General features: G+C 37.4%; 11 protein-coding genes and 1 long non-coding RNA gene across 15 annotated transcripts in view; 8 read left to right on the forward strand and 4 right to left on the reverse strand.

Moving 5' to 3' along the window:
* The window catches only part of LOC103965039, a 5,663-nt gene extending 1,386 nt beyond the window's left edge, over positions 1-4,277 (reverse strand). The window contains exons 1-5 of the mRNA XM_048579543.1: positions 3,898-4,277; positions 3,749-3,802; positions 3,572-3,652; positions 2,958-3,027; positions 2,794-2,882 (exon numbers count right to left, since the gene is read on the reverse strand). Coding sequence (XP_048435500.1) covers positions 2,794-2,882; positions 2,958-3,027; positions 3,572-3,652; positions 3,749-3,802; positions 3,898-4,098 — 495 coding nt within the window. The 5' untranslated portion in view covers positions 4,099-4,277. The remainder of the gene's footprint in view (positions 1-2,793; positions 2,883-2,957; positions 3,028-3,571; positions 3,653-3,748; positions 3,803-3,897) is intronic.
* A 19,506-nt stretch (positions 4,278-23,783) lies between these two features.
* On the forward strand, positions 23,784-52,801 carry LOC103965040. Its single transcript, XM_009378059.3, has 25 exons — positions 23,784-24,019; positions 25,313-25,436; positions 25,541-25,603; positions 26,844-26,945; positions 27,059-27,227; positions 27,326-27,424; positions 27,686-27,835; positions 28,828-28,867; positions 29,034-29,091; positions 29,268-29,350; positions 30,597-30,695; positions 30,827-30,942; positions 31,102-31,220; positions 41,876-41,946; positions 42,340-42,445; positions 42,739-42,878; positions 43,072-43,230; positions 43,320-43,423; positions 43,682-43,857; positions 44,810-44,999; positions 49,991-50,090; positions 50,599-50,767; positions 50,974-51,056; positions 51,160-51,236; positions 52,147-52,801. The coding sequence occupies exons 1-25, from the start codon at positions 23,933-23,935 to the stop codon at positions 52,316-52,318; spliced, it is 2,856 nt and encodes a 951-aa protein (XP_009376334.2). The 5' UTR covers positions 23,784-23,932; the 3' UTR covers positions 52,319-52,801.
* Positions 52,802-55,559: 2,758 nt separating this feature from the next.
* LOC103965041 (glucan endo-1,3-beta-glucosidase 6) lies at positions 55,560-59,223 on the forward strand. Of its 2 annotated transcripts, none has more exons than XM_018651845.2 (3): positions 55,560-55,820; positions 56,388-56,803; positions 57,930-59,223. In XM_018651845.2, the coding sequence occupies exons 2-3, from the start codon at positions 56,418-56,420 to the stop codon at positions 59,044-59,046; spliced, it is 1,503 nt and encodes a 500-aa protein (XP_018507361.1). In that variant the 5' UTR covers positions 55,560-55,820; positions 56,388-56,417; the 3' UTR covers positions 59,047-59,223. The 2 variants fall into 2 exon arrangements, with proteins under 2 accessions (XP_018507361.1, XP_018507362.1); XM_018651846.2 differs by lacking the exon at positions 55,560-55,820 and adding an exon at positions 55,827-56,146.
* A 7,359-nt stretch (positions 59,224-66,582) lies between these two features.
* On the forward strand, positions 66,583-71,791 carry LOC103965044 (serine/threonine-protein kinase STY13). Its single transcript, XM_018651847.2, has 3 exons — positions 66,583-66,740; positions 67,312-68,328; positions 71,076-71,791. The coding sequence occupies exons 2-3, from the start codon at positions 67,415-67,417 to the stop codon at positions 71,413-71,415; spliced, it is 1,254 nt and encodes a 417-aa protein (XP_018507363.2). The 5' UTR covers positions 66,583-66,740; positions 67,312-67,414; the 3' UTR covers positions 71,416-71,791.
* A 773-nt stretch (positions 71,792-72,564) lies between these two features.
* Positions 72,565-77,743, forward strand: LOC103965043 (serine/threonine-protein kinase STY13-like). 2 transcript variants are annotated; one of them, XR_007256524.1, is made up of 4 exons: positions 72,565-72,737; positions 73,322-74,339; positions 77,129-77,524; positions 77,567-77,743. XR_007256524.1 is itself a non-coding variant. In XM_018651848.2 (3 exons), the coding sequence occupies exons 2-3, from the start codon at positions 73,426-73,428 to the stop codon at positions 77,463-77,465; spliced, it is 1,251 nt and encodes a 416-aa protein (XP_018507364.1). In that variant the 5' UTR covers positions 72,565-72,737; positions 73,322-73,425; the 3' UTR covers positions 77,466-77,743. The 2 variants fall into 2 exon arrangements, 1 of the variants encoding a protein (XP_018507364.1); XM_018651848.2 differs by having other exon boundaries at positions 77,129-77,743.
* A 232-nt stretch (positions 77,744-77,975) lies between these two features.
* Positions 77,976-79,170, reverse strand: LOC103965073 (3-ketoacyl-CoA synthase 15). Its single transcript, XM_018651849.2, is given in 2 exon segments — positions 77,976-78,575; positions 78,653-79,170. Coding segments are annotated over 2 exon segments (1,086 nt in total). The 5' UTR covers positions 79,139-79,170.
* An 8,903-nt stretch (positions 79,171-88,073) lies between these two features.
* LOC103965045 lies at positions 88,074-90,357 on the forward strand. The gene is made up of 3 exons (XR_669959.3): positions 88,074-88,262; positions 88,754-88,821; positions 89,565-90,357. It is a non-coding gene; the product is annotated as an uncharacterized LOC103965045 (long non-coding RNA).
* Positions 90,358-100,481: 10,124 nt separating this feature from the next.
* On the forward strand, positions 100,482-102,715 carry LOC103965046 (pentatricopeptide repeat-containing protein At4g31070, mitochondrial). Its single transcript, XM_009378061.3, has one exon. The coding sequence runs from the start codon at positions 100,579-100,581 to the stop codon at positions 102,397-102,399; it is 1,821 nt and encodes a 606-aa protein (XP_009376336.1). The 5' UTR covers positions 100,482-100,578; the 3' UTR covers positions 102,400-102,715.
* A 287-nt stretch (positions 102,716-103,002) lies between these two features.
* On the reverse strand, positions 103,003-104,130 carry LOC103965074 (ethylene-responsive transcription factor ERF015). The gene is made up of 2 exons (XM_048579544.1): positions 103,552-104,130; positions 103,003-103,459 (listed from the first exon to the last, which is right to left on the reverse strand). The coding sequence occupies exons 1-2, from the start codon at positions 103,915-103,917 to the stop codon at positions 103,409-103,411; spliced, it is 417 nt and encodes a 138-aa protein (XP_048435501.1). The 5' UTR covers positions 103,918-104,130; the 3' UTR covers positions 103,003-103,408.
* Positions 104,131-104,888: 758 nt separating this feature from the next.
* LOC103965047 (chloroplast envelope membrane protein) lies at positions 104,889-111,872 on the forward strand. Its single transcript, XM_009378062.3, has 7 exons — positions 104,889-105,637; positions 106,070-106,155; positions 106,882-107,055; positions 108,391-108,505; positions 109,443-109,540; positions 110,098-110,233; positions 110,583-111,872. Exons 1-7 carry the CDS (start codon positions 105,029-105,031, stop codon positions 110,649-110,651), a joined length of 1,287 nt encoding a protein of 428 aa, XP_009376337.1. The 5' UTR covers positions 104,889-105,028; the 3' UTR covers positions 110,652-111,872.
* Positions 111,873-112,315: 443 nt separating this feature from the next.
* Positions 112,316-119,072, forward strand: LOC103965048 (YTH domain-containing protein ECT3-like). The gene is made up of 8 exons (XM_048579546.1): positions 112,316-112,578; positions 112,987-113,024; positions 113,130-113,304; positions 113,708-113,781; positions 113,875-114,246; positions 115,093-115,623; positions 116,173-116,385; positions 117,131-119,072. The coding sequence occupies exons 1-8, from the start codon at positions 112,536-112,538 to the stop codon at positions 117,590-117,592; spliced, it is 1,908 nt and encodes a 635-aa protein (XP_048435503.1). The 5' UTR covers positions 112,316-112,535; the 3' UTR covers positions 117,593-119,072.
* LOC103965049 lies at positions 118,509-136,318 on the reverse strand. Of its 2 annotated transcripts, none has more exons than XM_009378063.3 (27): positions 136,155-136,318; positions 135,731-136,056; positions 135,570-135,629; positions 135,375-135,467; positions 134,597-134,825; positions 132,563-132,669; positions 131,875-131,937; positions 131,140-131,240; positions 130,666-130,760; positions 130,524-130,544; positions 129,746-129,841; positions 129,511-129,631; positions 129,209-129,352; positions 128,859-129,055; positions 128,054-128,322; positions 127,136-127,237; positions 125,556-125,732; positions 125,294-125,482; positions 124,679-124,920; positions 124,424-124,570; positions 123,365-123,581; positions 121,311-121,439; positions 121,083-121,199; positions 119,899-119,973; positions 119,638-119,817; positions 119,350-119,409; positions 118,509-119,072 (listed from the first exon to the last, which is right to left on the reverse strand). In XM_009378063.3, exons 4-27 carry the CDS (start codon positions 135,375-135,377, stop codon positions 118,998-119,000), a joined length of 3,156 nt encoding a protein of 1,051 aa, XP_009376338.2. In that variant the 5' UTR covers positions 135,378-135,467; positions 135,570-135,629; positions 135,731-136,056; positions 136,155-136,318; the 3' UTR covers positions 118,509-118,997. The 2 variants fall into 2 exon arrangements, with proteins under 2 accessions (XP_009376338.2, XP_048435502.1); XM_048579545.1 differs by having other exon boundaries at positions 135,570-135,631; positions 135,720-136,056.
* Between the last annotated feature and the right edge of the window lie 6,891 nt (positions 136,319-143,209).

A 143,209-nucleotide genomic window follows, 5' to 3' on the forward strand; every position in this document is an offset into this window, starting at 1 on the left:
AACTTTATACTCCTATAGTTCAAGCAATTTTGTACGTCACCCCTATTCTTGTAGATAGGCACCAAAATGCTTTTTCATCACTCATTTGACATTTTCTTCATTTTCAAAATCTTATTGAAAAGGTTTGTGAGCCATGCTATACCCATCTCTCCCAAGACATTCCACACTTCCATTAGTATATAATTTGGGCCCACTATTTTTCTATACTTCATCTTTTTCAAAACTACCACCACATTTTCTTTCCTAATTCGGCTGTAGGAGTCATTTCTACTCTTCTGAGTTACTCAACTCCCCCAAAGAAGTACTCCTTTTGTGTCCTTCATTAACAAACGCTACGAGAATATACTAAGGTGATAATTCAGTGTCACAACACAATAGTGAACAAAAGTCTAACACTTCCTCCTAGGGACATTTTGGTCATTTCAAACTTTTAGGTGCGTTTGTTATACGGGACTATCTCGGACTGGACCAACTTCAGGGACTAAGTTGGACTGGCTTAGAACAGACTACGCTAGACTAACTAAATGAGGCGTTTGGTGTAGTATCAAACTACAAGCAGGATAATAAAAGTAATTTTTTTCTTCTTTTTTTTTCCCTGTTCTATAATCCGGACTGGCTTCAAACAAACTATGTTGGACTAACTAAGTGAGGCCGTATAGTATCGGACTACAAGCAGGATAATAAAAGTAATTCTTCTCTTTTTTTTCCTGTTCTATAACCCTCCCCCTCCCCCTCCGCCAAACCCAATCTCCCTCCTCTCACAAATCAAAATCATAAATCCCAATTTCACATGTTTCTCACAAATCACAAAACACAAATACCAAATTTCACAACTTGCTCCCTAATTTCACAATCGAAATCGCCGCTAGGTCTGTCATAATCGGGACGGTGAAGCTCCCAAATTTACAGTTTCAGCTACGCTCAGCTTCTTTCCCACCACCGATATAAACCCCAAATGGTACTTGGGCATTTGGTACGCTCTGATTCCGATCCCAACTAGAGTCTGGGTCGCGCACAAACACGGAGATCAGCGTCGAGCTTCTGATGGTGGTCTGGTGGTTGTGGTTGAGCAAGACAAAGAGAAAGGGAGATAGTGGTGATTGTCTGATGGTGTTATCTCGCTGGAGAGAAGACAGGGGGCAAAGAGGGGCGGAATAGGAGAGAGGACAGAGAACAAAGAGGGGACGCTAGCAAGAGAGTAGAGACTAAGCCAAGATCTTAGCTAGCCCCATGGTCTTTCAAGGACTCTTGCTAAGAACCTCTAGTGACACCCTTAGTCTGGGCTAGTCCCGCCTAATCGCATTAATGTTTGTCACGCACAGTAACAAACACGGGACTAGACTAATAGTTAGTCGAGTTAGTGAGGGCAAACAAACGCCCCCTTAGAGATTAAAATATTCTAATTTCGGAGACGGTTCATAATAGTGACGAATGTGGTGGCAGCAACTGTGGTGGTGGCAACGGCAGTGGTGATGTAATGTTAGTGGTTGGTAGTGATGGCCACTTTGTTCTCCAATGGAGAAAATCTATGTAGAAGAATAAAGAAGGTCATTTTTAAAATGAGGGCCTTACATGAATTAAAAACATTCATTAAAGGCTTAGCTCTGCTTTTTATAAAAGCAGCTTTTACAAGCAATTTGCGGGCTACTTTTATAAGTTGTTGTCTTGGAGGTCATGAGTCATGACTTTAAATATAAGCAAGACATTTATTTTAACCGAACAATTTTTTATTGTTTAACTTTAAATTGAAGCAGGTTTAAAAATAAAAATAAAAAAAGGCAATGCCAAACGATGTCATTTGGATGAAAAGAAAAAAATGAATCTTAGATGATTACTGGAGGCAAGGGAGGAGGACTTTAGTGTATGGTAGCTTTTTAGTCATTTTCTGGGCATCTATTTCAGTTGCTTAACTTACTTTTAAGGGTGTAAGTCTTCCATCCACTTCATCTGATAGGAAGTCATCTGTTAGAGAGTCTGTCGATTATACTTCAAGAGTGGACTCCTTGACCATCAATATTGACATATGAATTTGTGACTTAATAGAAACATTAGGGCCTGTTTGGTATTCTACTTAAATCCAACTTCTTAAACTCAAAAACAATTTTCAAGTTTTAGACCTTAAAAACTTGTTTGGTATGACTATTTTCAAAAACTAAACTCAAGACTAACTCTAAAATATAGTCTATTCTCTAAAAACATAAAAAGTGAGTTTTTAGAATTTTTAAACTTAAACTCCCTTCTTTTCTCTCCCTCCTCCCCTCTCACTCCAAATCTCTCTCTCTCTCTCTCTCTCTCTCTTTTTTCTTCTTTCTCCCTCCTCTTTTTTATTTTTTACCTTTTTCGTCTCTCCTCCAATCCCCTCTCATCATTCTCTCGGTTCTTTCTCTCACTCATCTTCTCGTCCGATCCTCTCTTCTTCCTCTTTCCTTCAATCACCTCTTACTTTACTTTCTTTCCTCCTCTCTCCTCTTTCTCCCTCTCCTGCGACCCCTTCTTTTTAGATCTCTTTGTCTAGTTTGAGTCTCGCAAACCAATTAAGTGTTTGAGTCTTAAAGAAAATTATTTTCAAGAAATGTTTTGAGAAATGATAAAAAATTTCAAATAGGATACTAAACAGGTCCTTTAATATTTGTTAAATTTAAACCATCTACACATAATTGCATGATGAGATCAACAAGGCACATAAAAAGACTGTTAAAGCAAAACCATATTAAATAAAAACATTAAGTCTCTATTGTCTATCATATCTTCCCAATTTACTTTTTCGTAGAATTGAACATGATTATCATATACCTGCAAGTCATCTAGCTCCCCAAACGAGAACTCTGGGATATCTATCTGGCCCTTGATCATCTTTTTCTCCTCCTCAATTACCCACTCCCCTGATTTCAGGACAATACAGATTAAACATATTGAAATAGGAATAGAAACAATTCTAGAATGCAGAAAATTATTACCTTTGACTTTCAAGGTTAGTTCATAGGTGTAGCCAACACGTTTCTTGTTTCGCACCGTCACCAAGAATGCCTGATCATTCACTAACGGTCGCAATGAGTCTATTGCCGTATCACCAAATCAACAAGAAAAGAACCCTATTCACAACTAAAGAATAACAGATTCAAGGACAGATGTAATTTGATTGAGGCTTGGGCGTTACACAATGGAACCTAAGAGTTGTTCCTCTATGATCATGATTAGGGTTTTGGCAATTTTTCTACGAAAAACTTACACACATTGGTGTGGATGAAGTTGAAACTTCACTAATTAAGGAGCTAAGTAAACTATTCTACAAAACGTCTGTGGTAGAGAAGATATGGGGACATTCATCAGCAAAGAGATGAACATTGGTATAAAGCTTGAATTGGACTACAGTCATACGACAAGGGGGAAGAGTATGACGAGACACACTACTTCATCCTAGGTCAGTTAAGAAAAGTTTGGTCCATTCATTCCGCATTGTTTTATTCATTAAGTTTGAATTTTTCCTACACTAAAGTATCACAACAATCAATCAAACTTCTCAAATATGGATGAGAGAAAACATTGGGCAACAAAAAGATTAAGAACTCACATCTCCTACACATTTAGAGACATGTGATATTTCTGCTATACCACCTGAGAACTCCAAGGAACCCACCGATGCAATCAACTCCTGCAATAAAGAGAGGGATGCAAAAAGGAAACTGTACACCGCAATCGCCGGAGAAAAATGGGATTGTACAATCAGCAGGGAAAGAAGAGAACAAACCCTTATTCTATCGGTTGCCCATTTATTCACATTCTTCTCCTCCCAAGTTCCAGCCTGGAAAAATCAGTCCCAATCACTCAATCTTCACCCAAATTATATATTATTAATCTATATACTTAGAAGAAGAAAAAACTAGAATTTTTTTGTACCCGATTCCAGAGAGAACCGAGGTTGGAAGGGTGGGACTGGGCGGAGGTAATGTCCTGAGGTGAGAGCTTTCGAGGAACAGGCAGAGGCGCCGCATCCTCCGTCACTTGCCTCACCCAATAGGTGTACGACGCTCCCTGCTGCTCTTCTTCTTTCCTGTTCTCCGACGAAGACGGCGGCGACAATGCTCCTTCGCCCTCCATCCTATCCTTCCTTGTTATTATTCTTAATCTTATTCTACTAGGAAATTAATTTTATTAATCAGAGGGCGGAGGGCAAAGGGCAGAGACTCAGAGTGGTGGAGGTAGGAAGGAGCGACGGTCGACAACAACAGGGATAGGAAGCTCTTAATTGGGGTTGGGGTTTAGGGTGAAACTGAAACACACACTACATTTATATACCAGTTATATGCCCACACGCTATATTTGTCTATTATTTGTTATAAAAAATTTATATCACTTTACTTTTTTTCTTTCCTTTTCGATTTCTACCCGAATGACCGACAAAAACACAACTATATTATTTTTAAAATAATTTCTGTTTTCCTTAAGCTTTCTTTTAATTTCGTTAATGATTAATTAAAACAAAACAACACAACAAGGGATAACTTGATATAGATCCAATTTTATGAGCCATTAGTAGAATTAGTCCACTTCATTGAAATAGGTCCAATAATTGAGATTTCATGTATGTTTATTTGTGGTTTGTATCATATGTATCCCTTAGGCTTACGAATTGTAGTAAATACACAAAATTTCTTAATTATGAGATAATTTGTGGTTTAACTAATCACTTAATTGTAGGATTAGTTATAGCCATATAATCACCTCAACCCCCAGTCCGTTTCATCCCTCCTTTTTCCCTTCTTTCAAACAATTCCCTCTATCAATCCTCCTCTTTTTTGTCTCTTCTTTTCATGGGTGATATTTTTTTGTTCTTCCCTTCAAATTCGTTCATTTAATGGAGGTGTATTATATCATATTTTTATTTTTATGTACAGCCATGTAGGTTCCTAGCATTTTTCTTCCAATACAATAGGTAGTTTATTTTTGTTTTGCGGGTAGATTATCTCTGCTTTGTAGGTATAAAACATTTTCTTCCTATACAATAGGTCGGTAGTTACTAGATTATATCGGTCTTGTTTTCTTCATAAATAGTAGGTAGTTACTAGATAATATTTTAGTTTGAGTATTTAAATATTCAAAATTTAAAAATTGAATAAATGATAAAAAATTAAAGAATTTAAATATTTTTATCTGAATGAGCAAAATTGATATCAAAATATGTAATTGGATAACTAAACTCGGCGAAAACTACCTAAGTTTTTGGACCTAGATCCAAAAGCCCCTTAAAACAACCAAGACTCTTCGCGATCTTTCCATTTGATTCCCCCGGGCTGGTTCTTTCAATACTTGTTTCGTTTATCCATTTTAACATCATCTCCAATTGCAGAATATAAATTAAGTTTATATATAAATAGTTTTTGAAATTGACTTACATTATTAATATAATCTATGAAATTAAAAATCGATAAATGTAGTTTTACAATAAATATCTCAAATCATGGTGATCCTTTTTTCATAGTTCTTTCAAAAAATTTGTTATATGATGATGCGATACATAAATAGACTCACAAGTCTAACTAAATAAAAAATAAATTAGAAATAGGTCTAATAATTTAATTGTTAATTAAAAAAGTTGTGATTCCAAAAACTCGGTCCCGCAATCACTTCTGATCCTAACCCATACTCCTCTACCTCCATTCTATGGTAGCCTTCGCCGTCTCTTCTGTAAAAAAAATTATAAAATAAAAAATCTCAAGATACCCATCTTTACACCCTTCATCGAATTGATGATGACTTTTGTGAACTCACCGTCAACATTTGGGTGATCGACAGCCTCACAAATGTAATCTTGGAGAGCTTGTTTAGGCGTTACCTCGTTGATCTTGGTGATGCAGAGAATGCCAAGCTCTGCCTTGAGATAATATCACTGTGCAAAAAGGTGTTTTAACAATATTTTAAGGGTAAATTACAATTTCATACCTCAGGTTTGGGGTCTATTTCAATTTCTTACAACATCTTTAAAACATTTCACTTTCATACCTTAAGTACTATTTTATTTCAAAATAATACCTCCGTTACAATTTCCATCTATTGATCCGTTAAATGTTGACGTGGCTGCCAAATGTCTGCCATGTGGCAAATAAAATAACTTTCTTCTTCGTCTTCCTCTTCCTCTTCTTCCTTTTCTGGGTTGCTTAAAAGGGGAGGGGGTAGGGGACAATTTTTTTTTTTTCTCTTCCTCCCTCCTCCTCTTCTTCTTGCAAATGTGGGTTTCTATTTTTTTTTTTTAAGAGAATTCAGGTTTTTTAAAAAAAAATAAAAAATTATTTTATTTGCCACGTGGCAGACATTTGGCAACCACGTGGCATATATATTACAGCTACGTCAGCATTTAATGGATCAATAGATGGAAAATCTAACGGATGTATTATTTTGAAATAAAATAGTACGTGAGGTATGAAAGTGAAATGTTTTGAAGATGTTGTAAGGAATTGAAATAGACCCCAAACATGAGGTATGAAAATGTAATTTACCCATTTTTTAATTAATTATTAAATCACATCACCACATAACAGAATTTTGAGATTATTGTGACGGAATGAGCATATTAATTTGCGACACTTATTTTTAGGGACCATCTTGATCGTGTGAGTCAATTTTAGAGATCATTTGTTATAAAAACTCTTACATCTCGTGGGCCCTATTTATGTGACACATTAGCACATAACATAAGTTTTTACAAAATTATGACAGAAAAACCACATTGATTTGTGACACCTATTTTCAATTATTATATTAATCAAATTTCAAGGGCTATCTTAATGATGTGAGTCAATTTCAAGGACCATTTGTGATATAAACCCTATAAATTATTCACTTTAGCTAAAAAATGGGGAGAATTATTATAGCCGTCCACATTTCTTATTTTTCATTCACATTTTAGTGTTCCAAAATGACCTTTCCCTTACTATATGAAAAAATAAGATTTTTTTTTTGTCAAGAAAAATAAAATATTTAATACAAAGTAAAACTGACAAATTATCTATTCTTGGATACTGACATCCTCTAAACGGTAAAAATCACAACTGTCCCCCAAAATCACAAGCCCACCCACCACTACCCATAACACCTGTTAGTATCCCAGCAACCTGGGATCAACCTTAACTTGCAGCAATGGAGGTTATAGAGAGAAGAAGGAGATAACAGTTGAAAAGTATTCGTTATTCATTTCTGAATATGTGTTACCTCCACAATAGTAAAGACATAACAAACTTGCTAGCTCATCAAGTGTGCGAATGCCAACTAGACACAATAAGACCCCACTTAATCAATGAAATTCATTTTCTCTAACATGATATCAAAGCCATCTGTCCACCGACTTGATCCAATCCACATTTTCCCTCTCATAGCTTCTTCCTTAAGCTTTCTTTCTCCCTAAGCTTCTTCGCCAAGCTTTCACCACCAAACCTTAACTCTCTCACATGGCGACCTCAGCTTATCCATCTTCTAAGTCAGCAACACAGATTCGTCATGATCATCTCTCAAATTCAAGCTCTACTCTTTCTACGCATTTAATCACGATTCTAAATATAGGATCCATGGTGTCGATAAAACTGACTACAACCAATTATCTCAACTAGAGTGCGTTGTTTGCTCCGATCTTTTGTCGCTATTATCTTACTGGAATTCTTGATGGATAGGTGACTTCTCCACCTCAATTCATCTCTGATGCTGTTGGAAATCAAGTTCTGAATCCGACATACGTTTCTTGCTTTGAGAACGATCAGAACATCCTAATCTGGATCAATTACACGATTTCTGAATCGATCATTCCTTACACTGTTGGAGTCACAACATCCAAAGAACTTTGGGCAAAATTGGAGTCATGACTCGCGACGGCTTCTTAATCGTACATCCATGAGCTCCGATCACGTCCGCACAGCATCTTGAAAGGTGATTCCACATCTACTCAATATCTTCAACAAAATGAAGAGATTACTGATGCTATTGCCAGTACCGGTGCTCCGATTGAAGATTCTAAACTAATTTATGTCACACTTCATGGTTTTACACCAGAATATGAATCTTTTGTTAATGCGATACAATTCCAGCTAGGTTCCACCACACTTAATGAACTACATGGTCTCATTCTCAGTAAAGAGATTCAATTGACAAATCGAAAGAAAACTACTTAGAATGTGCAAATTCAAGCATATGATTCCACTGCAGGCATTCTTCCAACTCTAACTTCTCAGGCCTTTATTGCTCAACATAATTCTCAAAGTCGTGGTGGTAATCGCAGTTTCTCAAACCCTAGAAACTTTTAGGGATAAGGTAATTTTCAGTCCAATAACTATCGTCCAATAACTATCGTCCAAATTCATCTTATAACAACTATCAGCGTTACAATCGTGGTGGTCAATCAAACTTTACTTCTTCTAGAAGAAAGATTACATGCCAAATTTGTCATTAATTTGAGCATGATGCCATTGAGTGCCCTCAATGCATAAATCCACATTACTCCAGCAATGATTCTCATTCTGCTATAGTTACAAGCACACAAACTGCTCAACATACCTGGATTGTAGACTCTGGTGCAAGCAATCATATGTAATGGTTCTCATTGAGTGCCCTCAGCGCGTGAATCCACATTACTCCGACAATGTTTCTCATTTCAACCACAACTTTCCAATTATGTGACCAACAAGCACAATGCTCTTGTTGCTTCTATTCATGCTTCCAGAGATATATGGCATCAAAGACTTGGTCATCCTTATCTGAAGATACTAAATAAGTTGGCTACTAAGTCTTGTATTTCCATGTTTAGTAGTTCAAATAAGTCATTCTGTAATGGTTGTGCTTTAAGCAAAAGTTCCAGATTGTCATTTGTTTTTGTACCTTGTCATACAAGTAAGCCTTTAGAGCTACTTCACACATATGTTTGGGGGCCAACATCTGTCACTTCTGTGAATCATTTCATATACTATGTCATCTTTGTAGATGACTTTACAAAATATTGTTGATTCTATCTTTTGCAATATAAATCATATGTGTTTCCTACTTTTGTGAAATTCAAAAGTCTTGTTGAGAACATGTTGTATTCCAAAATTGTTGATCTCATATCAGATTCTGGTGGGGAATATCTCAGCACTCAATTCTCAAATTTTCTTGTTGAGGATGGTATCAGTCATCAATTAAGTTGCCGTCACACTCCTCAACAGAATAGTTATGCTAAGTGCAAACACAGACACATAGTTGAGACTGCCATAACGCTTTTAACAGTTTCCAAGGTTCCTCACACTTACTGGGATCATGCTTTTTCCACTGATGTGTTTCTTATTAATAGATTGCCTACTACATCCAGATTATCTCCATGGAAACGTCTATTCCACATATCACCTCCCTATGATACTTTAAGATTTTTTGGTGTAGTTATTGTCCATGGTTGCAACCTTACTCTAAGTCTAAAATGGATCCAAAAAGTAAGCTCTGTGTGTTCCTAGGTTACAGTCTCAATCATAAAGGTTACAAATGTTTGGATCTCACTACAAACAAGTTATACATTTCAAGAAATGTGATCTTTGATTAATGCAATTTTCCTTTTCATAACCTTTGCAACTTTAGAGTGTTCTCATTTCTTATGAACATCTTCATCTCCAAATACCATACCCACTGAACCACAGATCAGTCATATCACTCCACCTCCACAGTCATCTTCACCCCATATCATGCCTAGTAACTCTTCTCAAATAGCCTCTATATCACCTTTAGTACCTCTATCTTACTCAGTCCCTACAAATACACATCCTATGCAAAACCAAGTCCAAATATGGTATTTACAAACTCAAAGCCTTTTTTTGCAACAAAACATCATCTATTTTCTCATCTTTCTCATGAATTTGTTCCCACCACCTACCTACAAGCTTTAAAATATCCACATTGCGTTAAGGCAATGCATGAGGAGTTTCATGCCTTGCAACGTAATAGTACTTGGTCCTTAGTACCCAAAACTGATTATCAAAACATTGTGGGATGCAAATGGGTTTTCAGGATTAAAAGAAAACCTAATGGTACCATAGATAGGTACAAAGCTCACTTAGTTGCCAAAGGTTTTCATTAGCAAGAAAGGTTGGATTATACTGAGACTTTTAGTCCAGTGGCTAAACCTATGACTATTCGATTACTACTTACTCTTGCTGCTCAGTTTGATTGGAGTCTAAGTCAACTAGACGTAAGCAATGCATTTTGGCATGTGACCTTGTCTGAATCTGTGTTTATGAACAGCCTCCTGGTTTTGAAGATGCCATTCACCCTACTCATATTTGCCAATTACACAAATCATTATATGGTCTTAAATATGTTCCTTGAGCTTGGTATGAAAAACTACATGGAGCATTGAAAACTCTTGGCTTCACTGGATCTTAATTCGATCACTCATTGTTTGTCAAAAAGGATCCCATGATTTTTGTTTTGGTATATGTTGATGACATTATTGTCACATGGCTATCTACTTCAGCCTGCAAGCATGTTGTTTCTAAGGGTGGGCATAAAAACCGCCAAACCGCAAAACCGCATCGAACCGTAAGAAAAAAAACGGAAAAAAACCATGTTGATCGGAAAAGTCAACTTTGAGTGAAAAACCGAACCGAACCGTTCAAACCGGTTCCGGTTCCGGTTTTGAATGACCAAGAACTGGCCGAACCGAACCGAACCGTTTTATTAATAATAAATAAATAAATTATATATACACACACATGTCATGGTATAATAGGTTGAAAAATAGGTTGAAAAATTGTGTACAAGAGCTGCTGCTTCTTGCTTGCTCTCTGAAGTTTGAAAACCTGTAATTTGCTTCATCATTTTTTTGTTTGTTGACTGATTGACCAGTGCATATGTATTTTAGTTGTCTCTTTTTGTTGACTTGGTGCCACTACCAAAGACATTTGCATTAAAAAAGATGTGTTGTATGCAACTTTATGTAATCAATTTTAGAAGATGTATTTGAATGCATAATGATTTGGTGTTCAAATAATTTATTATTAGGAACCGTAAACCGGCAAGAACCGAATCGAAACCGGTGTAGACCGAACCGTAAAGTTCTAGTAATAAATTTAAGTGGAACCGCACCGAATCGAACCGTTAATATATTTCGGTTTCGGTTCCAATTTAGGGGTGGAACCGCACCGAACCGCACCGTGCCCACCCCTAGTTGTTTCTCAGCTTAGCTCACCTTTTCCTATCAAAGTGTGAGAACCCTTATTTTGAAAATATATTTTACTACAAATTTGATTTACCAGATTAATTTTGATTTTCAATTATATATTTTATTTCCACTTAATATATATATATATATATATATATATTAACCCATATAATATATACATATGAATTAACATATACATTTTAAACGTATGGTTTTCTTTCCAACTTTTTTTCCTATCTTTTATTAGATTGTGCTAGAAGTGCCTAATAAGCACTCTAGTTAGACCTGTAAACGGGTCGGGTTTATTGGGTTTGGGTCGAGTTCAACCTGACCCGTTAATTTAACAGGTCACCCGAACCCAACCCGTTAAGCTAACGGGTCACCTGTTTCACCCGTTAACTTTTTCTTCTCTTTTTTCTTTCGATGTTTCTCTTGTCCCTCTCTCTCTCTCCAAATGCTGAATTGATTATCATGGAATATCACAACCACCCAATTTCTTCCACCCTTCCATTCCTATCAACCTTCCTTTTATTCCTTCAATCTCTCAGTTGTTTCAGTGAACTGAAGTCAATCCCTTTCCCCATTCGTCTCTTTCATGGATCTGGGTTTCTGATTCCCTACTCAAAAGGGTTTTCTTTCACTCAAGAGGCAGATCCACAGAGACATTACCTGGTTGAGAGAATGGCAGCATTAGAGGCGGTGACGGCGGCAACTGAGAAATCAAGCTCCAAAGGCAAGCATGGTGAGTTCAGTGGTTAAATTTAATTTAAAAACCTCACATTTTCGATTTTTCTGCTGGAGACCCATTTGAAAACAATGCACCAATTTGCCAAAACTCGCTTCATAATCTCATCTTTATAGGTTTTCCACCACTAGATTACCAAGCGACATTATTGTCAAAGTCGACAACATGACATTCCATCTTCACAAGGTCATTTCATCAAACACCCGGAGAGCACATTCTGCATTTCATCTCTTTCCCCCACCAAAAACCTCTCAAAGACAGACTGAGGGTTTCATTATTGACTATTGAAATTACACAAAAGCCCTCAATAACGGGTGTTAACGGGTATCACAGGTTCACCCAAAATGACCCGTTATTTAACAGGTGCTTAACGGGTTGACCTGTTAAACACTCACCCGAATACTCATTTTAACGAGTCGGGTCGACTTAACAGGTTGGGTTTAAAATGCCAGGTATAACTCTAGTTGTTGACTAATGGAAGCTATAACTTGGACGTGGCTTCAATTAGCTTTGGGTGGCTGCCTCGTATCATTTCTTCCTTATTTGGTCGACACATTGCATGCCACCATTGTCTGGCAGCCAAACCAACCAATTAGAAGTCATTGTTGGCCGCCTCGCACTCATATAAATAGGAGCTTTCCCGCTCCATTCTTTGAGATCATGCAAAATGTTGCATGCTTGTGCATGTGATTCACGTATATTATGTATATATAGATAGATATATGTTTATGTGGAGAGTGATTAGAAAAGAAATACGGTGGAAGAAATACATGATGATTTAGGAGTGATCAAGAAGTTTACTCAAGTACGTGGACCTTAGCAATTTTGGTAGTGACATGAATAAGTGCGTGGAGTTTAGCTATATCGGTAGTGACGTGAATAAGTACGTGGAACTTAGCTATTATGGTAATGACATGGATCTTTGTTTTAGCTTTGGAATCCAGGTAGGGAAAATACGGCAAACCTTTACAGAGATTGATTCTATTAAATTTCGTGAAGTACTATATTCGTTTTGGTTGATTAATGTGGCTCGATGTTATTTAGATTATTGCTTTAGTTGGTCGTTTACTTGTTATTGGTTATGGAATTAATGTTGAAATGTTATTCGTTAAGAATATACTGTGATACATGTGAAAGATGGAATGACATTATTTGTGCATCATTCATGGTAATGTGGTTGGAACTTCAATATTGAGATTTGAATTCGGAAATAAGGGTAGTTGGAGATGATTTTTGTGTAGTTGAATCTATTCATTGGGAAACCAGTTCCAGGCTAGTCCGGTGTGCACATTAGAATATGATATCGGAGGAAATTGTTGATGTGGGTGATTTGGGCTGCAGATCAATAAATTAGATAAAATGGCTAGGAAAAGGGGTTTATGAACTTGGGATATCGTATGGGGGTTAGTTTCTATAATAGAACATTTGAACCACCATTGCAGTGGTAAAATGCATGGTATAAGATGTGCAGATCTACGTGTTTTATTATATAAATTAACGGGTGTAGTTAAAGAGGTTGGATTGCATACGTGCATCGTTATAATTTATGATTTGATGTTTGGCTATATGATTTCATAACACTTAATTTAATATTGTCAATTTACTGTGATAAGGTAATGCCCCTACTGAGTTGTTGAAGCTCATCCCTCTTAGTTATGTAGGTTTCCGAACTAGACATTCAAGAGGGTAGGTAGGATGAGATCGGATTAGATGTGAGAATAGAAAGTTTATTCACCTATTTACTGTAGGTTGTAAAGAATTATTCATTTGTTTAAGAATCATGAATTATTTTAGGGTAAAATACAAAAAACTACCTCAACTATTGGTCTCAGGACACTTTCATACCTCATTTTTTAAAATGACAATGTCATACCTCATCTTACGAATTTGTGCCAATATCATACCTAGGTCAGTTTTTCTGTTAATTTCTCAGTTAAATGCTAACGTGGCTTGATTTGGGACCCATTTTTTATTAAAAAATTATTTAAAACTAAAAAAAATCATTTAATATTTTTTAAATATTATAAAATAAAAAATAAAAAAAAAACCAAACAAAACTTCCCCTCTGCGCGCCCTCTCTCTTCTCCCCCATCTTCATCTCCCTTCCTCTTTTTCCTACCTGCTGCAACCTAGAAAAAAGAAAAAAAAATATTTGTCCCTTCCCCCCCTCCCGGGCCTTCTCTCTTCTCCCCCATCTTCATCTTCTTTCCTCTTCTTCCCCCTATCTGCTGCAACCTAGAAAAAAGAAAAAGAAAAAGAAAAAAAAAACCAATTATCTTCCCCCGCACCCACCCTCTTCCCTCCTCTACACACCGCACTCCTTAACTCCACACCCATTCCCCCCATTTTCTCCGCGCCCAGGTTCTCCACCCGTAGAATCGGGCTAGCGAACGGGATTTGGATTTTTTTTTTCTTCTTCTTCTTCCCCCTCCTCCTTCTTCTTCTTTCTAGGTTGCAGGGGGTTGGATTTGTTTTTTTTGGGGGGGGGGGGGGGACGAACTGGGTTGGGTTTTTTTCTTCTTCTTCTTCTTCTCCTCCTTCCTTCTTCTTCTTCTTTTTCTTCTTCTTCCTCCTCCTTCTTCTTCTTCTTCTTCTTCTTCGAGGGGGTTGGGGGTTGATGGGTTTTCAAAATTTTTTTTTTTTTGGTTGAAGATTAAGCAGGGAAGAAGATGAAGATGGGGAGAGAGAGAAGGGGGGATGGGGTGGAAGGGACGAAATGTTTTGTTTTTTTGGTGTTTTTTTTTTTTTTTTTTTTTTTTTGTTTTTTAACTTTTCTTTATTATTTTAATATTTAAAAATATTAAATGATTTTTTTTAGTTTTTTAATATTTTATTAATTTTTTAATAGAAAGTGGGGTCTAGATCAAGCCACGTCAGCATTTTACTGATAAATTAACGGAAGGTATAACATTGGCACAAATTCGTAAGATGAGGTATGACATTGTCAATTTTAAAAGATGAGGTATGAAAGTGTCGTGACACCAATAGTTGAAGTAGTTTTTTGTACTTTACCCATTATTTTAATAAGAGGAATTTATATTCCAACCCGTGTCAATTTTCTTTTATTTATTTAGCTTTTAACTCACGTTTCGAATTTGAGTTCGAGTTTTTATTGTCGACCTGGGTCAGGGGCGTGACACAAAGACCTTGGTGCACTTCAGTATTTTCTGGGAATTGAAGTTCAGAGATCATCCAAAGGCATCTTCATTTCACAAACTAAGTATATCTTGGATCTATTAAAGAAGGCTAACATGGATGGATCAAAACCATGTGTTACTCCTCTTAGTACATCCAAGCTGGATCACTCCTCTCCATTGCTTGAAAGTCCTACAGAATATCGATCTTTGGTTGGTGCTTTATAATATCTCACTTGGACTCGGCCTGATTTATCCTTTGCAATCAACCTTATTTGTCAATTCATGCATAATCCAAGATAATCTCATTTTCAAGCTGTCAAAAGAATCCTTCAATATCTTAAGGGTTATATTGTTATTGGTCTTTGGTTTTCAAATCTACTTCCGCTCCATGTCTCAAAGCCTTCTCTGATGTTGATTGGGCATGATGTACACTTGATCGAAGATTAATTGGTGGTTATTGTATTTTTCTGGGATCCTCCATCATTAGTTCGAGTGCTAAGAAACAACCAATAGTAGCTCATTCCTCCACAGAGGCTGAATATCGATCTCTAGCTAATACTGCGACTGAAATTACATGGATATGCCAGTTACTTGTTGATATTGGCTTCTCTCTTGCTTGTATTCCTCAACTCTTGTGTGACAATCAATCAACCATCTCTCTTGCAAAAAATCCTTTGTTTCGTGCCAGAACAAAGCATGTTGAGATCGATTATCACTACATTCGAGAAAAAGTGTTATCGAAGGCCATTTCAGTTCATTTTGTCTGTACTCAAGATCAGATTGCAGATATCTGCACAAAGTCTCTTTCCAAGGACATGTTTCAGCTCTTAAGATCCAAACTATCCCTTCGAACTCCTCAGTTTAGTTTAAGGGGGGATGTTAAGGATAGTATTATAAATGATTTAGTTGGTGATAAAACTTAGAGTTGGTTAGTTTCTTGAGATTGTTGTATTAGGTTGGTTAATTAGTTGAGACTATTATAATAGGTGGCAAGTTAGTTAGAAGGTTAGAGTTATGTGAAAGTGTGGAAGGTTGTAGATATATATATATATACCAATATTGTAATCTCATCACTTAATTAATGAAATTCATTTTCTTTAACAGAAACTAGATAAATAAAACAAGCATATGACAATCAACGTTGGCGGATATGGTGATTAGTAACCTATTACGAGTCGCGGACTGTTACGACGTTGGCAGACATAGTGATTGGCAACCTATTGCGAGCCGACATCGAGGCCGAAGTGGAGGAGGACGAGCGGTGGGTGTGGACTTGATGGGGTTCATATAGGGGGAGGGCATTCTGATTGTCCTTTACCAGCCTTCGAACCCAAAATCATGAGTATCAATGCTATATCACCTTACTACCAATGCTGATTGGTTGATGTTTAGGTCAAGAATAACAAATATTTATGTGGTGAAATCTTATTGGTTGATGTTTAGATCTTTAAAAGACATTTTGCATGGGAATAAATTTGTAAATCAATTTTTTATCTTAAGGTAGGCGGGGGAGATAAAACACGCCGGAAAAAGGGGGGGGGAGGAGATGGGAATAATATTACTAAAAATGTATTCGACTAGAGAAAGAGAAAAAAATAAATGAGATCTCAATAAATTAGAATAAGTAGTAAGTGCTTAAACACAATCACTTAAATTACTAGATGTAACTTTTGCAAAAAGCATTTATTAGGAGAATGTTGAAACTACTATTAAATTATGAAGTGTTTCTTTTTTTAATACAATACTATATTTACATTAAAGGGGGAGGGAATAAATTGGTTGCAAATTTGCTATTTTCAAAATCTGAATCTAAAACTTTTCACTTACAAATAAAGAAAAATATCATTTAATCAGAGTACTAAGTGTCATTATGAAGTGTTTCCTTGAAAGTACATCCTAACAAAGCGCCTATTTGGTGTTTCCTTAAAAACAAAACACTTAAAGCACATTCTGGGCTAGTTTATTATCACTTCCAGATAGATATGCTATGTGAAAAAAATTGCATTGAAGGAAACTAGTTAAGCATCGGTAAACTTTATATTTAAAGTTATGTGAGAATAAAGTCATATTAGATAAATTTCAATTAAAAAAAGCGTGATGAATTCAACTATGGTAGTGTATAAGGGGTTTAACGGTAGACATGAGGATGGAAAAGAATACATTTATTAGGAGTGTGTTTCGGAAGGATTGGATCGGAAACAGTAATTTTAATTTTCGTTCCACAATTTATGAAGAGAGCTGTTAAACTCATCCCACAACCATATTTCCCTACATCATCTTATTTTCCCACCCCACTTAAAAGGTAAAAAAGAAAAACACTATTTTCCCACCCACTGATATTCCTAAACTATCCCTTGCAAATAAAATCAACCACCACCACACATCCACCCACTCGATGGCAAGCAACCCTTTTTTCACTGTCAGCCAATTCTGTCTCTAATTTAATCAAGACTATGAAAATGAGCAACATCCTCGGTCGACCTCGTAGTCGCTCTTTGCAATTACAACTCAAGTAGAGGACTAATCGTAGAAGAGGGGTATCAAAACCACGTCAATTAGATGAACTGAGCACAGTTCCACATGGATTGCCGCAACTATATATGGGTATGAGAGAAAAAGAAAGAGAGTAAGGTTTCTTAAGGTAATTGTAATGGGTCTATGGTGTTTGATGAAGATTTCGAATGGATGGGAAGGAATTGACATAAGAGATGAGGAAAACGATGGTTTCAACTTGGTTGGTGCTGTGTACGGTGGTTTCAACTTGCTGGGCTCATGTTTTTGTTCCTTCTATTTTCATAATTTAATACAAAAATAAAAGAATAAAATAGTTAAAGATGGCCTTATAAGTCATTTTGCAAAAGGTTAGAGTTGTCATTAAAAGTATCATTAAAAAGTTGGTGGATAAATAGTGTAACATCCCACATCGCCTATGGGAGTAGATCATGTAAGCCTTATATGTATATTCTTATCTCTACCTAGCACGAAGCCTTATATCATATCTTGTATGTTAGATATAATCTCATTAGAATTGTAATCTTATTAGAGGTAAGGAATTTACCTAATCTACAGGCTTTGAGTTGTAATCCTACACCCATCCCAAGCCCGCATACCGGCAAGATTTTTTCAAAGCTTTATTGGGCTTCGTTTCAGACTTGACCCAAAAATGGAAACCAGCAGCTGTTGAGCTTCGCTCCCACTCCCCAACGCATCTGCAGCAGCCTCATGCGCTGCCAGTCCCGCCTGATTCCCTTGGCCCAAACTTGCAACAAGACCGCAGCTTGCTGTGCGGTGGACTTGGCTGTTCTGTAGCCGGGTCCCCGAGCCTAAAAAGCCTGCAGTCGCGCTACAGGGTCGTGTTACTCGTGTAACATCGTAACCAGCCATTATGTGTTGGGGTGCGATTTTTTCAACCCAACGCCATATTTTTGGCATCCCCCATTTCTTAACCACATCTAAATATTTTAGGATATCGTAAGTTACAGCCATGCTAGGCTATATTTTCATAATTGCTTGGCCCGTAGCCAACCAAAACTAATATGACCCAAACATTATTGTTTTGCTTCCACGATTGAACCTGAATAGTTCCGATCTATTGAATTAAGGCTTATTTTTAGCTACATGCCCTAAAACTCAATTTTAACCTCATGTTACTCCTTGTAACTAAAAAATCGCCATTTTACTCTCTGAAACTCATAGTTCGCTACACTTTGCCCCCTGAAGTTTGAAATTCGTCTCTATAAAACTCAAAATTCACTCCACATTACCTTAGATCTGTCAATTCTTATATGGATTTGTTTTGGGTACGGTAGGCTAATCAATTTCTTTTTCATTTTTTTCATCTCTTCAATTTCTTTTAAACTTAATATTCTTTTGACTGTTGAATGTTAACACATAATGAAGATTTATAATCAAATTTATTGCACATATGACATATCTTTATTGGGTGTTGGGTCCTACATATGTTTCAGAGGCAACTTATAAGTTTTAGGGAGAAAATAGAGTCCACAAGTCAATGTGGAACGAATTTCAAGTTTAAGGAAGTAAAATGGTGACTTTTGAGTTATAAGGGCAAAGTGGGATCAAAATAAAGTTTCAAGAGGCGTAGCTAAAAATAAGCCTTGAATTAATTAAAGTGACCGGCAGTCTATTAATTCGACAAAATTCCAAAATTTTTTGCTTGAAGTCCCTTTTTTTGGCATTAACGATCCAATATTTTATTCTTTTCTTTGAACCATTAACATCCTTTCATAGTCCTGAAGCTACTCACACTTGGGTTCCTAAAGCAAACCCCAGATTCACTACACTTTAGTTGTATATTATATTTTGTGTTTTTGTAGGAACCTTTTTTATGGACCAAAAGTTCAAACTAAAATCGAACCTACAGTTTTGAATTTAGCGCCCTTGAAACCAAAATTTTTCAATTCAAAATATACACCATGAAACTTGAAGTTTTCGTGTTAAATTAAACCAATACATGTCTATACTACACCTGTATGTCCACGGCTTTTTATATGACTAACCACGTTGTTGCTCCATCCGTTGCAGGGATATGTGAATAAGCTCGATTTCACCGTTCTTGAAGTATATGGAAAAAACTACCTAAAGTGGATTCAAGACATGAAGCTCCACCTCATCGCCAAAAGTCTTAAAGCCACCATTGAAGAGGCTACAGACGTTCCAGTTGGTGAGGTCGACAAAGCCATCGCCATAATCTTCATTCGAAGACATATGCATGATGCACTGCAAACCAAGTACCTCGATGAAGAGGATCTACGCACTTTCTAGTTCGCTCTAGCTGAACACTTCAATGACCAGATACATCTTCTTGCCTGAAGCAAGACAAAATTGGCATCACTTACGCTTGCAAGACTTTATATCCGTGAATGAATACAACTCTGAAGTTTGTCGAATCTAATCACTGCTCAAGTCTGTCATGAGGACTTGACCCAACATGATCTTTTGGATAAGATATATTCGACCTTTTATGCCATAAATATTGTCTTGCAACAACAATACAGGGCACATAAGTTCACCAAAATTTCGGATTTGATCTCTATTTTACTTATTGCTGAAAAGTAGAACCAGTTGTTGATGAAAAATCATCAAGCTTGACCTATTGGCTCGAACGCTATGCCTGAAGCGCATGTGACTATTTCTAGAAACCACAAATGACGCAGGAACCGCTTTGTGGTCGTGGAAATGGGGAGAAATCACAACCACAAGCTCAAGGTTAACATAGCAGAGGCCCTAGCAACTGAGAAAATTCGACCCAGAAATGCGATTCTCTCGCCCCTAAAGCCCATAACTTCAAGAATAAGATAAAGCTATTGTTCAATCGGATTCCACTAAATTGGACATGTAATATCGTTGTGGATCAATGAAACATTGGTCACGCATATGTCGAGCTACCTAAGGCTATTGCAAAGTATCATACACATTGTGAGACTAACGTTGCACATGTGGAAAAAATCCAGAAGATAATACCATTATCACCATGGAGATTTTAGATTTTCAGGAGGCATTCGCTCCTATGGAAGAATAAATTTATTTTTCCAGACATGTTTGGGAGGGATTTCCTCTAATGGCTGTAACCCCCTCCTCCAATTTTATTTTATTTTATTTTTTTTATGATTTAAATTTTGACCAATTTTCTAAGTTGTTGGATAATTTGTTTGGTTGTTTTGTTTTAAGTTTGGATCATCAATTTATAAATATTATTTCTCAAATAATTTATTGAATGAATGGAATTATATTTTATGTATGTAACGAATCCAATTAATTTATTTCTAAGTATGTCTTGTGGGAAAATTAGCTGTCTGGCATATATTATGACTACGCACACCACTTTGCATGAGCAACACTATTTTACTAACTTCACACCAAAAAATGCACCTCTGACAACCCTCTGAAGCTCATCCAACCTAATCGATGGATACGAAAATGCCCATAATGTTGTCCAATGGTACTAAATTAACCCTTAAAGAGACCCTTTATTCTCTCTGTTATGAAAGAACATTGTTGAGCTTTAAAGATATTCGAGAGAATAAAGATCATATTGAAACCATTGAAGAGTGATTCTGAATTTCTTTGTAGCACTTATTACAAATATGGCCAAAAAATGTACTCACGATAAGTTGGAATGTCTTGTGAGTGGGTTGTACATCACGACTATTCTAGCCATTAAGACCCACCATGTGGCCGACCCTGTGCCCGGTTTCAAAGCGTTTTGTTGCTTTGGCACAACCATTTGGGACATCTAGTACGAGATATGATTCACCGTATCCTCAAAGTATTACACAAGAATCCTTTAACTAGCAATTTGAGCTCTTATGTAAGATATTTGTCTTGCAAAGCATGCTCCTTAAGGATGTTAATTACTCAACCCTTTGCTACAAAAATTACTCACAACTCCCCTAAGTTTCTTCAGAGGATTAAAGGGGATTTTTATGAACATATCCAACCAACATGTAGACCGTTCAGATACTTTATGGTGTTGGTTGATGCATCAATACGTTAGTCACTTGTCTGCTTATTGTCCACACGCAATGTTGCTTTTGTGAAACTCCTAGCTCAAATCATTAAGCTTAGGGCTTACCATCCTAATTATCCGATTAAGTCGATTCAAATGAATAATGTTAGAGAGTTTGCGTCAGAGTCTTTCAACGATTATTGCATGCCTGTTGGGATTGAAGTTAAACATCCAGTACACCATGTTCATACCGAAAATGACTTGGCATAAGCTTTTATAATGCGTTTTCAATTGACAGCTCGAGCCTTGGTTACGCGAACCACGTTGTTGGTATCTGCCTGGGGTTATGCAATATTGCATGCAGCCATGTTGGTCTGCTGAGGCCCACGGCTGCCAAACCTCATTCACCGTTATAGTTGGTTACTGGGTATGAGCCTGATGTCTCGCACTTACGGGCGCGTGGGTGCGCAATCTTTGTGTCAATATAGCGCCCATTTGTGCTGAAATTCTTTTATACACATCAACAACAACAACAACAACAACAACATTAGAACATTGAAGTCAAGCAAATTTGTTCTCAAGACAAAATGGGCAATCGCTTGATGAAGCCATTGCCCAATTCTACTTTTTAGAAGCTCGTCCAAGGAATTAGTATGTTTAAACGTTATGACGTGGATAACTTGTAGTTCTTTTATTTGGAAGTTTTTGCCAAACTCAAGAAGAGTATCCAAAAGTATACTCACTTGATCTTCATGTACACTTTTTCCTATACTAGGAGCATTTTTCCTACTGGGTTTTTGCTACTTGACTGGGTTTTAATAAGACATCCATCATTGGCTGGTCATACCCTTGTAAGGTTTCCTACTTTCATCGTGTTTAATGTTTAGTTTTTAAATTATGCACACTTCTCATGTTTTTCCTTAGTCTATGAGTTTTTCACCTATATTGGGTTTTACCATAGCGAGATTTTGTGAGTTTTACTACTAATGCATGCTTTCATTAATTTGAGATTCGCATTTGCTCGTTGTGTTGACGACTTCATCAAATGATTTACCTTCATCGCTGAAGACCTGATGCAACGTTTTGTTTGAGTATTTACGCACTCAAGGGGGAGTATTGCAGTCCTAATGATTTAGGAATGTGATTGTGTAAATCCTATTATCTTGGGATACCCTTGTGGAAGTCAACCATATTTTGTACATTATATATTATCCTATTAGAGTTGTAATTCTATTGAGGCAAGGAATTTACCTTCCCTACTATTATAATAAAGGCATAATGGGGTGAGATAAGACAAACCTCATAATTACACATCACTCCTCTCTTTGCTGTGTCGCACCCCACTCTCTGTCTTTTAATTGTTCAGTCAAATAGGCTTACAACAAAGTGAGTAAATAACTATAAAAATATAAAAATATTTCAGAAGCTTTTATATCAGAAAAATTTTGGAAAAATAAAAAAAAATCCAATTGGAGATTCAAAATTCTTGAAATTTCTAACACTATGTTTGGATGAGGAAATTTTAAAATTTCCAACAAATTCTAAAGCAATAGAATTTGACATGATGAAAATTTATTTTCTAGAATCAATGTATTTTCTTGTTTGGCTAAATAAGGACATTCCAATACAAAATTTAATGTATATCTAGAGTCATTACTATACATGTGAGAGATGATAGTGATGAAATGTACTAGTGGAGGTTGCAATGGCAACGGTGATGATGGTGGGTGATGGTGGCGACGATCGATGTGAAAGTAATATGCGACAGTGGTGGATGGTAACAACAATGATGTTGACGATGATGGATTATAGTGGTAGCAGATGATGATAGTTGGAGTGGTTGCAGCAACCGTGATGACATTGGTGATAGGAAAAATAACAGTAACAATTATGATGTATTGGCTTATGTGGGACATTCTTCTTTAAATCCAACAATTTGGATCGAGTAGGTAAAAAAAAAAAAACAATTTGGCTCGAGTAGCTTGGCTGTGAATTTTGCTAGTTCTTGCCCCACGAGCTTTTTCTTGTCACTTTTTTTTTTTATAGTTTATTTAATTATACTAGTAAAAATTAAAGTGAAATATGTGAGATATTAAAAATGGCGTATGAAGAAAAATATGTAATTTTACAGCAATTACCTAACAAAAAAGGAAAATGCAATGCAAAGGATAAAAGATAAAAATGCAGGATACGGCTCTACGTCAACGCATTTTTTTTTTTTTTATCAAATCAACGCATAAGACGTGCACTGAGACTGAGAGGCCATTTTCTATTTTCTTTTAATGCAGAGTTATTTTTCCTTTACTGGTTAATATTTTTTATTTGGTTCGTCAGCGTCTGCGCTGCGTGGGCATTTTTCTTCGGAGTAGCAATTCTGTTTGGCGACGGTAGCCGCCCGTAATTCAATTCCGGAAGAGATGGATTCTCGTCTTCGTCTTTGGTTTCGTAGGGGATCGCTTCCTCCTCTGCCTTCAATCATCCTCATGATTTCCACTCTTTTACTGGTCTGTCCTCTCTCTCTCTCTCTCTCTCTCCACACTCACTCGATGCATTTACAAAGCATATGTATTTGTTTTTTTTTTCTTTCTATGTATTAATCTCTGCTCTGCGATTAGGAAATTTTTGATTTAATATGTCGATGCTTAAGGGCTTGATAGTCTTACTGATTTGCTGATTTTAAACCCTAAATGCTAAACCTAGAAATGGGAGAGAAAAAGCAAATCTCTATTTGAAATGCTCAGCAGCCCAATTAGTGACATTCAATTTATACAACAGTATGAGTGTGGGGAAAACATAATTTATTCTTAGTTGTGATGGACTTAGAGCATCTGTGTATATGTATATCTGTAAACACACATATACGTCTCTTGTTGGCTGTAAAACTCTCCATTTGGGAATTTTAATACCCATCTTGGCCGGAATATATATATGTTTATGTAAACTTACATCTCCAAGGCAGAAAAGAAGGCAATAGCCCTGTGAGTTGAATAGGAGGCGGACACAAATTTAAATTTACATCTTCCCACTGGAGCAAAACCCACATGTACATCTCGTGAAAATGTAAATGGGATGTAACTTTTGGGAAGATTACAACAACAACAAAGCCTTATCCCACTAAGTGGGGTCGGCCTAGACCGCCATTGCGCTCGGTACTTTGCCAAGTCTTCTGTTAGTTCCCAGTACTCCATTTCTTCTCAAAATCTCCGTCTAAGTCTTCTACCTCATAATCGCATTTTCTAACCGGATCATCATAGGTCTTTGTTTTGTCCAAACCACCTCAACCAATTTTCTATAATCTTATCTTCAGTTGCGGCCACTCCTACTTTACTTCGGATAGCCTCGTCCTTAATCATGTTCTTTCTTGTGTGCCCACACATCCAATGAAGCATCATCATCTCCGCTACACTCTTTGTTTACACGTGTTGATGCTTGACCACTCCGTGCCGTAAAGCATTGTTGACCTTATTGGTGTCCTATAAAACTTTCCCTTGAGCTCTATTCAAGGTGATATCCTTTGGTGTATGCTTTTCATAGATGATATAGTATTGGTTGATCTGATTGTATAGCTACCCATAATTACTACCTCTGAATAACCATTGGTTCATTTATCTTTTTCAATGGATTTCTACACCTGACTAATTTCAATGAATATCATTATGAGTTATAGAAGCTTAAATTTCTTTTAAACAATAGCAGATGAATGTTTTAAATCCAGACATACATTCTCTCTCTCTGTGGTTGAACTACAGGATGAGATTATGCATGTTATCCTGATTGTTGGCGTCATTTTTTTTCAGTTCTTGGCTTCTGCATCTGCTGGATCTCCCTCTGGAACTGGTAAAAGCAGCAAGTCATCAGTCTTCTCTTTATTTAACCTTAAAGAGAAGAGTAGGTTTTGGAGTGAGGCTGTCATACGTGGTGGTAGGACTGCTTGTTCCCTTTTATTAAACACACTTTTTGCTCAATTATGGTAAGGAATGGCTTGCTTTATTTCCTTTAATGTCATTGTTTTTGTTAATTTTCAGATTTTGATGATTTGGAATCTTCCAGTCCTGGAAAAAAGGGTGTTGCCAATTTCACTAATGCAGGTAGGAGTTAGAAAACTTATATATTACCCCTTGTTAGCAATATTTATGCACACATGGTCATTATTGATTGGTAGTTTTGGCAAACTTTGGATAGGGAATTGTGATAACTTCTATAGAGGATGGTTCGTTGTCGATTTAATTTATTTATATTCTCTAAGGAAAATAGTTATGATATTAGGATGAAGTAGAACAGCCAGCATCTTATCTTTCAGTTGAAATAACAGCGAATGAGATAATCATTGGATTTTGTTTTAAAGCCTATTAGCCTCTTGGCAATTGACTTTTTTTATTTTATTATTTGTTTTTCTGTATAAAAAAAAAACAAAAAATGAAAGCAAAGCAATAAATAATATATTTTAAAGAAAAATAAAATTATATATTTATAGATACTCTCTCTATGTCTCAAGTTTGCAGGTTTTTTATTTTGTGTACTGGTTCGAAAGTTGATTAAAGGTTTTTTGGGGCAGAGAAAATGAAAGAAAGGAGTTCTTTCAGTTTTATGGGTCCTGGATTCGAAGACAAGGCATACTTTTAAAGTGATGTTTTTTTTTTCTTTCAAACTTTTAGAAATAATGAAAGTTATCTGCCAGTGGCATATTCAGGCGATTTTGTGTCTGTTGATAACATAATTAATTTTGTTTGAACTTAGGTGCCAAGTAATTCGATAATTGATTACTGTTGCTTTTAGAGCACAGAGTTCTATGATGGAGTGACATTTAATGATCGGCAGTTGTTTTTATGGTTTTACTTTTATAAGAAAAGGTGATAGATCTCATTGCTGTTTCTTGCGTGTGTCCTTGAGTCATGTAAAGCTAAGGAGCTGGGATGTTGAGTTATAGAAATGAGTTTAGGTTTCAAGTCTTGAGGCTTTTGTAACTTAGCTCTATTTGAGAGGTCTGGTTTTGTATCGTAGGCTCAATATTCAGATTGTAGATACCATAGCATACATGTTGCACTAGAAGTCTGTTTCTTTTCAAAATATTATATAGAAACTCTGTTTTGTCTATGAATGTTGATATGGTTCTCCATATCATGAGCCCTACTGTTTTGTCTATGAATGTTGATATGGTTCTCCATATCATAAGCCCTAAGCACATCAAGCTATTTTTCTCTTCTATTTCAACGAAGAGTCGTTGACCTGGTTTGGTGGACCACTCGAGAACAAAGATAAGAACTTTCGTCTCTCAGTTCTAATTGAAAGTACTTAATCCATGTCTCTTTTTTTTTTATCTTGTTCCAGGGAATATTGCAAATTATCTCAAGCTTCTGGAAGTTGATTCTATGTACCTCCCAGTCCCTGTGAATTTCATTTTTATTGGATTTGATGGGAAAGGAAACCAAGGTATATAAATTTGGTGTTCATTTTCTTCTTTCATGTTATCAATTTTGTGTTTCTTTTGTTTTTTAAAATGGTTGCATGTTCCTTAATGGTTCTTCCTGTCAATATATTTTTAGGTTTCAAGCTTCACCCTGAGGAACTTGAGCGGTGGTTTATGAAAATTGATCATATCTTTGAACATACACGGGTTCCCCAAATTGGAGAAGTCCTCACTCCGTTTTACAGGATTAGTGTTGATAAAGAACAACGACACCATCTTCCCATTGTCAGTCACATAAACTACAAGTAATACCTCTTGGTACTTTTTATCTGCTTTGTAGGAATTTATGAATTTTAGTTATTGTTGTTATATGACAAATTGATGACGAATGTGATTCTTACAGTTTTTCTGTTCATGCAATACAAATGGGCGAAAAGGTTACTTCAATATTTGAGAAAGCCATAGATGTTTTCTCTTGTCAGGATGATGCATATGGTAACAGGTAATTTCATCATCCTATATGTGTTCTTTTTCCTCGTACATCTGGCTGCTCGATTTGAGAAGGATTGAGCTTCCTTCTGTATTTCTTTTCTTATTAATCTGCATATTTGTGTAAAAGAGTGTGTTTTTCTGTATATCCATTTCTTCTTTTAGTTCAATTGGTTTGTGTTGAACTAGCATGGTTCAGATTGGTTTGGCAGCTTTGAGTTTTCTCATTATTGCTGTTTTCAGTGATTGATTCATATGTTTTTATTGTGCACAGGGATGACAGTGGTGTTTTGTGGCAAGTCGATGTGGACATGATGGATGTTCTTTTCACTAGCCTTGTTGGATATCTTGAACTTGAAAATGCATATAATGTTTTCATCTTGAATCCCAAGCATGACTCAAAAAAAGCAAAATATGGTTACCGGTGCGTATATTAGGAATTACTTCTATTTTAATGTTCAGTAGAAGTGAGAGCACTGCAACTCATACATAAACCTGACCTACCTCAAGCTTCAAAGTTGACGTCTTTTACATGAGGTCGTCTTGGATATATATGATGGCTTATTTGTTTATGTAAGCAAATTTTGTATAGGCCCCAATCAAATATTAAAAGGACTGTAGACTGAAACATAAAACATCTGCTTTACAACATAATTGAGTGGAATATCATATGCTGTAGAAGAAATGAAAGAATTGTTATGATAATCATTTCACTTCCAGTATTAATGCAATCATGGAACAGAACAGTTTTCTTCACAAAGCTAGAATGATGTACCTTTTTCCTAATTAAAATTTGCATTTACGGAGGTATGGTGCCTTTCAGTAGTTTGTTTACTGCCCATGATTTTACTCTTAAGCAGTTACTATAGCCTTCCCTTTGTTAGGATAAAAACCGAAAGAGATCTTTAGGCATTTATCCAATTCCCTGGGGGGGGGGGGCAGAATTTCTTGATTGCGTTGTTCTTGAACCATGGGTTAAGATGTGGCTAAAGTATCTCCAACCATAAGTGTGGGCCATGCATCTGCCTTATTCTTTATGCTGGACATGTAATCTTCTTTTGAAAGAAATAATGAGGGTCTTAAGCTTTGTGGTGATAGAACTACTCCTTTAAAACTTTTTTCCACATTCGACTCTTCCTAATATCAATTAGTTAGATTTATATTATGACATTGTGTTAGTAGTAGTTCTGAATAACTGAATAGAAGCTATTTAGTATCTTTGAATGACAATTTCTGCACAACCTGGAGTGAGCAATGAACATCTTAATTCTTCTCTGGGTCAAGTTCGTATTATTAGAGCTGCATCACAGTGCTAAATCGTTCAAGTCTCCTCTTTTATTCCGTGTTCGTACCTTCTATTTAATTTAAACACTTGTGGCTTGATTTTTTTACCTTCAGTTATTTTCTATTTTGCAGGAGAGGTTTATCGGAGTCAGAGATAAAATTTCTCAAAGAGGTGTACTTTTTATTCTATTTCTTGGCTTTATTGTTTCAAATGTCATTCTTCTAACATGTCTTATACATCATTCTTCTTTCGATGAGATAGTTCATGTTCTGTTTGACTCCTCTGATGGTTCCTTAATATTTTAAGGAGAAACTTTAGTATCTTTTTTCTTTTATAGAACAAGAATTTGCAAACCAAGATTCTTCAGTCGGGAAGCATTCTGGAAACTGTTCTTGGTATGCTAAACCTATGTTCTGGTTTCTTCTCTTTTTCCCCCCTTTCTTTCAGCTGATACTTACGTTTTGTTTTTGCATGTTTTCTTTCCTGGAGTTGTATGCAACCTTTTTTTTTTTTATCTGCACATTCAATTTTAGTTTTCTGAATAAGGTTATTCAAAAATTTAATTTTGTAGCTCTTGATAAGATTAAGAGACCTTTGTACGAGAAGCATCCAATGGCAAAGTTTGCATGGTCTGTAACTGAAGACACTGATACAGTATTTCTCTCTCTCTCTCTCTCTCTCTCTCTCTCTCTCTCTCTCTCTCCCCTCCCCTTCCCCTTCTCTTGCATCTCCTGCTTATATTGACGAAAGTAGTTACATCCACTGTAGTTTGTCTGACTAGGAATTTTTTCATTAGAGTTTTGCTAGTTAAATAATTGGAACATGAGGATATATTCTTTAATAATAATAGAGAAAAGGGAGGGAAGATGATCATGTCTGTGTCCTTTGGTAAAGGGTAGAACATCCTAAAATTTCAGATTTATTTTATTTGGGCCCTCTCTGGTTATGTTTGTTGCTCCACACATGAGAAGAATATATATGGATCCTTTGTTTCCATCAAGCGGGTACATGCAACAATGTCTGACATATCACGTTACAAAAACTTCTTGGTGAATGACAACATACAAACATGTTTTTCGTGCAACATGGGGAACATATTTCATGGAAATTAGATTGGGCTACTCAATTTTAAAGTCTGCTATTGTTTATTCCCACACCAGACAAATGCAGTACAAAATTGAAAAGTCTAATCTGCTACAGGCTTAATCAATCACTGAATGGTTAAACAACCCAAGTATTCAATACATTTCTGTATTTTCTAAGCATCAAAAGAATGGGAACACTCTCTGGTTACTCTCTCAGCTGAAGAGAAAGGCTGGAGTGAGTAACTAGATTTATCATGATCAAGAGGAAGAAACCTAAATATCCCAATTATCCTAAGTATTTGTTGCAACAGTAAAAAGATAGTGATATTTCCAAGTAACAAAATGGTGTATCTTAATCATTTGGGATATTTATAGGGGGAAAAGAATTTTTTCCTTGTTTAAGTAACATTATGTTTGCTGTCAATAAATGATTGTAAAATAAGTTTGCTTTTGTTTGGATCAAGATGGAATCTCATTTACAAAAATTCTAACCTCATAAGAACTTTTTCCTCCAATTCGTGTAATGAGTGTCCAAAAGATATGGTTAGGGAACATTAAGTATCCTCTGAACTAAAGATGCTTTATAAAATATAGTTCAAGTTGAAGTTCATACTTATTTTTTGTGCACTATTCACCATGCATGTCATATTATATTTCTTAAATATGGATTACATATTTCTCCATTGCTTCCTGCAAGGGCTATTATTTAACTAGCATGATGCTGAATTTTTACTAGCATATATCTTTTTCTTCATTGTTTTTAAATCAGCTCGCTAAGGTAATTTACAGTATTATGGTTCACCTATTTTCTTCAGGTGGAATGGTACAATGCATGCCAAGAAGCATTGAATAATGTGGCGAAGTTGTATCAAGGAAAGGACACTGCGGATATCGTGCAGAACAAAGTTTTACAGGTATATATACCTTTTTCTGGTCCTATGAGTATACTACTAAGACAGAGCAAAATAAAACTAAAACTTGAGAGATTAAATCTTTTTAACTATTTCGTATACACGTTTGATGAGAATGGTTTTTTCTATTATAGTTATTGAAAGGGAAGAATGAAGATATGAAGCTTCTTTTCAGTAAGGAACTAAAATCTGGAGACGCGTATGTTCTTCATGGTGAATGTCTTACAGATACATGGATTGGAAAGGAGAGGTAAATCCCTCTGTCTCTGTGTGAGTGTGTGTGTGTGTGTGTCTCTCTCTCTCCCCCTAATGCTTATCCAGATGTCCACATGCAGATCCATACATGAACACTGGAATAAATACACACCGTCATCATACTCATGCTAATTAATAATACATTCTGGATCAGGTGGGCTTTTATTGATTTAAGTGCAGGTCCTTTCTCGTGGGGACCAGCTGTTGGTGGGGAAGGTGTTCGGACAGAACTAAGTTCTCCCAATGTGCAAAAAACGATTGGTGCAGTTTCAGGTACTGCAAATCTTTCATCAGTAATTATCAAATTATTATGCTTGATAATGTGGTAATGTTTAATATGGGTGTTGTTGAAAAAACCCGCACACTGGACCTTGTTCTTTGATGTAACCAACGGCAATAGACTAAACTAGCAAATATAGAAAACTTAAAACACACAAGAATTATACTGGTTCGGCAGAACTTATGCCTACGTCCAGTTGTGATTTCCCTAGGTAGGGAAATCACCACTTCTTTGATTAATAATAGAGATTACAAAACTTATGCAAACCCTAGAACTAATCTCAAAACGCTCTGCTGTTTTGCTGTTTTCTCTCTACAGAAAAACAGCCTTGCCGCACCCTATTTATAGATATAGGGTTGGCTTACATGTCCTTTACAGATTATAATTCCTATTCTAAGTGGAATAGGAAATTAGACTTCCTTTCCAATTCCAAATAGACTTCTAGGATTTCTAATCTAAATTGAATCAGGAAACTAAGATTCTTTCCTAGCCCTTTTAGGAGAAGAATTGGTGCACCCTTTCCCTAAAACAATCCTAAACAGAAAAGGACACAAATTTGACGAGCCAAAAACTAACAATCTCCACCTTGGTGAGTCAAACCAAGTCTTGATCGTTTGCACCCCAGAGTATCTTTGAACCTTCTTGAAGTAGCCCTGGAAAACTTCAAGAGTCTTCACCTTGGCAACCTCCTTCTTGCCTAATTGCACCTCAGGTGAGGAGGTGCTCCACTTTAATCAATCAATGAGATTGATCAAGTTCAAACAATGCTTGAACTTCTTGGCCGGCACTATCTTTGTAAGGAAATCTGCGGCATTGTCATCCGTATGAACCTTTTAAATCCAAATTTCCTTAGTCTCCACCCAATCTCTGATTCTGTGATACCTTGCTTCAATGTGCTTTGATCTTCCAGAAAAAACCTGATTCTTTGCCAAGTGAATGGCACTTTGACTATCACACTTAAGCTTCACACAATCTTGAGTGATTCCCATTTGACTTACCAAGCCACTAAGCCAAATTGCTTCCTTTCCAGCTTCGGCCAATGCAATATACTCTGCCTCTGTGGTCGATAAAGCTGTAATTGGTTGCAGTAGTGCCCTCCAACTGATTGGTCCTCCTGCGCATGTAAACACATAACCAGAAGTTGACCTTCTCTTGTCCAAGTCCCCTGCATAATCGGCATCCACATATCCTAACACCCCTGCATTTTCCTTTTGCTTCTCAAACATAATCCGTTGTCGCCAAGAACCCTTCAAATAACGCAAAATCCACTTGACTACATCCCAATGTTGCTTTCCTGGATTTGCCATGTATCTGGAAACGACACTGATTGCTTGAGCTATGTCAGGACGTGTGCATACCATTGCATACATGAGGCAGCCCACGACATTAGCATAAGGCACCTTCTTCATTTCTTGTTGCTCTTCCGCGGACGTAGGACACTGTTGTCCACTTAACCTGAAGTGAGCTGCCAAAGGAGTCGAAACTAACTTTGCTTCTTGCATGTTGAACTTCTCAAGAACCTCTGAATATACTTGACTTGTGATATCCAAATCCTTCCGGCGGTCCTATCTCTCTGAATTTCCATGCCAAGGATCTTTTGTGCGGCACCTAGATCCTTCATGTCGAACTCCTCGCCCAACATCCTTTTCAAGTCTTGAATTCTAGACTTGTCTTGACAAGCAATTAACATGTCATCCACATATAGCAATAGCAATATGATCATCCCATCTTGGAACACATGATAGTACACACAACAGTCATACAGACACCTTCTAAAATTAATTTTCAGCATGAATGAATCAAACCTCTTGTACCACTGTCTTGGAGACTGTTTCAGGCCGTACAGGGACTTCCTTAGTTGACATACTAGGTTTTCTTTCCCATATTCAACAAACCCTTCTGGTTGAGCCATGAATATCGTCTCCTCTAAATCCCCATGAAGAAACGCTGTCTTCACATCCATCTGCTCAATCTCCATGTCATGCTGAGCTGCCATTGCTAAAAGCAATCGGATAGAAGTATTCTTGACTATAGGTGAAAAGATCTCATCATAATCCACCCCTTCCTTTTGCGAGTACCCCTTAGCCACAAGCCTTGCTTTGAATCTCACGGCATCTTGTTCATGTAGTCCTTCTTTTTTCCTAAATACCCACTTGCATCCAACTAGCTTTCTGTCTTTGGGTTTAGGAACCAACTCCCAAACAGAGTTCTTGTAAAGAGACTCCATTTCCTCTGTCATAGCACTTATCCAACTATCTCGCTCATCACTTGCTATAGCTTCTCGATAAGTAGTCGGATATCCTTGACTAATGTTAAGAGCATAATTAACTTCGTTTTGGTCAAACCCAAACCTGTCAAGTTTCTTCTTGTTCCGCTTAGGTTTGTCCAGTGCTATGCATCTTTGGAATGGAGGTGGATTGTTGGGTGGAGTTTGACTCCTTTGGGATATCTGGCGGATTGGAGTACCTTCAATCTGTCCTGTTTCTTGCTCCACCTGATTCCTAACTGGTGAATGATGCTAATGCTCTTCTTCTTCCTCAAAACCATCAGATTCGGCCTCTTGCTCAATTTGCTCCACCTGAGCTTCTTCTTCATCTGAACTGATTAACGGAATCTTTGTTGCTTCAATTTCAGCATCATCCTTCTTCTCCCTACTGCTCTCGACTTTATTTAGAGGCATGGTTGTCTCATCAAAGACAACATCTCGACTGACAACCTTTTTCCTGTTGTTGAAATCCCAAAGCTTGAAACCCTTCACTCCTTTCTCAAAACCTAGGAATATGCAAAGTATAGACTTCGGTTTTAGCTTGGACCTTTCATCACTTGGAATATGTGCATAAGCACTACAGCCGAACACCCTAAGCTTGGAATAATCCACCAGCTTCTCAGACCATACCTCTTATGCACTCTTTAAACCGAGAACTGTAGATGGTGATCTGTTAATCAAATAACTTGCATGATTAACAGCCTCTGCCCAAAAACTATCAGGCAATCCTGCATGAAATCGCATGCTCCTTTCTCTCTCCATGAGAGTTCGGTTCATCCTCTCAGCAGCTCCATTTTGTTGGGGATTCTTCTTTACTGTGAAGTGCCTTATGATGCCTTCCTGCTTGCAGTAATCGGTGAACTCATTACTTGTATATTCACCTCCATTGTCACTTCTCAGATACTTGATCTTTCTTCCAGTTTGATTCTCGGTTTCTGTTTTCCATTCCTTGAACTTTGCAAAAACCTCTGATTTCTGCTTCATGAAATAAATCCAAACCTTCCTAGAAAAATCATCCATGAAAGTAACAAAATACCTGGCTCCACCATTTGATTTAGTTGGAGCAGGACCCCAAACATCTGAGTGAATATAGCTGAGTCGCTCCTTACTTCGGCTATCTGCACTGCTACTTGCGAATGATACCTTTCTTTGCTTCCCAAGAACACAGTATTCACAAAAGTCCAGTTTGCAAGCTGACACGCCTTCCAACAGGCCTTGCTTGTGTAATTCTTGCAATCCCTTCTGGCTTATGTGCCCGAGCCTATGATGCCATAGTTCAGTCTTGTCTTCTATACTTTGATTTACAGAAACAGCTGCTCCCCCGACTATAGTGGTCCCAATTAACTTATACAACTTATTGGGTTGTAGGTCACCCCACATTACCACTAGCGATCCTTTGGTTACCCTGAGTCTTCCTTTTTTAGACTTGTACCCATAACCGGCCTCATCTAAAGTACCCAAGGAAATCAAATTCTTTCTTAGTCTAGGGACATACCTGACGTTCCCCAAAGCTCGTATCATCCCATCGAACATTCTGATTCGAACAGTGCCGATTCCTTTTACAGGACATGAAGAATCATCCCCCATTAAGACTTCCCCGCTGCTGACTTCTTTGTAAGTATCGAACCATTCTTTTACTGCACACATATGAAACGTGCATCCAGTATCCAAAATCCAATTGAAAGCCTTGGAGCCCGATGTTACCGAAAGAAGTTCCCCGTCACTCTCATGTTCGGTGACTGCACTAGCGGAACCTGAGCTTCCTTCCATCTTGGCTTTCTTTTCTTTCCAAATCTTGCAGTTCCTCTTCCAATGATCGGCTGAACCACATTCGAAGCAACCTTCCTTCTTTTCCTTTTTCTTCTTGGATTTTAACCTACCTCTGTTGCCAGTTTTCTCTTCCCTTGTCTTTTCCCGCCCCCTCTCCTTGCCTTTGGCATAAAGGCCTTGAGAGCTTTCAGTTATATCATCTAGTTTAGCATATGACTGAAGAGCTTGAATTACGTCTTCAAGCTTCAAGGACTCTTTTCCAAACATTAGAGTTGTTCGAAAGTGCTTGAAAGACGAAGGTAGAGACCTTAGCAGGATGATAGCCATATCATCATCTTTGTAAGTTTCTTCGACTTTCTGAAGATTAGCTATGCAATTCTGGAACCTGCATACGTGATCTTCAATATCACCTCCTTCTTCTAGTCGAAGCCCGAATAGTTCATCCTTTAGAAAAAGTTTATTGGACACGGTTTTGCCCATATAAACATTCTCCAATTTTTCCCATGCTTCCTGGGCAGACATCTTTTCGGTGATGTGTGACCGAACTGATCTTGTGAGATGGATCTCGATGGAACTCTTGGCCTTCTTGAGAACCTTATTCCATGCTGCTTCTGTCATGCTTTCCGGCTTCTTACCATCAAGTGCATCATCCAAATCCTGCTGTATCAGTACGTTCTTCATCATCCTTTGCCAGTCCGTGAAGTCATCCTTGCCGTCAAAGGGTTTTAACGCAGGTCCTTGATCCGCATTCATCTTCCCTTTTAACATCGTAGAACACCTTGATCCTAGCTCTGATACCAATTGTTGAAAAAACCCGCACACTGGACCTTGTTCTTTGATGTAACCAACGGCAATAGACTAAACTGTTGAAAAACCCGCACACTGGAACTTGTTCTTTGACTGTAACCAACGACAATAGACTAAACTAGCAAATATAGAAAACTTAGAAACACACAAGAATTATACTGGTTCGGCAGAACTTATGCCTACGTCCAGTTGTGATTTCCCTAGGTAGAGAAATCACCGCTTCTTTGATTAATAATAGAGATTACAGAACTTATGCAAACCCTAGAACTAATCTCAAAACTCTCTGCTGTTTGGCTGTTTTCTCTCTGCTGAAAAACAGCCTTGCCGCACCCTATTTATAGATATAGGGTTGGCTTACATGTCCTTTACAGATTATAATTCCTATTCTAAGGTGGAATAGGAAGTTAGACTTCCTTTCCAATTCCAAATAGACTTCTAGGATTTCTAATCTAAATTGAATAAGGAAACTAAGATTCTTTCCTAGCCCTTTTAGGAGAAGAATTGGTGCACCCTTTCCCTAAAACAATCCTAAACAGAAAAGGACACAAATTGACGAGCCAAAAACTAACAATCTCCACCTTGGTGAGTCAAACCAAGTCTTGATCGTTTGCACCCCAGAGTATCTTTGAACTTTCTTGAAGTAGCTCTGGAAAACTTCAAGAGTCTTCACCTAGGCAACCTCCTTCTTGCCTCATTGCACCTCAGGTGAGGAGGTGCTCCACTTTAATCAATCAACGAGATTGATCAAGTTCAAACAATGCTTGAACTTCTTGGCCGGCACTATCTTTGTAAGGAAATCTGCGGCATTGTCATCCGTATGAACCTTTTCAATCCAAATTTCCTTAGACTCCACCCAATCTCTGATTCTGTGATACCTTGCTTCAATGTGCTTTGATCTTCCAGAAAAAACCTGATTCTTTGCCAAGTGAATGGCACTTTGACTATCACACTTAAGCTTCACACAATCTTGAGTGATTCCCATTTGACTTACCAAGCCACTAAGCCAAATTGCTTCCTTTCCAGCTTCGGGCCAATGCAATATACTTAGGGCTGGAAAAAAATCCCAAAAATCCCAAACCAAACCGAAAAAATCCCGATCCCAAACCAAAAAAATCCCAAACCAAAATTCCCGAAATTTTCGGTATGTAATCCCGAACCAAACCGAAATTTTTCGGTATGGGATTCGGTATTCCATCTCCATTTTTTCGGTATTCCCATACCGAATTGAAATAAATATGATTAATCTTTTGTTTGTTTCTATATTCCAGTTGTCTCAACTAATGTGATTAATCTTTGGATATTAGTTTAAGTTCATCAGAAAAGTTTGATTATATATATCAGTATACATATATTATACGTACCTTAATATTGTGCATGCATATTGTTAATTGATAAACTAGTACATTAATAAAACTAATTAATATAACTGATGTGGTGTAATTCACTATAGGGAGGTTAATAAAGGGTATACTGATAGTTATAATTGATGCACCTTAATATTTGATGTAGTTTAAGTTCTAACTAGTACTAATAGTTAGTGATATGAAAAGTTTGTATTTGAATTATTCATTATTTATTAGTTGTAAACAATTTAATTTCCTCTTTTATTTTCTTAGTATTTATTATCTATTAGATTATAATTCAATGTAAATGATTTGTGGTTTATTGTTTTAGACACGGCTAATTGGGAGGTGAGGAGAATACAACACAATTTTGGCTCATAACTAATTTTTTTGATTTTGGGTTTGTTACTTTATTTATAAACCTTGGCTTGTAACTACTATTTTTGCTTTTGAGTTTGTTACTTTATTTATTACTTTATAATATGTCAAATTTTAGCCCAAAAACATAATATGTCAAATTTTAGTCCAAAAGCCCAAAAGCATTTTGGGATTCCCGATTTGTCCCGAAATCCCGAAATTATTTCGGGATTCCCGAAAATTGGGATTCCCGAAAATTTGGTTTGGGATTGGGATTGAATTTGGGATTCCCAAAAATTTCGGTTTGGGAATCGGGACAATGGTTTCGGTATGGGATCCCATACCGAACCACCCCTAAATATACTCTGCCTCTGTGGTCGATAAAGCTGTAATTGGTTGCAGTAGTGCCCTCCAACTGATTGGTCCTCCTGCGCATGTAAACACATAACCAGAAGTTGACCTTCTCTTGTCCAAGTCCCCTGCATAATCGGCATCCACATATCCTAACACCCCTGCATTTTCCTTTTGCTTCTCAAACATAATCCTTTGTCGCCAAGAACCCTTCAAATAACGCAAAATCCACTTGACTACATCCCAATGTTGCTTTCCTGGATTTGCCATGTATCTGGAAACGACACTGATTGCTTGAGCTATGTCAGGACGTGTGCATACCATTGCATACATGAGGCAGCCCACGGCATTAGCATAAGGCACCTTCTTCATTTCTTCTTGTTCTTCCTCGGACGTAGGACACTGTTGTCCACTTAACCTGAAGTGAGCTGCCAAAGGAGTCGAAACTACCTTTGCTTCTTGCATGTTGAACTTCTCAAGAACCTTCTGAATATACTTGGCTTGTGATATCCAAATCCTTCCGGCGGTCCTATCTCTCTGAATTTCCATGCCAAGGATCTTCTGTGCGGCACCTAGATCCTTCATGTCGAACTCCTCGCTCAACATCCTTTTCAAGTCTTGAATTCTAGACTTGTCTTGACAAGCAATTAACATGTCATCCACATATAGCAATAGCAATATGATCATCCCATCTTGGAACACATGATAGTACACACAACAGTCATACAAACACCTTCTAAAATTAATTTTCAGCATGAATGAATCAAACCTCTTGTACCACTGTCTTGGAGACTGTTTCAGGCCATACAGGGACTTCCTTAGCTGACATACTAGGTTTTCTTTCCCATATTCAACAAACCCTTCTGGTTGAGCCATGAATATCGTCTCCTCTAAATCCCCATGAAGAAACGCTGTCTTCACATCCATCTGCTCAATCTCCATGTCATGCTGAGCTGCCATTGCTAAAAGCAATCGGATAGAAGTATGCTTGACTACAGGTGAAAAGATCTCATCATAATCCACCCCTTCCTTTTGCGAGTACCCCTTAGCCACGAGCCTTGCTTTGAATCTCACGGCATCTTGTTCATGTAGTCCTTCCTTTTTCCTAAATACCCACTTGCATCCAACTAGCTTTCTGTCTTTGGGTTTAGGAACCAACTCCCAAACAGAGTTCTTGTAAAGAGACTCCATTTCCTCTGTCATAGCACTTATCCAACTATCTCGCTCATCACTTGCTATAGCTTCTCGATAAGTAGTCGGATATCCTTGACTAATGTTAAGAGCATAATTAACTTCGTTTTGGTCAAACCCAAACCTGTCAAGTTTCTTCTTGTTCCGCATAGGTTTGTCCAGTGCTATGCATCTTTGGAATGCAGGTGGATTGTTGGGTGGAGTTTGACTCCTTTGGGATATCTGGCGGATTGGAGTACCTTCAATCTGTCCTATTTCTTGCTCCACCTGATTCCTAACTGGTGAATGATGCTGATGCTCTTCTTCTTCCTCAAAACCATCAGATTCGGCCTCTTGCTCAATTTGCTCCACCTGAGCTTCTTCCTCATCTGACCTTCTTTTCTTTCCAAATCTTGCAGTTCCTCTTCCAATGATCGGCTGAACCACATTCAAAGCAACCTTCCTTCTTTTCCTTTTTCTTCTTGGATTTTGACCTACCTCTGTTGCCAGTTTTCTCTTCCCTTGTCTTTTCCCGCCCCCTCTCCTTGCCTTTGGCATAAAGGCCTTGAGAGCTTTCAGTTATATCATCTAGTTTAGCATATGACTGAAGAGCTTGAATTACGTCTTCAAGCTTCAAGGACTCTTTTCCAAACATTAGAGTTGTTCGAAAGTGCTTGAAAGACGAAGGTAGAGACCTTAGCAGGATGATAGCCATATCATCATCTTTGTAAGTTTCTTCGACTTTCTGAAGATTAGCTATGCAATTCTGGAACCTGCATACGTGATCTTCAATATCACCTCCTTCTTCTAGTCGAAACCCGAATAGTTCATCCTTTAGAAAAAGTTTATTGGACACGGTTTTTCCCATATAAACATTCTCCAATTTTTCCCATGCTTCCTGGGCAGACATCTTTTCGGTGATGTGTGACCGAACTGATCTTGTGAGATGGATCTCGATGGAACTCTTGGCCTTCTTGAGAACCTTATTCCATGCTGCTTCTGTCATGCTTTCCGGCTTCTTACCATCAAGTGCATCATCCAAATCCTGCTGTATCAGTACGTTCTTCATCATCCTTTGCCAGTCCGTGAAGTCATCCTTGCCGTCAAAGGGTTTTAACGCAGGTCCTTGATCCGCATTCATCTTCCCTTTTAACATCGTAGAACACCTTGATCCTAGCTCTGATACCAATTGTTGAAAAACCCGCACACTGGACCTTGTTCTTTGATGTAACCAACGACAATAGACTAAACTAGCAAATATAGAAAACTTAGAAACACACAAGAATTATACTGGTTCGGCAGAACTTATGCCTACGTCCAGTTGTGATTTCCCTAGGTAGAGAAATCACCGCTTCTTTGATTAATAATAGAGATTACAGAACTTATGCAAACCCTAGAACTAATCTCAAAACTCTCTGCTGTTTGGCTGTTTTCTCTCTGCTGAAAAACAGCCTTGCCGCACCCTATTTATAGATATAGGGTTGGCTTACATGTCCTTTACAGATTATAATTCCTATTCTAAGTGGAATAGGAAGTTAGACTTCCTTTCCAATTCCAAATAGACTTCTAGGATTTCTAATCTAAATTGAATAAGGAAACTAAGATTCTTTCCTAGCCCTTTTAGGAGAAGAATTGGTGCACCCTTTCCCTAAAACAATCCTAAACAGAAAAGGACACAAATTGACGAGCCAAAAACTAACATAAACTAGCAAATATAGAAAACTTAAAACACACAAGAATTATACTGGTTCGGCAGAACTTATGCCTACGTCCAGTTATGATTTCCCTAGGTAGGGAAATCACCACTTCTTTGATTAATAGTAGAGATTACAGAACTTATGCAAACCCTAGAACTAATCTCAAAACGCTCTGCTGTTTTGCTGTTTTCTCTCTACAGAAAAACAGCCTTGCCGCACCCTATTTATAGATATAGGGTTGGCTTACATGTCCTTTACAGATTATAATTCCTATTCTAAGTGGAATAGGAAATTAGACTTCCTTTCCAATTCCAAATAGACTTCTAGGATTTCTAATCTACATTGAATCAGGAAACTAAGATTCTTTCCTAGCCCTTTTAGGAGAAGAATTGGTGCACCCTTTCCCTAAAACAATCCTAAACAGAAAAGGACACAAATTTGACGAGCCAAAAACTAACAGGTGTGCTGATCTTTACTGTTCATATTTTAAAAGATTAATATTTTAGGTCCCCATTCAAGCATCATGCTTGCAAAAACAGAAGAGCCAGATGAGAAATTATTTTGTCATTAATTTGTAACTATTAAAGATATGAAAACAGGGTTTAGCAATTATTTTTGTTTGGATGAATTACATTCAGTAACGCAAAAGTTTGTTTTGATAATGAAAACACCTTTGATTTATAAAAGTTATGAAAGGAATTTACAGCATAGAGGACACATCTTTGCAAACTTTATTTAATAAATTGAAGATTAGGAAAAATTCTTGTGGCCCTGTATTCTGTAAGCATGACCATTATTTTATTCTGCATCCATATATTTTCATTCTTTGCAGATTTTCATATTTTATTCTGGCCCTGTTTGTATTGAATATTCTGTCGGGTGTGCAGAAATTTCAGAAGATGAAGCAGAAGATCGCTTACAGGATGCTATTCAGGAAAAATTTGCTGTATTTGGTGATGTATGTGCTCTGTGATAAAAATGATTTTATCTTTTTTTTTTTTTTTTGTCAATTTGAATCTCATTTATTCTTTTGTGCATAATATTTCATTTTGACAATTCTTATCTTCATGTTTTTGAACTAAAAGGAGAATGTTGCTGTTTTTTTACCAACTCATCTGTTGTCGGATTTATGTATCGTAATCCCAACTAAAAGGAGAATGATGCTATACTCTTTCCCTATATAGTTTTGTGTCTGGGAGAGAGGGAGAAAGCAAGAGAAAGAGAGAAACTAGCTATGATTCATATATATGTGTGTGCATGTGTGTGCGTAGAGAGGAAGGAGAGGGGCATTGAACTTTAGGATTTTTTTCCCACTTTGAGTTTTAATTGGTGGTGCTTGTGAGATTTGCAGAAAGATCATCAGGCCATTGATATTCTTCTTGCGGAGATTGATATATATGAGCTTTTTGCTTTCAAACATTGCAAGGGCAGGAAAGTAAAGCTTGCTCTGTGTGAAGGTAATCCCCTTCTTCTGAAAGATCGCATCCTTGGAGTGTAACTGTGTTTCTTCTTTAAATTACTTATTTTTCGAGACAGTTGGAACTTCTTTAGTTTACTTACAACCTAAAGTTATAAGAGATTTACTTTTCTGAGCAACATCATAATGCACCAGTTTCTTTTTCTTACCAATTATGTTTGATATTACTACCATATAGCATGGTGGTGTTTGCAATGTGAGAGTTGTTTTGCCCTAGGATTGTTATTTTGCTCAAAAGTAAGGATTTTTGTACCTTTTCTTTGTTGATTTCAGAACTTGATGAGAGAATGAGGGACTTGAAAAATGAGCTCCAATCATTTGAAGGTGAAGAATATGACGAAAGTCATAAGAGAAAGGCAATAGAGGCATTAAAGAGAATGGAGAATTGGAATTTATTCAGTGATACTCATGAGGTATGCCATTTGGTTTAACAAGGAGGGGGTGTTGTGGGTTGTTTTTCCACTGGGGACTTCTGCTAATCAGTTATTTCTACGCTGAACACTGAATTTCCCTTGGATAATGAATATTTTATTATTTATTTATTTATCTTTTTTCTTTGTTAAATGTGAAGCGATTTCTTTTATAATTTTATTTATTCTTGTGCAGGAGTTTCAAAATTACACAGTTGCACGTGATACTTTTCTTTCACATTTAGGTGCAACTTTGTGGGGGTCTATGAGACACATCATATCACCTTCCATCGCAGATGGTGCATTTCATTATTATGATAAGATATCATTTCAGTTATTTTTCATCACACAGGAGGTATGAGTATCTTAATGAGTTCAAAGAAGCTTCAACAATTAGTGCAGAAATTTTTTTCAACCACTCTTCCTAACTACTAATTAATGCAGAAAGTTGGACATATTAAACAGTTGCCTGTGGACCTCAAGGCTCTTATGGATGGACTTTCCTCTTTGTTGTTACCTTCTCAAAAACCTGCTTTCAGTCAGCACTTGTATGTAACTAATATTGTTCTTTATTTGTCCAAATTAGTGGTAAAGTTTGTCTTGCATTGGATTTCTAGTTTATATCAGATACTTTTCTTTTCTTACATGGGTAATCCTTTTGGATATTGGTGTTATGTATTTGCTTTCATATGTAATCAAAATCGGAATTTTACTGTTGGTTGGGACTTTGTTGTGCTTGTGGTGTCTTTTTCTTCCATGCAAGTTCTTTGTGGTCGTAGTTGTATTAATGTGGAAGAGATTTGTAGGTTACCACTTTCAGAAGATCCTGCTTTGGCAATGGCCTTTTCAGTGGCACGAAGAGCAGCAGCCGTACCACTGTTGCTAGTTAATGGAACTTACAGGAAATCTGTCCGTACCTATCTCGATTCCTCCATTGTTCAGCATCAGTTGCAGAGACTGAATGATCATGGCTCACTAAAAGGTTAAAATATGTATTAAAATGATCTCCTTATGTACTCTATTTGGAATTCTTTAACTGAAGATGCATTTTCTGAGTCATTTTTCACCTGCCTTTTTCATGCATAACCTGTGCAATCTGTAGTCATTGTCTTACGTTTGCCCCAGGCTCTGTCTGTCTGGGGTTCATACAATCTTGATTCAGAAACCTCTCAAGTACAGTGCAATATGACAACTTCTAAAATAAATGTTTTACATTTTAAATCACTTTTATATTAGCAATGAATTTAGATTCATATGTTATTGAGGAAGTTTTCTTCTTCTAGATGCTTATTGGTAGAATAGTGTTGGTAACAAGCTGTATTGTACTGTTTTTAGGCAAAGCAATGGCTATAATTGAGTCTTTATATTTTATTTTAATTTCACAAGATATTCAGTCCTCCTAGAGTGAGGTTCATATGTTATTAAGGAAGTTTTCTTCTTCTAGATGCTTATTGGTAGAATAATGTTGGTAACAAACTGTATTGGTACTGTTTTTTAGGCAAAGCAATGGCTATAATTGAGTCTTTATATTTTATTTTAATTTCACAAGATATTCAGTCCTCCTAGAGTACCGACCAATACTTGGAACACACAATTTTCCTGTTTTCTGACATATGCTCATTAGTTCTGGGGACATCTCTTGATGGTGACCCCGAGAGGTTTTTGTAACTTGGATATTGGACCATTGCTTTTTAGCATGACACATGCCCATTGACCCAAACGCTGAGATTAGCTCTGATTCACTACTTTATGATAGATCATAATCTTGACCCTTGTAGCTAAACGTGTGTGTCTCTGTGCTCATTCACTCTTTCCCTTGTTTGTTTGACAAATGACCTCGTGCGTATACTTGTTCTAAAATCTTTTGAGATGATATTCCAATGCATTTCATGTTTGGAAATTGACATGCATTCTTTTTTTAACAAACTATGTAGGAAAGCTTGCCCATAGCCGGTCTACGCTAGAAGTTCCAATTTTTTGGTTCATTCATGGTGAACCATTGTTGGTGGACAAGCATTATCAGGCAAAGGCTCTTTCTGATATGGTTATTGTTGTTCAGTCAGAGCCTTCATCCTGGGAAAGCCATCTGCAATGTAATGGGCAGCCACTTTTGTGGGATTTGAGGTTAGATTTTATTTCAGGCATATAGTAATCTCTGAATCTTCAACCCTGCTGGTAACTTTTCTCAGATTTCTTGGAAAATCTGTAGAAAATGGAATGTTTGTAATAGGAAAGTTACACTTTCATTTCATAAGAGAATAAGATTACATGTTTGGTGTATAGATATACTAGTGACTCACTCACTTGTGCGAACAACTAATTACATCTTAATCTAACTAATCACTAGCTAATTACAAAACTGTTATAACAACCTTATAACAAACTCAACTGTTTACAATTTTACCCTTATTATCCCCCCTCAAGCCTAACTGAGGTAACTGAAGAGAGAGTTTGTCCCTGAGAAAGAGAAATATGTGCTTGGACAGTGCTTTGGTGCAAATATCTGCAACTTGATCCTGAGTACCAACAAATAGAACAGTCACTTGTTTTGCTAGCACTTTTTCCCTGATATAGTGGTAATCAATTTCCACATGCTTAGTTCTTGCATGGAAAATAGGATTTCTAGCCAAAGAAATGGCAGAAATATTATCACACCAAAGCTGGGGGGAAGAAGGAAGAACAAGACCAACATCAACCAACAGTTTGCAAATCCATGTCAGTTTTGCTGCAGTAGTGGCAAGTGATCCATATTCAGCCCCGGTGGAAGATCTAGCCATAGTAGGTTGTTTCTTTGCACTCCAACTAGTAAGAGAGTCTCCCAATAGACACGAAATCCACCAGCGGATCTTCGATCAATGCTACACCCTACCCAATCTGCATCTGAGAAAGCAGTGAGGGTGAGAGGCTTAGAACATTTTGGGAACCATAAACCAAGGGACAATGTGCCTTTTAGATATTTGAGGATGCGCTTGACTGCTTGAAAGTGTAATTGTCTTGGACTTTGTATGAACTGCAAAGGATAAATCTGGCCTGGTCCAGGTTAAATACTGCAATCCACCAACCAAGGACATGTATTCTTCAGGATTATCAAGTAGAGGAGACTCATGATCCAACTTAGCTGTGCTGAGAGGTGTAACACAAGGTTTGGAGCCTTCCATATGAGCTTTTTTTAGTAGATCTAGGATATACTTGTTATGAGATATGAATATACCAGGGGATGATTTCTTGACCTCAATATCAAGAAAGTAATGGAGTGAGCCTAGATCTTTGACAAGAAATAATGCACTGAGCTGAGAGATGATTTCTTGACAGAGTTGAGCATTGGGACCAGTGACAATAATGTATCAACATATACCAAAATGAATACCAATGCTGGATCCTTCTTTACAAATAAGGAGTGATCATTTTGTGAACCTGAGAAACCAAAAGACTTTAAAGCAGTGGATAACTTGTCATACCAAGCCCTGGGGGCTTGCTTCAAACCATACAAGGGCTTGTGTAAACGACAAACATGATTAGGCTTGGAAGGATCTTCAAACCCATGTGGTTGGATCATAAACACAGATTCAATTAAGTTGCCATGTAAAAAGGCATTACTTACACCAAGTTGATTGAGAAACCAATCAAACGTGGCAGCCAAAGTGAGAAGCCTAATAGTGACTGGCTTAGCAACTGGATTAAAAGTCTCAGCGTAGTCCAAGCCTTGTTGCTGATGAAATCCTTTGACAACAAGCCTGGCTTTGTACCTGTCAATGGTACCATTAGGTTTTCATTTGATTCTAAACACCCATTTTGCACCAACTAGATTTTGAGAAGTAGCAGGGACCAGAGACCAAGTTCGAGTTTGAATGAGGGCATTAAATTCTTCCTGCATTGCTTGCCTCCAATGAGAGTATTTGGATGCTTGAAGGTAAGTAGATGGTGTATAATCTGGAGATGTATCAGAATGGAGAGGGTATTTGGTTGCTAGAAGAACTTTTGGTTTGAAAATACCAGACTTGATCTGGTTTGCATAGCATGAGTATGAGGTAATGAAGGTTCAACAATGGGAATAGGTACAGAGACAAGATTAGATTCAGACATTGATGGAGGATTAGATATATGCATAGGAGAGTGTGTGGGTAGAGATGTAGGTAGGGGTGTAGGGGGAGGTGGAGGAGATATAGTGGGAAAGGTTAATGTAGTTAGAACGGTATTGTTATGCTGCAATGGAGAAGAACTTGAACTTGAACTTGACTGCTGAATAAGATCCTTTTGAACAAAAGGAAAGGTAACTTCATAAAAAATCACGTCTCGAGATATATATTCTACTAGTGAGAGGATCAAGACACTTGTATCCTTTGTGATTCAAACTGTAACCCAAAAAGACACGTTCCTTGCTTTTGGGATCAAGTTTAGATGTTGTATAAGGCTTCAACCATAGGAAGCATCTGCATCCAAATATTTTCAGAGATGTATAATCTGGAGATTTGTGAAATAATGATTCCCAAGGAGATGATTTTGTAGCTGTTGGCATCCTGTTGATTAGATAGATTGTTGTGGCAAAAGCTTCAACCCAGTATGATTAAGGAACCAGGAGGCTGCTAGATGAGTTCTAGCAGTTTCAACTAGATGCCTGTGCTTGCACTCAGCACAACCATTTTGTTATGGGGTGTGAGGGCAGCTTAATTGATGTGAAATACCATTTCACATCATGCAATTGAAGATAATTGATGAACTTAAGACTAAGTAACTCTCCACTAGAATCAGACCTCAGAGTAACAATTTTGGAACTTAACAAATTCTCAACCAAAGCTTTGAATTGCACAAATGTATCAAACACATCAAACTTGGATTTAATAGGGCAGAACCAAGTGTATTTTGTATAGTCATCAACAAAGATGATGTAATATCGATATCCATTGACAGAGAGAAGTGGTGCAGGACCCCATACATCAGTGTGCAGAAGCTCTAGAGGCTTACTTGATGTACAAGAAACAGGAGCAAATGACAACTTTGAACGTTTGCCTAGAGCACAACTAGAACACACAGATTTATTTAAAGAACTTGAAACTGAAATACAGGACTTAGATGCTAGCTTATTTAATATTTTGAATGCAGGATGGCCCAATCTTTGATGCCAAGTATCCTGTGAAGCTTTAGCATATGCTACAAAAGATTGTTGATTTCCAACAATAGAAGATGCATGAAATGGGTAGAATCCAGCTCTCATAGGACCTTTAAAGAGTGTTTTCTCCGAAGAAAGATCCTTCACAATGAAGTGAAAGGATACAAATGAATAGAACACAAATTGTCAAGTATGAATTGGTTTGCAGAAAAGCAAGATGAGGAACATGCAAGACATTTTGAGATCAAAACAATGAGAGGCAGTATTAAGTGTAGTTGAACCAGAGTTGAGTATAGGCAAACCTTTGCCATCATCGATATAAACTTGCTCAGCTCCATTGTATGCCTCAGGGTTTTGCAAATTGTTGTAGGAATTAGTCATGTGGGAACTAGCACCAGAATCAAGAAGCCATGTAGGAGTAGTGGTTGCATTGTATGGAGTTTGAGAATTCTTGGTGCCAAAAGTTGGATTCATGCGTTGAGGGCACTCTGCAGCTTCATGATCCATTTGGCGACAAATTTGGCAAGAGATCTTTCTGGTAGAATTGTTATATTGAGAACAAGAGCCACGATTGTATGGGTGATTACCCTGAAAGCCTTGATTATACCTCTGATTTCCACGATTGTGATAATTCCTAAGGTTGGAGAAATTTCCATGATGATGAGAACCATAGGAATTAAAGTTGGATCCAAGTGGACTCCAACAGTGTATGGAATGAGAGAATCCAAGAGTGTAGAATTAATCCAAATCAAAATGTTCTGATCATTCTCAAACCGAGTAACATACTGAGGATTCAGAGTAGACGTGAGATTACCAAACGAGTCAAGAAGAAATTTTGGCAGAGCAGTCATCGTGCCGTCAATGATTCCGGTGAGATTGTACCGGCGGAAGATCGAAGCGAACAGATACTCCAGGTGAGATAGTTCATTGTGTTGAGCTTAATTGGAACAATAGATCCAATATTCTGGATCGTAATCGACGAAATTGTCGAGAAGGTTGAAGAATTAAGGCAAGGATTCATCGGAGCAGGATGAATTGGAGAAGCAGATTTAGAGGAAGGAGGCCAAAAGTCGCCATGGTTGGACTTCTAGGGTTTGAACCTTGAAGAAGAAGATGAGTGGGAAGTGGGAGAAAGAGGATCAAAGGTTGTGAGACTTAGGCGAGAGATACCATAATAGGAAAGTTATACTTTCATTTCATAAGAGAATAAGATTACATGTTTGGTGTATATATATACTAGTGACTCACTCACTTGTGCTAACAACTAATTACATCTTTATCTAACTAATCACTAGCTAATTACAGAACTGTTATAACAACCTTATAACAAACTCAACTGTTTACAATTTTACCCTTATTAGCTTAATAGTATTTCTTGTTGATTAAACATTCTATTTTCTATAGTTTTAAATGATATGTTTAACCAAGTGTGTTCTGTTGTCGGATTCTATGGGGGCAGCACCCGATTTCTGGCAAAGTGGGTATTTTTGTCTGAAAACTTAGAGACGGTCTCTTTAGTGTGATTACACTGGAGTGGAGTTTTGTAATAACTGTGGCTTACTTGTTTCTTTCTGCTTTTGTTCCATTAGAAGTGTAGCTTTGCCTTTTTTTTTTTTACTTTGGATTTCGTTAGATGAACTTCTTGTATGATAGTAGACTTATGAGCCCATTGTTTGCAAAGAGTGTTTTTTTTACTTCTTGAAAATTGGCTTTTGCAAAAAAAAAAAAAAAAAAAAAAAAAATTGTAAAATTGCAAACCTGCTGGAGCATCTCACTGACGTCTGTACCTGAAAAAAGTGCTTCTAACTTGCCGTTCTTAAAGTGTGTGTTTAAGTTCAGATAATGTAATTCATTTCTGGAAGTGCTTTTTCTGCAGTAGCATGCCTGATTATCTTAGATGGCATTTGAACTCTGAACCAATTTGAAGTCATTACTCTGAACCAAAGTCGTTACTTTAACCAAGAAAGGATTGACATATAATGTTCATGGCCTATGGTGCCGTATGCAGGAGGCCCATCAAAGCTGCTTTGGCTGCTGCTTCTGAACATCTAGCTGGTTTGCTTCCCCTTCATCTAGCTTACAGTCAAGCCCATGAAACTGCAATTGAGGTAAGCCACATTGTGAAAGTAGAAAAAAAATGTTTTTTCTCCTTATGTTCTGCTTGATAGTGCAAACAGCCATTTGGTAAACGTCTGTTTAATCTTGACATAAGTTACTTGTGCTCATTCATAGTGGATGCAAAACATTGAGGTATAGTGCAGTCCCCAGGGATTTGTATGGCACCCATGACTTAACAATGTGACAGTTTTCTATTTTATTCTGCAGTATCTATATGATTTATTTTGTAAGTGTTGTGACTTATCCTGTGTTATGTACAGTTTCTAATGCTTTGTGCTCGTGTGAATTATTTAGTCATAATTTTTTCTAATAATGATGGCTCGAGAACTCAAGTGAAGAATTTGTTTAAAAGACATTTTGTGCATTTGGTTGGGACTGTGTGAAGTCTATAATGAGTTTATGTTACCAAATTGTTGAAGTTCTGACTGCATTTTTATGCATGTTTAATTACATAGTTGCTTAATGCTGTTCACCATGCTGTTATATGCTTCATGACAGGACTGGATGTGGTCAGTCGGATGCAACCCATATTCCATCACTTCTCAAGGCTGGAACATTTCACAATTTCAGTCTGATACAATTGCTCGGAGCTATATTATCACAACTCTGGAAGAGTCAATACAATTGGTCAATTCAGCCATTCATCTTCTAGTCATGGAGCATACAAGTATCCTTGTGTATTAGTAATTGAAACTCAGTTTACGTTGTCACTTTGTTTGCAATATAATCAGTTAATGGTGATTAGGAGTGGCAGCATTCTGGAAATCTCATAAATGTGGTTATCCTTGTACATAATACTGTATTGTTCAATCAACAGTTGTCCGATTTTATTGGAACATGAGTACATACGATTGCAGACTTGACTGAGACTAGCTGAAAAAACCTTTGAACTTGTTCAGTCTCAGGAGGGCGAGCTAGTTAACAAGTATAATTATGTTGTCAGCCTGTGGAAAAGAGTAAGTAAAAGGATCTATTACCTTCTGTTGTACGTCACAATCTAGTCTCTTGCATTTTTCTGGAGTCATCTAGTTTACAATCGGATAATGTTGGTGTTTTCAGATATCAACTGTTACGGGAGAATTGCGATATGTGGATGCCATGAGACTTCTATATACCTTAGAGGAGGCCTCAAAAGGGTTAGCTATCCAAGACCTTTTATTTTTTTTTCAATTGTTCAGTTATGGATATTGATAAACTATTAAACTACAAATATCTCTGTCCACATTATTACGTTTGTATTACATGGAGACTTGGACCTAGGATCTCTGCCTTCACTTCTCCCATCCAATCCAACTTGAGCTATGGCTCATGGTCCAAATTATTATTATTGTTTTCTTTTGTGAAAAAAATTGTTCGATAAAGTTCCAGTCATTAACAGAAGTTAACCTTTTCAAACTGATCCAATTAGTCCAAAATTGATACCCTGAATGTTTGCCAAGTTGCCTCTTCTTTTGATATGGGAAAAGGGGAGTGCAAGTTGGATTGGAAATTCTAATCCCAACCAAAAATTTCCATTCCAAATCTGAACATTTCCAAATCTAAAAAATTTCGAAAAATTTGGATGGCAATTGGAATATACCTATAACCTATCCGATCCAAAATTTCTCAAACTTAGTACTCTTAGAAAAAAACTGTGGTTATCCTTATTTTATCAATGCTTATTGTTATATTTAGATATGCTTTATTTCGTATTTTGTATATTTAATCATACTGTTATATATTAAACATGACTAGTATGATTATACATACTATTTTATCTTGTCTAATAGGATTTTCTGTCATACACATGTAACAACATACAAATATCTCAAAAAATAAGAAAAAAAAGGTGGATACGTATTAAAAGTTTTCAAAGTCTTGCATAATGTAGGAGATCTGAATTATGTTCTTATGAATCTTCCGATAATCCAAAATTCCAAAATTGGAGCTAATATTTTTATTCCAAAACTTTTTGGATTGGTTGGAATGCTTGTTTCCGATCCAACCGAAAATCACCCCTCGTACTCATTTTCTGTTTATTTTTTTCCCTTCTCATTTCTGTCGCAGGTTTGTAGATCAAGTAAATACAACTATCGCTGTTCTCCACCCAATCCACTGCACAAGAGAGAGAAAAGTGCACGTGGTGTTTAATTTGAGTACGATTCCTGCTTACTTGGTTGTCCTTGGTGTACTGTATCTTGTATTAAGGCCAAGACGACCAAAGCCAAAAATCAATTGAAAACCTGCAAATGTGATCTGTGGTACGATTGGCAAAGGATTCTGGAGATGCTGTTGAGGAGAGTGGTTTCTAACATATCCCTGTGGCTAGTTTGCGGCAGTGCATCATCTATGTCCAAGTGAGGAGTGAAGAGCAGATTTTACTGAAGCGGTGACCAGGTCTGAAATCAGGTGACTTTTGAAGTAGTGAAACGTCATCTCCCTTGTAACTTTAGCTGACAGTGCAATTTACTCAATGTGGCCTATGTAATCATTCGGTCTCTGAGCTCTAATTTGTATCTCTCAAGGTTGTGCCTTGTGCGATACAGAAAACTGAAATTTAGCTTTGCCATAACATGTTTTACGGTCGGGAAAGAGGAAAGAGATTGATTGAATATTTGTGATAACTTGCGAAGAGGAAATGTATTTATGATTAAAGCTCATGTGTTTGTTTTGTATTCTATAAAAAAGATATTATCACAAATAAAAGGTATAATTTGTGTCATTGAGCCACCCATACCTTCGCTTGCATTTATGTGAATGTAAAATGGTGGGACTTTTGGGCTTTAGTTAATTGGTTAGTCCTAAATTGCATGGGCTAAAAGAATGGGCTCGAGAGTTGTGCTGAGTTTTGTTGAATTTGCCGCTGGGGGAATTGGCGTGGAGGGGATGCAGTGGTTGTAGCTAGCTGGGTTAGTCCTTTGTGGTGTGGACTCCGCAATTTGCCAAGGCAAGCATGCCTTGGTGGGCTTGGGTTTTTGGATTTTGGAGCTATAACCTCTCCTTATTTTCATTCATTAAGTGCTCTAATCACTCCTCAGGGGTAGGGGCCACAAAATGTAGCATGAGCTACATATTATTCTTTGCAAGAGAAACATTGTATGCGTGTGGAGAAAGATATACACAATGTATATTGCAGGTAAGTTACTCCATTATCGTGGCACTATCATAGGATGTGGCTTCAATGCTATGAATGAAGTAGTTGTTAGATTTGACTTCCATAACTTTTAAATCTTCTATTTTTCATCTCAGTCATTTATTCTTATATCATTATAATTCAATGATACGCAGTGTATCATAATAGGTCTTTTAAAAGTGTGATGTGTGGTGGGAGAAAATTACTGAATCTGAGAGGCTAAAAAAGGATAGCCGAGTGCAGAAAGAAAAAAAAAATAGCGCAGAATTCAATTGTATTAATAATAATAATAATAATAAAATAAAATAAAATAAAACTAGAGGGACAAGCTTTTGAATGGGCGATTGTTGAGAGATGATAATGGTGTGTCAGAGCTGGATTAATGGGAATTCAAATAGAGTGCGAGTGACTGAGCCGCAACGGGTGTCTAAGAAACGTAATGTTAGGTGAGGTCATCAATAAGCACGGCAACCTTCAGTCCATTTCAGAGAGGACTGGCATGACACATATTATCACCTGGTTTTTTGTGTTAATAATATTATAGTATGTGATCATTTTTCTTTACATATTCTTGTATTATTGACATAAAATATTATTTTAAGAGTGTACTTGTGCCAATAATACTAGAATATGTGTATATTTTTTTTCATATTACTCAACATGAGTGTTAGCGTAGCAATGTACTGGTGTCATACGAATTGTCCCCCAGTCATGAGTTGTGGGCCTTTTTTAGTTTGAATTTGTTCAAAATTCATCTTCAGCCAGTAGTCAACGTGAATCTGCTAAAAAGAACTATGGTAAATATACCCAAGATACTAACTACATGTAACGGGATAGTGATAGCTTTCAAGCTTTTCAATGAACCCCAACAAGTGCATTTCAAGTCAAAATGAAAAGATTTAGCATTTGCATAATTGAAATGAAAAACTTTCCTTTCTCTCTCCATGAGAGATCTTCCCTTTGTGTGAGGGTTAATCTCATCGATCTGTGTGAATGTTTCCTCATCGAGTCTAATTCCCGTGCCGTCGATCCTAGCTCCGACTGGGATCGGTAGGTTTTCTTTTGTTTCTGTCTCCCTCTCTTTCTCCTCTTCCATCTGCTGTTTTCTTCCCTGGTTTTATTGGCCGATTTGCCTTCTTCTCTCCTCTATGCTGTCTCTCATCCATATTCATCCAATTTTCAATCTTCAGTCACCCTTTGTTGCAATTTGTTGCGGTGTTTCCAGTTGGTGTGCTTTGATTTGATGCTTGTACTGGGTCCGGTCTTCCTTGCACCCCTACCTTCTCTTTGCTACCTGCCCTTGTTGGCAGTGTTGGTCATGGATTGCCATGAGCTTCTTTCACTTGGCTGCAGGTTCTCTGGTGTCTGTAGCTGGGTTAGGAGTGAAGCTTGGAATTAGCTACTGGTATCGGTGAGGCGAGGCTTTGTTTGAGGAGCGAATTTGGCTGGGTCGACATGACGATTGCTGTTTTGGTGATTGCAGTGGCGATTATGGCAGAAGATGCAACTACTTCAGTTGTTTCTGTGTTTTCTTTGTTTTGGTCTCAACTTTTGGTTGGGCCTCTGTTTTTTGTTTGTGTTTTTTTGTTTTTGGGCCTCTGTGTTGTAAATTTTGGGCCTCGATGTTGTAATGTTTGTTGTTGGTAATGCATGTTACCTTTGCTCCAAAAAAAATAAAAAAATAAAAAATTGAAAGATGAAAAAATTTGATTTTATAATATTTTAAAAAAATTTCGAAGGACAAGACAGTCAAGTTACCTTTGTCCCTCCATCACGAGGAAAGGAATTATCTCCGGATCCCTTCCACGAAGTCCTCCTCATTAACTAATTCAGGCCCTTGAAATTTGATCCAACGACTATAAACAGGGGTCCATTTTAAAAGTTATAATAAGTTTAGCAGTTGGATCAACTTTCAAGGGTCCGGATTGTTTGATAGGGAAGATTTGGTGGAAGGAATCCAAAGAGGATCCCTTTCCCCATGATAGAAGACATCGACTAAGCAATTGCAACATAGACAACAACAACATGATGCCATTTAGTACTACGATTTAGTGATATTTATTTTCATTTATAAGTGAGAGTTCTTAAATTCGAATATCATGAATAGCGAATTCGATAGCAAATTAGATTACTCATACATGGTTTAGCCGAACCCCCTATTCCCTTAGTATAAAAATATGAATGTATTAAAAAAATAATAATAAACAACATGATGTCGCAGTCAAAGTAATTGCCACTTGAGCATGCACTGTGCGGTAGTGTAGTGCAAAAAAAGAGGTGAGAGAGATGCAGCGTGTAATATTGTGAAAACAGACACAGAAGACAGAACGCAACGAAACACGCTTGCTTAATTTCGCTTTGGTTTTTTTTTATTGTTGCATCTCTATCTTCTGTGTACTCCTCCTGTCCCGTCCAGTATAATAATAATATGACATCTTTGCAGCTCCTTTACTTTACTTTTCACTTTACTTTCTCTCTCTTCATTTTCTCTCTCTTCACTTTCTCTCTCTAGCAAGTATAAGAAGCAGCAACAGGCAACAGCTAGCAAGTATAAGAAGTAGCAACAGCGAATGTAGGAAGAAGGATGTATAGCAAGTTGTAAGAAGGGGTAAGTGATGGATTGTTGAGCTTATCTATTAGATTAGATTAGATTACAAACTCCATCGCCAAAAAGAAGGAAAGACGAGAGATAATCAATCTTCATCGCCTTTGCCCCAATCTCTCTCTATTCTAGTGGGATTTGTATTAATCCTATCTATCCTGGGGTGGCTTTCCTTTCCTTATAAGAGAGGCTGGCTGGCTCGCTGTTGGTTTTAATTAGTTGTTGAGTTGTTTCTTGTCTGTCTAAATCTTCTAGAACCTCACCATTTCTCATCTGGCTGGGCTGTCAGTCACATATATCATGCAATGATTTAATGACTGATTCATTTCTAGGTAAGAGTAATAGTTCCTTGTCTGTTTTGATCTTCCTTTCCTTGTTAGTTAATTAGTTGTTAGATTAGAAATATCACTCTCACACCAGTATCTAATATCCATCAATCTATCTGTTGACCCTAAAAACTAAAAATGGGGTCCAAACACTATCTAATCACTGCTTTTCTGGGTTTTTATTTGTTGTACATTTATGTTGCTGATAACTGACTGATTACAAAAAACTCTCATCATCCATAAACAGTGTTTGAGTGAGTAATTACAGCTATTGAAGATGATGGGGATGATGAGGATGATTAGGGTGGCCTGTTTGGTAACAATGATAGTGGTGCTCATGTGGAGCAGCAGCACCAACACCAACAGCAGACTAAGAATGGTGAGAATGGTGAGCGGGATTGGAGCCAACTGGGGGACACAGGCATCCCACCCTCTCCCCCCAGACACCGTGGTCCGGCTTCTCAAAGACAACGGCTTTCAGCGGGTTAAGCTTTTCGATGCTGACTACGACACTCTCAACAGTCTCGCTAAGTCTGGCATTGAGGTCATGGTCGGCATTCCCAACGATATGCTCGCCTCTCTCGCCACCAGCGTTAAGGCTGCTGAGAAATGGGTTTCCAAGAACGTCTCTGCCCACATCTCCTCCAACAATGTCAAGATCAGGTCCCTACTCGCCCCTCCCTCTTTTTCCTTCTCCCCCCTTTCTGTCCATTTCATTTCTTACTTTCAATCAATCACTTTCTCTCTTACAGTTTCTATATTTGGTGGAAAATTGAATTTTCTCTATTATTATTTGCAGAATATATAGTTATAATGAAAACAAGCTAACTCTTGGTCTGTTGGTATTTCTCTCCCATTTATTGTAAAAGTAAAAATAGGAAGTTGAATTGTTTCATCGTTCCATAACAGCAATGCCCCCGGTTTTCTAAGAATGCTCATGAAGTAATCGAATCTTCACTTCAGTTTCTGATGAGCTTACTTCCTCGACTATCCAATCTTAACTTCAATTTATGTCCTATTTTTTGTTTAAACTCATCAAAACTCTCCTGAAGTTCTGGTTTTTCTAAATTACACGGTCCCTTGTGTTCTAAATATCTTATCTTTTTCCACCATGCATGATGAAATATTACCAATTATAATCCCCAGCTTAACCACCTTGTGAACGTATGAGGTTTTATCTTCAGAGGCCTGGGTGAATTTGAATGAATTCTCAATGGTTTTATCTTAACCATTAACTACAATATCACTTCTTTTATTTTCTTTCTTTTTTTTTGCTAGTTACAATACCACTTCTTGATGACCCACGTTTCTTGCACTTTCCTACTTAACCACCTTTGTAAGCATTCAATGGTGGGGTTTTATCTTAGAAGGCTTTGGTGCAACAAATCTCTCTCTTAATACATGATCAGATCCATTTGCTTCTACTCCGTAACATTTGTACTATATAAGCTCCCAGCTTGTGGTGCCTGGACCACTGTTATTTTTCTTGTCTTACAAAGTTAACTGGATGTTTAACTTGTTTGGATTTATGTATTGTGATTCTTTCATATGTCGATGCGTCACATAATTAATGTGGTGTCTGCTAAGCTAAGAGAACCACGACATTAATAAATCTCCTGTCTAGCAACTCAGCAAGGACAATCAGGAACTTATTTGTTCTGATTTCTTGATTAATTTTGTATGTTATGCTTTTCAATGCTGTATAATGTGCAGAGGAAACTTTATTTCTTCTACTTGCAAGATTTGCATAGTCTTGACCTCTTTGTATGTGTTCATCCTATTTCTTCAGGTACGTTGCAGTTGGAAATGAGCCTTTCTTGTCAACATACAACGGTAGCTTCCTCAGAACAACCTTCCCTGCACTGCAGAATGTCCAGTCTGCCCTGATAAAAGCTGGCCTTAGCAACCAAGTAAAGGTGACTGTACCCCAGAACGCTGATGTGTATGCGAGTTCAAATGGATTTCCATCCGGTGGTGACTTCCGAACTGATATCCATGATTACATGATTCAAATTGTGAAGTTCTTGAGTGACAATGGTTGCCCCTTCACCGTGAACATCTACCCCTTTATAAGCCTTTACATCGACTCCAACTTCCCTGTTGATTATGCCTTCTTTGATGGCAATGCCTCACCAATTACTGATGGTAGTGCAACTTACTACAATATGTTTGACGCAAACTATGATACTCTTGTGTGGACCCTGCAGAAGAATGGCTTTGGAAATTTACCAATCATAGTTGGAGAGATTGGATGGCCAACAGATGGCGACCGGAATGCTAATCTAGTTTATGCTCAGAGGTTCAACCAAGGTTTCATGTCCCACATATTGGGTGGCAGAGGAACCCCAATGAGACCAGGGCCAATTGATGCTTATCTGTTCAGTTTGATTGATGAGGATGCTAAAAGCATTGATCCAGGAAACTTTGAACGACACTGGGGAATATTTACTTTTGATGGGTTAGCAAAATACCAGCTTAACCTTGGTTCCACAAATTCAGGGGCATTAGTTCCAGCAAAAGGTGTGCGCTATTTGGAGCGTAAGTGGTGTGTGATGAAGCCTTCAGCAAGCCTTGATGACCAACAAGTAGCATTAAGTGTGAGCTATGCCTGTGGACTTGCAGATTGTACTAGCCTTGGTTACGGGACATCTTGTGGAAACTTGGATGATCGAGCAAACATTTCATATGCTGTTAACAGTTACTACCAGAGGAACAATCAACTTGATGAAGCTTGCAAGTTTCCAAACCTTTCAATGATCACCAAAACAAACCCATCTGTCGGATCATGCAGATTTGAGATAATGATCGAACCATATTACGGAGCTGCAGAAAGGAGATCCGGGCATCTCCAAAAGCCTCTGAGCCTGGTTGCACTTTTGGTTTTCTTTATGCTAACACTTGTGTGAGTTCCAAGGCTTTGGATTCGTGAGGAACCACATTTGATGTAGGATAGTGTAGTGGAAGGTAATGAGCAATTGACAATTGCATAATTGTAGTTCAAATTTGTCAGCAGTCTGCATATTTGAAACTAGAACTGCTTTGAATTATTGGTTTACCATGGAGAAGGTTTTGTTAGCCAGCCACGTCGGTCTTCTTCTTCACTAGTATATTGGATGATCAAAATGTACTGCTCGGTGCTCACTAAAATTAGGACTCGCTGTTGATGGGATTAAGAGTAATTCCAATGAAAATCTTAAGTAATACTGGAAATCTTAATCTGTTTAATAATTATACTGCTGTCATTAAACAAAAGTTAGCAGTTTTGTTATTTTATGTTAGGCGTAGGTTTTTTACGTCGTAGAGTTTTCCAGTATGATATTTAGGGTTGCAATGTGGCAGTATTTTTTATGTTAAGCGTAGTTTTACCTTGTATTTGTGTTTTTGTTCTGGGACCTTTGGTTTTTGTTGGTGCTAATGGTGACTCTGCCGAACCGAGTGATGGAAACTAATGGTCACTGCCGACCCGAGTGATGAACTGGTAAGGTGCATAGTGGCTGTCACGGTGACTTGTGTCAATGGATTAAGTTTGATTGAGTCATCATATGCTTTGCTTAGGTCATCATGTGCTTTGCTTGGGCTTCTTTGTCCTTTTAGCCTAATTGCAGCTTATTTTTATATTTATCCTCCGTAACATCTTTTTCTATCAAAGAAGTTTATGTTTTAAAACAATAAAAAGGATATTTAGGTTTGCTTCTTATTTTCTACTGAGGTTCGAGATTGGTATATAGTTTGTTTGAGAATTAGGTTTTTTTACAACTGAATAGAAGGAATTAAAGTCTTGACGAAATGTGATATTTTTCGTTATTTTAATCAATGGAATAATAAGCATCGTTGCAACCAGTTTTGTATGTCGTCTGTACACATGATTGAACTGGAGGATAACTTACTAAATTAAAGATATATCATATATTGAAAGGAGAGATTATAAAATAGAAGAGGATTAGTTATTAAGGAGTCTATCTCTTCTATCTAGTGCACAGAAGATTCCACTACAAGTACATGACAAGGATAACAGCAAGGGAACTTTATCAAAACAAACTAGTAAAGCAACAAGGTTCAGAAACCGTGCCATCAAGTTTTTTTTTTTGGATGTTTGAGGTTGTCGACATTTTGCAGCATTCAACGTAGATTCCCGAGTGCTCCCGAAGTACGAAATATTTAGGGTGTTTTTAACGATCGGGAATATTATAGCTCTACATAAACAAAGTAGATATAAAAGAGTAAAAAGGTCCATGTAAAATAAGAGCTACAATCGAAATCAATGGTGTAGGTATCAAATAGCATATTCATGATTAACCGTAAAATATATATGATACATTTAGATGACTAAACGCTATTGGAATCGAATGTCTTTTGTAGGATGATTTTCAAGTAAAGATTAAGACATTAAACGGTTCGATTATGAAATTTATACGATGAAGATATGTTATTTGCAAGTGGAGGAATGTGCACATCTCCTAAAGGGGGAATGCAAGTGTTATCCACATTTTTATAATTGAATCTCTCACTCCACTTGGTGGTGTACCAATGTAGAACTCCTAAAGGCTCAAAACTGAAGAGTTTTCATAAAGCAGAAGAAATAAACACAAGGATGATATAGAAGAATGTAGGAACCAAATTTGTGCACCATTGCGAGGAGAGGAGGTGCATAAACTCTACCTATAAAACATTAACAAATCGTAAAGTAACCTTAGGACCGGTGGGATGCTGACCAAAGGCTCTTCAACGGTCAAGTTAGTAAACAAAATATGAGACTCCAGCAGTGGCTAGAGAATAGAGTATGCGATATTGTGTTACCCCATATGAAACCTAGAAGGGTGTACTTATACTAGTCGAGAAGGAATCCTTTTAAGATATAGAATCCGTATCAAACCAGGAGAATCCCAGAGGACATCTAGGAGTAGATATTGCATTCCCATAGGAGTGTGATGACTTGTCACGCACGCCAAAACCCTAGATTTAGGAACTCCAAAAATATAGGAAACCTGCTGATTCCATACTGGATCAAGTTTCCGTTTCTTGCGGACAAAAATGGTTTATCTCAGTGAAGTCGACGAACTTCGCCCACTTATCTGGGACAAAATGATGGTGGCATCGTTGATCCATTTGTACAGCTCTGCGATATAAGTTATTGAATTCATGACCTGATGACATGCCCCAACCTCGATATTTCCCAAATACTAGGATGGGCACGTGCTGGCCGACACCCATAACTAAAATATATGCAATTAGAACGATTATACCAAAGCAAGAATGTGCTCAGAGCATACAACTAACTAAGAATAATATGAAAGAATTACTAAGAAAAGATATGAACGTGAAAATGATACCTATACTGAGAAGACTCGAGGATAATTAAGCTGAAACGCCTTGACACCAGGATCATGTGCCTTTATCCTAACTCTTGAGAGGGCACAAAATAGAAAAGGTGAGTGGACCAAAGTTTATATTAATAATACTAATAATAGGAAAACATTTTATTATGAACATAATAACCCCCTGTTTTGAAAACACATCTATAATACTATGTGGTAGGTTTTCTAAAAATCCTAGCATGCCATGAAAACCCTTTATAAAACATGTATGTGTAAACCAACGCTCCGGAATAATAATAGTCGCCCAAAGGAAAATCCGTAAAACCTCTATAAATCATAACCATGTAAAACATCTGTAAATCACGTCAACGAGGTACTCAACAAAGGTATCATAGTTGCCTGAAGGCAGTACCTGTCCATCAACCAAAGCTGAAGCTGTATAACTTGTCCATCACCCGAAGGTGAAGTTGAATAACCTGTCCATCACCCGAAGGTGAAGCTGAATAACTTGTCCATCACATGAAGGTGAAGCTCTATAAAATAGCATATATCCATACCGACACTAGTCGTGGCTAGTGAAGCTGTTCGACACTGCTTTCGGCAGTGAAGCTGGGGGTATATCATATATCATATCTCACTCCTCCATCATCTATGTCCTATGACCATAGACATCTATACCCATGGTATGCAGATGTGCTGTATGATAACTTGCTAGGTAAGTACCAAAAACATATCTCAAAACTCGTATAAAAAATCCATGATAAACCATCATCATAAATCCATAATAATCATATACGTGAAACCATAGAATTTCATAACCAAAAATCCAATCATTCATAACCTTTAGTAATATATAAATCTGATAAATCATAATTATATCGTAAAAGCAATCTAAATAAATCATAAGTATGAAAATCCGTAAAACATATTATAAATCATGCTCCATTCATAAAATATGCAATGCATACTAGGCTAATATTTTATAAAAATATATAAATTAGGAAGGGGTCCACTCATAGTTTTTATTGCTCGAGAACCGCTCGAACCAGTGATGACATCGCTTCCCACCAACGCGCCTAAACACAATTAGAGACCTTTTAGTAAAAATCTACTAAAATGTTAGAATTTGGGAAAACGGAAGGTGGATTCGGATTCGGCACATTGAGAAACCTAAAGAGGGACCTCGGGTTTTCCCCCACGCGCCGCCACATGTGGCGGCCGGCCTCCCCGACTAGTCGGAAAATCGAACAACTCCAAAAATTCCCAAATTTTACAAGAATGAATATCTCAATGAGAGGAACAACTTTCATACATAGGCCAAAGTCCAATTCGGTTGGGAAACACCCCAAATCGCCCTCGAATTGCAGGAAACCCCAAAATAGGTGAACCTCAATTTGTCTAATTTGTAGCTTCACCGCCCCCAAACTTGTTTGGGCTTTGATCCAGACCTCGAGGGGAGTTGAACAAGGGTGGTGGTCGACAGTGGTGCTTGCAAAACTGGCGGATTTCTGTCGATCTTCCCATGGTGCCGTCGGTGGTACCCTCACGAAACCAATGCTAAAAACTGTCGAATTTGGGGTGGAACTTGAAGAAAAGGGTCATAGAGTTGATTCTAGGTGGTTAGGTGACGTGATTTGTTAGAAAAACCAATGAAAAATTACTGGATTCCATAACTATCGTCTGGGTCGGGTCGAAAAAGGAGAAACGGATCGTGGATCTCGTGCTTTTCCTTTCCCTCATTTCCCCTCCTTTCTTTCTTCTCCCATTAATCAGCATCCATCTTAACCGTACACCTCCCTCCTTTCTCTTCTTTATTTTCCATCCCAGCCACACACGTGGCATCATATTGGTGTTCCAACAAAATATGGAGCTTTCCAAATTTATGGTCAAATGACCATTTTGCCCTCAACTTTGTTCGTTTATAACTCCAAATTATGTTTCGTTTACACCCCATGTGTTTGTAGCGACGAGTACTATGAGTATATGCCAGAAAAATGAATCTTACGTGACATGACAAGGCGGTCAACAAAAGTCAACATATTTACCTCGAAGGGCATTTTCGTAAGTTCACATTTTAAAATTATAAAAACTATAATTTTTGGGGGCGGGTCGTTATACCGGACTTCTGAGGTATTCATATTTCGATCCGTTTTACTCCGACCCTAGAAAATGATGGTCTCACAGTTGCCCTTAATTATGTATTTGAAATGGAAGTTCCCCACGAAGATGAATAGTTATCCAAAGACCATGCCTTTCAAAGTAAAATCAGAAGTCAGGAGTGAGGTGGATCGAAACACGAATACCTCAAAAGTTCGATCATGGACTCAACAGCTTTTGCAGTGGAACTGCACAGATGAAGCATCGATGCCACCATTATCCTGTTCTAGAGCAGTGGGCGAAGTCACATGACTTTGCTGAGATTGACCATGCTTGTTAAGCAGAATGCAAAAACAAAATTTAGTGAGGAGTCATCAGGTTTCCTATATTCTTAGAATCCTTACAATCTAAAGATTAGCATGTGCCACATGTGGCAAAAGAAATCATACTTCTAAGAAGATGCAGTATCTAATCCTAGATATCCTCTAGGATTCTCCTGAACAAACTTTCTATCCTAAAAGGTCTCTATCTCGACTGATATAAATACAACATCTAGGGTTCATCTTTGATAACGTAATCACCACACACTTATAATCTCGCCTAATGCTTGAGTCTCATATATTTGCTTACTAACTTGGTCGTCAAAGAGCCTTTGGTCAGCACCCATTAGTCTTTGACTACTTACGGTTGTCTGTTATTTTACAGGTTCTTCATGCTGCGCGAATTTGGTTCCAACAATTAGTGCTTTCATAGAGAGTGAACCCATATTCCTCCTGGCTAAATCACTTTACCAAAAACATGTCTACATAAGAAAGTTCTGTTAGCGCTAACGCTAGCACAGGCGACATGAGAGAATCCATTCCCCGACACCTCCATCACTCCAACTAAGAATAACCCAATCCCTGACGTCTTCACCATTCCCAATGCGAACAACCAAACCCCTGATACTAAAATCATCCTAGGGAATGGTAAAGCTCATGTCACTAGACTTCTTCCTCCATGGAACAGACTTGGGAGACTCCACTGAAGATCAACACTTTTGTTGATAAGTTGCAAAGAGCCTATACGGCTTTGCGAGCAGAGAATCATGTAAACTTCGTGAACATTGACAAATGGATAAGAGCTCTGGAAAACTCTAATGGGACCAGTCCATAAACCTAGGTTTCAGTCTTCAACTATGGTAATATAAGTACCATAACTCCAAAGGGGCAACTCGTCATACCAATTTTTACTTTCACCCTAGTGAAAATTGCTAATCTCATTACTAGCATCCCGCACAAGGGATATATTGTCAATAATACCTCTACAGACGGGATATAGATCAGATGCGACCCTAATCATTTGGACACTGCACGAGTACCAAAGATGGAACCCTATCATCCAAACTTCAATGACCTAGAATCCTCGGAAGAGCAAGAGTGGCGCTGACCCCTGAACTGTGACAGAGCTAGGAATGCACCAAGGGAAATTCAGCCTTGCATCTCCAACAAGATTGTTGCCAAAGTCAAAAGCCTTCTTTCTTTAACAATAAAATTGGCGTTCCGCCTGAAAAGTTATCTCAACTTTGGTTTAAGTACATCTGCGAAGATTTCGACCCGAATTATCACATTATGTACTGTTGGAACACCTTGCCGTTGTACATCAATAATGATGCTTGGATATGCAAGATATTTCTATCCACCTTAGAGGACCTTGAAATGAGATGGTTCTCTAAGTTATCAGCCCGTTCGATAGGTTACTTTGAAAGCCTGGCTGACATTTTCACGAACACTTATTCGGTGTATCGTTATGTTTGCAAACGTCAGGAAGCCATATTTAGCATGGCTACCCAAAGTAAGGATGAAAGTCTTTAGGCATACTTGAAGTGATTTTGCTTAGAATTAGCCAAAGTAGAAAGGCTAGATGATAAGCTCGCCACCATGGCTTTCAAGCAAGCACTATATGTCCATTCACCTCTCTCCCAAAAGATAAACAAAAGGAAATACGACTATGCTACCCTGGCAGAATGCTTCGATGTGGCAAATGGCCTCACTAATTAGAATGACAAAACCAAGAAAAGGATCCCCGATTAAGACCATATCAGCAAATTTGATTGAAAGAGGGAGGGAAGATCATGATACCTCATTCTCCTTGTTGAAATGATAAAAGAGGACACAAGGACAAACCAGCTTCGTCCAAGCCAATGTAATACACAGTCTTAAACACCACTATCAACAATTTCCTCCTTAGCATCAAGGACAAAGCTTTCCTTAAGCAGCCACAACCTCTCCCAAAACATCTGGCCAAGAAAAGGCTAAACGAGTACTACTTTTTTCACTAATGCATTGGTCACACCACTCAAAATTGTCACACATTGAGATATCATATTGAAGAACTTTTCGACCACATGCATTGCTAGGAATTTGTTAGAATCAAGAAAGAAATGAGGGGTCTGGTAAGGTGAAAGATTGGATGTGCATATGTTATATACTTGCCTCAACACAACACAAATCCAACAAAATACAAGTCATTACAAGTCCTACTAAGTAATAAGGATAGAATTCGTACAACGGTACAAGATAGGCTAGGGTGCACAAATATGGCTTCACTAAAATCTTGTCAAAATTTTCAGTCTCATCTATGAGAAATTCCATTGGCTTGCTATTACCATCCATTTGAATAAATGGAAAGCTGCTTTGTGAAGTATGTAGTTTTTAAAGGATAGTGATTTTCATCGTCTTTTTAATTCTTTTATTTATAAACAATTGAATTAAATAAATCAAACACAATTAATGGATAAGAGTAAAAGTGGCTTTTGAGATAAAAAAAAGTTTGTGTTTATTATTATTATTTTTGGGTAAAGATGGGTTTATTATTTCCCCTTTAAAGGAATGGAATAAAAATTACTTTGGACTGAAAAATAGAGAAAGAAAACATATTTAAATGTGAGTTACATGCATGGAAAGAGTGGATGCTCTGCTCACACGCAAGACTTCCCTCTTCCTCTTGTAATAAAATGTAAAAAAAATAAAATAAAACATATTATTGAAAAATAGGAAAACAGGAAAAAAGAAAAAGGAAAGTAAGAGAGAGACAGAAGAAAGGGCGACTTGGAGACTGAGAGGAAGAAGAGGTCTTTGTTTCCTGCGTCCTCGATTCCATTCGATCTTCCTGAATCCGACTGCTGCCCTCGATTTTGTTTGATTGAGGTACGTGCTTCTCTCATCTGATCATCCGTCATTGGAATTATCCAAGTACATGGGTTTCCGCGAATTTTGATGCCAGCTTCTGAATCAGTTTCCCATTGTTTTTTGTTTAGAATACTTTCATGTTGTGTGATTTCTTCTCAACCCTTTTCATTTGAATGAGCTGTCGGTTCTGTTCAGATTCTTTCTTTAAATTGGTTTTGGGTTTGCTGCTGTTTGATTTCGCATATGTTGGCGTATTATTTTTAACAATTAGTATATTGCCCTAAATGTTTTTCTCGATTGAGTTGATTTGGTGTTGTTAATCAACCTAAGACATACTAATCTTGGTTCCCTTAGATTTCGGGATTTCATCCATATTAGATGCTAGTCGTAGGGAGTCCTGTCCTGTCCTGTCGTCTGCAGTGCAGTTTCCACGTATATATGGTATTGAATTGGACGTTACAGTAATTATCGTATAATTCTGTATTTATGCTTCCAAAACAAAACCCAATGATGGGCTCTTTGCTCCTCATTTGATTAAACTTGGAAAACCGTCTACTTATGATATTTTGGGGGTCGATCTTGGTTTCAGGGTTTCGAAAGAGAGAAGGGGGTATTGAGTTCGAAATTTGATATTTTGTATGTGGAACAAGTAGGGCAACTTCGAGGAATTTGCTTTTCTCTGAGAGAAGAAAATGTTGGAAAGCGGTGCCAAATTCACTGGAATTATTGGTCTAAACAACCATGATAACAACTATGACGATTTGTCACAAGGATTCTACCTCAAACTCCAGGAGGGCGAGGGTACCAACATGTCCATTGACAGTATGCAAATGAGCAACGACGGAGGCTCTGTGGCCATGTCTGTAGACAACAGCAGCATTGCTTCAAATACTAATGATTCCCATACTCGAATCTTGAACCACCAAGGGCTGCGGCGACGTACTAAGGATAACTACTCTGTGCAACAGAGTGTTAATCCCCGAGGAAGAGTCACACATGCTCTAAGTCATGATCAACTGGCTCGAGCTCTATTGGACAGCCATTCCTTGACAGAGGGGCTTGAGGATTATGAGGACTGGACAATTGACTTAAGAAAGCTAAACATGGGTGAAGCTTTTGCACAAGGTGCGTTTGGGAAGCTATACAGAGGTACCTACAATGGAGAAGATGTTGCCATCAAACTTTTGGAGCGGCCAGAAAATGACCCAGAAAGGGCTCAGGTGATGGAGCAGCAGTTTCAACAGGAAGTCAAGATGCTGGCTAATTTGAAGCATCCAAACATAGTTCGTTTCATTGGTGCTTGCCGTAAACCAATGGTTTGGTGCATTGTAACAGAGTATGCTAAGGGGGGTTCAGTTAGGCAGTTCTTGGCGAAGCGGCAGAGCCGATCAGTTCCATTGAAATTAGCAGTCAAGCAAGCTTTGGATGTCGCGAGGGGGTTTGCGTATGTTCATGGGCTTGGTCTGATTCACAGGGACTTGAAATCTGACAACCTGTTGATTTCGTCTGACAAATCTATAAAAATTGCTGATTTTGGAGTTGCCCGTATTGAGGTGCAGACAGAAGGAATGACTCCAGAGACTGGGACATACCGCTGGATGGCACCGTAAGACTTCTAAATCTTTAGCTGAAATATCTTATCCTTTGTTGCTATCATTGGTTCATCTACTTGATGTTATCTTCTATTGAATTCTCAATTCTCACTCTGGCCTTTTTTTAGACAACTTTAATTTCAGTATGTGACAGTTGTATGAAATCCTTCCAGCTAAGTATACTTCTTGTTTGGCAGATATAAATGCGCATTAGCTTTCGGTTACTAATATTTGTTGTGTTCTCTGCTTTGGACTTTTGTCATTGCTTGTTAGTAGGCATGTACCCCGTATCTGATTTTGCTTCTATTTTTCTCGTGTTTTTGTTTTTATTTATTGGGTCTCTTTGTTGCTTGTTAGTAGACATGTACCACGTTGGAAACATTTTAAAAAGTTTCATGTGGAATTGTAAGTTACATAATTGAAGTAAAAAGATTTACCGACAACTTTTTTTAACATTGACTGAAATGGGTTGTCTATGAAAATCATGCTAGCAACTCTCACATAATGAGTATGTCGTTTTGGGTTCATATTTAATTGGTTGTATGATGAGTACTTTCCATGGAAATGGCAAAATAGATTTTTAGTCGAAAATTTTCATATATTCATCTAGGATCATGTTGGTTTCCTCCTATACACTATGATAACGAGGGATTCATTTTGTGTCATTTCGTTCCCCCAACTATCCTTAACCTCTTATAAATGAAAACCTTTTAGTTATGATAGTATCTTTGTTTTTCCATACTTAAAAAAGAACCTGATACTGTTCTTTGATTATTTCAATATTTTGTATAATCCCCTCCGCCCCCCCCCCCTCTCTCTTCCTTCACTGTTACTTTATATTTGCTATGCCCTGTTGCATGAAACAAACAAAGTCACATCCGCTTTTGCCCCTCTTGTTGCTGGATGAATAGTTCAAATTTTGCTTGCTTTTCTTGAGATTTAGATTTAGAGCGTCTAAATCAGAGAAGTTCATGAAGTTCTATTGGAGAGTACATTACTAGATATTTACCACTCCCTGTTGCATGAAACAACCAAAGTCACACGCTTCCGCTTTTGCCCCTCTTGTTGGTGAATGATAGTTCAGATTTTGCTTGCATTTCTTCAGATTTAGGTTTAGAGTGTCTATGTCAGAGAAGTTCTTGAACTTATATTGGAGAGTACTTGTCTTTTTCCATAATGAGCGATACACTAAGGTTCTTTGTTTCTTTTTTTCGTTCGGGACAACATAAATTCACGTCTTTGAAGTGAAAGACATTGACTAATATGTGTTTGTGTCTCTCAATGATTTTCGTTGTGGGTCTCCTCGGAACCATATCTTTCTTTGTTAAAGATTTTCCTTGTGTCTCTACTAGTGTTTCCTTGAACTAAATACTTGTTCAACAATAGCCTGGCAACGCATTGCTTGCCTCAACAACATTTTGGCATTTTTGATACTATAACGAGACTCAATCTAATTTATGACATGTGAAAACATGTACACTGTAAAAAAGATACTGTGTTTGATAGTAACCAAGATAATTTAAGTCGGACCATGATTCATTGCTGTCCGTTACACAAAATAGTTGCACATAACTCAAACTCATTCAAAACCTTTCTGCATCCCCTCCCAAAAATACAGAAATAAGAAAAGAACCAGCCTAGAATAACTTTTTTCCAAGCAACTCATAAGTCAATCAACTGAAATTGAACCATAATTTGGTTCCAGAACAAGTCAGAATAATATTGGGGCGTGGAGTTCATGCATAAGAGCAGTTGTGGTGCGTCATTCATCTTAGTATCTTACAACCCTGAGTTGATGTGGATAAGTGGGTTGTGAATATAGGTGAATTGTGAATCTATCATGCACTGTTTGAGAACCATCGGTTGAACTCAGAAAGGATACCAAGCACAATGTCAGTGTTCCTGCCCTGGTTCCCTGGTGGGTCATGGTGCTGGGTTGTTTCTCTTTCTGGCACTGTTGTAGTCACTCGTGGGAAAGGTTGTATGGAGAAGGCGGCTCTTTAGGTTGAACTTTGGGTTCTTCTCATACCACAGGAGGGCATGTGTTAAAACCGCTCTCGATGATGGAGACATATGTGATGCATCTTTGGTTGTGCTCTTATGGTGTCCTCTTTTTAGAAAAAAAAAAAATTGGAAAAAGAAACTTGCGGTTAGATGGAAACACATATGACGCATGTATGGTTGTGTTACTGGGAACGTATTGGACTGTTGAATGGATTATGACTGCAATGGTTGTGACATGTGGACGTGAAGTTGGGGTCTATTATTTTGATTCTGGAGTCTCTACTGTGTACTCAGGTGTTGGAAAATAATTTGACTCTTGAGTCTATAGTTACATGATTAATATGTGATGCACCGTTTGAAATATATAGATATTAATTTTATATTCTGAAGGTAGCTCAAGTGCTGTAACCCTTATGTTTTCTGCATGTGATGGAATTTAAAATTGATGTCCACTTCCATAATGGTTTTGCTGTTATAATTGTTTATCAGGTCGTCCCTTTTAATAATAATTTTGATTTTACATATTTTAGTTAACATAATTTGTTTTCCTGCGGGGCAAGAAGTGTCTCCCATATGAAAATGTTGGTATTAGCGATTAGTATCTATGAAACTAGGATCGATTAACTAACTACTTAATTCGTTTTGCGACTTTATCATGGCTGGATATTATCAGTTTCATTAATACATAGGTTGTTGGCATGGATACCCCTATAAGCGGCTACACAATTGCACTCATTGATTGTTTGTCTGTGTGCAGGGAGATGATCCAGCACAGGCATTACACACAGAAAGTTGACGTTTATAGCTTTGGGATAGTTCTTTGGGAACTTATAACAGGGATGCTTCCATTCCAGAACATGACAGCAGTACAGGCAGCATTTGCAGTTGTTAATAAGAGTGTCCGCCCTAACATTCCGAATGACTGCTTACCTGTTCTTTGTGAGATTATGACGAGATGTTGGGATGCAAACCCTGATGTGAGGCCATCCTTCACTGAAGTCGTGAGAATGCTCGAGCATGCAGAGACTGAGATCATGACGACTGTTCGCAAGGCCCGGTTCAGGTGTTGCATTACCCAGCCAATGACAGCGGACTGACCCCAGAAGAAAGACTGGAAAAGAAAATAGTAATGAATAGCAAGATAAAAGAGGAAAAAGGAAATGGAAAGGGGAAAAAGAGGGGGGAGAGAGAGAGAGAGAGAGAGAGAGAGAGAGAGAGGGTAATTATATTGTAAGCCTTGTGTATTTATCAGGTTTCATTTATTTGTTAAGATAGATAAGGAATTGGTATTAAAAAAATATTTGGTTTTTGAGGTTTCTATTTGGGTTGAGCGAGTTTCTGACGCTGAAGCATGGGTAATAGAAAAGAGGAGAATTGAATCTGATCATGTATATGATTATGGCATGCATTGTGTTCCCCTGTTTTGAGTTTTCTTTAGATTCATGTTGTAATGATTATGGCATGATTTGATCATCTCTTTGCTTTTGTTGCCCCAACTTCTCGCTAATTCAATCAACTCCTCCTCCTCCTCCTTTGTCATCTTTGATTAATTTGGTGCACCAGCTTAAAATGAAGCGACAACATTTCAAAACTGATCAACATCATTGAACGCCAACTTATATGATAACACTTTGAACCAAAAAAAACTTATATGACAACACAAGTGGATGAGAGGTTTTTTTATTGCTTTTTCCTTTGTGGGGCCCAAAGACCAACTCTCTTACTAAGGTTGTGTCTAGTGGTGTGTTATCCAATTCGCTTGATAAGTTTCAAAAAATGTTGCTAGTTGTATGTATATGTTAGTTAAGTTGTAAATAGACTTATTGTTTCACATCAGCAAAATATCATGTAACAATACTTATATCCCTACATATACTACACATTAGAGAATAATAAGATAAATATAGTTCAACTAAACTCTATTAGCTTTCCATCCTATCTATTTGAAAAAGGGGACATCATTTTTCTAAAACAACATAAAAGATCATGTACTAATCTTTAAACAGCACATATCAAAGTTAAGCCTAGACATAACTTCCTTACACACAACCAAATAAAGAGATGATCATATTTATCATCTAAATTAGTAGTTAACTCTATCCAGCAATCAATTAACTTTTTTTTTTCTTTTTCCTAAAGTAGTTTTTATAGGAATGGAATATTTGGACATACAATTACAAATAGAGAGACAGAAAACATATTTGAAGAAAGTTGAGTTTAATGCTTGAAATGAGTGCGTGCTCACACGCACGCTGACCCTCTTGTCATTAAAAAAAAATAGAAAAAAAGGAAAGTGAGAGAGAGAGAAGAAAAGACGACTTGGGAGACTGAGAGGAAGAAGAGGTCTTTGTTTCCTGCGCCCTCGATTCCATTCGATCTTCCTCCATCTGACTGCTGCCCTCGATTTTGTTTGATTGAGGTACGTGCTTCTCTCATCTGATCATCCATCATTCGAATTATCCAAGTACATGGGTTTCCTCGAATTTTGATGCCGGCTTCTGAATCAGTTTCCCTTTTTTTTTTTTTTTTTTGTTTAAAATACTTTCATGTTGTGTGATTTCCTCTCATCCTTTTTCATTTGAATAATCTGAGCTGTCGATTCTGTTCAGATTCTTTCTTTAAATTGGTTTTGGGTTTGCTGCTGTTTGATTTCGCATATGTTGGTTGACAGTTGGTGTATTGTTCTTAACAATTAATAAATTTCCATAAATGTTTTCTTGATGGAGTTGATTTGGTGGTTTTAGTCAACCTAAAACCTACTATTCTCGGTTCCCTTAAATTTCGGGATTTCATCCTTATTAGATGCTAGCCGTAGGGAGTCCTGTCCTGTCTTTCGGTAGTTTCCACATATATATGGCATTGAATTGGACATTACATTAATCATCTCAGAATTCTGTAGTTTTACTTCCAAAACAAAACCAATGATGGGCTCTTTGCTCCTCATTTGATTCAACTTGGAAAACCGTCTACTTAAGGTATTTTGTGGTTTGATCTTGGTTTCAGGGTTTCGAAAGAGAGAAGGGGGGGTATTGAGTTCGAAATTTGATATTTGTATGTGGAAAAAGTAGGGCAACTTTGAGGAATTTGCTTTTCTCCGAGAGAAGAAAATGTTGGAGGGTGGTGCCAAATTCACTGGAATTGTTGGTCTAAACAACCATGATAACAACTATGACGATTTGTCGCAAGGATTCTACCTCAAACTCCATGAGGGTGAGGGTACCAACATGTCCATCGACAGTATGCAAACGAGCAATGATGGAGGCTCTGTGGCCATGTCTATAGACAACAGCAGCGTTGCTTCAAATACTAATGATTCCCACACTCGAATCTTGAACCACCAAGGGCTGCGGCGACGTACTAAGGATAACTACTCCGTGCAACAGAGTGTTAACCACCGAGGAAGAGTCACACATGCTCTGAGTAATGATCAGCTTGCTCAAGCTCTACTTGACAGCCATTCCTTGACAGAAGGGCTTGAGAATTATGAAGAGTGGACAATTGACTTAAGAAAGCTAAACATGGGTGAAGCTTTTGCACAAGGTGCTTTTGGGAAGCTATACAGAGGTACCTACAATGGTGAAGATGTTGCTATCAAACTTTTGGAGAGTCCGGAAAATGACCCAGAAAAGGCTCAGGTGATGGAGCAGCAGTTTCAACAGGAAGTCAAGATGCTGGCTAATTTGAAGCATCCAAACATAGTTCGTTTCATCGGTGCTTGCCGTAAACCAATGGTTTGGTGCATTGTAACAGAGTATGCTAAGGGGGGTTCAGTTAGGCAGTTCTTGGCGAAGCGGCGGAGCCAATCAGTTCCATTGAAATTAGCGGTCAAGCAAGCATTAGATGTTGCAAGGGGGTTTGCTTATGTTCATGGGCTCAGTCTGATTCATAGGGACTTGAAATCTGACAACCTGTTGATTTCTTCTGACAAATCTATAAAAATTGCTGATTTTGGAGTTGCTCGTATTGAAGTGCAGACGGAAGGAATGACTCCGGAGACTGGGACATACCGCTGGATGGCGCCGTAAGACTTCTAACGCTTTAGCTGAAATATCTTATCCATTGTTTCTATCGTTGGCTCATCTGCTTTATTTTATCTGTGGGCACATTTCATGGCTTTTTTTGGCTTTATCATCTTCTATTGAATTCTCAATTCTCAGTCTGGTCTTTCTTAGACAAGATTTATTGCAGTATATGGCAGTTATATGAATTTCTTACAGCTAGTGTACTTATTTTCTTGCAGATATAAATAAGCGTTAGCTTTCCGTTACTGATATTTGGTGTCTTTTCTGCCTTGTTCTTTTGTCGTTGTTTCTTGTAGACATGTACCCCGTATCTGATTTTCCTTGCAACTTTTTTTTATTAATTTTCCGGTCTTAGAAAAAAAAAAAGAAAAAAGAAAGCATATAGTGTATAGCATTTCAAAAAGTGGAATTGTACATTACAGAACATAAGCAAAAAGATTTACCTACAAAGTTTTCTATCATTGGCTGAAATTCCAACGATTCCTAAAACCTATTCAAGCAACCCGAATATTCCAATGATACGCTCTTTCCATATTTTATCACAAAATACTTTAAGGTTGAACGTGAATTTTCTTGCGTTGTCTCTTGCCAATTGTCCACCATTGTCTTTTCTCTAATTTTTGCCACTTTAATCAACCTCTATTTTGTCCTACATCAGGTTGTCTAAGAAAATCATCCTAGGATCCTAGGAACTCTCTTCACATAATGAGTATGTAGTTTCGGGTTCAAATCTAATTGGTGGTATGAGTATGTTTCCGTGTAAACGCTAGAAAGGGAAAAAGAATCTAAGTAGATGAAAATTTTCATATATTCTTCTACCATCATGTTGGTTTTGCTCCTATACACTATGAAAATGTCAGGTTCATTTGGTATCTACCACTTTGTCTTTCCCCCAACTAACCTTAACCTCTTATACATTGCAAACTCTTAATTATGAGGATAATCTTTCTTTTTGCATACTTAAAAAGAACCCAGTACTGTACTATGATTATTTCAGTATTTTATTTAATTTACCGCCACAAAGTATATCATTATTGTCTTTAATTGATTTTTTCATGTTATCCCTTTTTTGTTACTGTATATTTACTATTCCCTGTTTGAAACAAGAAAAAGTTATACTTGTGTCCACTCTTGGCTTCCCTTGTTGGTGGATGAATAGTTAATATTTTGCTTGCATTTCTTGAGATTTAGTTGTCTTTATGTTTGTGATGTTCTTGAGTTTACTTATATTAGAGAGTACTTCTCCAAATGAGTAAAATCAGCATTGAACTATTTTTGGAATGTTAAAAAAAAAATTAATGAATTTGCCATTTTCCAATATCTGCTTATAATAATTTCAATCATATATGACGTTCTTCTCTTGTTCCATAATGCGCAATACATTTAGGTTCTTTGTTTTCTTTTTTGTTTTGGAAAAATAAATTTGTGTTTGAATTTGAAATGAAGGACATTGACTTGTATGTGTTTGTTTCTCTGCTGCTTTTACCTTGTTAAACTAAATACTTGTACAACAATATCCAGGCAGCAATTTACTTGCTTCAACAACCCTTTGATATTAATGATACTACAGTAAGATTTGGTCTAATTTAGGACATGTGAAAACACGTATACTGTAAAGAACATACTGTGTTTGACAGTAACCAAGAGACTTTCACTCAGCCCATGATTCATTGCTGTCTGTTGTGAACAAAATAATTTCACATATCTCAAATTTCATTCAAAACCTCTCTGCATCCCCGCCCCCCTAGAAAAAAGAAAAGGAATCAGCCTAGGATAACTTTTTCCAAGCAACTCATAAGTCACTCAATGGAAATTGAACCATAATTTGGTTCCGGAGCAAGTAAGAATAACATTGGGGGATGGAGTTCATGCATGGAAGTCTGATGGTATCATGCACTGTTTGAAAAGAGGTATGAGGATCATCGGTTGAATTCAGGAAGGATACTAAGCTCAATGGCTCATACTGTTGTCATCACTTCTGGGAAAGGTTGCATGGTTGAACTTTGGGTACTTCTCTTAGCACAGGAGGGCATGTGTTACAACCGTCCTCGAAAACTTGCTCTGAGTTGTATCGGAGACCCATACGATGCATGTGTGGTTGTGCTAGTGGTAACTTACTGATCTATTGAATGGATTATGACTGTAGTAGGCGTGACAATGTGGATATGAAGTTGGGGTCAAGTAATTTGACTCTGGAGCCTATACGCAGATGTTGGAAAAGTAATTTGACTCTGTAGTCTATCGTTATATGGATAATATGTGATGCACTGTTTGAAATTTTTAGATATTGATTTTATAATTTGAAGGTAGATCAAGTGCTCTAACTCGTCTTGTGTTTGCATATGATGTAATCTACAATTGATGTCAAATTCCATAATGGTTTATTCTTATAATCTTTTTCCCTTCTTCCTAATAATTTTTTTACCTACATATTTTAATTAAGATAAGTCATGTTCCTGCAGGGCTAAAAGCGTCTCCCATTTGAAGACGTTAGCTATTAGTAGCTATAGAACTAGCACCTGTTAACTATCTACTTCATTTTTTATTTTGTTTGGCATGTTGTATGCCCTTAAAGTGTATCATATGAACTATGGGTATTATTGCACCATTGATTATTTATTTTATTTATTTATATCTTGGCAATTATTACCAGCTTCTGTGCTCGTTTGCAACTATAGCATGGCAGGATGTTTAGAGTTTCCTCAATACATACATTGTTGGCATGGATGCACCTATAAGTATTTTCGTGTGGGCTTCTTAATTGCATTCTTTGATTGGTTGTGTGCAGGGAGATGATCCAGCATAGGCATTACACACAGAAAGTTGACGTTTATAGCTTTGGGATTGTTCTTTGGGAACTTATAACAGGGATGCTTCCATTCCAGAACATGACAGCGGTACAGGCAGCATTTGCAGTTGTCAAGGGTGTCCGCCCTATCATTCCAAATGACTGCTTACCTGTTCTTTGTGAGATCATGACGAGATGTTGGGATGCAAACCCTGATGTCCGGCCATCCTTCACTGAAGTCGTGAGAATGCTCGAGCATGCAGAGACAGAAATCATGACGACTGTTCGCAAGGCCCGGTTCAGGTGTTGCATTACCCAGCCAATGACAGCGGACTGACCCCAGAAGAAAGATTAGAAAAGAAAACAGTTATGAATAACAACATAGGAAAGAAAGGTGAGAGAGAGAGAGAGAGAGAGAGAGAGAGAGAGAGAGAGAGAGAGAGAGAGAGAGAAGGTACCGTAATTATATAGTAAGCCCTTTGTATTTATCAGGTTTCATTTCTTTGTTAAGATAGATAAGGAATTGGTGTCAAAAAATATTTTGGTTTTGAGGTTTCTTTTTGGTTGAATTTCTGACTCTGAAGGATGAGTAATAGAAGAGTAGAATTGAATCTATTGGTGTATGTGTATATGATTATGGCATGCATTGCATCCCCTGGTTTATATCAATTACTGTTTCCAGACACATCGTGGTTCTGCTCACGTCGAGGCCAACACTCGGCATTAAGACGTTCATTTGCGCTGTGCGAATCAAATTATCAAGCTGAGTAATTAAAACTTGTGGGAGCTATGCTGATAAACAATTGCAGGTTGTTAAGCCTTAAGCTAGAACAACTAGAAACACGTGTCATTTTGTCCTCTTTGTAATCTTGCTGCCATGCATAAGAGTTAAATCCAACTCGTCAAACCATGGACTCTGCTTGGGTGTCCCAACATTCTTAAGAGCCTTCCAAACGACGCTGTTACACTTGAACCCTGAGCCGAAGGTGAGCTGCCAAATCCGACCACCCCTCTTGATCTTTGAAGTTGCCTCTAAGTAAGCGAGTTCGTACCAAACACTACTACTAGAAGTGTCTCCAAATCGCTCCAGGGTTTTCCTGGATGCCTCCATGTAGTCCTCCGTAAGCTCTAGGTTCTTCTGTATTTCGTCGAGCACCTTCTAGCTAGTTGCCAATATTCACACGTGCTCGAAGGCAAGCTTGTAATCAGGAATGTAGGGCTTGTAATTAGTTTTCTTCTCCCTGAAGAGCAAATTGGTGAGGAAATGGAATTGTTCGCTGACGGGGAGAACGAGGGGGCTGATAGTGGTGATGTTGGCCTTGTGTGCGTGGCCGCCAACTTGAATCACGTCTTTGCTCATTGACACTCCTTGTGTGGCCTTTGCATCTTCCTTCAAATGTATGCTGTTGAAGCTCCTCTCATCCATGCCTCTGTGAGTTCGAACCAGCTGCATCAATTGCCCGCCATTAAGATCAAATCACTAAAATCTTAAAAATCTGTACGGATCAATGAGTCTGTACGTACGTGTGTGTGTGTATACTGTGTGAGTTCATATTTGGCATGCCATCGATCGAGATGGGAGCTAGAGAGCAGCATGGCGGCAGCCCCCATTCGAAAGAAGCAATTAGAAAGGAGCAGATCGAAATCATTGCCTTCGTACCATGTATAGCACACAGCCTCCGTGCTGACCACCAGTGCATATGAGCCAGGATAAGCATTTAAAAGGTCTTTGCCAAGATCAAGGGCTACGATTCCTGCAGCACAACCCATTCCACCAAGGTTGGAGCTCTGTACGTTAGGCCTTAGCTTGAAATGGTTTATCACCATGGATGACAGCGATGGAGTCGTATTCAGAACTCCACAGTTCACCACGAGGATCCTAATGTCCTTTGGCCGGACTTTGGTGGCTCCGAAAAGGTCATTTATGGCCCCGAACATCACCATAGCTGCCTCTTCTCTTCCGTCTTTCAGATTTATCTTGTAATCAGGGCAGAATACCACTCGGGGCATGTACGTATCTTCGCCTATGCCGAAACTCTTGAGCACTTTCTTTTGAAAATCAATGGCAGCATTGTTGAAGTTGCCCGAATTTCTCACTAATTCAATGAACCCCTCCTTTGAGATCTTTGATTATTTAGTGGCGCATGCGCGAGCCAGCGTGAAATGAAATAAGAACATTTCAAAAGTAATCGATAACATTGAACATCAACACATAAATGTATGCGTATAAGTACATTATAATACTTAGAGATCATTTGGTAATCATTTCGTTTAATTTTCAGTGTTAAAAAAAATGAAAATAATTATCAAACAGCGTTTTAATGTGGCTATTGTTACTATATATGTAACATGCATGTATAATTAATTACCTTTAGTTCATTTGGTGGACGAAAGCAAGCAAAATCACGTAAATATATACAGCGAGGCGTCAAATCTAGATAAATATGTAACAATATTCCCAATGGTCCCAAGACGAAGAAGAAGAAGAAAGAGGAGGAGCTTCCACCTTCTAATTTTGGATAATTATTTGGAAACAAATATTCTATGATGATGATCTGTTTGAGGTTTTCTATATTTCAGCAGTACTAGTACTACTCGAGAACAATCAGAAGTGGTGCAGTGCACAAGTAGAGCCTATGCTGTTGACACGTGGTTTGATATAAACCTTGGTCAATTACTTTGTATTGGTTATTCTTGTTTTTCTCTCCATCACAAACTACATTTATGACTTTACGTACTAGAAGGGAAACCATTTGTTTTGTAATACAAGGAGCTCACGTAGAAATAATTTGTGTGAGCCAAATTTGTAAGATTCTCTTTTGTACATTTGTTACCTCAATCAGTTTATAAATTGTGAGTTATTTCTTTCATTTTATTTGTTCAATTTGGTGCTCTAGCACAACAATTGGTATCAGAGCCACTAGGCTCATTCGTATCAAAGTTTGTATTTGAAACATGTTTGACGAAGATGAGTGATCAATCAGAATTGGGAGGCGTGCATCCTTTGCCGGAATCACATGCTTCGCGTTTGGCAAAAACGACAATTCAAAATGCACAGTTTGAAGTTGAAAAGTTCGACGGAACAAATAACTTTGTATGTGGCAATGTGAGGTTAAAGAAGTGTTGGCTCAACTAGATTTGGACCTGACGTTAAAAGACAAGCTGGAGGATATGGAAGAAGCTGAGTGGAATAAGTTAAATTGAATGACTTGCTCTACGATTCGTTTATGTCTTCAAAGCCTCAAAAGTATCTTGTCATGCAAGAAACGTCAGCTAAGTCGCTATGGCAGAAATTGGAGGATAAGTACATGACAAAGAGCATCGAAAATCGCATCCATTTGAAAAAGTAGTTGTATCGGTTCCAGTACAAAGAAGGTATGAAAATGATTACACACCTCGATTCATTTAACAAATTAATCACTGATTTGTTAAATTTAGATGAAGATGTCAAGGATGATGATAAAGCCTTGATTTTGTTAAATTCATTACCTGAGGCATATGATTATTTAGCTACTACTTTAATTTATAGTAAAGACACCATAAATTTTGAAGATGTGTCTAATGCATTGATAAACCATGAAGTTAGACATAAAGATAAGCAAGTCCATAATACAACATCATATGCTTTGTTTGTTAGAGATTGAATGAAAGACGGAGATTCAATAACATAAGAAGATCTCAGTCTCGACCACAAGGTAATTCACAAAATAGAAAAACATTAGACAAAGATGAATATGCATTTTGTCATACAAAGGGACATTGGATAAAGGATTTCCCTAAGTTGCAGAAGAATAACAGAAACACCAATGCTAATGTTGCACTTAGTGATGATAAATCTTATTATGCTTTGGCTGTTACTTCTACTTGTGATTCTGATGTATTGATTTTGGATTCTGGTTGTTCTCATCGTGTGTCCAAATCGAGATTGGTTTACTAATCTAGAAGTTGTAAAGGTGGGAACTGTTTTATTGGGTAATGATTATGCATGTGATAAAAAGGGAGTAAGAGCAGATAAGTTGAAACACCTTAATGGCATCATTAGAGAGTAGCCTATGTGTGGTATGTTCTTGCTTTGAAGAAAAATTTAATTTCTTTGGGTGCCTTGGAAAGCAATGGATTTAATGTAAATATGTCAAATGGTGTTTTGAAAGTTACTAAAGGTGCTTTGGTTACGATGAAGGGAATCCGAAAGCAAAATATATATTTCCTGTAGGGGAAAATAGTTTTAGGTGGTGCAACCACAATTTTTTTAAAACCAGTTACTGACAATACCAAGTTATGGCATATGAGACTTGGACATGCTGGTGAAAAAGCTCTTCAATCCCTTGTGAAAACAGGGACTGTTGAAAGGAGCCAAAACTTGCAAGCTCGACTTCTGCAAGCATTGTATCTTGAGTAAGCAAACCAGAGTTAAATTTGGTATTTTTGTGCATCAAACTAAGGGAATCCTAGATTATGTACATTCATATGTTTGGGGTCTTACCAAGACTGCTTCATTAAGTGGTAAGCACTGGATTGTAACTTTTGTTGATGATTACTTTAGAAGAGCTTGGGTTTATACAATGAAGCACAAAGATGAGGTGTTAGATATTTTCTTAAACTGGAAGAAAATGGTTGAAAACCAAATTGGTAAGAAAATTAAAGTTTTGAGGTCAGATAATCTTGGTGAATACACCTTTTATCAATTTTGCAGAGTTTGTAGAGAAGAAGGTATAATAACACATTTCACTATTCATGGAACTCCCCAACAAAATGGAGTTGTTGAAAGGTTGAATATAACGTTACTTAAAAAGGTTAGATGTATGCTAGCTCAATCTGGTTTAAGCAAGGCATTTTGGGCAGAGGTAATTACATATGCTTGCCACATTATTAATCGTTTACCTTCATTTGCAATTGAGGGTAAAACACCTATTGAGAAGTGGACTGGAAAATGAGCTTCTAATTATTATTTTCTTCATATTTTTGGTTGTCCCATTTATTTCCATGTGACTCAAAGTAAGCTTGATCCGAGAGCCAAGAAGGCTATTTTTGTGGGCCTTAATAGCGATGTCAAAGATTACCGTTTGTAGTGTCCAGATTTGAAGAAACTTGTAATTAGCATAGATGTGACTTTTGACGAAACTTCTATGTTACAAAGCAACTCAAAGACAAGCGTTGATACAACTCAAGTTCCTAAGAGAAGTTTTCAGGAGGTGGACTTTGAAAAGATTGCTACCATTACTCCACTGCCTGTTTTGATTGAACAAGAAGTAAATGAAGGTCAAGAAGATGAAGATGTCTCTTCCCAGGATGAAGAAAAGGCTCGTACCCAACAGCTTCCAGTTATAAAGTGCATTGCTACAAGCAAAGGCAAAAGAAACATAAAGAGACCAGTAAGATATAGTGATTATGTTGCTTATACTCTTCCTATTATTAATGCAGAAAGCCCAAAAAGTTATAAGGAAGCCATGAATAGCTTTGAAAATATAGATTGTGGTAAGGCTATGGATGAAGAAATGAATTCTCTTGTGAAGAACAACACTTGGGAGTTAGTTCAATTGCCTCCCAGCAAGATAGTTATTGGCTGCAAGTGGGTGTATACTAAAAAAGAAGGTCGTCCAGGAGAAGACAATGTGAGATTCAAAGCACGAGTGGTAGCAAAAGGATATGCACAAAAGGAATGTATTGATTATAATGAAGTATTTCTCCTGTTGTGAAACAATCATCTATTCATATTATGTTGGCCTTCGTTGCACAATTTGATCTTGAACTAGTGCAACTTGATGTTAAGACAACTTTCTTACATGGAGATCTTGATGAAGAAATTTACATGTCTCAACCTGATGGGTATCAGGTAATTGGAAAAGAGAAAGGGGTTTGTAAATTGAAGAAGTCTTTGTATGGATTGAAGTAATCTCCAAGACAGTGGTATTTGAAGTTTGACGAATTTATGAGAGGTCAACACTATTTAAGAAGTCAGTATGATCATTGAGTTTATATCAAAAAGTTGCAAGATGGGTATTTCATTTATTTATTATTGTATGTTGATAATATGTTAATTGCATCGAAGAATGTTAAGGAGATTGAAAAGTTGAAAGCACAGATGAAGAACAAGTTTGAGATGAAAGATCTTGGTGAAGCGAAAAAGATACTCGGTAAGGAATTACTCGTAATCGAGAAAAAGGTTGGTGTATCTCACACAAAAAACAATATCTATGTAAATTGCTTCAACGTTTTGGTGTTAATGATGCCACCAAACCTGTAAGTACTCCAATGGCTCTTTACTTTAAGTTGAGTGCTTTGTTATCTCTGAAAAACAATGAAGATAAGCTGCAGATGAAGAATATTCTATATTCTAATTTGGTTGGTGGCTTGATGTATATTATGTTATGTTCTTGACTAGATATTGCTCATGCCGTTGGTTTGGTTAGTCACTATATGCATAATCCAGGAAAAGAACATTGGCAAGTAGCTAAGTGGATTCTAAGATGAGACTAGAGATGTCGGCTTATGTTTTCAGCGAAGTGATAGTAATTTTGAGAATTTTGTGGTTGGATATGTTGATTCTGACTACACTAGACATTTGGATAAAAGAAGATCAACTACTGGCTACTTATTTACTATGGCCAAATGGCCAATTAGTTGGAGGTCCGCATTACAGTCCACATTCGCTTTGTATAATGGATGCCGAATATATGGCTATTGCAGAAATTGTAAAGGAGACCGTTTGGATACATGGACTGATAAAGACTATAGGAATTTATCAAAAGCAAGTGGAGCTACATTGTGATAGTCAAAGTGCTATTCACTTGTCTAAATACCAAGTTTATCATTCGAGGACAAAGTATATCGATGTTTGGTTTCATTTTATTCGTGAGATTTTGTCCAAAAGAAAGATTATTCTTCAGAAAGTTCCAACTGCGGATAACCCAGCTGATATGTTAACAAAAGCGCTCGGACTTGCCAAGTTTAAGCATTGTTTGAACATAGCTCATATACTATGTGCCTGAATATGTTTGTGATTATGAATCTTGTCAAGGTGGAGATTGTTGACATGTGGCTCGATAGAAACCTTGGTCAATTACTTTGTATTGGTTATCCTTGTTTTTCTCTCCTTCACAAACTACATTTATGGCTTTACGTACTAGAAGGGAAACCATTTGTTTTGTAATAAAATGAGCTCGCGTAGAAATAATTTGTGTGAGCCAAATTTGTTAGATCCTCAGTGTACATTTGTTACCCCAATCAATTAATAAATTGTGAGTTATTTCTTTCATTTTATTTGTTCCATTTGATGCTCTAGCACAACATATGCCTGATGAGATAACTGTAACCAAGCTTCACATACTTTAGATTAACCGAACCAACAAAATCTGGCAACCCTTGCCGAACCTTCACGGAGACAAAGAATGATCCTGCGGCGGAATTTGGATTCGAATCAATGCCCCAGTTTTCAATCTCTGCTTAAAATAGCTCATTCTGCTCTCTTGCCATATATTAGTTCCAAAGTTTAATGGTCAGTAATTCTGGGATTATATAAGAGAATAACTACAATACATATGCATGCAAGCTTGTATATATCTGTGTGTGTATGTATATTATACAGGCTCTTTATGTAAAGGGATTCTTAATTTTTTTTTTCAAAAAATAGAGATTAGGTGTGAGGCCCACTCTATATCGAACTTTAATGATCCGAACCGTTCATTTTGTAAGTCTCGATTCATAGATTTTCCTTACAAAAATTCAATTCAATCTGAAATTATTTGTCTATTTAATTATCAAGATAAAATTTTATTGTTTGTTATATAACAAAGTATTTGTTAATTTCTTTGAACTCAATTAGATGTCTTAAACATTTCGGATTTGGCTAATATTTTGCAAGGATGATCTATGAGGTGCAACTTGAAAAATAGATAGTTTGGTTCGTTAAAGTTCGATGTGGTGTGAACCCTACAAGTAATCCTCATTTTTATAAAAAAAAAAATGGGGATTTCTTCCAAGGTTTCCTATATATATATATATATATATATATATATATATATAGACACACACACACACACACACACACACCCGGAGGGTACGGGGATACAAAAATAATATATTATAATAAAGTCTGAAGAATTAGTTACGTTAAAAAGTGCATTGCATTGGAGACTTTAAGAGACTTAAGAGACTTTTCTCTCCTTGTGAGAGACTTTCTCTCAGTTTGAGAGTTCTTCTCACTGTCTGTGTGAGAGCTTCAAATTTACACAGATCTGGTGGCGTCGACCCTTGCTTTGGCTGGGGCCAGTTAGCCCTTCTCCCCTTCCTCTCATTGTCTCATTTTCCACCCTTCGTTGCGTTTTCCCTTACTCTCTGTTTCGATTTGCCCTTTTCTTCTCATCCCACATGCGTCCTTCTTCTTCATTCATCCTTACTCCTATATGCAATCCTGCTTTACCGAGATGGTGTGTAGAGCTTCGGTGCTTGCACAGGCTCGGGTGTTCCTAACACCACCACCTTCTCATCTCTGTTTACCTTCACCGGCACTGTTGTCCGTGGGTTCTCATGTGCTTCTTTCTTCTGACAGCTGGACTTCTTCATCTGGTTGTTGGATTTTTTATTTTTTATTTTTATTTTTTCAATTGAGGCTGTGCACCTAGTGGTGCTTGGAGTTGGATGTTACAATCGACGAGCTGACGTGAGGTTGGAGGAGTGGAATAAGACGGATCGTGTTGGAATGTTGCAGCAGTGGCTGCAGTCGATTTCACAGACTGTTGTTTTCTGTTATGGGCTCAAACTGTTGCTTGAGCTGTGCTTTTGTTTATTTTTCTTTGGCCCATTTTTTGCTTGTTCATATGCTAGCTTTGGGCCTTTGATTTGTGTTAGCATCCATTAGCTTAAGATTGACAACAGAAAGCAGTAGGCTCTTTGTGCATGATGGCTTATGAGCAGCTGGTTCCTCAATTAAAGTTGTGCGTTTGGGAAATGTTTTGTCTACTATACTAGAAAATTTTCAATGCGTAGAACACCGAGCGGAACACCACATGTCATTATATAATTAGAAGTAAGGTTTTTTTTTTCTTTTTTCAAGTGTCCCTCCAGTTGTAGAATAACACGTGGTCTTCCATCTCTCCTACTCTACCCCCTCAACAACAAGAAATTTTCATTATGTCTGGAATACAGGTAGTACACCCACGTGTCAGTATATAAGTGAAGGGAAGTTTTATTTTTTCAGTTGTTAATTTTTTAACACAAGTATCTCACTACTTGTACATTGATGTACCACTTCGCATTTCAGGTACATTGAAAAATCTCTCCTCATCAACTCATGACTCATGGCATTTATAGTTACGATAATTTAGTATTGTTATCGTTACTTTAAAATATATAACTTGCGAAACCACCATTTACCCACATAATTAGGAAAGCAAACAAACAATACAAAAGGTTCATGACCAGATTAATGTTGAGAGGGCTTTTATCACAAATAGTCCTTGAAATTGACCTTCACCATCAAGATGATCCTTGAAATTGAAAATCAATCAATGTAGTCCTTGAAAATAGGTGTCGCAAATCAAGGTGGTCATTCCGTCACAATTCTGTTAAAAATTCTATTAAGTGCTGATGTGGCACATAAATGGGGCCCATAAGTCTTTTTTTTTTCTCACAAATGATCCTTGAAATTGACCCATGACATCAAAATGGTCCCTGAAATTGAAAATTGATGTAGGCAACAATAAAAAGCAACAGCAAAAACTCTAACTTCTAGCAGCTAAATGACCGCCGCTGCTTCCACTGCAAAAAAAGTCATTGCCCTAAAATGAAAAGAGTACCCTAACCATAAATTAGATCGGAGCAGCAGCCCAAGACTAACTAAGTCATCAATTTGGGTCCACTGTCAGATCTGGTTGCGACCGAATTGGAAATTGGGGGTCTTGAGGATAGCGATGAGACATACTCAAATTTATGGTTTGGGTCAAATTTGGTATGTGGGGTTGTTGAAGAGGAGAGAAAGGTTGGGTGGGTGGAGTCGAAGAGGGAGGGAGAAGGGTGGATGTGCGAGGAGTAGAAGAGGAAGTGAGGGTTGGGTGGGTGGGTAGACAAGAGAAGAAAGGGAGGGAATGAGTGGGTAGGTGGAGTCGAATGGGGAAGGGGAAGGGTAGATGTGCGGGGAGTAAAAGAGGAAATGAGGATTGGGTGGGTAGGCATAGAGAAGAGAACAAAGGGAGGGAAGGTTGGGGGGAGGTATGAGACGGCCAAATTTATTTTTATTTTTTTAATTTTTAATTTTTTAATATCCACGTGGGCCCCCACATGTACACGTGGCACCCAATCATTATCTATGTGGATGCCACGTCACCAGTTAACAGCTGATTTAACATCAACCTTAATGAATGTATGAGAGTGTCTCAAAATTATGACTTCAGGTACCACTCTGGGATAAAAAAACTTAAATGTACCAAATGTTAAAAACCAAGAAATTTCAGGATTGTAAAGTGAGATTAACCCAAAAATATATTAACAACTGAGTTTGGATCCTGATCAAGTTTTGGCCAACAAAGTGCATGCAAATTAAAAATTATACATATACTAAAACATGATTCTCAGGTATTGTTTTGCACTGTTAATGAACAGTAAAATATCAAAAATACCCTCGCATTCTCATGCTTTACAGTTGTCTTGCCTTCTTTTTTCCACAGTAAAAAGATGTTTATACCATTCCACTCCACCTGTCCTCCATCGATGCGTCATCTGGCTTCATTTCTTCTGGATTTTTCTTTTGCTTTTCACTCCGTCTGGCCTTCTTCACACAGACGAGCCGTTTCTCTCTCATTTCTCTCAAATTCGAGAGACTTTTATCTCTCACATCTCATTTATTTCATTTTCTCTATAAAAAAAAAAAAAAAACTCTAGCCGTTCAATTTCTCTGAACCCTAGCCGTCACTTATCCAACTTCTCTTAACCATGGCCTTCATTTTAGGCCTCGAGTTCACAAAATCTAGAGAGCTTTCTTTCTCGCCTGCAAACGAAGATGGCCGAGTATGAGAGCCCGTGGTGGACCGCCACCAAAAAACCCGACGAATCCGCTCTGAGTCAACTTATAGCAACCGAGAACAACTCGCGCGATGTCAACTGCCACCACCACTGACTCATCGGCTCCACACATTCTCTGGTATTCAAGTTGTTTTTACTTTTCTGGGTTTTTCTTTTTAGAGATTTTGTACTTTTTTATTTTTATGAGAATGCAGGTTTTGGATTTAGCATTTGATTTTCTCTGATGGGATTTTTTTGAATTTAATTTGTGGAAATTTGATTTGAAGTTGTTGTTGTTTTTTTTTTTTTTTTTCTGGGTCAATTTTGAATTACAATTTGAAGTTAGATTTTTTTCTAGGTTAATGCATAGGGACGATGAGCCTAAAACTGCATTAGTTGCTTTACTCAAATGGAACATACAATTAGTGGAGAGTAATTCATATGATAATTTTATATATCTAGATAATTGATGTTTCCTTTTTTTAGTTGTACTTTTGGTTTAATTTGTAATTTGCATGGTGCTTAAGAATCCATAGCTTCTAAGGTTTGATTATTTTCCAATTTTAACTTATCCTTGGGTAAGCAAATTTGATGAAATTATATTCTTGCTCTGCTTTTTGGTATTTTCAGACAATTGAAGTTGAATATGAAGAAGGTTTTGACACATTTAGCCCTGTTGGACTCTCAAGTTTGATGTGGTAATTAATTTAATGAGTTATGTGTATATTAGTTAAATTATGTTTTATGTTATGTCGAATTTAATGTCCTAATTATACTTTTTGCTGCTATAACTTACTAATGTTAATGTTTACTTCAAGTAGGATTTTTTGAACGACAAAGTGCAAGAAGGTTTTCTTAAACGAAAAACAATATGACATGAAACCCGATGATAATTATACTTTCTGCTGCTATAACTTACTAATGTTAATTTTTACTTGAGTAGGCTTTTTTGAACGACAAACTGCGAGAAGGTTTTTTTAAACGAAAAACAATATGACATGAAACCTGATGATCTAATTGCGCATTGAGTTTTTTCGGTGAGGGATTTCGAGTTTTCCGCCAAGTCACTCTCTTATTTTTAGTTTTTGAGTTGCATGTAATTCTTTATGGTCAATGTGACCCTATATCTATTTAATTAATTGTATTCTTAGATAATGTAGGAAGACTAGCAAGTAGCAATGTTATTGCTTTTTAAGTTGTTTATTCCTCTTATTTGGATTTGATGTGGGATATCCATGATTGGTTGTTCAACCCTAAATCTGGGATTGTTGTTTTTATGGTTATGAAAGGTGAAGATTAGAGGAATTTAAATGCTTTAGTTGAAGAAGGAAAACTGTACATATTCATGTATGACCCATGTTGCTTCCTCTCTCTTTCACCTATTTGATCTGTTGGGAGTTTAATCTCCACCATTACTAACATCCATATCTGCTGCCATCAGTGTTCTAAAAATGGGCCTAGGTGGCGCCAAGGTGCTGGACGGCGGAGCTCCGACCCGATTTAGACCAAAACGTTCAATTAGGCGGGGAGGACTTAGGCGGCCGCCAAGGCGCTCACTAGGCGCCTGAGGCGGGCTAGGTGGCGGTCTAGGCGGTTTGAATCTCGCTGCAATTTTTGCTACCGGATCTACAATTTCCGATCTCGTACATAGCAGCAGAGCTCCGGCGAATTTCTACGTCTTTGTGAAGATGAGGGAAGAGAGAGAGAGAGTATTAAACATTTCAATCTGTGGTGGCGCAAGTTGGATTTGAGATCCAATTTTGAGGTTCTGAAAGTGAAAGGCCGAAGAAGAAGAACGAAGATGAGGCATAAGGGAAGAGAGCGCCAAGAGAGAGAGAGATAGAGAACGAGAGAAAGAGACTAAAAGATTAGGTTCTGAAAGGGTAAAGAAGAAGAAACGAAATTCAAAAGCTGGTGATGGGTTCTTAGGTGATGTGAAAGAGTCAGATGGTAAGGGTTCTTGGGTGATGTGAAAGAGTGGTTTTAATTATGAAACCATCCACTCATCAGATGGTTTTAAATATGAAACCACCCACTTGCGTGGGTTTTTTATAGTTTTAAAAGTTTGGGATGTATATTATATGTATATAAATGTTATATAAATTATAAATTATAAATCATTTAGATAATATTTTGTTTTTTTTTTCCTAGGCAAGCATATTAGATATGTACATAAAACATTCACATATGTATGTTCTTCTATAAGAAATAACATATTATTCAATAATTATTTACATCTGATATAGTAAATTTAATTAATTCATATAATATATAAAAAATTTACCTAAATTCATCTAGGCCGCCTAGATCCCGCCTAGGTACCTAAGCACCTAGGCGCTAGGCGCTAACCCATCGCCCGACTAGGGCCTAGCGTTTTTTAGAACCTTGGCTGCCATTGTTCACACACACACATATATATATATATATATATATATGTAGTTTCTTATTCTTCTTAATTAATAGTTATTTGAAGTAATAATATTGGTGTGTGTGTTATAAAACTTAGAACCTAGAGTGAGAGCAAGCGACTGTTGTGAAGTGGCCCAACCCAACATTCATTCGCAAATCTAATTTATAGAAAATTCTGTCAGACTATTCCTATTGCCTTCCTCTGCCTCTCTTCTCTAAAGAAGAAAAGACTGTTAGACTAAAAGCTAAGCATTTCAATGCTTTCTGATTGTATCCTAATATCACCGGTACCACTACTTCCCTTTCAGCCCTTTCAGTTGTCATTGAATTGCATAGCGTTTCGGGATTTATCTCCGAATCCTACCAGTAGCTTAATTGCTTGGATTTCGCAAAAACCCCTTATGTGATGAACCTTATGAAAAGAATCGGTTTAAATCAAATAACTGTGAGATAAACATATCGAATATTGACTCTTATCAATTGGTATTTTCTATAGGTGGCATGATGGGACAGTTGCATCAAAGTTCCATCGTGCTTGAAGTGGGCTCCTTTCAGAGCCATGTTTGTTGTATGATATTCAAGGTATGATTTTCTGATGCAAATACACATTAACCACAAAATTTATTTAAAAAACTTTATTATTGGTTTTTGAATTATTTGATGGGAAATATTCATTCCCCTCTATGCTTATAATTTTTTATGCAAGGAAAACAAGCAAGTTGGGAAATATTTTTGAGTTCCTTAAAAAATTAAGATTACTGATTTATTTCTCTTATTTCAATGTGAATGTAGCTACGTAAAATCTACTTAACTAATGGAAAAGACATAGTTAGAAACTAAAAGTGGGAGCATTGCAAGCACTCCAAAGCTTGAAAATAATGGATGTTTGTAACTCATTGCTTTGATAGATTACCACATGCAATTTCAAGGAAATTTAGTTTATACCTCTTATATCACTACCTTGATTTTTATCAAGGTTGTTCACCCTAAGGGAGGGCCATCATCCTTCCTTTGCATGCTTCATGCTCAAGACCCATTGAACACCCTTAGTACAAAACTTTCAGTTGTACCTATTCAGCGCTTGCATTGGTTGCCTACGTATACTTTGTCTCCAACGAAGATCAAACTGTCGTAGTTCATCTTTAGAACTAAGGTGACAATGAGTTTGGGCCCTATGAATCTCCGCAACTCCCGAAACTCTTTCAAGGACTATTTTAGATGTACAACCATCATAATAATTAATTAAATAAATAGAATATTATTTCCTCCATCTTAATCAATCCAATTGATTATTTCATCACATTGTGATACCTTGGTCTAGTATTCTAGCATAGGTTGTGCAATCTTATTAAGTTCTCGTTGACGAGGTTGTGAGATGAATTAGACTCCTCAAATATTTTGACGGATTTGAAACTCCTTTTAATCCACCTCTTTATGAAGACAAAAACTATTGTCTTATAGGATTGCATAGACCATGGGGGACACCTAGCTGCATGTCATGGTCCCTAAGTCAATGTAGTATTTACGAGAGATCCTATTTTGTTGCAATTACAATGTAATACGGTCCTTCTCTAATACAATGCTCTCGATTGCATTGATTAGGCTAAATTATGTAAAGTACCTAAGTGAACAACTTGATAAATTTGGAACATTATTCCAAATCACAATGTTTTGACCAAAGAAATTCTAAATCTTGTCGATGAACATTCTCCTTCAATTATGAAGGTTAGAGATTCTTTTTTGTACATTCACTTGCCTCCATGATTACGCAGCCTAATCTCAACTATGTCATGGATACCCTCTCATATCAAAGTGCCGTTAACATAATCTAAGATAAAATACCTAATCACAAGACAATTGCAATGCCCCAAGTCCAAGGACCAATTTGCATTATTGCAACAACTGAGTTCTTATTGACATGAGCATGTATCTAGTATATACACATAAGATCTCGAGACTTGATCACATTTAGTGAATTTAATCATTATTAAGCATTTACACACTTATCTTATCGACTCTCGCTAATGACTTGAAACTGGCCATGCATCCCATCCTACAATTGTGCAGAGATCGGATTATAAGATAACCACTCAAAGAATCCAACGACCAAGAACAAGTTTAGGATAAACACATATAAAAAAGGTCTCCGTAACATTATCTCAAAAGTTACTTCTTACATATGCATATAACTGTACCATGGACTCACTAATGAGATTACATTGGTTATCTGCCTATAGTGATCTTGCCTACTGTATTACCTTAAACAAAACCACTAATCTTGATTGCTTTTAAGGCATACATCCAATAATCTCCCATTTGCACTAAAATGTAATCAAGTGAAGATCTAACTTGATGTCATATGCTAGCGGATATATGTGCAATTTGTTATATGTATTGAAGCTTCCAAAAACTGTTGGAAATTATATATTATGATATGAAATATTGTAATATATAATTTTAATAATTGAATGAAAAATGTTGTTAACCAATTTCTTAGAAAGGTTATGTTGTTTAGGTGCATTCCCTTGATAAGTGATGTATACTTATAGATGAAAAGTTACATCTCTTTGATAAGTAGAAATTAGATTCTATATAAACCCATGAAACCATTGGTATTAAATATAGAAAATTAGAGTTAATTTTTACTCTTGAGAAATAGGGTTTACCCACTTTGTTTCTGTCATGCTTCGTGTGTCAAATTCCGAGTTGTGTCTTGAGAGTACGGAATATATAAAGTTCGCCAGAGTCCGAAGATTGAAGTGATTTGACTTTGGATTATAGATTGTTGAATCCTGGGAGATGGACGCCTATCGAACTACAAGCACAAGAGTATGGGCGAAATTCTATCTTTAGGACATTGCATTTATGCAAGCCTCAATCTCCAAGTTCGTCAGTTTTTCTAACTATATCTCTAGTTGTATATATTAATCTTGTATACTATTGATGTTGTTATTTTCTTTATGATTATTATCATTGGAATTCTTGTGTTATTTTCATATTTTCTAATATTGCTCCAACAAAAACAACATTGCCCATCATGTTTCAACCTAAACGTATCATCAGGCATTATCACTATGGATCTTGGCAAAAAACTGACATTGAAAAAACTGTACATGAGTTGTTGTAGTCAGGTTTTATTCGACCAAGTCATATTCCTTTCTCATTTCCTGTGTTACTTGTCAAAAAGAAAGAAGGGACGTAGAGATTGTGTATGTATTATAGGGAATTGGATTCAACTTACTATTAAATACTAGTATCCAAAATCTTTGATTGATGATTTATTGGATGAATTATTTGGTGCAAAATTCTTTCCAAGCTTGGTTTAAGATATGGTCACTGTGAGAAAATGATATTTAATTTATATTATTCAAGAGGCAAATCCTACCAACTTATAGTTACAAGAAAGTTTAAATATGGTTCCTACGATCAAGCTAAATCATTCACAAATAAGGAAAGGAATTATTTACAATATAAACAAAGTCAACATTCCATTATAAGCTCGATCTTCTTTAACACTCCCCCTCAAGTTGGAGTGTATATTTATGACATCCAACTTGCTAAGTAGCACTTCAAACTGTGTCGAGCTTAATGGCTTAGTGAACAAATCTGCCGACTGATTTGTGGTTCGAATGTGAGCTGTCTGAATCGTCCATTCTTGTATTTTCTCTCGAACCAGATGGCAGTCTATCTCTATGTGTTTGGTTCTCTCATGAAACACCGGATTCGATGCTATGTGTATAGCCGCCTGATTGTCACAAAACAAGGCTACTGGCTGCGTGTGATCAATTCCCAAATCCTTCAAAATGTTCTTCAACCATGTAACTTTGCAGCAAGTGGTAGCCATGGAACGATACTCGGCCTCCGCACTCGAACGTGATACCGTTGTTTGTTTCTTAGTCTTCTAAGAGACCGGTGCTTGCCTAAGTAAGATGCAGTATCCCATGATTGATCTCCTTGTGTCTTTACAACGTGCCCAATCGGCATCACAGAATGCCCGCAATTGGAGTGACCCTGTAGATGGCAGTAGGATGCCTTGACATGGTGTTCGCTTAATGTACTTAAGCACTTTGTGGGCTGCCTCCAAATGCAGTTGTCATGGCTTGTCCATGAACTGGCTCAGTATATGTACATCATAAGTCAGGTCTGGCCTAGTTATGGTCAAATATATTAATCTCCCAACCATTCTTCTGTATGCGGAAGCATTATCTAACAGCTTTCCATCGAGCTGTGTAAGGGACAAATTTTGTTCCACAGGGAATCGAGAAGGTTTGACACCCAAAAAGCTTGCATCATCTAAGATTTCCAAGGCATACTTACGTTGCGACAAACTAATTCCATGTTGTGACCTGGCAACTTCGATGCCGAGGAAATATTTCAACTGCCCCAAATCCTTGAGTTTGAATCGGTTAGCCAAGAATAACTTTGTGTTCTCTATATCCTCAAAATTGTTCCCCGCCAGTATGACATCATCAACATATACAAACAACACTAGGAAGTTGCCTTGACGACGTTGGACGAAGAGAGAATAATCAGATCGTGACTGTTGGAATCCCGCGGCCTTGAGGGCAGTGGACAGCTTGATAAACCATTGCCTAGATGCCTGTTTTAGTCCGTACAATGACTTGTGCAATTGACAGACCCCATGCTCCCTCTTTCGCCCGAAACCAGAAGGCAAGGACATGAAGACCTCCTTATCAAGGTCGCCATTCAGGAAAGCATTGTTCACATCCAATTGGTGGAGATGCCAGCCACGCAGAGAGGCCACACTAAGAAGGACACGGACTGTCACCATTTTTGCAACCGGGGCAAAGCTTTCCCGGTAATCGACGCCTTCGACCTGACTATAGCCCTTGGCCACTAAGCGGGCTTTGTAGCATTCAACCGTTCCATCAACCTTCAATTTCACCTTATACACCCACTTACAACCGATCAGCTGTTTATGAGGGGGCAACGGCACCAAGCTCCAAGTCCCATTAGCTTGCAAGGCAGCAATCTTAGTTTGCATGGCGGCACGCCATTGTGGTATTTGGACTGCCTGAGAGAAACTCGTAGGTTCTTTAAGAAGGGTAAGTTGAGCAAGATATGTTTTGTGAGAGTGAGAAAGGTAAGCATGAGACAAGAACTGAGAGAACGGGTGAGCCGTACCTGAACGAGTGACCAGGTTCGAAGACGATGATGGAGCGGGCCGAGAAGGGAGGCTAGTCTCGATTTGAAAGTCCTGCAAATAAGCAGGTGGTCGGGTGGAGCGACCGACGCGGCGCAAAGATGGGCTGGTAGGCGTAGACGACTGGGGTGGGGAAATGAGAGGGGTTGGTGGAGAGTGAGAGGGGATCGGGGAAGAAGAGGGCAGATTAGTGATGGATGAAGAAGACAGAGGTGTGGGTTCTGCAGCGGGTGGGTTAAGTGAAGGTGGGTCAGATGAGCCGAAGGTTGGGGTTGGCCCATCAAGGGGTGTAAGCAGAGGGGCGGCAAAAATGGAGTCCAAATCAGAGGTTAAAAATGGGTTAGGGTGAGGGGAAGAAATGTTGGGAATGTGGGGATGTGGTGACGCAGCGGAATGGTGAGGAAGGAGAAAAGGGAAGGCATCCTCAAAGAAGCTCACATCACGGGAAACGAGCACCTTTTGTTGACTAAGATCAAAAACCCAATAGCCTTTCTGACCATAAGGATAGCCCAAAAAAATACACTGAGATGCTCGTGGATCAAATTTTGAACGAGGTTGGGCATGGGTAAAAGTAAAACATAAACAACCAAAAACATGCAAATGGGAATAACTGGGAGATTTGTTAAACAATTTTTCATACGGGGTTTTGCCATCAAGAAGAGGAGTAGGTGTACGATTGATGAGATATGCGGATTTGAGAATGGCATCCCCCCAAAAATAAGTTAGAACCCCGGCCTGAATGAGCAAGGCACGTGCCATATTTAACAAGTGTCTATGTTTTCTTTCAGCAACCCCATTTTGCTGTGGTGTGTTGATACAACTAGTTTGATGCATGATACCTTTATCTGCATAGAAACTGTCAATTTTGAATTCAGGGCCATTATCACTACGGATGATTTTAATTTTGGAATCAAATTGAGTGGCAACCATATTGATGAAATTAACTAGAAGAGACCGAGCATCAGACTTGTGTTTCATAAGGTAAATCCATGTGCATCTAGTGTAATCATCAACAATGGTAAGAAAATACTTTGCACCCGAAGTGGAAGCAATTTTATAACCACCCCATATGTCTATATGAATTAAATCAAAACTAGAATGAGTAGTAATTGAACTGGAAGAAAAAGGAAGTTTGGTTTGTTTAGCCAAGGGGCAAATTGCACACTTGTAGATATCACAAGATGCATGTTTAAATTTAGCACAAGAAAATAATGGAAGAACTTTGGTAGAAGGGTGGCCAAGACGTTGGTGCCAAAGGATGGGATGGGTTTGGTGTGCCTGATTGCATGTTCCTTTCTTGGTATGATCGAGATAGTAGAGGCCCTCTCGTTCAATTCACGTCCCAATCATCTTCCTCGAACGTAAGTCCTGTATGATTAAAAATTGGTTCAGAAAAATGGTAATACAAGATGAATTGGCTAATTTGCTAATTGAAATTAAATTCAACTTGAAGTATGGGACACATAAAACGTTCTCAAGAATCAAATTGGGGAACATGACAACTTTGCCAATGTGAGTCACTTGTGCTACGGATCCATTCGACAATTCGACTGTGTGATTAGTGATGGGCCTCGAGGTGGAGAACATGTTGGGATCATAAATCATATGATCCGTGCAACCACTGTCTAAAATCATGAGAGTTGAGTGAAAAGGCTTTACCTGAGAGTTCTTCATGGGTTGCGGGATTACTAACATGATTGGCAGATGAAGATTTGTTTTGCAGCACACTCAAGATTTGTTTGCACTCTTCAGCAGTCAACGGGAATTTCATCTCCTTCCTTTCTGTCAAACACGTCGCTGCTTGGTTCCCTTTGGAGATCACTGCCCCAAAGTCAGCCTCAGCCGATGCCTTCTTCTTGCGGCAGTATTCTGCCGTGTGACCTTTCCAGTCGCAAAATGCACATTTGAGGTGTGCACGACAATTCTTGACAGTGTGGTTTGTTTTGTTACACTTGGTGCACTTCAACTCACCTTTGTTTCCTTCGGATTCACGGTTGGCATTCTTCACGGCAAATACAGCCGCATCCGGTTGTGTTGAAGCTTTTCTTGCTGTTACTTCCGATTGCTTTTCATGCCGCATAACGAGGGAGTACGCCTTGTTCATTGTGGGTAAAGGATCTTGCAGTTAGGTGCTGCTGCGAACACTTGCATATGAGTTATTGAGGCCCATGAGGAACTTCATAATCTTCTGCGTGTCCAAATATGCAACCACTTCCTTGACTGAGCCACAGGTGCAAATCGGGAAAGTGCATAAAGCATCACGGGCATCCCAGAGTCCCTTCAACTTCGTGAAGTAAGATCCCACAGACATACCTCCTTGCAAACAATCATGAATCTCGTTCTCGATGTTGAACAATTGAACCACGTTCACATGCGAGAATCGCTCCTGCAATTTCAGCCACATCTGCCTGGCGTTTTTGCAATTGATCACGCTGCTAACGATGTCTTTCGACATCGACCCTAGCAACTAAGTCTGGACCAGATTATTGCAGCGATTCCACTGCTGCCATTCATTGAGATTCTTTCCACTCGGCTCTTCAATCGAACCGTCTACAAGTCCGATTTTGTTCTTGACCATTAAGGCCATAGTCATGGATTGTTTCCATGTGCTGTACTTATCTTCGACCAAAGGTTGCGGCACAAGAATAGCACCGGGTTGGTCTGAATGATGAAGATATAGTTGATGATTGGGATTATCCCACTGGGTTCCTGAGGTCGTGCCTGATGGTTTGTCTTCTGCCATGGAGGACGGCTAGGGTTTTGTTGTGTTTGGTTTATTGCCCAGATCAATGCTGTAGTACCATGTGAGAAAATGATATTTAATTTATATTATTCAAGAGGCAAATCCTGCCAACTTATAGTTACAAGGAAGTCTAAATATGGTTCCTACGATCAAGCTAAATCATTCACAAATAAGGAAAGGAATTATTTACAATATAAACAAAGTCAACATTCCATTCTAAGCTCGATCTTCTTTAACAGTCACCACCAAATTAGGATGGATCAATCAGATGTGGAGAAGATTGCATTCAGGAGACATGAAAGGCATTATGTGTTCCTAGTTATGCCTTGTGGACTCACAAATGCACAGGCTACATTCCAGAATTTGATGAATGATGACATTTTTAGGCTTTACCTCGAGGTAGTTTATTCTGGTATTCTTTGATGATATCTTGGTATATAGCAAGTCTTGGGAAAATCATTTATCTCACTTATATAACATTTGAGCTGCTGAAATGTAATCAATTATTTGTGAAAAAGAAGTGGCCAAAGTAAAGTGAAGTATCTGGGACATACTGTTTCCAGGAAGGGAGTAGTTGCTGATCCATCAAAGCTTCAAGCTATAATTGATTGGTCTGTACCTGCTAATGTGAAGGTTTTGAGAAGATTCTTGGGACTCACTAGATATTACATGAAGTTGTTCCTGGCTATGGCAAAATATGTCAACCTACAAGTTGACTAAGAAAGATGGGTTTCAGTTGTCTCACGGTGCTAAAGAAGCTTTCCAGCAGCTCAAACAAGTCATGGCATCACCACAAGTCTTGGCTCTGCCAGATTTTACATTACGATTTGAGCTTGAGTATGATGCCTCAGGCAATGGAATTGTTGCAGTATTACAACAGAAAAGGCCAATTGCTTTTACCAGTCAAGATTTGGGTCCTAGGAATCAATCATTGTCTTGTGAAAGAGAACTCATTGCTATTGTGCATGCAGTCAAGAAATGGCAGAATTATTTGCAAGGGTGCCATTTTATGATTAAACCAACCATAATAGTTTCCAGTATTTGCTCAATCACAGGGCACACACTCTATTCAGCAAAAATAGGTGGCAAAACTATTGGGGTACGACTATGAGAGTCAATACAAACATGGATGCATTGTCTAGGGTATCATGATCAAGTCAACCACCTGCCACTTGAAACTTCTTGTATCCAAATGGAGTGCACATCCATTTCTTATCCTTATTTTGGATGGTTGGATGAACTTAGAAGACACAATGAACCAGATGAATGGATAGTGGAGAAAAAAAGGATGTACAAAAAGGAAAATGCAACTGGAGTTCAATTGTTGGTACATCCCCCCGCCCCCCAGGGGGGGTGGTGGCGGGCGTAATTATATGAACTGTGATTGCCACCGAGCCTATAGACTTGTAACTAAACTGAGAATTAAAGTGATTGGCTGTATGATTTATAAGTCAAGTGGATAAATGATTCATTATCAATTCGTGTTGAAGTCTAATTACACGCACGCAAAGCCCTTACATTAGTAAAACACACTCCACCTTCAATAGCTAGGTAGCAAGTCACCTTAAAGGATCTAATGGCATAAACAAATAGGAAAATGGCATACACATAATATAGGAGAATGATAAACACACCTTTGTTTTAGTCTCTCACACACCCGTATTTAATCTTGTCACTTGTTTACATTTGATTTGTTATCCAAATAAAAAGAGTATGAAGAGTTAAAACTAGTGTAAAAATCATTTCCCATAATTTTAATATTAAAGTCAGAGCCTAGAACTTCCAACTGCAAAAGCTTCACACAACTCTTTACTAAAAAGGTTTACAAGCAATCGATCTTTTTTGAATAATGGTATGAAAAATGCTAGGTAGATCAAATTTTTAGACCATCTTTTATATTCATATGATGTGGCGGTTGATGATAGAACTCTTTTTTAATGATTTGAAAAAAAAAGTTCAACTATCAACCGCCACATCATGTGTTTAGAGTTCTACAAAAAAATGCTCTAAAAATAGTATATGGGTATAGCCACTGTCTGTTTAATATTTATGCATGAACTCAATTGTTACCATGCAGGGATACACCTGAAGATATAACCTGAAAACATTAAATCCTTTATAAAACCAATCAATAATATCATGCATCACCATGTGACTGTGATCAGGCGGTTCCCGTCAACTCCAAGCCCCGCAGACACGATCTCAGCCCTTAACTTTAAAATCAAAGACTTGGTTTCCAAGGGATTATATGACCAAACCCTTCATCTATACAAACTACAACTGCATCCCCATGGCCTTCATGCAAACAACTCCATTCTTCCTTCAATCATTAAAGCTTGCTCCTACGCAATGTCCCGCCACTTCGGCCTTCAACTTCACTGCATCGCTCTCAAGTCGGGCTCCGACTCAGACCCGGTCGTATCCAATTCTCTCATCTCCATGTACGCCAAATTTACAACTGTTGAAGCAGCACGTCAGGTGTTTGATGAAATGCCTGAAAGAGACACCATCACCTGGAATTCCATGATAAATTGCTATTTGCAAAATGGGCATCTTGAAAAAGGTCTGCAAGTGCTTAAGCAAATGCATTTTTATGGTTTTGTACCGAAAGCAGAGTTGATTGCCGGCATCATGTCAGTTTGCGCGAGGTCAGGAGAGTTAAGACGACTGGGCAGAGAGATTCACGGGCTCGTTGTTGTTCATGGCATGATTAAGGAGTCAGTGTTCTTGTCGACGGCTCTGGTTGATTTGTATATGAGGTTTCGCGACTTGTCGATGGCTTTACATGTATTTTATCATATGGAAGTTAAAAATGAAGTTTCTTGGACTGCCTTAGTTTCGGGATGCATTGCTAATCACAATTATGGCACGGCCCTGGGTTGCTTCCGGGCAATGCAGTTTGAAGGCCTGAAACCCAACAGAGTGACTGTGCTTGCCATTTTACCAGCTTGTGCCGAGTTGGGACTTGTAGAGCATGGGAAAGAGATTCATGCATATATCCTTCGTCATGGGTTCGATTCAGATAATCATTGCTCAGCAGCTCTCATACACATGTATTGCAAATGTGGGAAAGTTTTGCATTCTGCCAAGTTAATTTTCGAGAGGGAAGCTGTTAAAGATGTTGTGATATGGAGCTCGATTATTGGGAGCTATTCTCAATGCAGGGATTACACGAAATCTCTGAAACTCTTCAGCCAAATGCGAGCTGAAGGAATTGAACCCAACTCTGTAACTGTATTGGCGATCATTTCTGTCTGCGCTTCCCTGTCTTCACTAATCCTTGGCTGTGGAGTCCATGGCTATGTCTTAAAATCTGGGTTAAGTTTTGACACTTTCATTGGGAATGCACTCATCAATATGTATGCAAAGTGTGGTTGTCTCAAGGATTCACATCAGGTTTTCAAGGAGATGCCGAGCAAAGATTCTGTTTCATGGAGCGCACTGATTGGCAGTTATGGCCTTCATGGGGATTCCGAGAAAGCTCTGCAACTCTTTGATGAGATGCAAGAGAGAGGGGTGGAGCCTGATGCAGTTACTTTCCTCTCTGTTTTATCTGCTTGCAACCATGCTGGCCTAGTGGAAGAAGGGAATAAGATCTTTAAGCGTCTGACAGAAGGTAATAAAATAGAATTAAGCGCGGAGCACTATGCTTGCTTTATCGATCTTCTTGGAAGGACGGGAAAGCTTGAAGATGCTTATGAGCTAGTGAGATCAATGCCCATGACACCAAGTACTAGAATTTGGACTTCTTTGGTTACAGCTTGCAAGATTCATGGAAGATTAGACAAGGCAGGATTTTTAGCACATGAGCTTGTTACCTTGGAGCCTGAGAATGCTGCCCACTATACCTTACTGAGCACGGTTCATGCTGAAACCGGAAACTGGCTTGGCGTGGAAGAGGTGAGGAGAGCCATGAGAATACAAGGATTAAGGAAAGGCTACGGATTCAGCCGGATTTAGCCAGAAAACAAAAAGGGTTGTGCCATAGTACTCATCATCGACCATGCAAACGCTCAATTATCAACTCCAGGGTTGTAGACTCGTAATCGAAAAGAAGAAAGAAAAGGTTGTAGACTCCATGAGTTGAGTTTTTCTAGCCTCTGGTTTCTTTGCGAGAGTGAATTCTTATGTCTTATGTGGATTTCAATGAGTTGATAAACACTTGTAAACCAATGCTAAATGCAAGAGCCAAAAACTAGTGCTCCATTCGTCAAATCAAAACAATCGTATGCTTCTACCAAACGCAAAAGGGTAGAGAGTAAGCGGATTATCTATAGATTAGACAAGCATCTCCAACAGCTCCTTTTGGTCAAATTTCATGCATATTTGGCAATGCTTTCAGAAAGTTTAAGAACTTTCTGATATCCAAAAATGTTTCCAGTAGCGTTTGGGCATACAACAAACAAAAGCACTTGCAGCGATTAGCGTATGGATTTTAATAAGAATTTCAGCGTGGTTCTATCAAAAGTGGTTATGAGGAGAATTACTTCCCGAAAACATTCCACTTAGTGTCAGCTAGAAGGACAAACGCACATCTCAAGCAATTCCTTATCCAAACAAATATCATCTCAAGCATCATATCATTTATTCATGTACCAACACTTGAAAAGAAAAGCCAATTCATTAAAAACACACAACAGTTCAAAAAACAAGCAAATATCCTTCTTAGGAATGGGGAAAGGGGAAGGGAATCTGTCTAGATCAAAAAACCAAGGTAGGGACGCGGTGCAACGTGACTATTTTGGAGTGTTATTAACAAATCCCAAAGTTTATGGAATGGAAAGGGAAAACAGCACAACTGATATAGTCATTATAATACGGCAATTGACAAAGACTCTTAAGATTACATTACTGACAGCATCTGACCAGACTTCATATATGAAAACACACGCGCGCGCGCGCACGCACACACATGCGCATAAATACCTAATAAAACTCAGCTATCCAACCTGTGTCTAGCATGAGGAAATCATCCAGTTGTAAGTTCTCTGGTGAAGTAACAGCTGCTCCAGTAGCACAGCTAGGGGCGAATGAACCACAATCCACCTCATAATCAGTTGCCATACCAGTAGAAATCAGTAAATTTGGAGAAGCTGGTTTATCTGACGGTACCTGGGTTATCATCGTAGACGACACAAGAGTAGAGACTGATACATCAGCTGAAGAAAAATATGTTGCAATAGCCTGGATATCCTTCATCTTCACGTGAACTGCAGAACTTGTAGGGGGCACTGGCCTTTTATTTTCTGGAAAATTGAACTCTGCACTAGCACCATGAATGCAATACACAGCAGCATCGTAGGCTCGAGCTGCCTGGTCTAGGGCATCATAAGTGCCGAACCATATCTTGATCCCGGATTTTGGAAGCCTGATTTCGGAAACCCATCTACCCCAAGCCCTCATTCGAACACCCTTATGGCGTCCTGGGGCTCTCTGTCGCGGAACCTTTTTCAAAGTAGAGGTTCTCCCCATATCCATTGGAAAGCTGACTCACAAAGAGAAAGTCTCAAGATAGTGGAAGAGTAGGATATGCAAAGAACTACTGTAGGAAGCCATTTATGGAAGGAAGATAATGGATGTGAATAAGATCCAAAATGAGGAGCATGCATTGAGTGCAGGTGGAAATGCCATGATGGTGGCACGTGATATAACAAGATGTACGCGGCCGAAGAGATATCGTCACGTGGGCGAGTTTGCTATAGACATGAAGCTTTCAAATGCATAGAACCGCAGTTGGCAAGACACGAAACAAAGCACTTGTTATGTTTAAGCCACTTTTCTAAAGGAGATATACATGCATCAACGCATATGCACACCAACACTCATACATACATACATACATACGTATATATATAGACACACACATTATATACGTACATAAATACATATGTAAATAGACTTTGTAGAAATTAACGAAACATCTCCAAAATAATACAAAGCTCAATGATCAAAATGATATCCATGAGTAAGCAATATAGATACCTTAGTTAATGAAACATTGAAACTATAGGCTTTATTCAAAGTATCTGATGAGAAAATTCAGTAGAGAATTGGACATATAAATCTCTCCTAATTAGGTTTTAAAGTATAAAAAGTGTATTTGGCCATACAAGCAACGTATTTTGAAGAAATTACAAGAAGCTGCTCTCGCTTAGCCTAACGTCATGTCAGCCTCTCAGATGTCCTGCGAAAAAGTGGTCAAGTGCTTAATACTCACTTGTAGAGACGTTGTGCTAGTTGGCTCGGGTTATAACTTATAACGCATCACGTTGCTAATTTGCTTAAAATTGAATCCTTACTGAACACACTTGTAACTTGTAAAATTTAAGGATTGATTTGGAAGTCAAATAATAATAAGAAGCAAAGAGGATAAGGCAAAAAGTTGAGGGGGCAAATATATAATAACCCAAAATATTTATTACTACGATATTAGCCCAATAAAATAAAAGAATAACTAAACCAACCGTTATCCTCTTTCCTTCCCTGATGTGTGAAGAGTGAAGAAGCTCTTTATCCACCAAGTAGTTTTGATGTTCACGTTTGAATTCTTCAATTTTTGCTTTGAGGAGCTGAAAGATGTGGGCTTACTATGTTAATCATGTCCTCCCCCGCCGTCTTCTGCAAAACCTTTATCTTTGTTAACCCCAAGCTCAGGCTGCTCAGCCGCAACTCCTTCATTCTGCACAGAAATTGGTCGACGGCACTGGTGGTTGATACAAGGCGGTGGAGGTCTGCCGCTGCGGGGCACATTCCAAATGCTGGTGGCAAAAGGAAAAAGAAAAGGACTTGGTGGCAAACATTCTTTTTCGACGAAGACGGGAATTGGCTTGGTTTGAAGGAGGACGACATGCTGACGGCGGAGGAGGAGGACTTGGATGGATCCTCCGCAGCCGCCGCCATGGAAAAAGGTGAAGAAGCCGAGAAATTTGAGGCGTGGAAGACAAGGGCAGAAGCAATCGTGGAGCTGAGGGAAGCACAGCAGGATTTGACCAACGAGGAGAACCGCAAGTGGGAGGATTGGCTTGTGGATTCTAATTCTAAATCTACTTCCTTCTGGGAAGCATCTGTACAGTCGGATCCTGCTCAAGAAAGGGGATTGCTTTACTCTCTCAGCAATTTCGTCCTCGGAAAGGAAGAAGATGATGATGAGGACATGCTTTATGAAGACCGTGTTTTTCGCTATGCCTCACTCAATTCGGTAACTAGAACTAGTACAAAAACAATGTACATTTTCTTTGCTTTGAGTTGAGTGTGTGGTTTTGTTTATGTGATTGTGTCAACTGTTAAGCCACATTCAATAATTAATAATTCTGGTGAAAAAAACTTTTCGTTGATCGTATATAAGAGAGCAATTGCAATATTCTAATATATCTATTGCATTGGTGTTTCTGTTTTGGATGTTATTACGACACGCAAGAGAGTTACATTACATGGCTTGAGTTGTTATTTTCTGTCAGCCAGCCTGCATTTTTCCCATTAGAAATACTAATATTGTGTAATTCATGTCATCTTCTTCTATTGTTAAAGGTCCTTTAGCAATACTAATCTTGTGCTAATTCATGGTTCGATCTTCTTCTATTGTTAAAGGACTGATTGCGCTAATTATAAGCCACGTTCATCCTTTTTACAGGCTAAATTTTTGGCAGTATTAATAATCATACCCTGGACCTTGGATTTTGTGGTTCACGACTATGTTCTGATGCCCTTTTTAGACAGGTAACCATTATCTCTTTGCTTATCAGATATATAAATTAATAAACACACACATTTCAAAAGAGGGTGGTTTACGGTGTGTGCATGTTGCCTTGTTGAATTTCCAAGTAAACGCCTTTAAATATCAATATCCAATCCTGTGTCTTTGGAATTTAAAACTACTTTCCATATATATATATATATTAACTTCATTATGCATTTCCTTCATTCCACCATTCCTAAAGGATAGCTTAAGGAAATTATTCAACAAACTTCCAGGGTATATTGATGCCAGAAAAGAAGACTGCATCAGAAACGTATTTTGAAATAAGTGGCTGCCATAAATTTTCTTCTTTTAAAGAAGGGCATGTGTGCATAGTGCAACTGAGTGGTTTAGACTATAGAATTTCACATACTTCTCTAAATTTAACTTCTCTACTCCTCCTGGACCTCCTTAACTTGGAACTTTCCTGTTGGGTAGGTCAATTTCCTAAGGAAACATTTGATGCCTCTGGAGTTAGGTTGGTTCTATTTTGCAAGCTTTAAATTTCAGTAATCATGTCAAAAAATTGACTTAGTTTTGAACCACCATAGTTAGGCTGTTTGTATTGTAATATGCGTACATACGTACAGACATACATACATAGTCTTTGTTGCATTGGACCTGGTATTAACTTCATTTTTAACCATTACTTTTGTACCTCTAAAATTATGAACTAATGGATCGAGCACCCACTTGCTTGGGAACAGATATGTGAAGACCGTACCACTTGCAGCACAGTTGCTTGATGTCAGAAGAAATCAAAAGCTTCAAATGATTGATGAATTAAAAATGGAGAGAGCAAGATTTCATCTTGAGATGGAGATTGGTAAATCTCCACCGCTTTCTGATGACGAGGTTTGGTGGGAGTTGCGGCATAAAGCGTAAGATTGCCACTCTTTGGTTCTCCTCTGGAAAGAGCCTCCATAACATTATTGTTTTGGTCTTTAATATGTATCCAATTTTTCATTAGGTTCACAAAATCACTATTGAGTAGAGTGGGTAAATTACAATGAATTATTCTATAAACGAGCTAAAATTAGTCACACATGCCAAGACTTGAGCAGTATAGTTCATGACTTGTGACCCTAGAACATTTTACCACATAAACAGTCAAACATGTAGAACTTATTAGTTAGATCATTACATCAATGACTAGTTCCAATGTGTAAACCTCCATAAGTCATAACTGTATTCAGGATGCTGAAAGCCTTTAAATTGGATAAAAAGTTAAGAGTGAAGATTTAACCCAGGACAGTTATAATCTATCTTACGTAATAAAAAAGTAGTTAGGAATTCAACATGTAGTCTAAGTAATGCCACTACATGAGTTCTAAGATAGCAGAACGACTATCCTTCAGAGAAACTGTACCTGCATTCTGAGTGGGGTTTACAATAAGGTACAAGGTAGAGGAGGTGACACACTAACATATGGAAGAACCGTACAGAGTATGACCAAAACTGGAACTTTAGAAGTTCAAATTAGAGGGCTGGGAAAGATATGGATGTATGCTTGCAGAAAAAACGAAGGAAAAAAATCTGAACTCTTGTAACATAGAGTGAAAAGACAGGGAGAATCGTACGAGGAAGGAAGAAAGAAAGAAAGGCATTTTTTATTAAAATGAATGCGTTATCAGTTGTACAACTAATGTGTAAGTAATCCAAAACATAACCAGCTAACTCTTTGAACCTATAAACACATGGCACCTGTCATTAGAAAACAGATTTTCTTTTAGCTGGAATTTTTTTCATTTAAGGTTCTCTTGTATATGATTATGATGCTATGGTGTAAATTTATAGCTGGACTTTTTCTCATTGCACACTTGGACATTTGGATCTTCATAACAAAAATATCTCTCATTTCAGAGATCCGTAACTCTAAAAGGTTATCAAGTATTCAAAAAGTACGGGTATAACTGTAACAGAAGACTTGGCCCAAAACCGAGCACAGTGGCGTTTTAGGATTCATACAGCCGACCTCGCTTAGTGGGATAAGGCTTTGTTGTTATTGTTGTGGTTGTTGGCTAATAAATTTTCCTATTTGAATGATTTCATATTTTTAATTACAGTGTAATGTGCCAGAAATGTTGAAAGTGATTATTATTTCTTGAGATAATATTGGAAAGTTCCCTTTATGTTTTAATCTTCTTAAGCTAGATTTTGGACTTTAGTTTCAGTGATGAATGTCATCCAAATTACTTTTCTTATGGCTTCAACAGATTAGAGCTGAGAGATGAATGGAGATTAGAGAATCGTAAAGCATTTGCCAACATATGGTCAGATATGATATTCGGGATCTCATTATTCATTCTTTTATACAGCAATCAGAGTAAAGTGAGTTACTATTACTTTGTTTATGTGGTGTACTTTCATGTATGAAATCTTTCCTCATTATGATCATAATAGCATTGTCTAAAACTGAATGTCCTTGGAATGTTACAGTTAACAACTCCATTTGTCTTGCATAAATAGTAGTATGATCAGTTATTGCATTATTAGGTATGAGTGTTTGTTTTTCTTAGCCTTTTCTCAATTGTCAATTTGTGATCCATGCGGTCTGTTTTGGTCTATTTATCATCTATTTGGTTAGGATGATGAATATGCACCCTCATTGCTTTCAGAATACTCGTCAAAAAAATAGTGAAATTGTGATGCCTTTTATCTGTTCAGGATTATGCTATCAATATCAAAGTAAATATTGCCAGAAATAAATCTTTAGTAGGTCAAGACTATAAAACATTTGATGTCGAGATTGGAGTGGTGACATAAGAAGCAACACATATTAGGTCTAAGTAATTGGAATGAAGCAGATAAAGTTAGGAAAGTACGAAAGCTATATCATTTCCTATCAGAGGTGAGCTTTTAGAGTTTATGATTAATATTCATAGATTTGGAGTTCACGTTGGTTCATTACTTTATTCTCATCAAGTCCTATACTATAATCTCAACAATAGTCTTGCTTTGTATAGACATAAATTCCAGTCATCAATATTTGTTACGTAAAAGTAAGAGAGAATTTTCCCAGCTATTCGTTGGAGATCATGTTGTTTGATTATCAGTTCGGCAATGAAATTATAGCTTAACTTCATGGAGTAACCATGAAGATATACTTTGTAGTTACTGTCACAAGGAGCTTACTTGTTTTCATGGAGACAATTTTGTTTCTGATTTAAGATGTCTGCACAGGTATGAACTTTAGCCTAAGAACACTGCACTAAGTCTTGTTAAATCGATTGTATTCCGTTTTTTATTTGTTATCTTCCTTTTGCAGGTAGCATTGGTGAAGTTTACTGGTTATAAGATAATAAATAATATTTCAGATACCGGGAAGGCATTTCTAATTATACTTATCACAGACATTTTTTTAGGGTAATGAACTGTTCTTTTGTTTGGTACTGTGTTTTTTTCTGTTACCATATTCAGTATACAATACAGTGGCTATTCATATTTGCTTACAACTATGGAAAGCTATAATATTAAAGACACATACACATATATGGAATTTTCTCTTGCCAGATAGCTTAGTATGTTATATTGCTAGACTGTTAATATGGACCACTGATTAGGCGGGCTCTTGGGATAGTGTAGTCCAGATTCACAGTCTCATGACCTAAGTTATCCAGTTATGTGGTAAGAGGTTATCACCCCATAAATGTATATATACAGACAGGCACACACACACACATTATATATATATATATATATATAATGTGTTTGTGTATATATTATTGCATGTCAAGGATGTAGAGTGTCCCTTAGGGAAGCTTTCGGGATGATGGTATATATAATTTCATATTTGAATGCCATCTTTTAGTTCCAATTTCTTCAGTTTCATTTCTGTGATCGCCATTTTACTCATCCTTGGGTGACAAATATGTCTGCATATCAAACCTTTCTGATTGCGATATACAACTGCATACCTGCAGGTATCATTCTGAGTCTGGTTGGCAAACATTGTCAGAAATTTTTGTTGAGCATTATGGGCTTGAGGTTGATCAGTCTGCTGTAACCATTTTCATTTGCCTAATTCCAGTTATCATGGATGCATGTGTCAAACTATGGGTATGTTTTACTCTACTGGATAGTAATTTCAGTTTCCGCAAAAGTTACAATTTTCATGGCTGTGCTTACCAAGACTTGTGAAATGGTATAGACTTGGATCTCCTCTATTGTCTTTCCACTCAAAGCTATCTACATGCTTACATATTAACTTCCAATTTCTAAGTACCAAAACTAGTTCTCCAGGCTGCAATGCTTTGTTCATTTCACTCTGGCTGTGCCTTACGGATGTGTTAGAAATATTTATGAACATACACAGTGATATTCATTTTCGTACACACTTTACTGCTTGTATATCTTTGCAATTTGATAGCATTGTTAAATGTTCGTCTACCATTGTATTTCTGTGCAGCTGTTTAAATTCCTTCCAAGATTATCCCCAAAGGTGACAAACATATTCCAGGAAATGAAGCGTCACTAGTAAAATTCTTTATCTGGATTATCTCTGGCATCTTAAGAGAATTCGGAGCAAGGTAGCATGTACCAGTAAGATTACTTTTTTTTTTTTTTTTTTTTTTCCCTCCTGTCCTTGATTTATCGTATATACAGGTTTTGGACATTGTAGTTGTTGGGATATCATTCATTCATACCTATAAATGATAAATGTGGTATAAAAACAGCTGAAGATGTTGATACATAGTACGTACAATCAAATCTACATATTTGCTTCAGTTTTGAAATTTGTATATGTTAGTAACTGGCATGCGGAGCAAGGCTCGGGCCAAGCAGAATAGGAGAGAATTCAACTCAACAGTTGTCTACTTCAATCTACAAGGAAGGAATTGCTTGTAGATTGAATTCAACTAATACAAAAGCAATTCTTGTATTTTGGGATTGTTGTGAAACAGACCAGGATTTTGCTTTCAATACTTTTACTTCCATCCTGTAAGGGAAGGACCATTTTACCTTTATGAAAAGAAAGCTTAATTATTTCGTTTTCGAGAATGCTCACTCTCACTGGGTCAGGTCAGGTTAGTTCAGGTCAGTTCAGGAAGCCAGTTGGGCCTTCAATGACTAAAATGGCATGCTTAATCAAGGCCATTCACCAAACCACGTCAAATGTCAGGCAGGGATGCTGCAAACGCGACATTCACCGACCACGTCAAAAGATCAGGCCTTGCTTTTGCACTCATTGTTGAAGAGCCTTCGTGAAGAGGAATTCATCCGTCCGCTAGGAGTGGGCAGATGTAAGGTACTCAACGGGACATGAACAAGAAATAAATTGAAGGAAAGAAAGAGAGCCTTCTATCTCGGCAAGTAAACTCTATCCGTAACTAAGGAGATGCGGATTCCTTGCCCAAACAACTGAGTATGGTGTGGGTTGGGCGAATGTATCAGCGTAAGTTGTTGATGGATGTATATTTGCGCCCAGCCAGTCAACTAGTAGACTCCCAAGTGCGGATCACGTGCCCCATGAAGCCACACGCACACGAGTAATACATCTCCAAGCCCTACCTACCATCGCCCCACATTCTATATATTGGGTTATCTCCGAATCCGAGCCCTACCCACCACGTATCCCCCCATTTTTTTGTGAGAGAAATGACAGACCAATGTATATGACATGTCGAAATGTTTCAAATGTTGGGCTAATGATTAGTTAAAATAAGAGATTATATTCTTTTTTTTCTTTTTTAACAAATGATATCATGTGCATTAAGAGATCATGCTTTTTCTATATTTTTGCTAATGCATTTTTTGCTCACTCCTTTCTAAGTTCGCCCTCTTAAATTAAGTTTGGATTCCCTTCAAGTAAATTATTATGTGATTGAAATATAAATGGCATTTACAACATAAATAATCATATGAGAAGTATAGTACAACATTGTAAGTTTGTGAAAAAAAAGTAAGTGGGAGTAAATTATATGGAAAATAATTTTTGTAGACATTTTTCTTATTCTATACGCTTCTTTATTTAATTCTATTCTAAACCAGATCAACAAACCAAAATTATGTTAGAAAGAAAAATAGTATGCAGATATTACCTTCTAAATATAATTAGCCCGTGATTAAATCATAAACTAAACGAGCCTAAACCAATTATCCCACCAAAATTCAAAAGGACCGCCTTAATCGGAAAGCTAAATTAATATAAAATTGATTAATTACAACACCCAAATGAAATCGTCCAGTCCTCTTTCTCTCCTGTCACAAAACCTAAAACCCTCCCTTATTATTTTTCCCTCTTTTCAAAACACCAAAAACCCCTCTCTGTTTCTATCTCCCCTCCAACATTTTCTCTTTGTTTTGAAATTTTCCTTTCGTCGGAGCTGCTTCTCTTCTCATAGATCCCTATCTTAGATATATGGACAAGCATCAAGGCGACCAAGATCGGATCGTCTCCACTGGTATCTCTTGTTTTTTCCAGTTTTTGTTTTTTGGGTGGAAATGTTTGATGTTCTGTGTCTACTTGTGTTTGGTTGTTTGTTGATATTCAGTAAGAATTTCTGGGTCGGTGTTATTTTCTGTCATTCACGTTGATTTTGGTATTTTCCAGATTAGTTTGATTTAATGAGAATTCTTTGTTGGTTGATTTAATGAGAATTCTTTGTTGGTCCGCTGCCAAGTATGGTTTGCGAAATGCTTATATTTCAGGTCACTATTCTCGAAAAATTTATGGTGTTTCCTGTGTTTTGGTTGAATTCTTGATCCCCAAACCCTAAGATAGGGTTGTTTTGTTCCATGGTGATGTTTTTGTTGTTTCTGTGCTTCTATTGTTCATCTGTTATACTGAACATCTGCAATTCCGGGTGCAGGAGAGAGACCTGTTAAGTCAGATATCTTGAAAGAGCAGGTAGTTGGTTGTATATTCATTAAGAATGTTGTATCTGTTTATTTATTCCTATGTATTCAAAGGCTTGGGTAGCTGTATTTTATTGATTTTGTAATTTATATTCAGCCACTTTTGCCCGAAGATGAAAGAATAGTTTCAGCGAATCCTTCTCCAGCTGCAGTCATCATAGGGCCTTCAGGCGATGTTACACAACAACCCAAGTCTTCAGATGTTAGTGGAGCACGAAGCACCCCCCATCTGCTTAATTTGTATTCATCTCATGAACGGAACATTTATGGTGGTTAGTTTGTTCACCTTTTTCTGCTGTCTTTGCTTTAGGAACATCAGGATCAGCTAAATAGTAGTGGTTTGACGTTAGCTATAGTCTGATTCCCATAAACCCTCAAGTGTTGTGACAGACATTGCACTTGCACGTTAAGTCAAATTCTGAACTTTTGTTTCTTTCTCCAGGAGTTCATGATGTAGTGGTTTGATGTTAGCTGTAGTTTGATTCATGTGAACTCTTAGTGTTGCTTCTTTCTCTGTGGGATTTCATGAACTATGTTTTAAATGTCATGATTCTTTTTGGTGTTCCCCATAAGAAATAAAAGCTCTTGGTAATAATGACAATGTTCTGCCGCTCTTCTCATAGCATATAATTAAAGTTGTAAGGATTCAGATTTCAAAGTTCCGTCTGTTTTCAGATTATGGCAATAACACTGGTACTTGGGATGGATATTCTCCATATAATGCTGATGGAATGCATGTTTTATCACCAGTGAGTATACCTTCACTTGTGCAATTCTTCTGAATCTCTGATTTCCCTTTGAGCCAAACTTACCTGTGGTTTATTTTTCTGTTGTCTTTTCAGGTCATCTACAATGATAATCCCTCTCTTCTGTTTCACTCTGGTTATGGCTTCAATCCCGAAATTGCATATGGACAGTATTCACCAGTCGCTACTCCTTTGCCTTCTGTAATGGTAGATGGCCAACTTTATTCTACACAACAGGTCCCTTTCTCTCCATCTTACTACGCCCAGCCATCTGAGTTGATGACATCAGAAAGTAGTAGCACTAGCACTGACAACATGGGCTATGGGCCAGGATCAGGTTACATGGTAAATTATGGATCATTTAGTGGAGATCTGTCCGGACATCTTGGTTCTAGTCCTTTAGCATCGGCAACAATTTATTCTCCACCAACGGGCATTTTTGGGTCATTCGAACACAATGCTGGGCAGGTTTGTTTTCTTTTTAACTTCATTATATTAATTCCTTGATAAAGAGTTGTTCGTAGACTGGAAGAACTGCTATAGTGCTACTAGTACTGTTGTTAGAAATCAAAAAACACATACAACTTTGGTCATACTTATATGTTAAGTATAGGAGGCATGCTTTTATGTTATGGTCAGCACCATAGATATAATTCCCATGTGCTTGGTGATCAGAATACTACGTTTGTATTTATAAAAGGCATATAGTATCATTGCACCCACACTGGTGGTACATATTTACATGTTCTTGGTGTAATTCAAGATTTCAGAGATATGGCACGTTAATTATATTACATTCTTTTGGTCTTGTTTTTCCCCTTCTCTTTTGGGGTGGGAATTTTGGTAGTTTTTTGTCATCCTTGGACATCGTTTGGACTCTTTCTTCCTAGAAATATGGTAGAGGTTGAAACACGTCGTGGTACGAAAAAAGATTATGTGTCAAAGGGTCATTGCAATTGGTGTATGACTGTTTTTGATAGGGTCTTAGTTACTCATACTACTAGTCGGATAAGACAGTGCTGCCCTTCCATGAGTCAATTCTTGAATATTTGAAATGCTAACCATACTTGGGGGTCATTCCTACTATCATCTCTTTGAAGGCTCATAAGATTTGGCATATTATCTCTAATTGTATCTCAGTTTGGGTTTTATAACTAAAATGAAATCTATGGACTCTGTTGATTATTTTTTGTTTACTCTAATGTTTATGCATATCAAGTGTTGAATTTCCTTTTTAAACTTGAACCATTGCCATGCCAACTTGATGCACTTTTTATGGGGATGACTAAGAGATGATCTATGATTTACTTTCAGATTTCTCATCAACAGAGACCAATGCATGGATATGGATTGGGTTCAAGTTCCTTTGGTGGACGCTATCCTCCTGGTAGTTCTTATCAGAGCTCAAACTCTGGTGGTGCTTCATATTCATTTGGTAATGACCAGAACCGACCAAATGTTGACAAGGCCAGAAGAAGAGAGAGGGACTGGGATTCAGTTTCCACTTATAATAATTCACATGATATCTTCAATGACCGCAATCACGGACCAAGGGCTTCGAAGATGAAGGGAAAGAGTACTTCCGACCAGGGTTCTTCATCTAGTGTTAGGAAAATGGATCTATCTGCTTCTGGAATTAACCTTGATTCATTGAACCGGCTAGATTTTGTCACAGAATATGAGGATGCAAAATTCTTTATCATTAAGTCTTTCAGTGAGGACAATGTTCACAAAAGTATTAAATACAATGTTTGGGCTAGCACGCCTCATGGAAACAAGAAACTTGATGCTGCTTATCATGAGGCAAAGAAAAAAGGCAGCTGTGCAGTCTTCCTATTCTTTTCGGTATGCTTCTTTGATAACTTTTAGAATCTGTCCCTATCTTCCTACCTGTTTGAGCAACAGGGCTGAGGGGGTCCTAGTTGAAAGTGGGTGGGTATATGATTGGTATCGGCGTCACAAAGCATTAGGTAGAATGATTGGGTGTTGGTGCCCATAAGATCCAGGTGATAACTAAAAGTTTTAAGTGGCAATCTCTCTTTGAGATTCATTCAGTAATATAAACCATGCAAATTTCCGTATATGTCATTCCTTGGACCTAATAACTGTTTGCTAAAATGCTTTTGTGGTTTCAAGTGGTCATTTTTCTTTGTTCACCTTTTTTCTTTTAGGTGTAGTCAACTAATCCTGCTACAGAATATTGTTATGTATTCCTACTAGACGAAGGGAATAAACTGACTTTCATGTTCTTTTCTGTAGAAACACTATAGGTGCTTACAAGAAATTTGTTGCTTGTGATAAAGTTATTCTATATTTGTTGGTGATATGATCTAAACTATATGCTCTTTAGTTTTGGAAGTCCTCTTAGATTTTGTTGGTTACAACTCACTACAGGTTAATGCTAGCGGACAGTTTTGTGGAGTAGCGGAAATGGTGGGACCTGTAGATTTTGAGAAGGATGCTGATTACTGGCAGCAAGATAGGTGGAGTGGGCAATTTCCGGTTCAGTGGCATATTGTAAAGGATGTTCCTAACATTCGGTTCCGTCACATTCTACTTGAAAATAATGATAATAAGCCTGTCACGCACAGCCGAGATTGTCAGGAGGTAGCTTATCTTTCTCCATCTTTGTCACTTTCATTAAAATTCCATTTTCATTTACAAACAAAAAAAGTTTAGATTTGGTGTTCAATTATGCATGGTCAATAATTATTTGGTATTTGTGGCCACTATGACCCTAGAGAAGCCCTAGGATACCGGATTTGTGATTTGTGATTTTCAACTATGCATGGTCGTTTATTATTTTATTTGTGATTTTAAGATTAGATCACTAGACTGGAATTTTGTATACTTCATGTTCATTCTTAAAGCATGATGTATTGCATGACGTTTTCTTGAGTTTTATTTAGGAGTTGCCTTGTCCTCTCAAAACCTTTCAAATGGGTGAGCCATGTTGGGTTTGTCTTGTCCAAATAATAAACATGCCAAGTTTGAATTGGAGTTGAGAAGGCTTATTTGAACCCATTTAGAATCTAGATGTAATCGAGCACCCTTAGGTCTTAACTAATGGGTCAACCATAAAAAATTACTTTCCAAACTATTCTTTGTTTATCCATTATTTCTCTATGGGTTACATGTGGTTTAAAATCTCTCTTGTATGAAGTGATCGAAATATTAATCTTGTGTGTAGACAGTTCACATGTATTGCATTCAATCTATTTCCTTTTACCTTATTGTCTTAGTTTAAGTTTGGCTCTTATGTTGCTTTCAAATAAAAAAAGTTTGGTTCTTATGCGGATTCAGAGCTTACATCTGACTTACATTTTATTTCTTGATGGTGAAATATTCTTAGGTGAATCTCAAACAAGGTATTGAGCTGTTGAAAATTTTCAATGATTTTGATGCACGAACATCTATTATAGATGATTTTGAATTTTATGATGAGCGGGAAAAATCCTTGAAGGAAAGGAAAGTTAAACAAGAAGCTAGTTCAACTACAGATGCTTCTGATTCAGTTGCCGTTGATTCTGTTAATGAAATTTCCAATAGTTTTGATCAAGCCCTGGAGTTGAAAGGAAGTAGTAGCAAAGTAGTAGCAGAAACTGAACATGACATTAGCTCAAAAACAGATTCTGCGTCAGTTATACTTGAACATGTTTCCTCCGTGGACCAAATATCTGATAACTTATCTCAAGTATTGCAGTTGGAAGAGGGTGACAAAGAATTAGCTCTGTCATCTGAAAGTAGTAAAGGTGTAGACGACGGCAAGTCAATTGACAGGAAGGCAACAGTAGTATCAACTACTAGTGCTTAGGCATTTTAGGCATGCATGCGGCGACAACAGTGTACTTTTGTGATGTTTAAGAGTAGTTCACTCACTGGCAAAGTGTGAGGTGGTAATTTTGTCATCTCAAGCAGTCAGGATGCAAGCTGACTCCGGTTTTAACCTTTTTATCTTTTCCAGAGAAATTAGGCGGTACTCCGAGCAGGCATGCCTGGCAGGAAGGCTGTTTGATTTTGTATTTGAAGCTCATTTTGTGTTTCTCCTCGTTGTAGGGTTAGAATTAGGTTGTTGGTTTTGGCGATGTGGTGAATGCAATGCAGGTTGTATCCGTTAACTATTGTCCGCCTGTCCGTCTGAGATGCCTTTTAGTGGTTGTAATTTTAGGGTTGTCTTACTGGTTTTCTGCTGGTGGCTCGACTGGGTAACGGAGGAAGAAGAATCTGTCGTGTTACCCCTCCATTTGGATTTGGGATTGGGAGGTTGATCAATCGATAAAAGAATGAATGAATTCAGAAAATGCATTTACTGTTACACAAGATTTCTTTTTTCATTATCTGACCCATGTGTGGAGAATGCTTAAAACAAACCGTGTGGGATTTAATGGTTTGGTCTTTGGTGATCTGGTAACATACTGAACATGCTTGATAATAGTCGTACCAACTAGACTCGAGCAAAATGACTCATGGGTCCCACCATGAAGACAAGTTGAAGAAATTAGAATCCCACTACATGTACTCAAGGAGAACAACTTAAATAACATTGGTATCTACCGCCATGTGGCGTTCTATGCTAATAAAATAAAGACGTGAACAAAAACTTCTTACACGCCTTTATTTCATTGGGACAGAATGCAACCGTGAGTTCTTCTCCCAAGTGGAGACTCAAAACTCACCAAATCAGTAGCAAATAAACAGTTCTCAAACGGGTGAGTTAAACAGGGAGAAAATGTGGAAACCTCCAAAATCTATAGCAGCATCTGGTAACAAAAATTACATCCATAAAATGTGTGAATACAATAGCCATTCTATTCTTCTGGTTACAGCCAAACAAACAAGGAACCTCTCCCTCCTGTATAATAAATTGATTCATTCTACCCCTATACTATTATACATACGTACACGAGTAGACAAGCAACCGATACAAACAACACTCTCGGTGATATTCGACCAAATACTGGCTCTGTTTCTTTTAGTTACAACATCAAAACCACAGCCGAGAAAAGGTCAAGGAGAACGAACACAAGTTAATACACTATTGATTCTTCAGGGAACTCCCCCACAGCTCAAACTATTAATGTATTTGGACACTCAAGAAACTAGACGCTGAAACTTCCAATATTCGAGCAGGCACCGTGACTTCTCAAAACCAGACAGCCATGTAATAAGGCTGTGCAGAACAACAAAAGAGGACCAAACTTGCTTGTACAATCTGTAATTCAAGACTGATTAACGTAAAGGACGGGGACCAGCCCAGCCATTTTTCCATCCCTCCCAGGGCGTTTCTTCTTCACCTGTAATGAGTGAAAATGCACATTAGCAACAGCCATGAATACAATATCTTGCCTCACCAGCAAGCCAACATCCCTTCAAAGAGTAACTAGGGAGAAAAATTGCTCCATTGAAAATCTGATGAAGCAAATTGTTTTTTTTTTTTTTTTTTTTTAATTTTTGTCTGGGACAGAAAAGAGTGATTTACTTGCTTTCCAGATATAGGAGTACAGAAACACAAAAACGAATTTTCCTTTTTCTTTTAGTCTTTATTTTATCCTATTCTCTCTGTACACTTACATAAAACCAGCCATCCACTTCGTACTCTATTACAACCTCTTCTCCTGCTGTTAAATTTAGCTGCATGGACAGAAAACTCAGGTCAATCACCTCCATATTTCCTTTGAAACTGCTCAAAATGTCTTACTGAAAAGACGGCAATAGTAGATGCATCAAAAACAAGAAACTTAATCCAGTAAACTTATGTATCATTTCACACAATGCTTGCTGTAACGTTAGGAATGATACACCCTTAGGTCATAAAACACAACTTTAAGGCCAAGACTAAATCACTACGAGTTCACTTACCTCATCATCTCCACCAGCAGTGAAGTCATAAAGTGCCGTTCCATTTTGAGGATTTCCAGAAGAAGTACGTTCGTCATCTTCAGATCCAAAACTCTGGGATCCACGCCCAGCTAACGGATTCTCGAATGACTCGTATCTTTGTGTGGCAGGTGATGAGTATGGCGGAGGCTCTTCTCTAATCTGGAAAGAAATAGGAGAATTACAATTCTGACAGAATCATAAGGGGAAAAAATAGCTAGAAGAGAGGCCACGAGCACTAACTGGAGATCCTAAACCCTCACTGAATGAGGGACCCCCTGTAGATGGATTGCTAAATCTGCTCCCTCCAGACCTCTCCTGTTACAAATGATTAATTCAACAAAAAACTAAATCCGAAATACTAGGAGATATAGAGTATGTTTTAAGTACAAATATATAATCACCCAGTAATTTTCTGGACATCAATCAGGCAATATGTTAGTTTGGGTGAAGAACATATTTGATCTTAGTTCTTATAAATCAGAATTGTCAATCAACCCTTTGCGAGACACACTATGTCAGAGAATGATCCTAATCACTAATCCTCAGTTTTGATTTTTCAGACACAAAAAGTACAAATTTAGAACTCAGGTGCTTCTTTTGTTTTGTTCTTGAAAAATCAAAAGCACATTTTTGTACAGATTATAACATTATACAACTGATCAAACGTTCATGTACACATTTTAACCACATATCTAGGATTGCTTACATGCCTCATATCTAGACAATATTTAAATCAATTCTTCATGAGCTCCAATTACCATTTCATACTATGTGCACTAGCTGTGGTCCATCATACTCCACCAAAACACCGCAAACTAATAAATTTTAGTAGAATTTGAAAAAATTGTCAAGCAAAAGAAATTTTACAAATTAAAAAAGCTAATTGGTCCAGACTCTCCCTAATCCATTTCTCTCCCCCTCCTCCATTAGTTTCCAAGACAAAAAGAACTGTCTATCAGATTAGGTCACCAAGATTATCAAGAATTGCTCAAACACAGTTTATGAGGCAGAGGGGTAAATGTGAAAAGTGAATAATTCAATATTACACTCCCCCAGCCTGATTCAAAAATTAAATCTTAAAGACAAAGGCTACACTTCCATGGAGTCAAGATTGTAACAATTTCATGGTATGTATATAGTCGGTACCAACAAAAAACAGAACAACAAATTTAGCATAAATTTACTAATGACCCTTCTTAGCATATGGTGATTACTGCAAGATCACTTAAAGTATCTTGCCAACCTTTTATTTGCCCAGTTTTTATTGTTTAAAACTTAAGAACTAGGCACTTCATTAAAGTTCTAAAGCCTAAAAAACCAATCCTAGTACAATTGTACTAGCACATTGGCAAATGCAAACAAAGAAGTAGAAGTTTATAAAAGAAACCAAAATAAAACTTTAACTTGACCAATGCATCTCATACCGGTCGTGAACTGAAAAGTGAAGGGTAGTTCATTCCACCAAAGTGAGATGATATCGAAGTTTCAACTGATCCTGTTGATTCTGGGGAAGATGTCCCAGATGACCTCGCATCATCCTCCTACATGCCAAAAGAATAATCAGCAACAACCTCCTCATTCTATACATGAAAACTCCACCTCTATTACATTTCATGAAATGCCATATGAGGAACGTTATGTAATACACATACCTCCAGCTCTGAACTCTCTAAAAGGGTCTTTGCCCACAAATCATCATAACTAACTGAAGGCCTCGAGATTATGTTTTCTTCATCAACATCAGGAGCATCAGTTCCAGCACCAGCAAGAAATTCATTAACCTAACAGGAAGTAGAAGTGAAATGATCATCCATTCAAAATGGATCAAGTTATAGTTATACTGTAAGCCAACGGTGCATGCAAGTTAAATACAAAATTAATGATAATTGAGCCCAAATTCCTATTTTCTATATGAAGAGCTTGAATCAATACTTAAAAGCTCTGAAAAATATCATTTAGCTGACAAATACACATGGACCGTACTACAGGAAAAGGGATACCCTTACAAAGCTTAGACAGGGATGCCCAGAATAGCTAGGAATAAAATTACGTGCCACAATGAAGCCAACTCTTCTTTCTATCATCAAAGATTTTTTTATTCCTTTCCACCACAACACTCAAATAGAGGTCAATACAGCACAGTAGCAGTTCTTCTAAACTCCTTCCCTAAGAAAAACCATTCCGCAAGAACTGGAAGTACCCACTCCAAACAAGAAGTCAGAAGTAACAAACCATACATTTCGGAAGTGAAGAAGAAATGTAAAAGAAGAATATACAGTTGGAAGATTCATCGACACGACTGCTCAGACGCACCACTGAAGAGATTATGAAGCTTAGGACCTTTCCCTTTCGAGCCATATCACAGGTATTGATTTTACCATCAAACAGATAAGCAAGAAATAGAAATTTTAGTAGGCACCCAAAACTTTCAAATTACTTTGTAGAGAACAAAGGTGGGAAAGTTTGGATTAGCAATTAACCAAAGAGAACAAAGATGGGAAAGTTTGGATTAGCAATTAACCAAAAAGACATACAAGAAAATGCCTCATGTCACTGAATAATTAAAGTCTTAAGAAAATGCCTCATGTCACTGAATAATCAAAGTCTCAAGTCTTTGAGCAAGATAAAGACATCAAATCATAAAATTTTACAAATTCCCTCTCTTAAACTCCAGCTGAAAGCTAGATAATAAGATACAACATGGGAAGGATCTTTTTTGAGTTTTGAAAGGTGCTAGGCACTAGTCGGGCGACGGGCAGGAGCCTAACGCCTAGGTGTCTAGGCGGTTTTTTTTTTAATTTTAATTATAGGTTTTTTAGCCAAAATGGTCCCTGAGATTTGCACAACTCCTCACTTTAGTCCCTGAGATTTGAAATCAATAGAATTGGTCACTGAGTTTGTCCACCATCAATCATTTTGGTCATTCCGTGAAAAATCTTCATTAAATAAGAATAAAATGACCAAAATACCCTTAGTTTTTGTCAAATCATTTTGGCCTATTGTTTATTAAATTGAGGGTACATTTGTCATTTTGGTCCTTATTTAACATAATTTTGCATGGAAAGACCAAAATGATTGATGATAGACGATCTCAGGGACCACTTCTATTGATTTCAAATCTCAGGAACCAAAGTGATGTGTTATGCAAATATCATGGACCATTTTGGCTAAAAAGCCTTTCTTATATCACAATCACATATAAATAAATGTCTACTTATACTTAAAAAAATACATAATTGTATTGGGATACATAAATTGCAAAATAGAATTACATATGGTTTATGAAGTATTAGAATATATTGAAAACATGGGGCACAAGTATAATGAGAGTTCATCCAAGTATTCAACAAGTCTCTTACTATTAACTGGAAAACAAAGTGTAAAATAATATTTTCTGTCTAAGTGAGAGTCGCAACCTAGGCGGGCGCCTAAGCAGGGCGGTGGCCCGCTGCCTAGCGCCTAGGCAGGCCTAGGCAACGCTAGGCGGGGATTTTAAGAACAAATAATCTAGAGACCTCCCAAATCTAAATTATATAAATACTGGTAGTTTCAAATTCAGCGTGTGTAAAGCGGCATAAGAGTAAAATGCCAATAAATGTCCCACTTTCATTACGACCAATGCACTTAAAAAACAATTTCACCGTGATAGTATTCTAAAGACAAACCAAATGTTTAACTTTAATGTTAAAGCAATTAAATCTATTACCCTGCTCATTGCCGGTGCATTGTTTCCTAGCAGTCCATCATCACCAAGGTTAGCTGCCCAAGCATTTACAAGGTCATCATCAAGCACATCAGGTTCTTCAGCTGTTGGTTTGGAATCATACATAAGATCAGAAATCCCGGTAGCAACCGCTGGATCACTTAAACCAGCTGACGCACTAATATTGTGCCGCGTGCGGTAGATGTCAATCAGTTTTGCACTGTCATAAGATTGCAAACGGGAATTAAATAAGAAATAAGGGTAGAAATAAGGTGAAACCATATGGACAAGTAATCACACTCATATATATATGAATCCTCTCATAAAATTTTAGATCAAACAATTATTGAGTCATTCACACAAAGAAATGATTTGTGCATAGAAAATAGTTGTAAATTACCCTCACTCTTGAATAATGCTTACACTCCTTAGAATGCTTAGTCAAGGATCATACTAAAATTTTCTTCTATATTCACCTCATAAGTATATGGATAACTAGTTTCTTAGTTACTTAACTATATAAATAATATCCTAATTGTATCATGCTAAATACTTTATTTAAGATTAAAAGGTTTCACAACAGAAATTTTTTGCATGTATACATTTTTTTCTGATGCTTCCACCAATTTCTTCAAAACTTGGACTACAAATATTTCCACCAACATCGACAACAACCTTGGTTAATTGGCATGCCAGTTTTGCATGAGAAGAAAGGGCATGGGAGTAATGGGAAGAACAAAAGCTCAATAAAGGGTCTACTTGCTGCAAAATTGTGCCAAAAATGATATTGGATGTTTTAAAAGTTAACCAAAATTGTGCATAATGAAACAAAGAGACGAGACAGAAAAGAGAAAACTCAAGTGAACCACGTTCCATGTTTGAGTAAAGCACTGATCCAAAAGGCAGACATTATTCTTCCGAGAATTTTCTAAATGAACTAGACAATTGCATCTCCAATTTTGGAACAAACTTTATGTATAAAAAAAAGAAGACTTCTTACTCCTCTTATTCTTTCAAATACAACACAAAATAATCATCAAAGCACGGTAAGTGACTCTGTACCTCACGGGCCCCAAAGGCAGATACTTCGCTCTAGGAACATAACAAAACAGTGAAACAAGATCAAGCAACCTTTCATGAGTTTCATATAATTTCTTAAGTTCTTCATCTGTCCACTCCTTATTAGCATTGTCATGGTTGCGTATTTCCCTGATTGCGCAACAACAAACTAACGTGAATACTAAAAAATTGAAACATGTTAGGAAGAAATTTCTTTTATCACTTTTCTTTTCTTTGGGTAAATTTTGTATCACTTACTTAATCAAATCATCTTGTGCTCTATACATCTCATCAAGAATGTTAATCATGGGACTAATTAAAACTCCAAGACCTGTGCCACTAGCTCCTTGATCTTCCCCATTACTGAGATGCATCTCAGAAAATTGGGACTGAACTCCCCCCTGTGCTAACGTGTGCAAAAGTTCATAAATCTGTAGCCTAAACGGCTCACCAGACCTTATTGCCATAGTTGTAAGAGCTTGAGCAGCAATAATTCGAACCTGAAGAACCCAACAGGACCAACAATATATAAGAATCAAACAAGCAGCTGGTGAGTTCACATGTTAACAAATTTGTTTGTACACAACTACTAATGTGAAAGAAGTTCAAAAATATTGTAGAATTAAGAAACAAGATCCCACAGAAAACTGTTTTACTCCTGTATCCATAACAATGTTTTAACTACCATTCCCATCGTTCCAATGCTTTCGAAATCATCCCTCAACAGATCATTACAATCCTTAACTGTGATTGCCAGACCCATGCTAGTAAGGGCAGGTTGACCAAAATTTGTATTTAATTCACCCTCTTATCATTCTAAGATAGAGCCAATAACAAATGACAAATGGTTGACACTGAGTTGGAGGTTAATACCTCCCAGCTGCCGCTGAATGCGCACCTCTGAAGCCTAGTCAATGCACCAGCAAGAGTAGGATTACGAGAACTGGCAGCAGCAACCATTTTATCTGCATCTAACATCATCAATGCAGTACCAGGAGGGGTTGCAGATTCCCAAGCATATTCAGAAGCAGCATAGTTTGCATTTTCTCCAAGAAACCATACCTAACAATACAATTACTCAGCAATAAAGAGAAAAGGAAATAACAAAGAACCAACTGGTTAAACAAATGCTTACTGCTGCTTGTACTAATCTCTGTAATGCGAGAGCTGACTTTGGATCGGACGCAGATACCATATCTACCGATGTGAGGCCCAACATCGACCCAGGTTGTGGTGGTGGTAAATCAAGAACTATGGTAACCGCTTCTAATGCAGTGTGTTTCCCATCCGGACCAGCTCCAACAAGACAGGTCTGAAATTGCAAATGGTCCATAGTAACAATCAATCAAAACAATCACATATACAAGATGTCAATGACCTAATAAACAGTGCTTCCACTGAAGATTTCAGTATAAGCAAGTTGTTAAAGGAAAGGGATACCAAGGATAACTAATGTAAAATGGAGAGAGTCTTTTAACTCTTCAAGAGGTAGAAGAGGGTACTAAATCCAAAAGGTTGACTGAAAACAGAGAAACAGAACTGGGATAGAGAAAAAGTACAAGACCCAGCAAAGTATAAAATACAGAAAAATAAAGGGAGAGGGAAAGAATAACATTCAGGTTTACAATATGAACAACATAAACAAGATTCAGTTCCACTTCACTTCTTTCTTGAGAAGAAACATTTTTCGGCACAAACTCTGATGTTACAAGCGGTGGACAAGAGTCCAGTCTTAAGTACAAAAAACAACCACCAGAGCATGCCAACCATTCTCACTACCTAAACACCTAACCAACTGTCTTTCAATCCAACAAAACAGATTAAAGATTTACACAGCTAAAAGCACGTCACACAGATGCCCAGTTCCAGTTCATGGACCCCATCTATTTTTTCATAAGAAAATAACAAAGAACACTAGCTATAACCCATTTAATAATAATGGGCCCTGGCTATTAATAACTAACTCCACCACATGCTACCTTGCACTGCAATATCATTGCTACGGTGGTTACCAGGTTACCAGACTAAATCATTAAGAAAGGAAAATAGAAAGAAAATCCTCACTTAACAAGTCAGTAACTGTAAGAAGGGACTGAATGGTATGCCTCTCACTAAGGTTCAATTTTTTTGGGGATGAAACACAAACTTTATTAAGAACAATCTGTACAAAGAGTGGGGTTGCACCAGAAGTCCATTTTAATATTTAAAGTATCTGTTAAACTACCTAAAAGAAAAACCTCGAAACAAAGAAGAAAAAACAGAGTATTCCAAGTTCTTAACTGAAATTAGCACACAGCTGACTTCCAATCTCCCTAGATATGTTAGAGAAAGAAAGGTCCTTATATTCTGATGTAACCGCCTACTTGAATAATCCAACTCAGTTTACCTCTCTACACAACTCCATCACAAATTTAAGGCTAATAGACAATGCAGGGGGTATACAATCTGCAATTTCCCTGAAGGAGTCATTTATTAAAAGAAAAAAAGAAGGTACCCACCATATCATCATACACCACTCAAGCCCATAAAAGTAAAAACAAACATGAAAATAAAAAAGTACGAAATATAACTGAATGACTAGTCACATACGCAAGCAATGGACAAACATACGGAACCATAGACTTTACAATAAGGAATGCAAGATAAGGACAAGAAATACAGAATTACATTTTAGAAAGATAAGAACTACATATAGTGAGGTTTAAAGGAATTTACCTTCCACAGTAGCTGTAATACATCAGCATCAATCTTGCCTGGAACTTTAGTTGCAAAGATCCTTGCGATTTCAAGAAGAGTTACAGCCATATCTGGAGTTGCCTAAGAAAACAAATTAAGAACTTATTTAGACTTGATAACTGGCATGCACAACACTAAAGAAATTAAACAAAACCCTAACGTGGATCTTTGTCCATTATCAATTCTACTGCCAGTAAGATTAATTGGACATGGTATGGTTAACCCCCCTTCCCAACATCCCATCCTACTACTAGTGCTCCATACTTTTATTTTCAAAGTTGAGTAAAACAAAATATAGTCTAAAATGCAAAATCCGACAGATAAATTTGATGATTTCGTGGTTGTATGGACTTGATGTTCTTCTGATCTACTTTGATTTCAGGTTTTGTTCTCTTTGATTTTTTCTTGATTAAAATTAACACATCAAAATGATATTCTTAACACAGCCTCGTACCTTTTTCAATAAATTTTCCAAAAACTAACATGCATTTTCTTTATTTTGTAGAAAAGATCCAACTTTTTAAGTGGTCCACCCCAACTCTCCCAACCAAGGGTCCAGTTCTCATCATCAAAAGAACAAGATATAGTAATGTACAACCAAAAAATTACTATTAAAACAAAAGTTTTTACTCTTTAGACGCAAACTACCATGATAAACAGCGGGAAACAAGATGGAAGTAAGTTAAAATATGCAGGCGTATATACGTTAAAATCAGATTTTGGCCATATACCTTTCCTCCTTTTATCGTCTGATTGAGGAGCAGCAGTTGGCTAGAATTGGGTAAGAATTATCTTTACCGTTTGGATTTATATATATATGTACATTGTTTCTCCTACACATATCAACTTCCAAACAAATGCCATTTACAATCAAATACTTTATTGTCAACTAAATACCTTAAAACGAGCGTGCAAAGTGAGTAAAATGTCATTCAATAGAGTAGCTGGCCAAGATGGATCAGAAAGCTCCGATGCAATAATAGATTCTAGTTGATCAAACGAATCATGGGGGCTTTGCATCCAGATCAGCGCCTTAATTACCATTGCCCGAACATAAACACACTCACACGCCACAGTTGTCCTCACAACTTCCATCAACGAAGCTAACAAACTAGCAATTGTATCCTTTCCACCTACTCCAGCAGATAAAGAAGTTCTGCGAATACCTATGTGAAAAGAAAAAGAAAAAGAACAGTGAAATAACTTCTACGGGTTTCTTCTCCTTTAAAAAGAAAACATTAACAGGTTTCAGGACATCGCATTCATTGGATTTGCTTTTTTTTTTTTTTTTCTTTGAGCATTTGTATTGGTAATCCACAAGACCAATATATAATATTTAACTTGCTGTCTGTTCCTCAACAACCACAGCAAAGAGACAACATAACTTTATCAGTTCTCCACTGCCTCTGTACATTTGTTCAATAAAGAAAAAGTCCAACACCAGAAAGTCTTACTAGTCACTCCAAAAAGAACCCACACCTTAGTTTTCCATTAATGATAATTTCAGCTCAAATGTATTGCAACAAAAATGAAATATTTCCAGTGACTAAAATAAAGCTGCAAAATCAACACCACATACATATCTCAAAAGACCATTCATTTTTTGTGCTGCCAAGAATTAATAAAGATGCTATGGAAGACATGAAGCAGCAACTAAAAGGTTGAAGGATTCTTGTCAAAAATAAAATGTAAAAAGAATTACTTTCAGGATGTGAAGTTTCATTACTATCCGAATCCTGTGAATCGAGAGTCTCGGAAAATGTATTAACATGCACTGTTTCATCTATATCCTGTATGCCTACAGAAAATGCAGCAGCCCGACTTTTCCCCATCTCCTGCACAACTCTTGCTGCAGCATGGAGTACTGGCCTAGAGAAACTGCGGAAAGAACTCTCCAACCTGAAAAGACCAGATGGATTAAAACAATCTCATTTGAAAACCTGAGAAACCAGACTCCTGTATATGAAAATCTGCTTCGAAAACAACCTTAATTTTCAGCTCATTTTGATATCAAAATGAACGAGACAGACAGAGATAAAAAAATCCTTAAACCTTCTCATTACAAGTTTAATAAGTGGTTGTGGACGCCTTGTCTTCTGAGATTTATCTTTAGAGGAATCTTTTACAGAAGGTGCTTCTGGCAACTTGAGAATTTCCCTAGTTAATCGGTACCATCCAGCAGCTCGCTCTTCGGAACTACATTATGGAAGGGTAAGCTAAAAATCTATATATAAACAAATGTAAGAAAACTGATATCCAAGTAAATGAGTAGGTGGGTAGAGCTCTAGTTATACAACCACCTACCATCCACTATAACTATGAAGTAACAAAATATAAAAGGAAGGTATAAACACCTCTCTGCGTTATCGTGTTTTCCTAATATACATAAGATTGCCTCAAAACAGACTCTTTCACTGGGATCCAGGAGAAGTTGATAAAGCACAGAATTGAACTGAGATCTAATATCAGGCCTCTCTGTAGATGTAACATTAAAAAAAAAAAACATATAGCATAAATCATACAACTTGTCAGGAAACAAATGCATCAAATAGAGAAAAAAAAAAATGAAGAATCATCACATAGAGTTACCATCCAAAGCTCGAGCTCTAGAAATTGTATAGCACAACCTCGCTAGAGCAACTCTAGCAAGAACATCATGCAAATGGAGGACATCCTGCAAAGCCCCTGATATATAGAAACAAGCAAGACGCCACAAAATGCAGTAAGAGAAATGATTTAGCATATTAAGATAACAAACTAACATTATAATTTGACTTCGTAGACAAAAAAGCTATCCGATTGGCATTAAACCAGATATGTCCAGAAACCATTTTATTCACAAAATTCATAGTAAACAGTAAACCATATAGAAGAGGAGAGGGGGTTTCTTCAAGGCTCGAGAGAGGGGTTCATTCGAATAGAACAAGTCTTATTTTTCTTTCATTTTCATAGTAAAACAGAATAAAAATAAGGTGCCAAACATAAATATCAGATATCTAATCACTTATATTAAGTATTAACTCAGCTCTAGTTGCTAGGATTGACCCTGGCTCAAACTATAAGCATTGTCTTTTGCCATGACAATAATTAGACACACACACACCGTCTCAAACTAAAAGCATTTCCTTTTTCCATGATAATAGTTAGACACACGAGTCAACAAATCAGATGGAATATTTAAGTGCAAACCCTGTACTCTAAACTAGGAATAAAGCCAAGATTTTTAAAACGTTTTGCTCTCAATTTTGGCATCAAACTAGAAATGTTAAAACTAAACTTTTTTAAATATCATACATGCCACTTTGAACAGCAAACTCTTCATTAATAAAACAGTAAGAGAATAAGACAACAAAATTAGAAAGAATACCTCCAGGCTCTGCATGTTTCCCTGCATAAAGGTAATAATTTGCAAAGCATTAGAAGCATAAACACTACCAATGGTTAGTTATATAATTACACTGTAATCACAAGTAAAGACAAAGCTTTGAAAGGTTAAACTTTTCAATAACCTAAGCCCATTGCAACTGCATAAGGATCTTTTGTAGATAGCTCAGACAGAATTTCCAAGGCATGCCTTACAGCAACAGGATCAGCAAAGGAAACCCTGAAGTGAAACACAAATTTTTTTTACTTAGAGAACCAATTTCAGAACACAGGCACAATTTCTAAAGATACCCCAGTAATCATGAAGTAGGTAACAAAATCAAATCAATGTTGCCAGTTTAAGGATAAGTAAAACAGATTCAAAGCATAGAAAGGACATGAGAAAAACAGAAACTGAAAATATAAAGATAAATCGTTCGATCGTAACAAAGTTCTCCAACTCAAACTCATGGATTGTGAAAATACATATATGACAACAAAAATTCCCGACAACATGGATATGTTCCACGTGGAGTTTATAAGAAAATTGATTTAGAAAAATATTCCCAAGAAAAACTTTAAGCAATAAAAATAAACCAAGATATTGAACGAAAACATACCCTTGAACAGCACGATATAGAAATGCTGGGTTTCCTGGATCCAACGGAAGTCTTCTCAAAGAACTTAGGGCGCCATATTGCAAGTTACTCCGGATGATGAACTGAAGTGGAAAACAAAAATTATTTTAGCTTAAATGCAACAAGTAATCAGCTTAGTTTTGGAGAAACTCATTGACTACCAACTAAGGAACAAGAAAAATGCAGGTGCATAATTGAAGCATTTTTTAGAATTATAGTGGGGATGAACAGATCTCTTGGAGAAAAGTTAGGATCTGAGCATCCTCGTGGGCTCCTCTGTCTCCAGCCAATCAAGTTATATAGACTTAATAGATCAGGGAGCTGCTGTAGGTTAGTTTTTACATAACCACTTACCCAATAAGGCTTTGCTATATTTCTTCTTGTAGCTTCTTAGTCAAATAATTTCAAAGTAACTCCACTTAGTTTGATTCACTCTAATTTGTAGGGGGGGGGGGGGGGGGGGTTGATATTTCGAGTGGTTCTTGAGAATTTTTGCCTAGGTTTTTTGCTTAATTGTTGGACTTCTCATCTGTTTTGTGTATCTGCTTATTTTCTCAATGCAGTCTTTTAGCAATGACGTGTGAAGTGTGTACACAATTTTCAATAATTTCATAAGAAACAACGCTAATACCACCAAGTAGGGGAATCAACAAACAAATACAACTACAAGCCTGCCAGCAGAAAATAAAAAATAAAAATTGACTAGATGTGATTTACCTCCTTATCGCCACCTTTAGTCCCAAATACACCTTTCTTGCGTTTTTGTGGGCCATCAGCAACCTAGTATTTAATATCCATATAAAACAGGCATTACAATTTGAAACTTAAAAGCATTATAGAACCGTCAAATAAGAAGAATATCATCATGAAATCAGAAAAAAAAGGGTGTTACGCAAAATCTTGATAAATATTCTCTACAGAAAAATTTTACATATCTACCAAACAATACTTTATTATTATTCTTAAAAGTTAAATCTTATCCAAGGCCATTTCAATCTGCGAGATATCAACCTATATATTGCAACATTAAACGCTGCGGGTAGCATTCATGAACAAACTGTTCACAATGAACAAAAAGACAAGCCCTTTCAATTTTCTTTTGAAATACAAATCCACCAGTCAAACCATATAAGATGTTCAGCCTCACAACCACATTTTGATATTGGAATTTCCTGAATGCATAAACACAGGCAAAAGTAATAGTCATCATCACAACAGAGCTTCATAAACTTGGAGTTCCCTCTTATATATGATCCTTTTGTTCGGCTTTATTTGTTTGGATGGTCAATTTTTGTAGATACTAAATCACTCTTCTTTACCAAAAAGAACAACATTCCACAGACAATTCAGACATCAGCCTATAGTAAGAAACATTCGAGTTTATATAAGAGACCCAAATGCATACCTTATCAAGAATGCCAAAGACAATTTCGTACAATTTGGACAATATTTCTGAATTGGTTGAAGGAGCATATGTAAGGGCCTTCAAAGCTTGCAGTCTTCGTGCATGAACTTCAACAAAAAAAAATAGTTTACATTAATAAACAGAGCCTATTGACCAAAAAAAATAAACAGAGCCTATATTGACACTTTAGAGATATTGGCAATTACTTTTCCCTTTTTAAGAATGTATTACTTTTTCCCACCTTTTTAAAGAAAACGATACATGAAGAGATATTGGCAATTACTTTTTCCCTTTTTAAGAATCTATTACCGAATTCTCTCCCTTATGTCAGAGCTCATAATTAAAAATTAAAAATACACAGAGAAATCAAGATTGACTACTCAAAAGTATAAACTTTTTAAAACCATAACCCACACAATTAATGTACCAAAAGTAAAGAAACTTTCAAATTCATATGTCAAACCCACTATCTACAATGTGAGAACACCGACACTGGCCTCACATTTTCAAAATTAAAATAGAATTGGAGTTACGGTCCCTGAATTTTAAGCCAATTGGAGCTTTGGTCCCAAAACTGAAAATCCATGACCATTGGTCCCTAAACTTGTCAAAACGAGGAGCATTGGTCCTTTTCGTCAACCCCGTTACATATTCTGTGCAAATTAACTGAGTCGAGGGGCAAATAAGGAAAATAAATCACCTGCTCCACCACAACAACATCAGATCTGATCCCAATTAACACCTCAAACCCCCCACCCCTCTTTTTCTAATTCTCTATCCTTTCAGCCATCACTTTCTTCCCTTTGACAATCATTACCACACCCAGCAATTTTTTTTCCACCAAAAAAATGTCTTTATTGGAGGTAGCTTGGTTGACTTTTCCATAGCAGAGAAAGCCATATATAGGTGGAGTTAAGAATGTCCTCAGTAGGGAGTGGAGGAGGACTGCAAATTAGACTTTGGCTTCAAATAATCGGCTGCACTTCCTTATTTTCCCTTAAATCAGCCTCATGTGACACGCAATGGAATATGTAACGGAGTTGAAGAAAAGGACCATTGCTCCATGTTCTAACAAGTTCAGGGACCAATGGTCATTGATTTATAGTTCAGGGACCAAAGCTCCAATTGGGTTAAAGTTCAAGGATCATTGCTCCAATTTCCTCCAAAATTAAAGTAAAATCAATTAACCTCTCTAAACCTTAATTACCAAAAAGTGCCAGCCACCAGAAAAAGCTGTCATTCCCACCATTCTCAAATGATGACTATACTAAGACTAATAAAGAACAGTAAGAAGTCTAAAGGTTAGTTAAGAAAAGTTAAATTAAACAAAGCACCATACTCTAAATTAAATATATAAGGCTTCATTTGAATGACATTATTTGCATACTTATTTCAAACCCATACACATTCACTAACTTCTGTACCTATAGTTTAATAAAGTTTCTTTCTTTAATAAAATACAATAACAGCCCTGCTTCAAGTTAACCCCTCAGAATTTTTACTTTGGTTAACCTAGTACATTTCACATCTGTTTCAAATACTGTATACAGACTTCAAATAGATCTAGTGTGCCCTTAGTATGCTGGAACATGGACCTTTGTGCAGTGAGTTCTTTTAGAAGAAAACATACAACTCTAAACTACTCCAAAAATGGGACAACCATGACATGCAGTGTTAAAAAGAAGCTCAAAGCATTAGAGCATGTCTAGTGGAAAGGGCAAGGGCCAGGGTGACCTCTCAAAATGTCATTATTCATGAAATATAGCCCTCTCAAAAAAAAAATATTTGTTCAGATAGTGTGAGAGGCTAGGGGCTAAAAATGTTCAATGGCTAGTTTTCATTGGCTACCAATTTCTTCCTAAGTTGACCCTTCAAGAGCCTTGAGCAAGAGTAAGGGCTAGACTGGCCCCTTGAAGAGCCCTGGGGCTGAAAATTGAGTTTTGTCATTTGGGGCTAAATAATACTTTTTCCTTCTAGTTTGCATGCATTAGATATGCTCTTATTAAACAAGAATGGTGTAAGAAATAACTCTACATTCTGGATCAGCATTTGAAGCCTCTGTTGTTAGCTGATTTACTATTCTTGGTACAACATCAGCTCTAGTCACCCCTCCACCAGCATCAATGTCAGCTAGCGCATCCCAGTTTGGAGTTGGGATCCCACCACCAGTGCTTACACCTTGTGCGCCATTATCTGATAAAATTCTGGCCAGGTAATAATAGACATACCGCAAAACAGTCTTATCCTCACACTGCTGATTAAGCTGCAGAAAGAACGAAGACTTATCAACAACATTTCTTAGAACCATGCAATAGATTTTTCTACACTATTAAGGATTGCTCTCAAAGAAGCTATCCAGAAAATAAAGAGACCTCTGGAGGCACTTTAGCAGACAGAATATTTTTCGAACAGAAAGGCAGGGCTCATATCAAGGCATGGTAATAAACTGTAAACTGTAAAGTCACACTTCTATCTTTCAGGAACCTCCAACCCTCTCCATCATGTTCCCTGTCTATAACTTTAGCTCTAGAAGACACATCCTCCCGGTGGCGCACAATCTCAGAAACCTTACACAACATTTAGAACTACCCCACAAACTGCCACTCACACACGGAAACTAAGATTAAGTTCCAACATTGAGAATTCACAATGTCTGGCCAAACGAATTGATGTGCTGAGTATTTTGTGTATATAAATATGTGCTAATGGACATGATAGAGTAATCAAAACTCAAAAGAATCCCAATTGAAAATAGCATACCATATGTAGAAGGAAAGTTTTCGCAAATAGCATGTAAAAGAGAGAAACATACCATGAGAAGGGAAGGTGCGACCGAAGGGTCAACAGAATTGTACACGGCAAGCTTGGGAAAGACGTGATTCACTAACTGCTTCTGGGAGCTTTTCTATTAACAATGAACAAGGTATACAAATGAATAATCAAACATTTTTTGAAAAATTATTGAACAAGAGTTAAGTGAAAACTGAAAATATGGGAAATGGTTTACTTGATCGGATGCAGCAGCTAATTCGTGAATGCTCCTCGTCAGTTGCGCATACGAAACAGGCTGCAATTCCACATTACAATTACTAACCAATTTGAGAACGATAAAAAAAGAGGGGGGGGGGTGTAAAGGTGGGGTTTGGTTTTTGGGGGATTGGTTTGGACCTTCTTCTGCTTCTGCTTGTGCTTCTGGGCATGATGCTGTTCATGTTGATGTTGGTGCGTACGGGATTCAGCGCAGCTTTAGCGGCAGATATGGTGTCGTTTTGGATCTGCATCAGCGACGCCCTCTTCGACCTTTTCTCGCCGGCTGGCTTCCCCAAAGCTGTCGGAAGACCGGAGGAGCTGCTGCTTTTCGGTGGCGAAGCCGCATAGCCAGAGGACTGAGCCGGCTGAGTCGACGCCGACGATGACGTCGTTGTGGAGGCGGAGGCTGATACTGTGGATGGGTCCGCCGTGATCAGATCCATCAGCGTCATGCCTGACGAGTCCTGAAGAAAAAGCGCCATACGTTTTCAAATTGATAGAATCAAAATTACGAAATTATGAAGGTCTGGAAGTGAGAATGGATCTCGGGATCAGGACTTACCGCCATAGCTAAAGCTATTGCAATCGCAGACAGAGAGAGGGAGAGTGAGATACTCAGAAGGATGGCTTCCGGTTTTAGCTTCGGCTTCAGATCTTCTGTAGCGGACAATTGCGAAAAAAAAAAAAATTGCCCACCTCTTAAGCGCAACTCCACCCCATGTGAATCCCCTAGGAGACAGTCCAATTAATCCCCTTCCTTCCCCACCCAAAACCCAGTCCACCCCTCTGTATCTACTTGGGCTACGAGGGAGCCCAATTTGGCAACCAGGCAATTATCCACTGACCCAATATCCAGCTTTTTTTTTTTTGCGCCAAGCGCGTAGGAAACACCGCGAGTGGGCACACATTCCTAACAGATGCAAAGCGGGGGCCCTCTCTGATAGGCGCACTCAAGGGCTTCGGTAGAGGGGTGACATGGCACAATCTCTATCGTTGGATTTCCAAGAGCTAATTTTCTGGACCGTTGGATTTCCAAAAATAAAAAGAATTGAATTTGAACCCCAACAGGTATTGACATGGCACAATCTAAACCCTTTGATTTCCAGATCAACGGTCCAAGTTTAACCTTAAAAAATAGGAAAACATCATAATTGTCACCGTTAGCCATGTGTCCAAATTTTAATCTTTTTGAAATCCAACGGTCCAAATTAATTTAATTAATAAAAAAATGTTAAAAAATACATTCAAATAAAAAAAAATTATAATTTTTTTAATAAATGCCTAACTATTATCTTCCACCTTACACCAAATTTAGTATTTATTTTAATAACACTTAAGCAATAATTCAATCATCAACTTCCATATCATTTAGATTATAAAATTTAATCTACAAATTTAGTCACATAATCTTACCTATAAACAAATAACAAAAATATAGAAAATGACAACCCCAACAAAGGAGCCCAGCTGCACCAACTCCGACAACCTCCCTCCCAACCACCCAATTTCACCGACGACAACCCCTCCAATTTTCACCTCCATCCAAGCCTCCTCATTCGTCATTTCTCTCCCTCTTCTTTGAAAATCATTTTGTCATTTTTCTCCCTCTTACTTTGATTGTTGTGCTTGCTAAACCCAAGTGCAGGTGTCGCGAAACAGTATAAACTCGAAATCCGAGTGTCGTATTACTCAGAGAGCATTGAAAAAGAATGCAGAATTTATCGAAACTGAAACAAGAACAATATCGAATGAGATGTAACTTATAGAAGAAAATTTCAATAATTAAAAACACTAAAGCATCAGGGTTCCACCCACATACAACTATGAAATTTCACTATTTCGATTCCCTTTCATAACTCAACTGAGTTACCAACAATGAGTGCTCTCAACCGGAAAATATAACAATTAAGTTTTCCTCATATAAAACTACTTGAAAAGTTATTTTCATTGTAGATATTCAAAACAAAGCACCAATTCAATTCCTTCTAGAAATAATCGCAAATAATATTTGTACCTACGGCAACAAAATATTAAGAAATTACTCTGTCGGAATTGTACCAATCTACTAATTTATTCAATTCACTAAAAACATGAATGTGAAACAAAACTATATGAAAAACATGATTAAACCTATGCATCATAACCAACATTCACTAATCCGAAAATAGTATAAATCAAAAATTTCATTGAACGTCTACAATGTAAAATTGACATTGAAACTCCGAAATAGAATCAAAACAATAAAACTACATAATCGTAATATAGGTTTCTCCCCTAGCCTTAGCTAGGGAGATTAGTTCTCCATATAACAAAATAGAAAAATAAGAAAACTCTAAAAATTATGAAAAAGCCACACCATGGAAAACAATCAAATGGAGATTATATTGAGCTGCTGCCGCAGCCATCCTCCCATTATATTCTTCTTGAATAATGGTCATTCATCAACCCATTATTAATATATAAATGCCAATGACAATTATAACTTAGTCGTTCCTTGTTCTTTGTCTTCTCGTGTGGGCTTCATTTCGTTTCTGTAACCGACAAAAGCTTAATCACCAATTTATTGTCTTGTGCCTCATTCTTTAATTGCCTTGCATCATTCTTATGGTATTGAACATTAAAATTAATATAACACAAGTCAAAATTAATAAACAAATTAGATATAAATCCTACTTGACCAATTATACATAATAAAACGCTAAGTCGAGAAATTACTAGAGAAAAACATTTACCAAGTATAAACAAAGCACATTAGACATGCACTTTTGAGCAATTATCATGCTGCTTGGTTACAAGTTCACGCTACCAGCCCAAACTCACAACATTCCAGCGTAATCAAATTTACCAACAAAACAAAAAAGATTAATCTAATTTTTATCATTCAAAATTATATTTATTTCAAAGCTTGTAACATGAATCTCAAAATTGTACATAAACATGTTTGGTATCCTTCTTGGATCCCTTTTTTTAATGATGAAGGTTGCTAGATTACTTAATATTTATTACCATAAAAGTTTGAATCCAAGAAAGGTACCAAATAATCACTAAAGATTGATAATCAATAGCAAGAAAAATGAAATTTTAAATGTAGTCGTTTGATCATACAAAATAAAAGTTCACTTATCTTCTGTTCGGTTAGAGTCTTTCTCTTGCTCTAAGAGTCATTCTCACTTTGTGTAAGTATTCTTCGTTTCATTGTTTCATTCAGCGATCGGCCCTAGTTGTAGTCAGGGTTGATAGTAGTTCTCTTTCTTTTCGTTTTCCTCTTTCTCCTCTTTTATCAGTCTGTTTTTTCCTTTCCTCTTCAGCCTGATTATCCCTATCCTTCAATCCCCTTTTACCTTTAATTTAACCATCCTTAGCCCTCGATCGGGAAACCCTCATTTCCTTCATCCCCCATCTTCTGATCCCCGCTGTTCTTTAACATCCATGTTTCTTATCAATCATTTTTCTATCTATCGCAATAGGTTGAATCCTCCCTCGATCTCACAACTTTTTTTATATGCATCCATTTCTAACTGCTGCGATTTATTGCAGCTCTATCATAAGGTTTTGTATAGCTCTAGCAGCTACATCAGAATGTTTGTAGAGTTCGGGCTCAAATGTTTATACCACCATATTTCTTATATTTGCCATATTTGACATTGTTGCTTGTGGGATGTCTCGTCTCACTAGCTTTCTTTCCTCTATGGCTACATCGACAATCTTTATGGGCCTTGTTGAAGGAAGTTGGACTCTTTTTCTTCTTCTTTGATTATAGGGCTTTTGGTTTGATCTCAAGCATCAACAATGGGTTCTTGTTCAAATTGGATGGTTGGTACTTCAGTGGCAGCAGATTCAGTAATCTACTAAGGTTTCTCTATTTTAGGCTTCAAACCTTGTGTTGGGCTCTTTTTTGTGTAAATTTGTTGTATTGGTATCCTTTAAATTTTACCTTTGACAAAAAAAAAAAAAAAAAAAAAAGTAGAAAAGGTATATATAGTGTTGTGGCCTATATTTGACTGACAGGGAGAGAGAGGGTCGATGACACAGAAAGAGAATAGAGAGAGAGATGTGTTTATAAGGTTGTGTAGAGGATATGTTATTCCCCTTATGCAATGCCTTTATTTATAGTAATAAGAGAGAGAATAAATCTTTCTCCTCCAAGGAATACAAGTACTAATAGGAAAGAATAACTAGAATCAAATCTAATCTAGGATTTACACAATCACACTTAAATAGGAAGTTTATAACACTTCCCCTTGAGTATGTAAATATTCAAGTAGATTCGGCATCATGTAGAGGTTGATGAAGTCAACTCGTCGGCACTGATTCTGAGAACACGTTATTATCAATAAGGTAGGAACTTGCATAAGGAACTAAGTCTCACAAAAAACCCTAAGGCTATGGTAAAAACCTGAGTAAGGACAAAATCCATAGTCTAAGAAAAAATACGTGAGTAATGCAAAGTCAAATGAAACATCTAGAGGACATCATCATGGATATAATCAACCCAAGGTGGGTGCCTCATGAAAACCTCGTTAGGTAGCAAAAACTCAGTGGGAAAAATGTTCCTAATTGTAAGGAAAAAGAGTACATTTAAGATCAAGCAAGTACACTTCAAGATACTCCCCCTAAATTTGACACAATTCCAAAGAGAACTGGCAATGTTACAACTTAAAAAGTTTACGCATACCAATTCCTTGAACAAGCTTCTAAAATGTTGCCTTCAGTAGTAATTTGGTGAACAGGTCAGCCAGATTGTTTTGTGAACGGATTTATGTGACTTCAATCTTCTGATGCTCTTGTTGTTGATGTGACAAGAAGAACTTAGGCACAATGTGCTTAGTGTTGTCTCCTTTAATGTAACCTTTCTTGAGCTGTTCGATGCATGCTGCGTTGTCTTCATAAATCATCGTTGGGACATCAACAACAGGGTAAAGATTGTAGGAGCTTCAAATATGGTCCATAACCGCTCTCAACCAAAAACATTCTCGAGTTGCTTCGTGTAAGGTAATAATTTCAACATGGTTAGACGAAGTGGCAGCTAAGGTCTCTTTAGTTGACCTCTAAGAAATTACGGTGCCTCTAATAGTAAAAACATAACTCGTTTAGGAACGCGCCTTGTACGTATCAGATAAGTATCCTGCGTCGGCATAACCAACAAGGTGAGAATTGACTCGTGATAAAGGGGTTGTGGCATTACTCGAGGATCCGTATGGATAGAACAAGCCTAGATCTGTAGTACCCTTAAGGTAGTAGAAAATGTCTTTAACACCAATCCAGTGTTTGCATGTTGGTGCATTACTGTATTTTACCAAAAGATTAACAACGAATGAGATGTCGGGTCTTGTGCATTGAGCTAAGTACAATAAAGCGCCTATCACACTTAGATAAGGAACTTCAGGCTCCAAAATCTCTTCATCATCCTCCTTCGGATGGAAGGGATCTCATTTTGTATCTAACGATCGAACAACCATAGAAGTACTCGAAGGCTTTACTTTATCTTCGTTAAAACAACACAACACTTTCTGGGTGTAGTTCGATTGTTGTATTAAAATTTCATCCGAACGGTGCTCTATCTCGAGATTAAGACAATATCGAGTCTTTTCTAGATCTTTCATCTCAAATTATGACTTTAGGTGCGCTGCAGTTCTCGCGAGCTTTTCAAGAATTTTGATGAGATTCATGTTATCGACATATATTGGAACGACCGCAAAATCAAAATGTGACTTCTTAATGAAGACACTAAGCATAGTTCGTTGTTCACATATCACTGACTTGTCAAATACTCACTCAGACGGTTATACCACATTCTTCCAGATTGTTTCAAACCATAGAGTGAACGCCTCAGCCGAATTGAGAGCGTGTTTCGGTGTTTGGAAATATTTGATCCAGTCAATGTAAGTTATTCGGGAACTTTCATATAAATTTCCATATCAAGATCCTCATAAAGATACACAGTTACTATGTCCATCAGCTGCATACTCAGTTTTTCGGAAACTACCAAACTAATCAGGTAGCGAAAAGTAATCACATCCATAATGGGTGAATAAGTTTTGTCATAGTCAATCCCGGGGCATTGTGAGAAGCCTTGCGCAACAAGATGAGCTTTGTAACACATAATTTCGATCTTTTCATTATGCTTCCAAACGAAAACCCACTTCTAGCCAACGGGCTTCACATATGGAGGAGTAGGAGTTACAGTACCAAACACCTTATGTTTCGCAAGCAAATCGAGTTGGACTTGGATTGCTTGTTTCCAGTTTGACCAATCGGTTCTACGTCAACATTCATCAATGGAACGAGGTTCAATATCATCGTTTAACATGATCTCAGTAGCTACTACATATGCTAATGCATCTTCGACGATCATCTTATTTCTACACCAAACATCATCTGATGCAGGCCAAGGAGTAAATGCGTTATTACATAAAATTACTGGCAACTGGGATTCAAGTTTTATAATATAATTCATGCATTTTTAGAGTTATAATGCATGTATCTAGCTTTAAATTTGTGGCTTATGAAATTCCTAGGTTAATGACATTTTATGAAATCATTTAGTTTTTTAGGAGTTATACTGTAAGCATTTATTGTTTATGTCTTTTCATATTTTTCACTTTAAGTTGTAAGCCTATAAATTCTTGTATTTGTAAAGAAGGGGAGAAGTTGTTTGAATTATCATATTGATATTTGAGTTGTAAACTCGTTTTTAAGTGACTTTCTCTTTGTAAGAGTCTTTTACTTTGTTCTTTCTAGTGTCTACGTTGTAGGCTGGTACCAGAAGTAAAGTTTATAGGGTTTTCAGGCTTTTCCTCGTACTAGGAGATAGTGGACCCTACCTATCTATTCTATCTATCATTTTAATTCATTTATGTCCGCTACGCCCTGCATCAGTTGGTATCAGAACGTCAGCTCAATCCAAGGGTGACGCTATATTCAACATGTCGCAGATGCCATTAGATAAAGATCTTAATCTGGACCTTCCTCCAATATTTGATCGTTGCTTGGATAGTTCATGTCCAATATGTTGTGAAAATTATTCAGGTGATTGTCCCATAAATCTTGATATTCCTCCAGAGTTTGATCGTTTTCCATATGGTACTTATCACGTTTGCTGTCAAAGTTCTTGTGTGGTTCAACGAAATGATGATATGGAATCTTGTCTAATTATTAAAAATGTTGATTACAAAGAATTTTTGAAGTTGGAGTTTCATGATTTAATGAGTTCATTTGAAACTTCTGGATATGTTGATTTAATTGGGGTTGATGTCTTCTACTTCAGAATTTTCAAAGTTTTGGTTGACATTATAAATCAAATGAAAGAGAATGTCAATGTTGCGAGGTATGCTATTAAGGGTGCTTTTCACACTTCAACAGTCAATATTAAATGCCCCAAATATCTATTTTTTTGGACCTACAGAGTTCAATTTTATCACTCCAAATCAGATTATGATCCAAATTTGAGGACGAATTCTATCAAACCCCATTAGAATGATGCAGGCCAAGGACTAAAGGCGTTATTACATAAAATTACTGGCAGCTGGAATTTAAGTTTTATAATATAATACATGCATTTTTAGAGTTATAATGCATGTATCTAGCGTTAAATTTGTGGCTTATGGAATTCCTAGG

Source organism: the organism of the source record quoted next, unplaced genomic scaffold (assembly GCF_019419815.1).
Source record: "Pyrus x bretschneideri cultivar Hongxiangsu unplaced genomic scaffold, Pyrus_bretschneideri_v1 Contig14, whole genome shotgun sequence".
Taxonomy (NCBI): domain Eukaryota; kingdom Viridiplantae; phylum Streptophyta; class Magnoliopsida; order Rosales; family Rosaceae; genus Pyrus; species Pyrus x bretschneideri.

Excerpts from the sequence above, each read along its gene's own strand:
- LOC103965044 (XM_018651847.2), top strand. The coding sequence starts at position 67,415 with ATGTTGGAAAGCGGTGCCAAATTCACTGGAATTATTGGTCTAAACAAC. Across the intron at positions 68,329-71,075 it reads ACATACCGCTGGATGGCACC|GGAGATGATCCAGCACAGGC; the intron begins GTAAGACTTCTA and ends GTCTGTGTGCAG.
- LOC103965048 (XM_048579546.1), top strand. The coding sequence starts at position 112,536 with ATGGACAAGCATCAAGGCGACCAAGATCGGATCGTCTCCACTG. Across the intron at positions 112,579-112,986 it reads AGATCGGATCGTCTCCACTG|GAGAGAGACCTGTTAAGTCA; the intron begins GTATCTCTTGTT and ends TTCCGGGTGCAG. Across the intron at positions 116,386-117,130 it reads ACAGCCGAGATTGTCAGGAG|GTGAATCTCAAACAAGGTAT; the intron begins GTAGCTTATCTT and ends AAATATTCTTAG.
- LOC103965074 (XM_048579544.1), bottom strand. The coding sequence starts at position 103,917 with ATGGATATGGGGAGAACCTCTACTTTGAAAAAGGTTCCGCGACAGAGA. Across the intron at positions 103,460-103,551 it reads CGTCTACGATGATAACCCAG|CTGTGCTACTGGAGCAGCTG; the intron begins GTACCGTCAGAT and ends ATTCGCCCCTAG.
- LOC103965047 (XM_009378062.3), top strand. The coding sequence starts at position 105,029 with ATGTTAATCATGTCCTCCCCCGCCGTCTTCTGCAAAACCTTTATCTTT. Across the intron at positions 107,056-108,390 it reads TGGGAGTTGCGGCATAAAGC|ATTAGAGCTGAGAGATGAAT; the intron begins GTAAGATTGCCA and ends TGGCTTCAACAG. Across the intron at positions 110,234-110,582 it reads ATGCATGTGTCAAACTATGG|CTGTTTAAATTCCTTCCAAG; the intron begins GTATGTTTTACT and ends ATTTCTGTGCAG.
- LOC103965040 (XM_009378059.3), top strand. The coding sequence starts at position 23,933 with ATGGATTCTCGTCTTCGTCTTTGGTTTCGTAGGGGATCGCTTCCTCCT. Across the intron at positions 30,696-30,826 it reads TGCAGAACAAAGTTTTACAG|TTATTGAAAGGGAAGAATGA; the intron begins GTATATATACCT and ends TTTCTATTATAG. Across the intron at positions 51,237-52,146 it reads TTAGAGGAGGCCTCAAAAGG|GTTTGTAGATCAAGTAAATA; the intron begins GTTAGCTATCCA and ends TTTCTGTCGCAG.
- LOC103965041 (XM_018651845.2), top strand. The coding sequence starts at position 56,418 with ATGATGGGGATGATGAGGATGATTAGGGTGGCCTGTTTGGTAACAATG. Across the intron at positions 56,804-57,929 it reads TCCAACAATGTCAAGATCAG|GTACGTTGCAGTTGGAAATG; the intron begins GTCCCTACTCGC and ends CTATTTCTTCAG.
- LOC103965043 (XM_018651848.2), top strand. The coding sequence starts at position 73,426 with ATGTTGGAGGGTGGTGCCAAATTCACTGGAATTGTTGGTCTAAACAAC. Across the intron at positions 74,340-77,128 it reads ACATACCGCTGGATGGCGCC|GGAGATGATCCAGCATAGGC; the intron begins GTAAGACTTCTA and ends GGTTGTGTGCAG.
- LOC103965049 (XM_048579545.1), bottom strand. Across the intron at positions 135,632-135,719 it reads CAGAAGAAGGTCCAAACCAA|AGCCTGTTTCGTATGCGCAA; the intron begins TCCCCCAAAAAC and ends ATGTGGAATTGC. Across the intron at positions 123,582-124,423 it reads CTGCCTTTGGGGCCCGTGAG|TGCAAAACTGATTGACATCT; the intron begins GTACAGAGTCAC and ends ATCTTATGACAG.
- LOC103965046 (XM_009378061.3), top strand. The coding sequence starts at position 100,579 with ATGCATCACCATGTGACTGTGATCAGGCGGTTCCCGTCAACTCCAAGC.